This window comes from Salvia miltiorrhiza, chromosome 7 (genome assembly GCF_028751815.1).
Source record: "Salvia miltiorrhiza cultivar Shanhuang (shh) chromosome 7, IMPLAD_Smil_shh, whole genome shotgun sequence".
Classification (NCBI taxonomy): Eukaryota; Viridiplantae; Streptophyta; class Magnoliopsida; order Lamiales; family Lamiaceae; genus Salvia; species Salvia miltiorrhiza.
In genome coordinates, this window is record NC_080393.1 from 4,789,265 (window position 1) to 4,904,816 (window position 115,552).

Genomic DNA, 115,552 nt, shown 5'->3' on the forward strand with positions numbered 1-115,552 from the left:
TATTTCTTGCGCATAGTATTTCAATTTGCGCATAATGTATCTATATTCGTATTTTATTTATTTTTTATTTAAAATTGTTATTGAATTACTTTTGTCTTGTAAGAGGGGGCTCATACTCTTTTGAGACCGAGCACTAAATAATGTTTCTTATTTATTTATACATTTCTAATCAATTTTTACATTTAAAAATTATTAAATAATCATATAAATTTATAGATAAATTATATACTATTAAATAATCGTATAAAACTATTAGATAAAGTCTGTACTATTAAATAATCGTATAAAACTATTAGATGAATCCAACATATCTATTTAATTATAAATCCTACATATCCATTTGATTATCAGAACCATTATATAACTACATTAGTACGTGGCATCGTATAATCACTCAATTCTAATTTTCCTCAATTTTCATTCATTCTTATTTATTTATACATTTAAAAACTATGAAATAATCATATAAATTTATAGATAAATTCTATACTATTAAATAATCGTATAAAACTATTAGATAAAGTCTGTACTATTAAATAATCGTATAAAACTATTAGATAAATCAAACATATTCATCTAATTATAAATCCTACATATCAATTTGATTATCGGAACCATTATATAACTCACAGCCTTCTATTTTTCCAGCCAAATTAAAACATATTAGCACTTCGAGGGTCCATTCGTCTGTTTTCAAACGCATGAAATCCCTCTTAACCTCATACCAACTTTTCTTATATATATAAACTCAATGACCAACAAGAACTCATCATGTCTCACAATTCATCTTTTTTTCACCCAAAAAATTTAACTTAATAAAATGATGGCATTCAGAATAGGAATCCTTATACCCACTTAATTGAGATTTTTCCAAGTGTGACTAAAACTTAAATAAAGTATACCAATAAATTAATCAACAAAAAGCAATCAATTCAAATGTCAATTCATTTTTTAGAAAATATATTCTTCAACTAAATGTTATAAATAAATAAAATACATGCCTATGCCCAATCTATATATATATATATATATATATATATATATATATATATATATAATAGTAAAATAAATCATATCTGTCACACCCCAATTCTTGAACGAATAAAATATAATCGAGGTGCGACTAAATCATAGAAATAAACAAGGAAAGAACCTTGTGGGATTCAAATAATAGGATAAAAATCGGGGATCACCCTTTGAGTGAAGAAAGACAAAAATCAGGTGATACTAATCAATCAACAACATTCTAAGCCTTAGGATCATAAGTTCAGTTTCATGTTTCCGATAACCAACGTTAAATAACATAGAGCTAGAAGTTGAGAGTTTAAGCTCGATAAAACATAATTCAGAATTTAACATAAAAGTCTTAAGTTAGAGAAACAAAAGACAAATAAAAGCTAGTGCAACAGCGGAAGACAAAATACGGAGTTGAACCCTAGCCTCAGCTCTGCCCCGTCAGCACCGACCAATTAACCTGAAAACATTTGAAAGTAATTTTGGGCTAAGTACTAATGTACTTAGTGGGCTAGCATTTTTATAAACATTTCATAATCATAAGAGCAGTTTATCCAATTATTCATGACATAACTTAGAAGGTTTTAAAACAAAAAGAACTTCCAAGCATGTTAAAGTATTTCATTTTATTAGCGCGCCATTGTCACACTCTGTTCTGTTACTCGCTGTGATCCCGGACCTTTTAGCCACCGACGGATCCCTCATTCCCATGACACTTGCCCTGAGGACGTAACTCAGACAAGTTGAATTGACCTCGGGACGCTACCCAGGCAGGCCTTACATGATACATGCTCCGGAACACATCCAGCCAAGCACCCTTATAACGCCTCTTACATGAATTAGTGCCCGATGGAGATCAACCCACCGAAACAACTAACAAGTGTACACAATTCTCAAATAACGTGTTAGGCCATAAGAGAACCTCGATCGATCCATGAATTGCGAGCCTTAAACATAACAGAGCGCACAAAAACATTTATTGGATAAACAGTTTTCATTTCATGAAATATTTAGAGCTTAATAACTCAAGCATACATTTGAAAAATAAGCCCACCTGTATAGGCAAAGCCTGTCGTTTAACCTTATCTCTGAATCGGAATAGCAGTGCTAGTCCTCCTGATGCTCAAAGCCTACAAGAAATCTATTCTTAATAGGTTTCCTTGAATTCTAATCTTAAGGTATTTGTGGATGTACTAAACATACTTGATTCATCACGCCGGGTTTTCAAATTTAATAATAAAAATTGAAAACTAAGTCTTGAGCTAAGGACACCAACAATATCCTTACTCGATTTTCTTTTAATAATTGAAATTATAATCAAAACCAATTAAATCATGAATGTCTTTATTGCATGATGCAAATGCAAATTTCATGTTATGCTTAATATATAAAAAGTAATCACTTAAAATATGCACATAATAATAATTAATATTAATATGAAATCATTCTTTAAAGAAATAAATAATTAAACTTTATCAGAGTCTAATTAGTAAATTTAAACCAAGTCATTTTTCTTAGTAAAAATGCAGCCCAATTTATTTAATAAGGCAGTCCACTTTGAATTAAAAAATAAAGCCCAAGTGAGATAAAAAAATCAAAGCCCCAAACTCGTTACGCACATATACTAAATCTTTCATGAAGCATCCTTTAAAATAAACTTTGATACATAGAAAATAATTCAACAACTTGAGCACTTAAGGGGTTGTTTTGCAACAGACACCAAATCTGCCTCGGATCTCCAAATAAGGCTCCAAAAGACATTCTGGAAACTAGACATTTCAAGGATCATTCTCCAATTTGAATCGAATGAAAAACAGTTCAAACGAGCAAGATATGCCCTCTCAAAGATGGGTATTTAACAAACAAAAATATAAAAATTTCAGATTTCCAGATTACAACCAAGTCAGTGGGCTTTCTTTAAAAATTCATATCTCCCTTTACAAAACTCCACTGGGAACCCCAAGGGTCAATTCGGAAACTAGGGAGAGATCATAACACTCTCCAGTTGGATTTACTCCAAGAACATTCATGGTTTAGAAGATATGACTGTCTAAAGTTCAGTGCACAAAAAGAGTTCAAGTTTGGCAGATTCCGAACATAAATCGGAAAAACCACTTTAGGCTTCACCAAAAATTCTAAAACTGAACAAGTAAGTTCTCAACATGTCAATGAATATTCAGTAGAAAGATATGCTTGATAATCAAAGATTTAAGTCGGACTTTGAGACCTCAAAGTCGTAGGTTTGTAAAACCTACTGGATGGTACAAGGAATAAGAACTAGATTTCAAGAATTTATACTGGTTGTTTCCCTTACTCCAAAATGGTGAGGCTGATGCCAAAAGAAAGATACGGGAGTCTAGAGTGACATACTCAAGTTTCAAAGGTTTTCACCGACTGAAACTTGACTTATGGCCTCCCAAAGATGGTTTACAAAAAATATATTCCAGATGGGCAGTGATGTTTAAAAATTCATAAATAAAACATGAGAGCTCTAAATATTCTTAAATTTTACCATAGTATAGAAAACATATTATACACGATACACAATTAATTTGGGAATTTTTGGGAACCGTTTGGATGGCTGGAATCGCCTTGCAATACACTGCCGGAGCAGTGTGCTTATGGCAGATTCACTGCCTTACCTCATGCACGGTTTTTCACCCAATAAACTCTACCAAAATAATCATCCAAAATCATAAAACATATCCTCACATAATATAGCACACATATGTGTAAAAATCCATGGTCTTAAAGCATTTTCTATTGAGAAAAACCAAAGAAAACTCACCCTCGAAGCACAATCTTCACTCTAACTTTACGCCCTAGGTTTCCCACGCTCTCCCTTACTTTGATACTACTCTTGGAGCTTAAAGGCTTCTATGAATTCCAACTTTGGTTGTGCAGAGAGAAGTAAGGATATAAGGGCATGACTAAAAGCTATTTTTTTTTTTACAAAGCGTAGTGGTATGAAAACAAATTAGTGGTGGTAGGGAAAAAGATTAGTGGTAGGGAAAAGAAAATATTAGTGGTGGTAGGGAAAAATATTAGTGGTAGGGAAAAGAAAATATTAGTGGTGGTAGGGAAAAAGATTGGTGTGGTGGAGAGGTAGGTGATTGAATAAAATAAAAAGTCTTCCGGGTTGTACTATGAAAACTGTAATAATCGTTCAGTGTTTGCTTAAACAAATAGCTCGTGTAGATGCTAAATGCTTAATATAAATAAATATGCAATGCATATAAATTTAATAACTAAATTTACAAATGTTTTTGTAAATCATTTTTGTTGGAATTAAAATAAATTCATTTTCTTTTATCCGGCGTGAATCAACTTAATATCTAAGTTTAAAATAAATTCTAAACTTAATAGAAATGGGCGGGGTATTACATCCCTCCCTCCTTATAAAAATTTCGTCCTCGAAATTTCATATGTGGGCCATCTAGTTTGGAATACTAGACGTTCATTCCATTAAGCTCTTATGCGACATCGAAACATATAGGGCCTTAACTTTCTAACAGCGCGTCATCGTTCTTCAAACCCGAAATATTCTTCAAAATCTGGTACATCATTATGCCGTGGAGTTCATCTTCTCTTTTCTTGGAGATTGGAGCGAGGTCTTTCTCTCGCTACAAGGTATTGTAGCGCTGACTTGTGTAAATCTATCAATTCTAGGATGACGTCGAATTCTATCGTAGAAATAACACGCAAGTCTATCTAAATGTTTGAGCGCCTATATCGAGCTTTAAGTTCGAGATAACGTCTTTAACATCCAGTATCAAACAAAGCTATGATTGATACGTCGAAAACATTAATCGTACCTGTCAGGTTTCCCTGATCTCCTGCTTCTTGGTGCTGGTTAAGGGCATAAGCCCTAGCGTAACGTGGTTGTCCCTGGTATCCTCCAGGACTTTGGTTCTGTCGCTGTCGGTTCCCAGGATTTTGTTGTTGTGGCGCTCCCCCTCTTTTCTTTGGGCATGCTGAAGCAAAATGCCCTGTTTCTCCGCAGTAATAACAAACATTCGTTCCTTTCATGCATTCCCCTAAATGGGGTTTCCGACACTTTGGGCAAGATGGTGGAGTTATCGCTTGCGACTGTTCGTTCTGATACTGATTCGGATTTTGATTCGCAACCCATGGTTTCTTCCCACTTCCATTTCCAGAGTTCCCCACAGTTTCCTCATTCCATCTCCTTTTTCCTTTACTATTATCTTGAGGTGGTACAAATCCAGACTGTCCGGGAGCTTTTCCTTTCTCTCTTGGCAGCAGTGATTCAATGGTGAGGGCTCTGCTCAATGTTTGCGCGTAGGTGAGACCTCCTTGACTTGCTAAAGAAATCGCTATCTCATGACGCAATCCATTTCTAAATTTTTCTGCACGCTTCTCATCAGTGTCCACCAGCGTTGGAGCATATCTTGATAGTTGATTGAAGGCTCTATCGTACTCAGTCACTGTCCACGCCCTCTGCTTCAGATTCCAGAACTCATTCTGCTTCTTCTGTCTATAGCATCCTGGTATGTACTTCTCATACAACACAGTCTTAAAATCTTCCCAATTGAAATTTTCCCACTGTTCCTCAGTCATTGTGCGTCTCACTGATTCCCACCAGAAATCGGCTTCGTCCACCAGTTGGTAGGTTGCACAAGTTACTTTGTCTTCGTCATCGCAACGGATGTAGTTAAAGATACGCTCTATAGCCCTAACCCATTTTTCGGCGTCTGTTGGATCGCCCAGCCCGTCAAACGTTGGAGGTTTTTCCTTGCGAAACTTCTCTTCAGCAGTACGATTTGGTGCTACTTGTTGGATTGGCTCTTCATGGAAGAATCCCCTGCCGCGTCCGCGACCACGACCACGTCCTCGTCCCCTACCGCGTCCTCTTGGTGCGTCTTCCATTATGGTTTACGGACGATATCAACACATCAGTGAGACTTCTTCTGCATACATACATTCATAGATATATACAAGATATATCGCTTCTATGGTGTAACCATGTGAAAGACTAGTTCTATGTAGAAACAAATCTTAACTTAAGTGGATCCTTGATCTCATGACATTGCTTCTACGTTATAACATGTCTATGTTAAACGTTTCTATCTTACCAGTCCTTACTTAAATCGATCAAGCGGAGCTATCACGACTAACATTTCCAAGGCATTCTTGGGTGGTACTCAAACAGTTGTAAGAGGACCTATCATTCTGATCGTATAGGCAGTAAACCTAAAATGATAACATAAACCTTCATTCATTCCTTCATTCATTAGTTTCTTTTGAAACCTTTTAAAAACACTTGGACAATAAATGTCCCATTCCTTAAAAACTTTGCTTTTGCCGGAAAGATTCAAGGAATCTAACTCGACCATTCGTACATTGATTCGTTAAGGGCTCGGGTAGTCCCAAACACGATACTAACTTGGTTATATGAGCCGAAGACTCAAAATAACAATATGAAAGCGATTAGAAATTCATAACTTATAGCATATGGAAAGCGATAAGCAATTCACATAGCATCATTCATTGAAAGCGCGCACTTCTTGAAAACATTCAAAACATTTAATAACTATGAAACCTTTAAATCGTACCTTTTTCTTGCGGCAGTGTGACGGCGAGCTGAGGTTCAACAACTTTCTTAGAAGTCTAGAGACACTAATCTAGACTCAACATTAGAAGCTTTTGGTTATCAGAGACATGAAAGAAAACTTATGCTCTGATACCATTCTGTCACACCCCAATTCTTGAACGAATAAAATATAATCGAGGTGCGACTAAATCATAGAAATAAACAAGGAAAGAACCTTGTGGGATTCAAATAATAGGATAAAAATCGGGGATCACCCTTTGAGTGAAGAAAGACAAAAATCAGGTGATACTAATCAATCAACAACATTCTAAGCCTTAGGATCATAAGTTCAGTTTCATGTTTCCGATAACCAACGTTAAATAACATAGAGCTAGAAGTTGAGAGTTTAAGCTCGATAAAACATAATTCAGAATTTAACATAAAAGTCTTAAGTTAGAGAAACAAAAGACAAATAAAAGCTAGTGCAACAGCGGAAGACAAAATACGGAGTTGAACCCTAGCCTCAGCTCTGCCCCGTCAGCACCGACCAATTAACCTGAAAACATTTGAAAGTAATTTTGGGCTAAGTACTAATGTACTTAGTGGGCTAGCATTTTTATAAACATTTCATAATCATAAGAGCAGTTTATCCAATTATTCATGACATAACTTAGAAGGTTTTAAAACAAAAAGAACTTCCAAGCATGTTAAAGTATTTCATTTTATTAGCGCGCCATTGTCACACTCTGTTCTGTTACTCGCTGTGATCCCGGACCTTTTAGCCACCGACGGATCCCTCATTCCCATGACACTTGCCCTGAGGACGTAACTCAGACAAGTTGAATTGACCTCGGGACGCTACCCAGGCAGGCCTTACATGATACATGCTCCGGAACACATCCAGCCAAGCACCCTTATAACGCCTCTTACATGAATTAGTGCCCGATGGAGATCAACCCACCGAAACAACTAACAAGTGTACACAATTCTCAAATAACGTGTTAGGCCATAAGAGAACCTCGATCGATCCATGAATTGCGAGCCTTAAACATAACAGAGCGCACAAAAACATTTATTGGATAAACAGTTTTCATTTCATGAAATATTTAGAGCTTAATAACTCAAGCATACATTTGAAAAATAAGCCCACCTGTATAGGCAAAGCCTGTCGTTTAACCTTATCTCTGAATCGGAATAGCAGTGCTAGTCCTCCTGATGCTCAAAGCCTACAAGAAATCTATTCTTAATAGGTTTCCTTGAATTCTAATCTTAAGGTATTTGTGGATGTACTAAACATACTTGATTCATCACGCCGGGTTTTCAAATTTAATAATAAAAATTGAAAACTAATTCTTGAGCTAAGGACACCAACAATATCCTTACTCGATTTTCTTTTAATAATTGAAATTATAATCAAAACCAATTAAATCATGAATGTCTTTATTGCATGATGCAAATGCAAATTTCATGTTATGCTTAATATATAAAAAGTAATCACTTAAAATATGCACATAATAATAATTAATATTAATATGAAATCATTCTTTAAAGAAATAAATAATTAAACTTTATCAGAGTCTAATTAGTAAATTTAAACCAAGTCATTTTTCTTAGTAAAAATGCAGCCCAATTTATTTAATAAGGCAGTCCACTTTGAATTAAAAAATAAAGCCCAAGTGAGATAAAAAAATCAAAGCCCCAAACTCGTTACGCACATATACTAAATCTTTCATGAAGCATCCTTTAAAATAAACTTTGATACATAGAAAATAATTCAACAACTTGAGCACTTAAGGGGTTGTTTTGCAACAGACACCAAATCTGCCTCGGATCTCCAAATAAGGCTCCAAAAGACATTCTGGAAACTAGACATTTCAAGGATCATTCTCCAATTTGAATCGAATGAAAAACAGTTCAAACGAGCAAGATATGCCCTCTCAAAGATGGGTATTTAACAAACAAAAATATAAAAATTTCAGATTTCCAGATTACAACCAAGTCAGTGGGCTTTCTTTAAAAATTCATATCTCCCTTTACAAAACTCCACTGGGAACCCCAAGGGTCAATTCGGAAACTAGGGAGAGATCATAACACTCTCCAGTTGGATTTACTCCAAGAACATTCATGGTTTAGAAGATATGACTGTCTAAAGTTCAGTGCACAAAAAGAGTTCAAGTTTGGCAGATTCCGAACATAAATCGGAAAAACCACTTTAGGCTTCACCAAAAATTCTAAAACTGAACAAGTAAGTTCTCAACATGTCAATGAATATTCAGTAGAAAGATATGCTTGATAATCAAAGATTTAAGTCGGACTTTGAGACCTCAAAGTCGTAGGTTTGTAAAACCTACTGGATGGTACAAGGAATAAGAACTAGATTTCAAGAATTTATACTGGTTGTTTCCCTTACTCCAAAATGGTGAGGCTGATGCCAAAAGAAAGATACGGGAGTCTAGAGTGACATACTCAAGTTTCAAAGGTTTTCACCGACTGAAACTTGACTTATGGCCTCCCAAAGATGGTTTACAAAAAATATATTCCAGATGGGCAGTGATGTTTAAAAATTCATAAATAAAACATGAGAGCTCTAAATATTCTTAAATTTTACCATAGTATAGAAAACATATTATACACGATACACAATTAATTTGGGAATTTTTGGGAACCGTTTGGATGGCTGGAATCGCCTTGCAATACACTGCCGGAGCAGTGTGCTTATGGCAGATTCACTGCCTTACCTCATGCACGGTTTTTCACCCAATAAACTCTACCAAAATAATCATCCAAAATCATAAAACATATCCTCACATAATATAGCACACATATGTGTAAAAATCCATGGTCTTAAAGCATTTTCTATTGAGAAAAACCAAAGAAAACTCACCCTCGAAGCACAATCTTCACTCTAACTTTACGCCCTAGGTTTCCCACGCTCTCCCTTACTTTGATACTACTCTTGGAGCTTAAAGGCTTCTATGAATTCCAACTTTGGTTGTGCAGAGAGAAGTAAGGATATAAGGGCATGACTAAAAGCTATTTTTTTTTTTACAAAGCGTAGTGGTATGAAAACAAATTAGTGGTGGTAGGGAAAAAGATTAGTGGTAGGGAAAAGAAAATATTAGTGGTGGTAGGGAAAAATATTAGTGGTAGGGAAAAGAAAATATTAGTGGTGGTAGGGAAAAAGATTGGTGTGGTGGAGAGGTAGGTGATTGAATAAAATAAAAAGTCTTCCGGGTTGTACTATGAAAACTGTAATAATCGTTCAGTGTTTGCTTAAACAAATAGCTCGTGTAGATGCTAAATGCTTAATATAAATAAATATGCAATGCATATAAATTTAATAACTAAATTTACAAATGTTTTTGTAAATCATTTTTGTTGGAATTAAAATAAATTCATTTTCTTTTATCCGGCGTGAATCAACTTAATATCTAAGTTTAAAATAAATTCTAAACTTAATAGAAATGGGCGGGGTATTACAATATCCTACGTGGTGCCGTATAATCACTCTATTTTAATTTTCCTCAATTTTCATTCATTCTTATTATTTTTTTTATTATAAATTTTTAATCAATTTCCATATCTAAAAAAATATTTATATTTGTATTTTATTTTATTATATAATATTAGTTTAAGTTTATCACATCATACTCACAAATTAATATGTATATAATACGTTTATATATAGATGTATTCACTTAAATAATTAACTATATATATATATGATTGAATATGATTTCAAATTTGACGATGTTGTATAAAGTTTGAGACGAGATGATGCTCGTAACTCAAATTTTCGTCTTTCAAGTTTTAGAGATGATGCTCATAAGTAAGAGGCGAGATTACCAAGACTCAATTATTTCTATTATCACAATCTACATTTAATTGGCGAAAGTGATTAAGATTAATATTATTTCAAATATTGTATTACTAATTTAATTTGATCATATCAAATTAATTAAAGAAATAATTTATATATAAACTATTTCATATGCTATAGTAATAAAAATAACATAAAATAATTATAAATGATGACATAAAATAATTCCCGTCAAATTTCGACGGGTTAAACGCTATTACATGTTAGATACATTTTCCGCATAGAAATAAAATGCACGCATAGATTGTTTTAGTTCACTAATTGAGACGGAATTGCGCATTGTCTAATTTTTATGCCTTTAATATCTGTAATTAAAATTTGTTTCTTTATTTAGTTTAATTTAAATTACAATTACCTCTTCACCAAATCGCTTCACTTCGTGAAAGGAAGAAACTTCAATTTTTTTGGTTTTTGTAAGCACCGGACAAAAGTTTCGATCATTTACTATGTTTCAATAGAATTACATTGTCTCCTATAGCAAACACCAAACCAATTTATGATAGTATCAAATAGCTAACATGTGAAATAAGTATATACTTTTTTTATGTGGACAATTCATTCACAAGATATTTAATGTGGGTGTTACAGCTACACTGCATCTTCACGGAAAAGTTTTCAAGAAATAATTAAAAAAATTCTTTTTTTTTATTCACAACTCATAACAATGCACAACTTAGGAAATTAAGATTTTTTTAAAAAAAATTGGCGGAACAAAAAATAGGGAAACAAAATTAGGTAATTGTATTTACACTATGCGCAACTAAAAGGTTTTAAAAAAAAAATAATGCACCACTTAGGAATTGGGGGAAACAATTAAGAGAAATTTTTTAACAAATTAATGCTTATATTAGGATATTGTTTTTCAATTATGCGGAAATTGCTCATAGGACAACAATGAGCAAAAGATTACAACAATGCGCACCTATTATGCGCATAACATTACAACAATGCGCAAATTAAATTTGCAACAACTATACGCCATTTCGAATAGTGCGGAACTGTGTAAAATTATTTCAAAGATTCTGCGCAATTTGTGCAGGAAAAAAAAAAAAAAACTAAGAATTCAATAACAAGTATAGCGCATACTAACTTAATATTTAGGATTAAATGTGCAAGTCAATTGCGCATAACATAGATACATTGCGCAAATGAAGTTTCTGAAAGAAAGTACAATTCTATCTAACACAGAAAACAAAATACTTTCAAACACACCCAATCATTAGCGTACGAAAATGATTGATCGACAGCTTTTAGTAACCGAAGAAGTATTAAAATAATAACATGGTTATGGGGTAAATGTATTAGAAAAAGTGGGTATTTTCAAAATTGAGTTTGAGACATATGGGTAGAATAGAATTCCTCCCTTATATTAAACATACATTTTCGGATCAACATTGTTTTGGCATATCCAATAAAATTTGAGTACTCAATCTGAACTACGTGGCAATCTTGAGCTTCTCATTGAAAGAGCGGGAAAATAACTAATTACATAATTCTAAATACGTATGATTTTTTAATAATTATTATTATTATTATTATTATCATTTTTACTGTATTAGCTATTGATTAACAAATATCTCGTGAAGGAAAAGAATTTAGGTTGTTCCAACGATGACATATGGACCTTTTGTTAGACATAATCATGTCATTTTATTTAATTTTCAAGAAATAATGCTTTATAGATATTTTTGGGCCTTCACAATCGTATTGCCTCTAATGGGCCGTTTTAACATATATATCTTATTATCATGATCGGTAACATATACAATGATGATATAAATGGGTCGACAATGGAGACCAGAAATTTTGAGGTTTTAATTTTCATTCCAATTTCAAAGCCTCTCTCTCTCTCTCTCTCTCTCTCTCTCTCATAGAGAGAAAGAGAGGGGAAATATAATTTCATAAAGTAAAATCGTTAACAACAATAGTAATAATACATTAGTCTGCCTATGAAATAATCTACGGGATGTAATACATGTTATACTCGTAAAATATATTGAAAAATAATAGCGTGCTCAAAATATTGACGAGACCTATATTGTGCCTTGCACCAAGCAAGGTCCCAACACACATAAGCCTACATATCAATCACAGTCATTGTGGAGTTTAACTTTATTCAGATGTTTAATAGTATCTGGTATTTCTAAAAGGAATTCAGATAGAATAAAAACAACAGCAATAACACATAGCAAGCAGCAGTATCTGCTTTTGCAGGTTAAGAATGTTAGAGAAAGACATCATACCTTGATGGTAATGGGAGCTCCAAGTTCACCTTCCTGGCATGGAAAATTGATGCCAGCAGACGAGCATCGTCTCACCAGTCGTCTGCTTGATCTCGACCACTCTAAACAGATGATCTGCACAGCTCTACCAAGAAGAGAAGACAACAAACAAGCACACCTTATCTTGAATCAAGAATCAACTCAAATCTGTACATGATAAGTTTGTAATGAACACATTTGCAGCATCATTGCATTTAAGAAGCGAGTAGATTGTGGAACTGCCATCAGCCTAAGAACGACACAAGAACAGAAGGATTCAATCATCAACCTTTTTTCACTATTGAACAATAAACATGTTCATTTATACATCTGGAACTTGGGAGGCAGCTCCTCTAAGACTATTTCTGCCTGTAGTTTCTAAAAAGGTTGATGGCCAGAATATAATCCCAAAGGCACGAAAAAAGAACTAGAGCTAAGTGGACAAAAACTCATCACTCCCCCCTTTATCTGACTATACCTACGAATTCTACAGATTCTACACAACAATCTAGTCGGGAGGGTGATGAGACAACTGACGTTACAAAAAGAATCAAGTTGGTGTACATTATGGTATCAACAAGTGTATAAATATAATGCATACGTTGCTGCTGAGAAAAAATCACAGCCTTAACCTTGTAAGAATTCAAAGGCTGGATTTTCAAGAAGTTCTTCTGGAGGTTTTACGCCTTTGAAATCTAAATCTTGGAGAGAACTGCTAAGCTCTTCAACTGGCAAAGGGATGCTGCAGTGGACGAAGGATAACTTATTACTTTATTTCGACTATATGTGTTGAGAAGAGCCTTTATCTCATGAAATTACCTGGAGTTATCATCCAACAAGTATGAGTTGCTATCAGGATCATTAGAGTCCTCTGATGTAAGTATCTTCAGGTTAGAAATTACCTGTTACGACTTATAAAGTAAGACATCAGGACTGAATATGAAAGCCTTATCGGCCATAATGTTGGCATGAGTTTTCATCGTCGTAGTAAAGTATCTTATCAAGAAGGAAACACAACTTACTTCTGGAGGTACATTATCTGAACTATTAGCATCCCAATAAAGAGTACATATTCTATGAAGCTGCTGACTGCTCAGTATCTGTGGACAAAAAACATTGCACACATAAATTGAACTCGTCACTTTCAGGCTGAAAAATGTAATACAAATCAGATAATAATTCAACCTTTGTTTGGCTGAAAGGCCCATACGGCTATATCTACTATAAAAATTCAACAAAGAAGAATAAACAGACTCTCACACACACATATATAAGGAGGAAAGAGAGACACGGGGAAATAAACTTACAGGGCAAAGTTCAGTTGTAAGATCGTCATAGGTTAGTTCCGATTTTTGTTGCATAATCTGCACATGAGGGTAAGTATTTAGCATAACATCCTAATGAAATGTGTATTTTTCTCCATGCTCCTACTAATATGCACTTGAATCAGAGCAGCTGTATTCATTATTTTGATTGGAGAGTGGATGGCATAGTATTCCCAAAAAATGAAGATATGTCCACGATTACTACGACTGAATAACAAAATCTGTATCAATAGTTTGCTTGGGGAACATACCAGAAGCCTTACAGCCTGCTGCACATATTTTAGTTCTTCAAATGATGAGCCTGCATACTGTAATACAACAAACAATACTCAGTGTACAATTGCCGCATTACCAAATCAAGGAACGTAGTATGATGCAAGATAAAATGACTACAAGAATCTAGCAGCTTATGCTAAACAAGGGGTGTAACTGATTCCAGCTGAGTAGAAATAAGCTCAGGCTTGACTTGTTTATTTCAAGTCGAGCTCGAGCTTTATTTATCGAACACTTCGAGCCTCACAGTCACAAATTTATTTAAGCCTAAACGAATTTTCTAAATTTACAATTAAATTTAAATATTAATTATTATTTTTAAAGTACTTATTCTAAATATATATATATATATATATATATATATGTATATATATTTGCTTAATATCATCATCTTATTATAACAAATAAAGTTCACTAGATATTTACGAATTAAAGTATAAAGAATAAATTATCAAGTTAATAATTTTATATTTTCAAGCTAGTCCACTTAACGAGCTAATGAGCCGAGTAGCGTCGAGCCGAAGCTTGATGATTTAGTTAACGAGCTTCACTAAATGAGCTTTTATGGAGTCGAAATCCAAGTAGCTCACGAGTAGCCTAGCTCATTTACAGTCATGTGCCAAACAAGTATAACGGCATCAATGAATAACTTAACCAACACAAAGGTGCATACCTCATGTGTGTCACCGTACCAAAGTTCTAATTCAGTTAACCCTGTCTTTACATATTCCCCACTGTTGAACGTGCAACATTCTTTATGGAGAAGAAGGCTGAAGAAAGTTAAACCAGGTTACAAGTCATGATTATTGCAGCATATTCAGAATAATATTTTAAATGATGGCATAAGAGATACCTATTGAAGAGCTGAACATTTATATAAGAGAAAAGCTGGACGAAGATTTTCTGGACAAGGACTGGAGGAACCTGAAACATCGACTTTAATAAGATACAGCCCAGACTTATACAGGTAAAAACACAGGTGGTTTACATACGAAATTATCTTTCAGTGTACTTAGAAGCCCATTCAAACAATCAATGACGCTTTGCCAGTTACTAGTAGCACTTTCACCAGCAGATTGACTGGGGGATGTTTTGAGTGCCTGAATATCAAAATTTAAATCAGAGTGTGCCCTAGAAGTGTCAAGGAGATAAAAAAGAAGTCAATTCAACAACAACAACAAAATTAAAATCATTAATATAATTCCTAATTAAGACTCCAATATGTTTCACAACATGCTGGTAGCTATGAGTTAATAGTACTATAATCTGTTACATAACATGCTGGTAGCTATCATATATCTACTAACTCTTCAAAATGCAAATTTACTTTCCAACTCAGAGAACATGGAATATGAAATTAAAGAAGAGCACAAATATAATCTATAATTTCAGGAGTAATTTACAATGAAAGTAAATTTAAACTCAAAGAAAGAATGAAGGAATTTTAAAGGCAATAAAAATAGAATCACATAATTATTGAAAGTTATTAACTACCAAATAAAGTAAAATTCTACCTCGATACATGATGAAAGAACGGGTGACAATTCTTTCTTTGCATTATCTCGAATAATACCGTAAATCTTCTCAATATAAGCAGTCAACTGCTCCTTGAAGAGCAAAGCTGGATACTTGGCTTCAACCTGCCTGATTCCATCAAGCCCACCTATAGAAATGTTGGCAAAGGATGGGGATGCCCGAAAACTCTGGAAATTCATATTTACTAAGATTTATATCAGAATGCCTCAAGAAAATTCACCAATTCATCTTCCAGTCACAATTTTTTAGAGCATTAACATGACAAAGGATCATCTTACTTGAGCCATCCTTCCGAAAAATGAGGTGGGCTGAGGAGGTTGAGATGAAGAGGCAGATTTAAGGGTTCGTTGGAGTAAAAACAGTAGTGTAGATGTGTTGCAAAGCCAGTAAGCCATACGATCATTGTTTGCCTCATCCTGAAACAAAATGAACGTTTGAGTGGATTAGATGTCGAGAAAGAAAGATGTTAGATCCGCTGGAAATTGGCAAATCAGAAGCAAGTGGTGGCATAAACAATCTAAATAGGTGTTACAGTGTTCTAGTACCACTTTCAGGACTCCATAGGCATGGACAAAATCATGATATTGTAATGATACTGCAGGTTTTCCACTACATTGGATGCAGTATATGGAAATAATGTTGATATAGAAACCTCAAGAAATTACAATAAAATAACTAAAAGTAGAAAGATATCTAAATACCAGATTTTCTACTCATTACTTGTTGAACGAAAATTACTGCATCAAATCTTAATTGTCAAAATCGGTAAGTCTCTCACAAGTTTCAGTGTCATGAAACCCCTAATGATGCACCGACACATTCATTTTATTTATAGATAATGCATCCATACTTCCTACAACAAACAATCCTTGAAATAGAGACATATGCTCATGTTAGATAAAACACGACAATTCTTAATATTGGATATTATCATCCCTAGGAGAAGATTGGTAACATGGTAGCAATCAGAATTATCTGGTTGTTTATGACTAACTATTTATATCATCAGCCTTGGACTAGCCGATATGTTCAACCATGGATTCAAGTGCCACATAACTTCGAAACAGTTAATCCCTTGCATTTATAGTCAGAATCTAAGACTTCTTATTCATTCAAATAACGTGATGCTCACAAAAGAAAATTGATAATTTCACTCCACCAATCTTCGTATGGTAAATTGGTAAGTAGTGAATCAACGAGGACCTAGAGCAGTCCATATAAACCAGTATCTAGTTTTGTCAAATGATCAATTCCATAGCCAAAATCAAACATGTGCAGAATGCTTAGGAAATATTCCTAGTTTGGTATTATTAAACTTCACCTCTATTGCTGAACCAATAATCTGAATAAGCAGATCAAAAACATTAGTTCTTTCGGCTTCAAAAGATCTCCAGTGGAACAGGCATTTGTAAATTGTAAGTGCAGCAACTGGTTTTCCTTCATTGAAACCAACATCTTTTGTGATGCACCTAATAAGAGTATCTACGGACTCCTGGAACCACCAAATAAAAATATCAATTCAATTCTTGTAAATTTAGGCTGGAACAAGTGCAAAATATCAACAGCCTGAATAAAATATGGAGGTCTTAGTTTAGTCCTTTCTAGTTCATGATGGATCAGTTTCAAAGAAGGCACTAGTAGAAAAATATGCTTAACTTAAAGCTTTCATAGAATAACTCACACGTTGCCTTTCAATGGTAGATTTCCTCAATGCGCTATCTGATTCAGTACCAAATCTTTTACTTGGTGCTGCACTCAAAAGTTCCTGCATAACAGCTTACAAGCACAATCAGAATGGTAAAGAACGTAATTTTTTAGTTGGTTAATAAAGCACCAGAATAAGCATCGAACCGCCATTTTAAATTGCACTTACTTGATGACCATTCTCCCCTTCCTGTATATCAAGAGGATAAAAGGAATAAGAACCAAATGCTGAGACAGTTCCTAAGTACAATTGAGCTGAAATACTAACATGAGTAGTTGAAGGTAAATGCCCAGATAGTTTCCCTGAAGGATTATTCATTAAAGCCTGTCGACGGAGAACCTGATCTGCTGTCTCCATGTCAGAAATTTTCTCTTCAAGCCTAAAAGATAGAAGATTAATGAATATACCATGAGGCCAAATAAACACAATCTATTGATTTCATTAATTTTTTTCACCTGTGAGAAAGAACCAATATTATCTCTTCCAAGGACTTAAAAAGAATAAACTACATGGAAATAATGAGCTAATTGTCTGATAACTGATTCAAGAGTAGAAAAAAAGTTATATATCAACCTCTGCATTTCGGTCTTCAGCTTAATTATCTTTGTCTCTGCCTCCATAGCTAGCTTGTTCGACTCTTCATACTTCTTCTCTCCTTCATCTACTTTCTTTTCCAGAGAACTCACTAAACTCTGAACCAACCATTCAGGATTCGCCACAGCCTATCATGAGTTACGAAACATATATTTCACCAAGAGATAGTTAAAGCAGACCTCAAATGTTACCTTCAGCTTTTCATTTTCAGCTGTTAATTTCCGGACTAGTTCATTATCAATTACTGCTGGAGGACCTTGCTCGGATACTGCTGAAAGAACTTGCTCGGATACTGCTGGAGGAACTTGCTCGGATACTTCTGGAAGAACTTGCTCGGACGCTGCTGGATGAACTTGCTCGGACGCTGCTGGATGAACTTGCTCGGACGCTGCTGGAAGAACTTGCTCGGACGCTGCTGGAAGAACTTGCTCGGACGCTGCTGGAAGAACTTGCTCGGATACCTTCTTTAGAGTTTCAGGATCTTTGGTATCTTTTAACTGCATTCTTATTTCCTCCAAAGCAGATTGTAGTTTTGCAATTTCACGATTTTTGGCTTCCTCGATGTCATGCTAGTCAACATAAATTAAAATTAATTGATATGGGAAAAATAGCCATCTTCTTCACACATTACAAGAAGAAGCACTCAATCCATTTAACTATCATATGAAATAATTGCTAAATGCAAAGGGACAAATGTAGTACTCGCTGGCGCTTCTCCAACTCCAGCTGCAAAGTCAGTTCTTCAACTTGCTTTTCCAGCTTTTCTTTGGCTTCTTGGAGTGCACCAGTTTCCTTTGCAGCCTGAGACAGATAGGATGGATAAGGTCACTTCAATTTACTTTTTTTAGCTCCATGATTGCATAGTAGTCAATGGTTAGGGAACTCATATATATTAATCAGCAATCTTGGTGGTACATGTCATCTACTTTGTTTTCGACTCTATGTGTACTTTGTTTGAGAGGTGATTACTGTTGTGTAATAATTGCCACGCTTCAAATAAGGGCTTCATGTTTGTTCAGAATCATCTTCTCAATAAAATGAAGAAGCTGTAATGAATGAGTATGGATTCCATTTCAAAGGTTTAGAAATAAATAAATTAAGTGTTAGATTACGACCTCATTCAGGTACTATTAGAAAATGAAGGCCATTGTCTATATCTTACTAAAACACTGTAATTTAGGATTTAAACTCAGAGAGAAATTTATCCGTTGTGAACATTATAAAAATGAAACTAACAAAAGCCACCACCAATTTTTCCTGTTTTTCAACTAATAGGGACAGTTCATCCAAACTTTACCAATTGTACATGATAGAACATTGGCAGGTCGCTGGAGTAGCTAATGAGTATGTCTACTTCCATTGCTAATTTATTTTACGAGTGAAGTTCGAGAGTACTCACCATTTTAAGTAGTCGTAGTTCTTTGCGAGCTTTAATTACTCTACAAGCGCATTGTAAAGGAATTGATGCCTCCTTCAAGCTTGAGAAATGATGGCTGGCCAAGTATCTTCGGCAATGTCTCTGGTTAAACGGAAACAAAAACCATAGTATCTAAGAGTGAACAACCAAATATCTATATTTGTTTGTAGATCGATAGTAGATGCACATAATTCTGATCCTAGTGATGGAAAAAACAAACAAGCACAAATTTTTGTAAGAAATTCTCGAGACTGCAAAACAATGGCATAACAATGGCAATTTCAGTACCCAAGAATTGGATTATCATGAATTTTCAGAGCCAAATACTGCTCTACTCATTCCAAGGCATAACAATGGCAGTTTATCTTTTATTTAGATAACTCTACCCGTCCAAGCAAAATAACTAATCTGCTCACTTGGCCATAAAATCAAATGCATTTTTGTAGTTAAGGTGATAAAGACTTACATGGAGTTATTAATCATTCGACATCAATGGACTTCTAGAACTAAGTTCTCCTTATGCATGAAGTTCAAAGTTTTCTTCATACTTGAGTGTCAGCTAAATTAAACATGCAGGTGAAAATTTCCGGATGAGTATCTGAAGACGTATTTGTTATCGCACAGCAGCATGACAGAAGCTTGCTAGTATAAGTGTCTAGAATTTTAAGTCAATTATGAGTTAGAACTTAGAACGTCTCAAAAAACAAAAAGTTAGAACTTAGAAGATATGACAACATATCCAAATCACATGTGTACAGATCCTTAGTGCTTCGATTTTTGATAATAATCTACTCATAGAATACCCTGAGAAATTTTGTAGCCAGGGTGATAAAATGAAGGTTAAGAGAGACCCACAAGAATGGGTTGAGAGAAAGTATTACCTGGATGAGAATAGCCGCTGTGTTTCTCCTTCTAAACAGAAGCTCATTGCGAGCAGCCATTCCTCTAAGTCCTGCTTGAATAACCATAGCAGAAGACAATAAAACTGTATAAGTTTTCCTAAAGAGAAACATCCTTCCATCTTTCTGGATGGTCGTAGCAGCAGCCTTTCTCCTCTTTCGCTCATAAATACACCGTGCAACTTGCCCTGATATTACAACAAATAAGTAATAAGTTAAAGGATAGAGCATGAGCACTATAAGCCATACTTAGACACAGATAAACAATGATGAAAAATCCCTGAACATTAATACCTCTACACAGAGCTTGAATTTGTATAGCTGCCATGCGTAATGTCAGGAAGCTTTTACGCGCAAAGAATGAAAGAAATTTTCTCTGGACTATTGCAGCAGATTTCCCAAGGACCTGATTACGAACAGAATCTAGTTCTGCCATCTGACCAGCTCTGAGAAACACTTTAGTTTTGCCAATCTGGAAAACAATATATGTATAAGAAAAGTATATTTGAAGTAAACTTGACAGCCTTCATAGAGAATTCCCATCTATTGTGAATAATGATTCAAGAATAAATTATGGTGTGGAACAAATTGCTATAATCCATGGCAAAAGTTCCATACCCTCGTGGCAAATTGTAAACATAATATAGATAGACGCTGCTAGCACGGAAATTATGAACATCAAAATGCAGTATGATGACATAGATAAAATTAAATGTTTATATATCCATCGGTAAACCATGCAATCTATTGTCTAGTTGCATGGTAAACCATGCAACTAATCCTATCAAAACCATGGCACCTTGTTTTACCAGTGCAATCATTTACAACCATTTATGAAATATGCATATAATGCACGCCGTGAAGAGTACCTGATAACCTTTAAGATCAGCTTTCTGCAAAAGTTTCTTACAACCAGTGACTTCATCGCAACTATCAAAAGTGCAAAGTGTTAAAAACATTGTCGAAAGGTGATGCCAAAATGAGAAGTTTATAAGAAAGAAAAAGTATAAAACAACATACGAGAAAAGAAAATGCACAAGCTAATGGAAGTTGAAAATTCCCTCTCCATCATCATTGAACAAATGCCACAGCCAAATCAGACAAACAACTAGTTTCACAACAATGAGCATCTATTTCAGAAGGAACAAGAAATAACCTTACTTCTTATATTGAAATGGTTATAGAACAAAGTATCTTATGCATCTATCATGGTCATTATTATCATTAAAACTCCAAGCAGCATAAAGAATAGCTAAAAAAACATGCACATCTTCATACCAAAAGAGTCGTAAATTTCCTCAAATTTTATTTAAATTAGATAGATATCCTATTCATATAGATTTTGGAAAATGTTATTATTTCATAGTTTTTGAGACAACTATATTTTATCACCACATGTTCAGAAGATACCTTCCATTTGCTACGTTAGGCTCAAGGATTTTGAAACGGTTTATAAATTCTTGAAAAGTCTTTCGGGTGGGATATCCAGCACAACTGATCCTGATTGCCTCCATAACACCCTGGAAACCAATAACAATAAGTAATGATTTCACAGTACTAGCAAATGCAAAAGGCCAAATCCATGCCAAAAAATAATGATTATGGTTAACTAATGATCATTGTGTAATGATGAATTGATTGTGGTAGGATGTCCCAGCAAAGAAAAACAAGTAAAGTAAAATAGCTCTTACCCCACAACGGAGTTGCTGCAGAACATTACTATTCTCAAAGATTGAAGGCTTCAGATAGTTATTAGGTTTTATACAGCGAACATAATGAGGTTCAGTTGCACTAAGAGTCTCAAGCAGAGATTGCAGTTGTTGCTGTACGAAATAAAAGAAAGGGATGAAACTAGATACACAGAAACAATTTAGCTCTGAATATGTTAAGAGTATATAGAGTAGGACCTTGAATCGAGAACCAATTGACGAAAATTTTGATGATTTAGAAGATTCTTCTGGTAAAGGTGGGAAGAGGCTAGAGATGAAGGAGCAACTTGAAGCACTAAGAAGATTCTGATGCTCAAAAACAACATAATCTTTGTTCTTATCCAGAAAAAGCTCCGTCTGGTATGTGACCTGAAATCAGTGGATGCTTTATCAAACACTAACATGCAGATATATAGCTTTTATAGTTAAAAGCTTCAACTTCACGAACTATTCTTAGTTGCATAAATTAACAATTGCATACATCACCCGCATAATGGCTTATGGTGAAACCAGTGCGTGACAGCTTTGGTTTGGTGAAACGCTTATGATCTTTGAATGTCTGGTACAGCTTCTCCGCAAATGTCTCATGTGTAGATCTCGGAAACATACTACAACAAATCACAAAATTATGAAATTAAGGGATGTCATTAAATTGCAATGCATGCGGGAAACAAGAATCCTAGAAAGCATACCAAGCCTCATCAAGGAGAGCAATGATGCCACCTGGTTTCTGGTAAAATTCCCGTAAAAAATTGTATTAGAAAACAAGGGAATTCAAAACTTGGATGGAATAAAAAAAAAAAAAAACTTATTTTAAGCATTCATTAGCCTCCTTTTTATCTTAACGAAGCCTTACGAGAACAAAGAAAATGAATGGTTTTAAGTAACTACACAAATTCCCAATATTCAAATAGATATTTATATAAGATGGAATCAATTATAAAATAAATGTATTGAATGAATGCATGCATGCACATGTTGTATCCATAACCTTCTCTTTGAAATTTTATGATGTATTATATAGGTTCTTGGTACATTACCATTCTTGTGACCACAATAATTCAATGAAAATAATGATAGGTATATAAGAAAGTGTGTCCTATCTAAAATTATAATTATAACCAAATTAAAGCCCAAAAATATGGTCATGAGTCGTGACCCTTCTTAAAACTACATAATGTAAATGTTTCAGTTATATAATTAGAGTATAGTAACACCTGCATATAAAATAGAATCTTGGGGATCATGATGATGAAAATAATTAAACTGCGAAAGGAGATCATACAAACCTTTTCAATAAGATCAAGAATATCTTGGTTATCTACGAATTCTATGTAACTCCAGTCAATCTCTTCTTTTGTATATTCTTCTTGTTCCATCTTGAAAACATGCTGCCAGAAAAGTAATGTGTCTTTCTAGGACTTAGAATTCTGATTTCTTGGATTTACCAACATCATGTTTCAATATCATTCCACAAATATTTTGAGAAGAAAGGTCATACAATATTGTATGCTGACCTGATTGAAATGTTGCTGCAGTTTCTCATTAGTCAAGTTTATGCAGAATTGCTCAAAACTGCAAGAGAAGAAAGTAAGAAACATAAACCTCAAAAGGATCTAACATTAGGACTTAGTAGGAAACAAAAAATAATCATCACAGAGCAACTAATTCAAAACGAGATTTGTAAGGTAGTTGAAAACAAAAAGGGTAAAAATAGGAAAAAAAGAAAACAAAAAACACTTAAGTTTTCATTTGTCCTTAGGAAAATCTATTGATAAGACACTATTAGTAGTGATGAAAAAGTAAAGCATTTATGTCCTAAGACTACCATAATAGGGCTTCTTGCAGTACTCTGCATTATATTAATTTTCATAATGTTGAGAACTAAGCATACCAGTTAAGCACCTGTTTGTCTTGAAACTCTCAAAGCCATAAATATCCAGCAGTCCAATTAAGAGTTTTGAAGTAGAATCTTGTCCAATAGAGTTGTTGATCTTATCAACTAACCTGACCCACAAAAAACAAATTCATAGGTTAGGAGACTTACACACATTCTCTAGATCTCTTAATATAACAGTTTCCAAGTACAAACCAGTCAAACAATCTTGAATAGACAATTTTAGCCAAAGCATCTCTACTGACTGCTGCGTCAGTCGGATTGAGGCTTTTTGTTATGGTCTCATCACGAGTAACCATGACACGTTTGCACAAGGAGTCTTCAAGACATTGTTCGTCACACCTAAAATAGATTCATATAAACTTGAGTCAAATCAGGTGTGCATGCTAAGAAGTTCAAAATAGAAAATATACATATACAGGTTTAAAATCAGGTGAGAGTGGCTATCTTTCGTGAGAAGTGAGAAGACATGCACAAACACCTATGTATATATGTATACTTACATCAAAAGCTCTGCAACGGTTTTAAGATGGAATCGTGATTGATCATCCTTGGGATGAGAAGCATCACCATCACTTGCCTTCCCAAACTCAATATTACCTAAATGAAGAATTGCAGCCACAACTCGAAAAATCCCATCCTGCAAATGGAATCTTTTCAAAAACCTGAAATAAACTATGCAATCATAAGTAACACTAAAATATTTACATACCTGCTCCTCAGCGCTGATTCCAACTATATCCATTGCCCTCCTTGTAGTAAGATACTCTTTGGAATCATCAACACCATCCAATTCATAGCAATTAGACTGGTTCAAATAATGGAAATCCCTTGGATTCCCCAATTTGTATTTTTCAACATCCTGTTAGAAAGCACCAGAGATTGGTAGTGCAAAGAATGAAAAACAAGCTAAAATCAAACAGAAATTTTCGGGTCTCGAATGGTTAGATGCATATTTTATTTGACTTACAAACAGGTTCTTTTGCATATGTAAATAGAGAAATTGGTTTTTTCATGCACATAGCCTTAGTTAGTTGTTATATGAAAGATTCCTGCTGAAAACTGTTAACGGATAGTGCAATGAGCAAATAAAGCAGGGATAACTTCGATTGAAAAGAAATCAATAGTTAATGATCTTATGAACAATATAATTAGACATAACATGCGAACACCAAAAACAATTAACAGAACTGAATAGTAACTGAGCTTCAGCGTTTTAAGTCATGGGGCTGGAGATGTGACAAATCAAGGTAAAGCAAAGAACAGTTGGCATAATAGTAACTCACAAGTCAAGATGGATCAAATGGTATCCACGATCTAGTAAAACTCTAGTATAATGCATATGAGGTTCAGGACTTGCTATATCAACTTTTATATAATTGAATGATGAAACTAAATAGCTTTTTGGAGCAAATGCACAACTAGCCAACCCCTAGCTGGAAAAACATTGAGCTGGCAAACGTTATACTACCTTCGCTGGCGCAGAACAAAGCATATAGAAGCAGTGATAGTTTCTTTCAGGATCTGAAACTTGGCAAACTCGTGATCTTTCCAGCAAATAAGTTCTGATAGCAGCTCCGGATATTCTACCCCTATTATTGAACTGAATCTCCACAAATTTTCCGAAGCGGCTGCGATGAAAGAGCATTTGAAGCAAAAGTTGATTGAGTCGATTAATAATGGAACTCATAAAGGTACTTTCCAGTCAAATTTAGAATTGACCTTGAATTGTTATTTCTCACTGTCTTTGCATTACCAAAAGCTTCAAGAACAGGACTTGACTGCAAAATAAAAAAGAGTTTATGCAGGAAAGCAAAGCACTAAAAGAAGTAAAAGTTTGTTCTTCTATATTTTCACTTTCTTTTTATTGTCATAGAGCACAATAAGAGTCATATACAGATTTTGACATTATTCTATTAATCTATTTGAATTCAAAATTAATAAATCGAGACACAGACCTCGAGTACTTGCTGCTCCACAGTCCGCTTCCCCTCAACCCCTACACTGCCCCCCATATATGCAAGATAAGTCATTAGACTCTTAGTGCTTTCAGTTTTACCCGCTCCACTCTCTCCACTAACCAAGATTGCTTGACTTATATCCTCTTTAATCATTTGCCTGCATTAGCATCAGAAGTGTGCTGTTGGAAACAAGTAGCAAAAGGATAGCAGGCCTATCAACACATAATCTTGGAAGAATAAAAGATATTGCCTGTAAGCATTGTCAGCAATAGCATAAGGGTGTGGGCTCAGCTCTCCGATTGCCATTCCTTTGTACTTCTCCATCATATTATCATTGTATAGATGAGGTAAACGTTGAAAAGGATTCACAGCTATCAATATATTACCTGTATAGGTCTACAAAAAGCCACCTCTCTTTTAGTCTCATGATATGATATGTAAATATTTATGAAACTGGCTAATGCAAAATCTAAGTTTCTGATGCATATGAAGAATGTTGAAAACACACATCTGGCCAGTTCTTTAGTAAAAATCAGAAGAAATGTATTACTTAGAGAATGACATGATAAGAATAGTATAGTATAGCAATGTCTAAGTCAAGAAGGAAGTTGCAGGAAGATATGCATTGTCATTTTTATTTGTTTTTGGAACCTCTAGAGCATCAAATTCATGAGAAGGAACTTACATATATTTCATTAAGATTATATCGGCATTTCAAATTGTACAGAACACCCGGTTCATGCAGGTAAGCAAGCTTTGTCATATCATCCACACCCTCAGGCGGAGCCTCAAGATCTTGTGGATATACATTTGCTGCATTAGCTACAGCCTGAAAGATATATGAAAAGCAATTTTATCAAATAATATATTTATGAATTTTGAAACAAATCTGCCGGTGGATCACAAACAAACATCATCGAAGTTGGTTGTCTCAGTATAATGCAGAAATTGTTGGCTACTAAGGCAGTAACATAAATACTAACTAGTTCAATGACATTGACAACTTCTATTTCTAAGAAAAAGCTCTGCAAATGAGACTGTCAATGTCAATATTATAGCAATATGATATGATAAGAAGGAAGAAAGTAAGAAAAAAAAATGGAGGCATGGAATGTTTAGGAAGTAAAGGCTAGAGAAAGGCTTTAAAACCCAAGGCAGACAGTGTATTTGATTGTTCAACTAGCCTCCCATGTGCCTAATTTAATCCTTTTTCTGACAACTCTACTATATGAGTTCCCGGTAAAAGAAAAAAGAAAGAAAGAAAAGTTTTCCTTTGTATATATATTGAGCTTGCCATGTTAAAAACAATATACTTAGGTCCATGATATGAGATGCAAGTCTCATTTACAGGAAATAAATTGAATCATATAGACTGCATATTTTACTCAATGTCTTGAGTGCACACTACGCATCCCAAGGCATAATAAGGCCACAAACTTTTGATTGAAGGGAAGAGCACATCTCAGGAGATACTTACTGTCTTTCCTGATGTACAATTTACTTTAATCTCTTCACCATTTACTTCGACAACTTCCCCATCTAGCCAGGATTCGTCAGGATCCTCCACCCATACATGAGATCCAACTGCTATAGTGGATGCAACAGTCTGTATGATAAGTGGAGTTGAGATTAGTTAGAAGTTAAGAAAATAGCTATATATATAATATCTACAAATTGATAAATGTGTTCACACACAAAACACAATAAACACAATGATTATTAGTGCTGGCACCAAGACCTCATTCAGCCAATCAAATAATTGCACAAGCTATGCGTACATCTGGAAACTTTGGAAACTTTAATATGAATATATTGACTTACAATTGATTACAAGATTTAAGAAAATTATCAAAGCTTTAATCCCAAAGACTCTTCTTACTGTCTTTTCTTGTGCGTGTGTGATGAATTTCACTAGAAAAGCTTTGTTACAGAACCCAGTCAAACATGATGTCTGCTATCTACTCCACTTTCAGCTAAGAAATAATGTTAGCTATCAACAACTCAAGCTTTCTGTTTCACAAATTGCATATTGCACTCCTAACCAAAATTGTTAGAACTAAGCAATTGTAAACCGAGAAGGTTTCAAACTTCATTTTTACCAACTAAAACCTTCAAATGTCGTGTTGATTTTCGCTTGCTAATAAAGAATGTTAAGTTTTCATATTATATAAATAGTGATAGTTCATAGCCACATCTTTACAGCTACAATTACTGCGTCTTTTTACAACAGCAGAAACGGCTTAGGCCTATTCAATCCTTCCAAAGTAGAACAATAGCTTTAAGAAGAGTTGGCCTCTGGCATCATGCATGCAACACCATCACAAAATAGAGATTTCGACTACTTATATTACCTCTAAGAGCTGTTAAACTTTGCTATGATGAATGCATACACTTTTTATCATGTGGTATCTGCCTGTGTTTACAGTACTAAAAAAGAACACAGATTTTAAGCGAAGGAAAAGAAAACATTGGACGTAAAATTTCAGCTAAAAGGAAAAAATTCTACTGCAAAGTTAAGAAGTAACATCAGCAAAAATAACCAAATTTCAAGTAATAATAATATTTGAGCCAAATTGTAGCCTAAAGTTCCCGAACACTCCAAGCTCTAACCCTTAATTAAAACATTATAGACAACAAAAAATACGAACAAATAACAAAAGGGAAAAGCGAAATACATACCATTTCCGAAATTGAAAGCAGTCAGACCCCGATAAATTTCTGTTCAAATTCCCAATGCTGGAAACCCCATCAAAAAAATTCTTCGAGTAATCCACATAAATATATATAGATATATACAATCACAATGCTCTTTTATGTGATAATCAATCTGTAATCACAATATATTCCCCCAATATATTGAGCTGTTTTGGGGCTTTATCAACAACAAACGGCGATCCGAAATGATAATGACGGTTTATATTCACGTGTCAATCGAGCTCTTCTTCTCTCAACGTTACACATATATGTATATATATGTGTGTATGTCTGTGTGTGTGTGAGACTACGTGTAATGTATTACATGCAGATTGATGATAGAGAGAAACAAGAAGGAAACAAAAATCCCACTTCTGCAGCTAATTGTTCCTTTTTTTCTGGAAATGGAAATTGATTTCCTCTGTGATTTCTCCCCTTGTTTTCTTCCTTTCTCTCTCCTCTCTCTCTCTCCCCCAATCGATTTCTTTCATTTCTGTTAACGTAACCACAACCAGCTGAATACGTAAAACGGTGAGATGGAACGAATTTTTACGTACCGATATTGCCCCTGAAGAATGGTTTTATTATTATTATTATTATTATTATTATTATTATTATTATTATTATTATTATTATTATTATTATTATTATTATTATTATTATTATTTATTTTTTATTTTTTTCATATTTTCATTTAGTGCATGGCTAAAGATGAATTTTAGACTTGAACATATGTCGAATTATGTGTGAATTAATTACATTAAACTAAACTAGTAAATCATGCAGTACATTAATTTAATTGCTCTTCATCAAAATATATAATTCCTTGCTTCATTAAATAAAGTTTCCTAGTCTTCATATTTCACTCTAGATTAGCTAATTTGATAGGTATAACTAATTTCTACATAATAATACTAGTTCAAATTAATATTAATTTCAAAGAACAATATTCAATATGAACATAATAACGAAAAACATGTAAAGAAATAAACTTTAATGTGGTGGATGCATGGATGGAAGAATGTGACATTTAGTCGAATGGATCCAATTGATGCTGCAAAAATAGTGCTGTAACATTACGATCATATATTATTATTTGTACATATAAAGTTGCTCTTTTATATATGGTTATTCTAAATCATTATTTTTGAGTCCATGCTTTTGTATGTGGCTTCATGAATTCTACGTTACGATACTTCACTTACGTTATCATAATTGTTCATGAGTAGTGTCACAATTAAGTTTGTGCGACTATTTACCGTGCCTGTGCTTGTGCCTTACATTTCGTTGAGTAACTATTTTTCACTTTTTCATGAGTAGTGCAATTGATTTATTTACATCTAATAAATTGACTCAATTAAAATTTTGATTCTTATGTAGTTGAATGTCAATTAATGTACATCAATCAACTAAGCTTTATTGAAAATATGTTAATGTATATATAGGCAGAGGTGTCAAACGTTACGGTCTGATTCAAGCCCAACTTGATCCAAGTTTAATATGGATAGGGGTGGACCGGCACGGTATGCCGAATTATTTTCGTCATATCGTATACCGTACCATAAATTGTGGTATGAGAATTTTCATACCGTTGTCGTACCGAACCCTTCGGTATACCGAAGATCGACATACCGAAAATTTCGATATGAACTTTTTTCATGATGATGTCGTATCGATAGTGCGGTATACCGTACTTTATTGTATACATAAATTATTTGTATCTCATTTCATGCCTAAATTTATCAAAATATTATGGTATACCGTGTACTTATGCATACTGAAATTTTATTAAACAAATATAAATAATCTTCTAACAAGTTTAGAATTATATATGTATATATATATGTAATTTATTTTAATTAGTACGGTATACCGATTATTTTGATATATACTGGTATTGCGGTATATACCGAAACAACAATATATATCGATTTTTCAGTATACGCCGCGGTATCTGTATATATCGGTATACTGCGGTTTAAGAAAAATTGATATCATTGTCGTCCCAAAGAATTTCGGTACGGTACAATATCGTACCGTAATTTACGGTATACCAAAAATTCGGTATTTTCAACATTTTTTCGATACGATAAATGCGGTATACCGATTTTTCGGTATTTTAGTCCATCCCTAAATATGGATCGACCCCCAAGCCTAACTCAGGGAATAAGTAGGCGGGTGACCGCACTCGAATGAGCCCTGTCTAGGCTTTTTCCAAATCCTAGGCCTAGCTCAAGCCCACCTCAAGTCGAATCTAATCCAGTTCCAACTCAGGATAGACGAAGCCATACTAGATAATTACATTTATTTTTTATAGTGTAATATGTATTACTCCCTCCGTCCCGGCTTTTTGTATCCAGTTCAAAAGGGCACGAGTTTTAATAAAGTGATTGATGTGTTGTGAGTGGAATAAGAATCCCACATTTTATGTGAGAGTTAAAATAATTAAAGTGGAGTAAGGACCCCACCTACTTTTGCCAAAAATAGAAATGGATACTAAAATGTGGGACGACCAAAAAAGGAAAGCTGGATACTAAAAGCTGGGACGGAGGGAGTATTATATTGTATGGATCGTACTTTATGTTTTATAATAAAATTTGTACTTTGTTTACTTTAGAAAGAATATAACTTTATATGAAATATCGCTTAGATTTAAAAATTTTCATATAACTTCACTAAGAGTGAGTGAATACCTTAATTTTATCTTTAAGTATTGTTTACTTTGTGAACCTAATTCATAAGTTAGGTATATAAACATGAAAAATATCACATTTATATGGTTTCAAATGCTATTTCATACTTCATATATAGTATATTATCATATACTCCCTCCGTCCGCCAAAAGTATTCCACAATTACTATATTTGGCGTCCGCAAAAAGTATTCCACTTTCCTTTTTAAGCCACGGTCCCACCATCCACCTTTATATTTTATCCTTACAAATACTCTTTATTTACAAAAAACCCACGCTCTTTCTCCACTACATCAACATCATCACACATTTTATTAAACTCCGTGCCCGGCCAAAGTGGAATACTTTTGGCGGACGGAGGGAGTATATTTGTTTAAACATTTAAGCATAAAAATACGAGTAATAATAGTATGAAGGAAAAATAAATCTTAATAAGATTACTTCAAGCCCAGCCAAGTTGGACCCAAGCCCACCATGTACCACTTTGCAAATGATATTGGGCTAGACCGGGCCAACATAATTTTGAAAAGCCCAACCCATTCGACAACGATGTAGATTTAAACATAAAAGTAAGATGCTCATCAATACCAATCTCAATCATCCATTCCCCATGTGTTCTCAAAAAAAAAAAATCATCCATTCCCCATTCTCAAAAAAAAAAAAAAAAAAAATCAGTAATATATACATGTATTGAGTATTATTAATAAGAATATATTTATACCTAAATGATGCCCATCATATGCATCTATACATAGGGGCATAAACTGCTAAACAAACTTGTGAAACATATTCCTGTTTCTGCTAACAAACAACAAATGTTTCATTCTAGTTTTTGTATATAGAAATAAATATTGAGCAGAAAATCACCTGAGAATTTCCCATAATAAGCAATGAACACTGGCATCATATCATTCAAGAATTTCCAAATGCAGATCTTCAGTTTTCAAGCAGACAACTTCTTATCTGCTGTCGGTAGAGATCCTCCAATAGTCTTATAGTTAGATCTCACTTTCTGAGGATCACGAAAGAGAGAACGCGATCAGACAACATCAGCACCAAAAACACGACGTTTGATTGCAGACACGGTGATTTAAAAAAAAGAAGGTAAAAAATAAAATCAGTACCTCTAGCAGTGATATGTAGTAGAAATCCTCCATATGCTGCATCACAGCACTCCCATCTCTAATTCCGCGGAAAATATTTATTTCCGTGTTTAGTATGTTCTCAATGAGCTCTTTCTCCCCTCTCATCTGTTGAAAAGATCAATATGAAACCCAAAAATTTCACAAAGTAGTGTTGTATACACTTACCAGCTCTATTTCTCAGATATGCATATTTTACATGACTCTTTCTAGAAGTGGAAATGCCTTCTTGTCTTATTTTATCCTCTTTTTTCTCAAATTACTGAAGTGGAGACTGAGAAAATAAACTTTTGGTATGTAAAAAGTTGAGATAGGAAGGTACATACGAATTCGCTGACAAGAACATCTGGCGTCGCTTCTCCAATAATGTCAGCTTCATATCCGACCTCCAGAACGTCTAGATCACCCTGCAACGAAATATTTCATGCAATTTTTGACAAGAAAAGTGAGAAATGGGTCACGTATAATGGCCGCAGTTGACAGATTACAACCAACTAGTTCAAGTAAAAGTAAAAGCATAGTTCAATTTGGTTGTCTCCCATCAAAGGCTAACGTTTAACGAGAAGATTACGCAATCCCTGAAAACTTCTATTGTCACACTTCAACGGAATCTAAATAGGAAACGTGTGAAATGAAGAAATCTCAACAGCTCCATAGATAGAGGACTGATTACCACATTTTGCACAAAAGAAGTTTCTATTTGAGTTGAAACAAATTTCAAGGTCGGGGTTTCAAGGAAATTTTTGTATCGGTTCGAGAAATTCCAAATGAGTGAGCTACTCACCACATCATCTCCTTGATTACCAGCAGTCAGATAAACAGGTTGAGCCACATGGCAATATCCCATCAAACGAGGCACTGTCGGTATTATGTCCCTATGATTGACGACTCTCCAACTGTCCTTCACTTTCTGCTACCACAGAAACAAATTTTGAGTTGAAATCCTCGAGAATCATAGTTTCGACTTTCGACCAGCACAAGTACAATCACAAAACTTTGTTTCGAAAAGAATGAAATAGTAACTACAGAATAGCAAGCTTTGTATCATGTAAGATGATGAGATGATGGTTGATGTTCAATGTAAAGACTAACGAGCATTTTATAATGAATCGAAGCTTGAAAAGAACCACGATACATTAACCAAAAGTGACCTTGATCAGCATTCTTAAAAGACTTAATAGAAAGTCAAGTAATACAAAAATACAGGCATCATCCAAAATTTCATCATAGAATTTATTTCGTTCTTCGACATCATACTTGAGCAGGTAGAAGTACCTGATTGTAAATTTCAGCAAATCTTCTGTTTCCAACCCTCGGAGATCCAAAGTTATACATAGTCACGGAAATAGCTCCACGTCTAGTGTTAAAGTGAATCACATATAAATACAATTAAATTATAAGTGATAATATAGATTCATAAGAAGCAAACATAAGAGTAATAGTTAGTTGAGTAAGAACTGACTGCGCTAATTCACTCGATGCCAGTTCAAGAGCCAGAAGAGTAGCTAAAGCACCGCCCAAACTATGTCCCGCCACATAAATATGCCATGTGGGAAGTGACTCAACGGAATCATCCCTGCAATAAAACAAACTTAATTTAGTGTATAATACATAATAAAGAAGCAATCAAGCAAATATATACTAAAATGAGTTCTTAAATTGCGCATTCAAGAGGGCACTCCTCCTTAATTATGTGAATTCTCCATGAAAAAAAGAAAGAAAGAAATGAGATCTAGCAAATTGTCTCATTTCCCAACACAAAATTATTTGCTCTTACTAGTGTTAATTTGTGATAATATAAGATATGAAAGCATGCATGCTATGAAAACTTAGAGCAAGACAATTTACAATATGCTAACGCCACAGATGCATGAAAAAATCGACATGCAACTTTAGGAATCGGGAATGAGGGAAAGCTTAGTTTTCTTGTTACCTGTGACCCGTAGCTTGTTTAATGAGTGTGATAAGCCTTGTTCTAACAGAATCATATGCGCTCAGAAAACCACTATGCACCTAAAAGTGAACTTAACAACACAAGTCAATATACGCAGGTTGTATAGGCAATTACGAAATCGGAATCAGAATTATTAGTTGTACCTGAACTTCATTTGTAGAATCACCACCTATCCTTTCAGGATTTAGTCTGTAGAAGAACAATACAATGGCAACATTTAGTAAATACTTGAAGACAAATGCTAAAGGTAAAGCTAAGAATGAATAAAGAGGAAGAGAGAAATGGGCGGACAATAACAAAGGCTACGAATTTTATGTAATATAGCTGCGTTACCCTGTAGGTACAAGCATCAAATCTGTCACTAGATCCTTCCACCTGGTCTGAAAAGATCGAGTGTCAGCATGATAACCACGAGAGTTTAAATAACTATTCCCTAATCATAGAAATTCTAGAACCTACTTGTTCTGTTCCCCTGAAAGCTATTACAAGTCTTCTCCTTTCGAGATCGCGCCAAATGGCCACCTGCATCCTAACAGGGAGCAAAATAACTAAAAGAACTACATAATAATTATTCCATTACGAGATCTATATCTAAAACGTGGTTCTGGGAAAATGAGGGGGCAGAACTCGCCTGAGTGTCTGATTCTGCATTATCCAAGAAGCAAATCTTTTCAAACTCGGATTTTATAAATGTTGGATGGCCCAATGCATTTGCTAGCAATGCCCAGGCCTCCATGGCACTCTCTGCTGTCAAGAAAAGTTTCCTCATCTCCTCAGCTTCCTTCTCATTTATTATTAATCTTTTTCTCTCTTCGTCTCCAGACACTTCTTCTTCCGCTTCGACTGAAGTATCCTCGTTCTTTCCAGTTAGGCCTGCTTCGTTGCTTAATTTGGAAACTGCTGCATTTACAACCATCAAAGCACCCAATATGGAGTCAGTTTTCCGTAATATATCCTGTGTCATTTTCTTAATGTCGGTTAGTGATGACATCTGCTGCGTGCCACCAGACTCCGATCCATCCTTTGCATCAACGTCAACTGCTTCCTGACTATCCGGAGTGGCAAGCCCCGACTCAACATAACTCGCCTCTGCAATTTCACGTGATAGCAAGCCAAAATTCTTCAACAAGTCAAATTCGTCCCACTTCATGTTCTCCGGGGCAGGAAGACCAAGTTTTTGAACAACATTTTGATTGACAGAATCTGCTAATGTTTTCCAAAACTGTTTGTCAGTCCATGAATCCTCAACTAGGATTTCTTCTGTCGAGTTTTCCACATTTTCTGCCACTTGGATTTCTTCCGTTGAGTTTTCCACATTGTTCACCACATTATTCTCCAGCTCCAACTGCTTTTCCTTGACATTAAGGTCAGGGTCACTATTAACTTTGGTATTGGAAAGCCAGTCCTTTTGAAGGTATGAGTCGTTAAGAGACTTTAACTGTCCAAAAGCAAACTGTACAAACTCGCGTGCTTGAACTGTTTCCGACCCAGTAAACATCTTGAGTGCAGGATCCAAACCATGTTTCTCGAGAAATTCAGTCACAAGGGGGATCTTCCACCGTTTCTTTTCATCGTCTATTTTTCCAAAACTCATATACTTTACCTGAAACGAATCAGCAGGAAAGGTAAAGGTCAATGCATTAAAAACACGACTAGGAGATTCAAACCAGTGATCTAAAGAGTTTCAGCAACTGCATTTAATCATAAGCCCAAAGCAAAATTTCCACCATTTTGTACCACATGTTGAAAATTTTGACATTTCATTAACGCTACAAATTGAAAGTCACACGATACTTTCTTTGACCGCTCAAATCTGAAAGATACTAACAATATAAACACTGTCATTAACAGTTAAACTCTTTTCTCATTTGAAGCCGTAAAGGGTTGTTTTGAGATACATTTAAATTCTGTTATGCATGATCTAGATCTCTCAATGATTAGTACAAATACGATGTAATGGTTACTGTTACAGAATATTACCAGTACCAATCGGTTTGATTGATTAAAGAGCTTCTGCCCTAACTCAGTACTGTCAGAGAATACTGATATCTGATAACATATTAGTATCTAATGTTTTATCAGTCTGACACTCTGACTTACCTCCAGTTCTATCTTTCCACCACCTCCCATCCCTTCCAAGTCAAGAAGCACTTCATGTGAATTTCCTAACAAAAGAGGAGTTTCTTATTAGATACTCAGTTAACTCTCCTAATATTTAAAGGTGTATCCTTTGTTGCAAATACTAGAAAAGCGGCATACTTTGCAAAACGAGCGCTATTAAATTCTTTTTTCAGTGGATTAATGGTTTTTTTTTCTCCTTATAAAATTTGCAGTTAGTATGAAAATGACATCCTCAAGTCCGAAACAGTTTTAGGCTTGATGCCGATTAATCTGTAGAAGATAACTGTTGTGGTGCATGTAATGATAAAAGTGTACCATCACAGAGGTTTTCCAAATTAACACAGGCATTCCCCATGCGTTTGTGTGGAGCCACAAGATTTGCGTCCCAAGCCGCAACCTAGATATAAAGATAAAGGAAAATAAGCAACTGATATTTACCTTAAGAATACGTGAGATGTATGATATTTCACGAGAAGAAATAATGTGAATGCTTTTATTCTGACTGTGAAATCTAGAGTAGACATAATAGCTTGAGAACTTAAATAGAGTCTGCGAGATGCTTCATGATAAATAAGATAATAAATAAGGTTACTTCTAAATGAAATATTTTCCACCAGTCCCATGATCAAAGTTTCAGGAAATTATCTATCAAGAAAGTAATGCATACATCATCCCAGTGCATAATTTCAAGAAACTGATTTGATTATGATCCCGCTACATTTTTTATAGTCCAATAAGGCATAATATTCCTGCATAGTATTTAGTAATATCTCAGGTGCGTGTGTGCACGCTAACATTTACATAGATTTTTGGAAAGTTATAACAAATAGGAGGCACACAAAATTATGACGAGCTTCGAATTGAATAATGACAGAGTCTACAGCAACCTGAAGATCATGTATGGGCGGCTGCTTGATATTCAACGCAAATTCCTCATTCCATTTGGGTTCTTTCGTCCTGACACATTTGTCCATGGAAATGAATGTTCAGAGAGGACTACATTAATTCTTATACATAAAAAAAAATCACATAATCACTGTAGAAAGTTAACCAATAATATATTGAACTGTGCAGAAAAAAGGTGATATTTCTGGTAAATATATTGGGATTGCCATAGCAGAAACTGAAAATATAGTTCCTTTCTTACATCACTATTTTTGAAATGTGCATGCTCAAATATTTCATAGATAGACCAACATACGAGCAACTAACCCCCATTTGACGTTGCTTTTGACTATCTGACAATCCAATTGCATAATTACATATGGATCACTTGTTCCCTGAGCATACAAAAATGACAATCGTTAGCTAAATTCAAGTAAAGATTTCATGACTAGATTTAGACTACAATGAGTCACGTTACAACGTGAAGAATGATAGTTTAAGGTAACGCGAGACGGAAATAAAAAGTAATTGGATGGATCCACTTTCTGATGTAAAAAGAATGTAGACATTACCCTACCCAAGGGTCCATGGCAGGGAAGTTGAAACCTTTCTTTAGCTTTACAAATAATTGGCCATCATAAATTTCGCGTACAAATGACCTGAGAATGTCACTTGAGTCTTAGATTTCGATAGAAAGCCTCTAAGCATACGAAGGAAAGAGAAAGGGCTATGAATTCTGGAACAGATATGATTTTAGAAAAAGCATGGCATGCATCCTAGATTCCTAATGATCTAACCACATGATTGCAAAAGTGATCGGACAATGAGCTTTTTTCTACTCATTCAGCATTTAGTCACAATACATTCATCTCTCATTGCCCAAAGCTACTGTCTATTAGTTCATATGTTTGTGACCATAAAAATCCATATGTTTTATCTAATGAAGGAATAACATGAAATTTGAAGGATAAATCATATTTTGCCAAGTAATTTTCCTCATAATAAATCAAACTGTAGCTAGTTTAGCTGCATCTGTAAAAGCAGAAACTACATACTCAGATAGGAACGCTGTCTGGCACTTCGCAGCATCCATCTCACGCTTGCCGGTTTTTTCCTAATGACAAATGCACGAAGATAAACAGCAAAGTTCAGATAAATAGGAAATGGTTTACCACTTGGTGACTAATCTCAAAGCCATGAATTCGTTTCAAATGACAGAAAATCTGAAGTTCACAATTCTTATATCGAAAAGGCATTTATACTAGACAAGAACTTCATTATAGCAACTCAGGGGATTAATTAGCTATACAAATTCCCATATCAAAGCTCCAGAACAGTCTTCACTAGCTAAAAGCAATTACATCATAAAAACTTAAAAAGTACTATTAGGTTTTGGCAAGTGTATATGCTGTTCAAAACGCCAATAAAGGCCATTCATTACCATTTCCTAGTTAGAGATTTCACCTCAAAATGGTTTTAGATTGGACAAGAATTTACTACTGAGGATCAGTCTAGATAGATAAACATAGCATTGTTTACTAAGATGGATTGGAAGTTAAAGTTTGGATATCCTAAGGCCCCTTGATAATTTCTACGATTTGAGCTAACTTGCTTCATTCATTCCCCATTGGAAGGGGGTAGGACCGGGAAGTCCTAATAATGGGGACAAAAATACTCAATCGTGTATATTATCAATCCTAAATAGTAAATGCCTCCTTAACAGACTATTCCAATCAGACAAGAACAGCAAACTAACACCTTACCACATAATCCTCGAACAAATACTATAATCAGATCACAAGGAAAATATTGTAGAAATTAAAATTTATTTTTTCTTGTAAGAACTACCAAGAAGAATACTCCATAAATATCCCAATACAAATTTTCAATTTTATCAACAACCCACTTACCAAGGAAGCAACTTTCTCTACAAAATCCCACTTTCCCATTATAAAAAACCAAAAATTGCTGAAACCAAAGAAGAAGAAGAATTTACAGGAGGTGTGATGTAAGCTTCAAATGCAAAACCAGCAAGAATGACAGCCAGATTAATATCAAATGGAGGCCTCTCATTCTCAATCTCAATCTCAGACTTCTCAACCTCAGGACTACTGCTTCTGCTGCTTGAGCTTGCTAAAGAATAAGTGATGAATCTCGAGCTCAAAACCCCATTAAACCTCTTGGGCGAGAACAGCTTTTTGGGCAAAAAAATCTTCTTGGAGAAGGAAAATGAATGAGGGTTCTTCAAGTGTATGAGCTTTGGGGAGCTGGAGAGCGAGAAGTAGAAGTGGGATTGCAATGTAGCCATGGATGAAGATGAAATCTTTATGCAAAATTGTTGTATCTATTCAGCTAGTGATGAATTTGAAGAGTGGCGTATGATTTTTTGAGCACCTGAGCTGAGAAACGGTTGAAAGAGAGAGTGCGAGAAGGTCGGGGGCGCCCCCTACGGCTAACGGTCATTCTCGATTGTACTTCCATTTTTAATAAAATAAAGTTATAAGTAAGATTTCACATTACGTAATTCTAATGACTTATATTGAGTAATTCTAAAATAAAACTTCCATTTTTTAATGAGTATTGATTATATATTGAGAATTAAATCATTGGAACTCGGATAATCACGACTTCATTTGAGTACATCATTGCATTGATAATTCCATTGATTGGGAATTTTTGTGGTGTAATTTTAATATTAGCAAGTAATGGAGTGATGTTATGCAATCATATTATGATTAGTCATAAATAAATTAAATATGAATTTTTTTAAAATAAAAATGAATTTAATTATTTTATAATATTGTCCACGTTGTAATTATCTTTATATCTAAAAAAGCAAAAAAATACAAAAACTACAAGGTAGATGATACAATTAAAATATTTAAATTCTCTTTTATTTCAAAAAATAAATTAAATCAATCAAGTTTTTTCTATTTGATTAGTTCATCGATTTATTGAAAATAACACTGTGTTTCTTAAAAAATTAAGAAAGTAATACTATTGCTACTGTTTATCTCTTAAATATGAGTCATATATCTGTCCGTTTGTATCTAAAAATATAAAATATACTAGTATCATTCGTAATGTATCATTTATTTTTATAAAAAATATCATTTGCAAAGTACCATTTATATCTAAACATATAAAATATGGAGTATCATTTATTGTTAAGAAAAGTATAATTTTATATCATGTTTTTCGGTGCATGATTTTATTTTTATTGATAAAAACAATAATAATAAATTTATTATTAATATTTAAAAATATCATTTATTATTAATAATGTATCATTTCAATTTGGGGCCATTATCTTCGTTTTACTCCTAAGCTTATTAGCACCACACATAAACTTGTTCTCTAACCACACCGTCCCTCCTCCATATTGCATAGTTCGGAATAATTGTTTTTTGCAATAAAGTCAAAATCAAGTATAAGAAAAGTTGAAAAATAAACATCTTCTTTCATTGTCTAATGTCGAAGCCCATATATATATTCTGCATGCATATATTAGGTTGATGCCCCACTTCAGATGATTTAAGAAAAAGTCAAGCATTTAATAATTTGGATTTAATTAGCTACTTTGTAGGTTTCTTTGACTTTTTTTCTTAATAAAAGAGATGTTCTTTTTCTTAAACCAACAAGAAGTTAATTATAGATCATTTTTAATTACGAGTGTGATATATATTCTCTATATACACTCTTGCTAACTGTTGGAATTCGACTAGCTCACCCACACTTCGGTGTTTCTTACCTTTTTTTTTTCTTCTAAACCAAATAAATGTAATGTAACGCCCTCATCCCTTGCGAATAGGAGATGTTACCAAAAATATTCATTTATTTCATTTCTCTAATATTAATTTAAGTATAGGCTATAAAGAAAAATAGAAAAAGAATTTCCTTTTTTATTATATAGTAATCTAATAAATATTACTATTAAAAGTAATAATACTTAACCAATGAGTTATTAAAATATACTATATGTGTAATAGAAAAATTATCAAAATATTATTTCTCTTTTCCAATATAAAAAAATGTAACGGAAGCAGTAAAACTACAATAATAATCCTGCCAAAACACTATATATATATATATATATATATATATATATATATATATATATATATATATATATATATATATATACTTAAATTAATATTAGAGAAATGAAATAAATGAATATTTTTGGTAGCATCTCCTATTCGCAAGGGATGGGGCGTTACATGTAATACGTTAAAAGATTTAATTCAATGTCAAATTATACTTTATTTAAAATATAGAAAAACAAACTAATGCAGCACCAAGTAAGGATAGCTTCAATATGTTAAAAAACGAGTTTAACATTAAAAAAGAAAAACAGTTTAAATATTGAAACCCTATTATACCACCTTTCTACAATTCACGGAAAAATAAAATCGTAAAAAATAGAAATACAAAATAAAGGTTTAGTTATTTTCCACAAAGAAATATATTCTCACGGATTATACATCATATTTATTTCTTTTCTATAATTATGTCTATTTTTATTTTATTTTAAAGTTTAGTTAATAATATCGCAATGATCATGACTATTCAATATCTGCATCATTTTAATAAACTCATACGTCGATAATTTCAAAAGTGTGCGACGGAAATAATTATGACAATGCAATTAATAGAACAATGCATAACTTAAACTTGAATTCAAATAGAAAAACTTTAAAATAAAAATAACAATTTTATTGCACCCCAACAGGGGAGAATGGGTCCAAATTCATATATACAGATACAACCCACTAATTTATTTTTTACATCTCGGGAACTTGATGTCCCAAGGCTACTAACCAAAACAAATAAACATTCACTAAAAACCCAAAACCAAATTATTTAAAAAAGAAAAAGAAAAAATGGACTACATTATTTAATCTTGAAAATCAAGAAATTGTGACGCCTTATAATTAATTACTTCACTTCTTCTGGTCTCCCATGCCAAGAGTGTTCTTCACACCATCAATGGCACCCTGAGCCGTGTTGGCCACAGATTCTGCAGTCTGCAAATACAATTAAAAAATTAAAAATAATAAACAAAAATAATAAATCTTGTATTTAATTTTACAAAGAAAAATAATTAAATGGGAAATTAAGAACCTGCTGAAGAAATGTAGCATTTTCTTCCTTCCTCTGTTGGGTCTGGCCTTGGGAATGTCCAACAGCTTCATGGGCCTGATCATGGACCTGGCTCGCTGTCTGCTTGGCCGAGTCCACCCATTGCTCAGTTGTAGACTGGCCCAATAAATACTCAAAATTAAATTATGCATTTCACATTTTTTATATTTTTATTTTATTCAAGCATATGTTTTTATTTATAATTATATCTAAATTATGCTACAAATGTACGATCTCTACCATTTTATAATATACGCGATTCACATTTATGAGATAAAAAATACCTGAGCCTGAGCACGGTTCTGTCCAGCGTTGTATGCGTTCGACATGATTAGAAAATTGATGAAGAGAAAGAAACAACAAACTTTTTTGGAGTGAAAAGATAGTTTGAGAGGAAAAGCAGCTTTTGAATTTGATGATTAAACTTCTTGAGATTAATGGGTATTTATAGTGCTACATTATACTAATTAAAGAAGGAATATAACTAAGTGGTATATATGTGATAAATTGTTGGTGATGATGAGTAAATTGCTGCCCTAGACTTGTGCTATGCCACTTCCTTTTCTATCTCTATATACATACTCTATTTGGTTGTCCTAATCGGTTTAACTTGAAAATGAATGTGCAATATCGCATAAATTCAAAATTGTGTTGTTTTGAGACAGAACTAATTTTATACAGCATTAAAAAAATTGCACGTGTATTTTTCATGTCAAATTTGTAATAATCCTATTCAAGGTGTCGAAAAGTAATTTGTCTGGTAGTAATTTTCCTTAATTAGTTTCTTATAATAGTCGAAACCTAATTTGTCTGTTAATAATTTTGCTTAATTTCCTTTAATTTTGTCCAAGATATATATAGAACTGAGAAAAAGGTACACATTTAGATATATTTGACTAGTATTTGGTCGATAAAAAAATTAATAAGTCTAACTGTTTGAATTGCCTAGAACTATTTACGCGAAATGAGTATATGTATAACTATTAATTAAGGGAGTAAACAAATCATTTTTCATTTTTAATTCCTTAGGAATTACTGCAACAACTCTCGTAAAACTTGAGAAACTATAAGGTTTAAGTTAGGTGCTATGATCAACTTGTGTTTGATTTGAAATCAACATATCTACACACACGTCACAGATCAAACAAAATTCAAATTGGGCTTATATATAATACCTAATATCAATCCATCCATAAAATCAATTCTCATACATAAAATCATACCACTGCAAATATTTACAAGAACCCTCTAGAAATTATTAGCAAAAGTTTTAAGAAATTTTTAACTAAACACTACAACAATAGAATGAACCATTTAATTTAAGTGTTATATATGCCTATAAACACATCAAGTATATCCAAATTTCTTTTTTAACCAATACTATTTTCTTGGTAAAAAAATAATACATAAACTTTTAAAAGATTAAAATTCTTATCACACTTAATCCTACATGAAAGCCACAACCTAATCAGTTTTGTGTGACATATCAGTTATACCATGCACATCCAAAGAGAGATTTGACTTCTAAATTACTATACATGTAACTAATTTCAGCTTCTATGTAAGATTATGTGTGGCCGAAATTTTAATTTAAGTCGAATTCTAAAAAATTATAAGGTCACATATTTATTGACTCAGAATATAATATTAATTGAAAATAAAAAATTTAATTATACTTATGTATTTATGTGCAATTAATTTTTAATTTAATAAAGACAAAATACATGCTACAAATTTAATACTAACATATAAAAACTAGCTTGTTCGTAATTATTCTGGATACTCCCGAACATTCGGGAAATTAATATCTTCCATGCTTCTTAGAGTTTCGAAACCTTTCCTCTAAAAAAAGAGTCATCACAAAAATTATATATCCAAATAAATTTCAATATATTTTTACGGTTCACATGTTATCAATGGTCCACATGTTATCAAGAGACAAGAGGTGACATATATATATAACGTTCCTTTCTTGTTTTTGTCTTCTTTTTTATTTTTACTTTTTGAATCTAAATCGAATGGCTGAAGATATACAAAATAAAGCGTGTAGATATATGGTATTCGAAGCCTCAAATCTCAAAGTATCAACAGCAGCATCATGTGAATCAGAAAAAAAGCAAGAAAATGATAGTTCAATAGCACTAGGTCGTTCTCATGCATGGCCATCTTCATTTTTGTTTTTATATAAGAGAAAAATATGATAATTAAAACCCTTTTCTTATTTTCCAATTTTTGTGGTTTCTAGTCCAATTTTGATTTGTATGGCTTCGATGAGATTCACACAGACACAGCTATGATAATATCATAGAATATATTATTTTTTAATAAAGATTGAACATTTCCGTCACGTTTCGTCCATATGCAGAGAAAAGTAATCTTAACAAGAACGTGAAGTTTTATTTATTACTACTGAATTGTTACTCCAACACCAAGATTAATTAAACAGTACTCAATTTGTACACTTTTTATTTGTAGATACCCCGTGCAATATATGGAAAATATTTTTATATTTATATAAAATTAATATCAACTCAATTATCATATTTATAAATATAATAAAAAATTAACTTTAATTGAATATATTTGAGTTGAATATTGAAAAAGTAAAAAAAAAAAAAAAAAAAAATTCTCAATAATAAAAATTGATATTATGAAAAGGTAAAAAAAGTTTAAAAAAAATAGAAATAAAAATAAAAAGAATTGAAATTTATATTTTATTCAGAAAAAAGATGGGAGATGAGAGAGAATTCTTTTAAATTTTAATCTTTAGATAAATATTAATTTTTACATTTTAAATCAAATGTTTACATAAAATATATGAAATTAAAGCTCTTATCGTAATCTTTAATTTGATATGCATATTAAATTTTTTATAATTAGTCCAATTTCACAATTTTAGAAAGAAATAAAATAAATAAGAAAATAAAGAACAATTAAATAAAAATAAAAATATAGTTTATAAATAAACCTTCAATTTTATATAATTACAAAATTGCCACTCAATTTTGAAATTGATTTCAAATTGAAAATTAATATATTATAGATTTATATGAAGGATTAGCAATTATTAATTCTAGGGTGAGAATTGAGATCAACGTACAACACAGATAATTGATAGTACTATGTTTTTTTTTTTTTTTTTAATTCCAATTGGACTTATTATTCATGCTTAACCGAAATTCTCATTTTAAATTTCTATAGTTTAAGAAACTATTTTAATATTTTATATCTGGAGTTTCGTACTTGGAATATTGTCAGATGTATTTTTCATTATTAGGTTGTTTATCTTTAAAGCTCAGTACGTATATGCAAAATTTCTCCATCTGGTTATTGTTTTTATGTAACATATAATCAGAAACACAGTGATCAAGTTTTAGTAAATTGAACTGTAAGTAGTTAAGACCCAAAAAAAAAAAAATTGAACTGAAAGTAGTTTGTTACGTAATTGATAAGTCTATATCACGTGGAATTTGTGTTTAGTGCACTCCTCAAACACTAAGAAAATTCAACAATAACTCTCATGCAATAAAATGGACTCGAGAATTTGATTTCTTCTTTCTTTGTTTTTTAACTGTCCAGCATCAGTTCCTAACTTCCTAGGAACTTTTTACTTTCGACTTCATTTACCGCAGCTGTAAAAAGATTGTGTATTGAAAACTTCAGCGTAGTAATTACTGAACTTTCATCAAATTCCAATTTTACATATAAACTTTAAAAAGTAGTAGTATAAAACCTTTAAAGGTAGGGTGATAATTACTGAACTTTCATCGAATTTTAATTTTACATGCAAATTTTAAAAAATAATATAATAATTATCGAATTATTGATTTAATTTGATTTTGTTACCAATCGAGATTTCTATCAAATTTACTATAATTGAATAATTTGATTGTGCATAATTTCAGATAGTAGTTACGATGTGTCATCACACTAATTCTAAATTTTATGTGAAAGTCGAACTATGCTAAACGAGCTTTAAAAAATGTAATTGAACATGAAGTAGATTATACTATAAAAACACAAAATATATAAATAAATTATGAAATGAAAGTGTTAAATGAAATATGACCACCAACTTCTATAACTGCAAGTCCCACTTTTTATTGATTAGTTAATTTATTTTTGTGTTCCAGTACTATAATTTATCTAATATCAAGTTACGCCGTTTAAAATAGGAGTAACTTTTATTTTAGCTATGTAGATAGTTTTAACTTCCACTACACCATTCATATGTCGTAAATGTACGCCAAACCCAAAAAGAATATATTAAAAATCCATATATACATTTCGGTGCTATCAATCATTTTTAAGAGTAAGATATTGTAAAGATACACGTCACTTTACCCACCACAAACTTGCTAATGTATATTCTTGTGAGTTTCTACATGTATAGAGTTTCTTTTACTAATTCGTGAAATAAAACTTTTTTTTAGAATAGAAACACAGGTAGCTTAATATGAACAAGATTGAGTTCTTTTCAATGGCTTTTCCGTTATTTTATACGACATTCGTCCACGAAATTTATATATTCAGTAATATCTTCTAATTATTTATTAAAATTTGTACCCCCATTTCACTTTTGTGGACTGAAGGAGTACTAGAATATAGCTATATTTCCATACAACAAACGCTAAAAATAATATACAAAACTAAAACACCCCACAAAAAAGATCAAGAAACTCAAATTTGTATCATCATTACATTATCTTTAAATCAGCACGAATTCGTTAGCTGTTCATGTTATGTCGTATGTTACTCTTTTAACATTTCAAAACTCGAAAAAATAGTGAAAACGGTTGTACATCACCACATAATAATAAAACAGTTCTGTACATATTTACAATAATACGTTGCTGCATAACATTTTTTGAGTGAAAAGGTACAGCTAACATCAACCCATCTTGTTGGTTGTCATTTTTTTGAGTAAAAAGGTATTAGCTCAAACATTAACCAATCTTGGTTGTGATCAAAATCAATATGGCATATCTGTATTACTACAATATTTCTCAAGTTTATACGGCATCATTCTGCCTCTGCTACCACACATCAGCCAACATCGGAAAGGGTTGGTGATCGGAAAAGGTGGTGGTCGGAGTTATTCTTTACCTACTACCCCAGGCACCGCCGCCCTAATGCATCAGGGCCACCGCCGCCTCCTGCACCAGCGGCTGCGTCACATGCACGAAATGCTCCGCCTCGCGCTCCACCTGCTCCCAGCACTTGTGCGCGTCCTTCCCCTCACCCATCTTCTTCACGAACGCCACGAACTTCCGCCAGTTCTCCGGCTGGAACAGGTCCGGGTTCATCCTCAGGTAGGTGAACGCACACATCTCCTGCCCGGCCCCCGCCCCGCCCTCGACATTAAGCGACGAGGCCTGCAGGATCTGCTCGTGGGCGGTTTCGTCGTACCTTGGGAGGGCGTTCTCGCCTGCCAGCCGGACCCCAGCCTGCTGGGTGGCACGGGCGACCTGCTGGACCAGCTTCTCCGGCAAGCACTGCGCATCCTGGGGCTGCTCGTGGTCCCGCATCTCGATGCAGGTGAAGTTGAAGACGGCGCCGTGGCGGGCTAGCATCTGGGCGATGGGGAGGTAGCCGTCGCGGAAGCGGGTGTTGTAGTACCCCGCCGTGAGCTCTGGGGCGTGGGATCGAGTGCCGTAGTGCCAGTGGATTCCGGCAACCTTGACAGATATCTTGATGCCCTTGTTCTCGAATATGTTCTTGGCCGACTGCACGATCCTCTCGCCGTGGGCGATGAGCAACTCGGAATACCAAGTGAGGAAGAATTCCCCATACTGGCTGTTCCAGCCACCACCTTCCTTCTTGAAGAAGTTGGTGTCCTCCGGCCAGTTGTTGTACTCACCAGCATCGGTCGGGCCGGTGTGGCCCCACTCGGGCTTCCCGTACGCCTCTGCTGCCGCTTTCAAGCTGCTCAACATGTACTGTAAAACGGCAAAAACATCAAAAATCACACACTGTCTATAGCCGGAAAAGCAAGATAACTTTGAAAGGCATTTTGCTTTACAAAATTAGCCTAGATTAATAAAAATAATATAAATTAATCCATAGTTCAGTAAGATAAATTGAAACTTTGGAATGGCCCAAAGATCTTAATAATTTTTATAAATTGAGTTAATTTTGCTCAATTCATATCCTATTGAAAATATGAAAGTTGAGATATTTTAATAATAAAAGATAAAAATACTCATATTTTATCAATCATTGAAAAGTAAATACTGAAAAGCATACCTTGTCATAGCATTGGAAAGCTCCGATCCCAGGGAATTTCCACGTCCCGTTTGCCTCCGGGTAAGACGGATAGCGGAGCTCGCCGGCTGGACCCATTCCGACTTGGATTTCCTGAATCACATTATGAAATTTTCAACATCAAATCCTCAAACATTGCAAGAAAATAGAACACAATTGATGAATTTCGTAGAAGAGCATACCACAATGGTATCACCTAAGAGGTGATCGAAGGTGTCGCGGAAGGATCGCATGAAATCGGAGTAGCATTGGACGGGAGTTCTTCCCTTGAGACAAGGGAGAGTGTCGCATCCAAGAGATAAATACTCGTAATTACGCCGACCCCATTGATCCGTATACGCTAGGTCTGGATCTTTATCAATCTCCTCAACAACCCATTTCGGAAGTGGAATGCTGAAACAGATCAACAATTCAGCATTTTGAGTAATTGTAGAAAATCTATTGATTGACACTAAATTATGCTGGTTAATTAATTTAAATACAGAAATTCTTTAAAACAAACTAATTATATGGTACTAGTATTGTGTATTAATGTGATTAATAATGTTATTAATGATGTTTTCGCGGAAACTTTTGAACAATTGGTTTAGCTATAAATTGAGATTAATACGAAGCTATAATAATCATATGCAGCTGTAAAGTAGATACAGATGCATTTTCGGTTCAAAATATGAAAATATGGTAATTTAAAATAGAAAAAGTAAGCAATAAACGAGATTGATTTTAGCTAACAAAATAATTCAACTGGCGACATCAGATCCTATGAATACAAAGTGTCCTTTTTAATCTTTAACTTATCCACCGCCCACGCGAAAAGCGTCACAACCAACGTTGCATCACAACTCAATGCACCGTCAATAATCATAAATAAATCATCAAATCACACCCCATTAATTTCAATTCCTCTTCATATTTTTGACATACAATCTTAATTTCAATTTTCAAACAGTAACTTAATACTCAAATCTCCATTCACCATCACGTAAGATGAGATAACCGCAATTGATCAATAAAGAATAAAATAAAATTCGAGGAAAAAATGGAGAAATCACTCACGTGCACGAATCGCCGACGTTACCGCCGCACTGGTGGAACGACATGACAGCCTGGACCTTGAGGCCGTGCTTCTTCGCCATCTCGAGGAGCTCCACATATCCGCCCCAGTTATACTCGCCAGGCTTCTCTCCCTCCACCAACCCCCACCACACATCCATCATGATCCCCTCCACACCGGCGCTCTTCAGCGCCTGCAGACTCGCGTTCATCGCCTTCTTCCGGTTCACGGTGTGGTTCCACGTCACGCTGTCGAGCGGCATCATCACGAACACCGGTACCCCTTTCCGATCCTTGGCCTGCGGGGCCCCGCCGGCCACGTACTCCCTATCCTCTATCGCCTCCGTAGCCGGAGACATCAGCGCCTGAGCCGCGACCGACAGGTCCGGCCGCACCCCGCCGAGGCGCGGGCTGAGCGGCGGCGACGGGGAGATGCGGTCGGACTCCGCCATCGCGGAGACGCGCAGGTTAGATGCGGCGGGAGATCTCCACACCGCGCTGACTGTAGCAGAAGACGGCGCTTCACCGGATACGCAACCGGAATCCCCCGCCAACGGCGCGCCGGAAATCGCTCCAATCTGGTGAGGCAAACTCATTGCCATTATATGTAGGAATTATTAACAGAGATTTGGATTGAAACCGTTGATCACAACACCGTTGAAGAGGAATTTTATATTTTTTTTAAATTTTTTGAGCTCTGAAGGAAATGGCGATTGGGGATTTATATTTATAGGAGTGAGGAGAGAGAAGTGGTTGTCGTCGACGAGGGAGAAAGAGGCGTTGGAAAAGATAAGATATTGAGAATGGTGGACCGCGGAATGCGGGACACGTGGATGTGGACACGTGGCGATATTTCGGCAGGGGCGGATGCGACGGCTGAGATCTGCGGGGGTTCACGTGAGGGTGACGGTGGGATTCGATTGCGCGTGAAAGGTTCCGGTGTGGGAGCGGGGTTAGAACTGGCGGCCAATAGGAAGGCGCGACGTGGACGAAGATGAGTGGCTGCGTGTCCACCTTACTTAGAGTGGGGATAACGGGTTATAAAAGGTCGGTTTGGCGCTTTGCGTTGCTTTCTGTGGCTAATAAGATCACCAAACATTAGGGTTTTTTAATTAATTAAATTTAAATTTAAATTAGTTTTTCTTTAAAATGAGGATTATTGTTGTCCTCACATGTTATATCCATTTCAGACACAACTTTTATAAATGGTGCAAATGTGTGGATTGTATTGAAGTTGGTTATATTTTGATTGATTACTTTTACCTAATTATAATGAAGTATATTATGAGTATGTGAGATTCTTATTACTATGTTTTAGTGGCTAGTGATATGTGAATGACTCAACGCGCTGAATGTAAATTAAATTCTTAAATTTAGTAAACAATATACTATTATTATAGTTTCTTTTCATTCGGATTCTATTGGATAAATACGTGTAAAAAAGAGTTTATAATTCATGTTTTTTTACTTTAGTATTTGGTAATGGTATTGTATTAATCTTCTTATTTTTAGGCTTCATCGACGGAATAAGAAAAGAAATAGTTCATTGGTTTCGTGAAAAGAACCAATCAAACATTATCGTCTAATAGGTTAAAATCAATCAATACTTATATACTGACTTAGATTTATATCCGATGATAAATTTATAATGTGGCTAGCCATTTGAGATTTTATTTTGTCTCATGTATATGTAAAGGAGACACTTCACATCACACATCAAAGGTGCATGCATATTAATTAGTATGTTAAAGAGTTGGATAAAGACAAGTCCCTAATACTTTTGAAATTGAATAATGGTAACAATATATATGCTACAATATTATAAAATTTCCATAAAATGTCATTCAAAAGTTTCAGAATAAATAAGCATATAAAAAATCTTGCGAAAGCCGCACAAAAAAGTGCGTGGCTTTTTGCTATGCCATCGCCGTTTTCCCCGTTTGATCACGTTTTACTAGATTTTGGGAGCTTCGTTTTGGGATCTTAAAAAGGTGTTATATTTATTGTAAATATAATTAGTTTGGGGTTAGTGTTTTTTTGAGATATCATGAACAAAAATTGATCAGTAACCTTATTTGAAAATGGAAAACAAGAATAAAAGACATATTTGGGGTCCAATGAACTTTGAACTTCTTATTAGATAAACGATGAATCGCAATCTGTTGGTAAGACGCTTCTCCTCTAACCAATAGGTCAGGGGTTCAAATCACTTAGAAGGTTAGAGTGTGAGTGTGTTTTTCCTTTATTTGGATATAATTAATTAAAAAAAATATTCTTATTAGGTAGATTGGGACAAAAACAAGAGAATATATATAAGAGTTAATTGCGCTTAAATATATAAATTTTTATCCAATTTCAGTTTGCATACAAATAAAAATTATTCCTTGAATTACATGAACTTTCTAATTATTCCTTGAATTACATGAACTTTTTATTATTTTGATTTTTCACATAATTATCAATTACCATAAATTAATGTTAAGGTGGGCTAGCTCTTGGAATATCTATGACTGTAGTCTTAAACTCTTAGTGTCATTTCAATTTGTCACAATAATATTAATTTACTACTTCAACCGATTATTATAGCATCAATTTACAAAAAAATTGGAAGCAGCAAAATTATCGGCTGAGATGCTGGTGTTTTTGGTCAAAATTGTGTCGAATTGGAAGATTGCCATCGATGAAATGAATATTTTAATAGAGAAAAAAAATGTAGTACAACATTTTTTTTTTACTTGGGGGAGTTGGGGTGGGGGAGCAGTGGGGTTTGAACCCAGGACCTCACTGTTCACACACAGGAAGTCGCACTGTTTGATAGTTCGTTAGTAGTTATATACTCCTCCTATCCATAAAAAGCATGGACCTTTTATTTTTCTATTCGATTGTAATAAATATGGTGTTTTTATTTTTGTGCATACACTTTTATAATTTCATTCATATTCAATATTTAATTGTGTGAGAAATCAACTTTAGTGAGTCTATTTATCCATTTTATACACATATCTCAATTATTTATTAAAAATTATGCCCTCCAAACTATATCATATTTTGGTGTAGGAAGGAATTAGTATATTTCTACTATTCATATACGTATATATAGTAACATTACTAAGTTTTAGGTTGGACAATAGATCTCTATTAAAGAAGTAATCGAATGAGTAGTGGCAATCTCAACTCGATTATTCACATCAACTCATCCATCCATATGCGACGAAACAGAAACGTGTAGGCAGAAGATACCATCACACCTTTCAACTTCTAATACGTCTAGAAACGTGTAGGCAGAAGATACCATCACACCTTTTAAATTGATTTGTTCCATAAAAAAAAAGGTTGAATGCTTATAAATTAATTAATTTTCATTAAATTTTAGTTTTGCTACCACCTTTAAGGTTTGTCCTTGGCCACAATCCGAATTAATAACGACATCAAATTAAATCAATAATTACTACGCCACACTTTAAAGTTGATATCCAAATAAAATTTGATAAAAACCCAGTAATTTATAGACAATTATCCCTAAAAATATGAAATTGGTTTTTATTTTGCAGACATTTTAACCAAAGTAGGAAGTACAGATGTTACACAAAATAAAGAGTCAAAAATATTCGAAGGCCTTTCTAAACAAGGAGCAAATAATACAAAGTGTAGTCACGGATTTCCGATGCTTGTTTTTTCACATGAATTTCACTAAATTGTGCAACAAATAACACACGTCGTTCTTTCCGACCATGGACTATCATATAGAGCCTCAACATACATGTAAAAACAAAAAACACCAAAAAATTACAAAAAAAAAAAAAAGCTTCTTCCCATGGAAACTATTGTGCTAATATACAACAAGGCCATCCAAGAAAAAAGGAAGCCAAAAATTAGTTTCCCCACTGCGGCCAATGAAACTGAGAAGGATGAAGCATTTTGCACTATTGGCTCCCTCCCTCTCTCTCTCACTCTCAACCAGTTTTGCGCTGTAAAGAAAAAACCTACGGGTCACCAGAAGTTGGAAATGCAGCGTCTACGCATCACTTCATGCATCCGACCAGCGCGGATGGACCTATATGCAATTTAGCACTGGGAATAGAAGCAGCAAAGATCTGTACAAAGCTCATTGAGAAGAGTTGAAAGCAAGACCTCCGGAATGCCCAACGTCATAAATGCAGGAGCATTTTCACCCCCCACTTACTCACTTTATGGTGGCAAAGTGAGTTTCGTCAGTTGATGTGCAGCAGATGCAGCAAAGCCTGCAGAAGCAAACGTCGAGGTGAGGTTTAATTTAGCTAAATTTGAATTCTCATCTTAAACGAGTAAATCTAGGTTCAATCCATAAATGTTTGAGGAATAAAGGAACACAAACAAACAAAGATACATACAAATACAATCTCAACTAATTCTAAGACTTAGTTGAACCACAAAGTCTGTCCTCAATAGAAGATTGAGTCCACTATTTATCTAGGTTTGTATAATCGGGTGCCACATAATTGCAACTTTTAGTAGCACTCAACCAACAGCAATAATTAAAGAAAGGACAAGTCAACAATCGATATCTTTAAATTTGTTTAAGATACCGACCATCATCAAGCTGTGAAGTTATTACGGCCTTTACTTGACACCAATCAGCCCTCCAAAGCATAAGTCTGAACCTATAAATACAGTACAACGTGAGCCGATAAAAATTCAGAGGCACACACACCAAGAGCAATTCCAAATAAACCATCTAGAATCCCATGCATGTGCATTGGGATCAATAGAAGAGCAGTAGATTTATTGCATCATTACAGGGCTTGCAATTGAATGTGCAACGAATGCTAGTGCCCACAATTCAACCATGCTGGAACTCAGCAGAGAGATAGACAGGAAAATAGTATATTCTTTGCAAGAGGAAAGAATTTTGGCAAACGGTATGTTTGTCGAATAATGTGCTTAGCTTGGTTCTATCTTTATTTTTATACCTTTTTTTTTTGTTGGGGATGGGGGGTTGAATTGTAGGGGACTAACATTTCACATGAGCTCCGTAACATGATTCACCCTAAAAAATAACTGATGCAATGACATATTAAATCAGCATATACCTCTAACATATTGTCATCGGGACCACAGGATCCCTCATTATTAAATCCATGAGATATATCACACCGAAGAATCCTCAGTTTACCTTCCTGGCAAGATTATGTAGAAAATCATCATCAACAGAGAAAAAACAGATGCACAAGATTAGAGTCGAACTATGAAAAATTCCTCACTTACCTTAGTACCATATACAAAGCCACCACCTACTGAAGGATGGAAACAAGCTACATTAACCTCATCTTCTGCACTGGGAAGAACTCTGACAAGTTCCATATCTGAAACTCTGTAAATCTGTATGAAAGATGTGAAGTCTGAGCAAGAGTACAAGGGTCATGTGGAAAACATAATACATGGTAATGATCCATGCACACATAATAGAATCTTGAAGTAGGTGAAAATGTTGTCAGGGAAAATTATGCTGTATTTAGTGCTTGCTAATGAGTCAATGGGACCAGTAAAATCCTATAGTGGAACCTAAGACAGCAAATAACCATACCTAAACTGATAGTCCTGCTCATATGTGCATAAGTTTGAATTCTGTTACCAATTTAAGCCACAGAAGCTTCAAAGTTTGTGACTACAGATGCACTTAGATACACGTGGTTCTCAACGTCTCATATCACATTCCAGATGCTAGGGACTTAGGTTAAACGTATTTAAGAAACTGATATCATCAGCAATCTGTAGTGGCAACCACGAGCAGCTTCTCACCTATGTCATATGTTCCTTCCTACTTCAAGGTCAAGCACTTCTAAAGGGTATCTGTGAAGGATGTGGCATGCTGGACCATTTTTAAAGCTAAAATCATACATATTGACTTTGACAGAACTAATCCTTAAGTGCAGGCCCATCTATACAAAACTAAATTATCTCTCTTCATGTAAAAGTGAAGATCCTTTTTGTTTCCTGAACTTAAGAGAGTGAAGTTTCTGAAAACAACATTTCCTGTTCACAAAACCATGTCATGTCATTGACTCGTCGTATGTACATACCATTTTTGTCCATATATAACCTGGGAAAGAGTCCCTTCTTACATTTCCTACATGTTCGTACTTACTGGAACATTCACCAGCTAATAGTTATTTTTTTTATCTAAACACTGAATTAATAACATTCATAAAGAATCTTGAGATGGATAGAGTCTTAAAAGTATATTAAATAACAGAGATTTCTCAGTAGATGAGATCCACCATGTCTACCAGAATATAGATAACGTGTACAAGCGAAGAACAAATAGTAACTTTTGCACACAAATCTCACCTCGAGAATTGTATAAATTGGTATAGTTGTATCTCCATCAATGACAACACTTTTAAGAAGTGAACTGTGGCGCCGACCATAGGCTAGTAACAGATGGTCTGAGGTTGGAGAAAACTGCAGTTGGAAGAGAGACAATCAAGGAAAGTTTGGAAGTGGACTATTATTCAAATTTTCTTCTAAGCTCATTTTCCCTTAAAATGATGTACATAGGCTGTTAGCACCAATAGAAAAAGGAACCAAACTATCATCCAACTATTCACCAAAAAAAAAACTATTCCATCGTTCCACATGTATATGAAGTTTTCCTAGATGTTTATAGTCCAATAATCTTTTACATATAACACACCTGTATTGAGGTCAAACAATGAGCAGCTCTGATTGCCCGGGATGCTAGAACAGAACCAAATCTACATAAAGAATTGAGCATCAAAACCTGCACAGAATGTAATGATGTATAATCTCATAAACTATAAATATTTTGCTACTCACGTGGCCTCCTCAAGGGAATATATCCTTAACTCATACATAACTTGGTGTGCAGAGATTGGATGTCTAGTTGGAGATGTTGAGGCCCCTGTAACATCATGCTGAACCTGGCCTTGCAGCCCTGGATCGGCATCAATGTTTGGTAGGATACATGCCACACAAGCAGCCAAGAATCTTCCACACGGTGAAAAGTGGGCACCCATTTCACTATAAAGGAACATACAACATAAGCATTTGGTCCACTTCAGTAAAGAGACATGGAGGAAAATATAAAAGGAAATATTAAAGTACTTTTGCCACATAATTCCTTTTCAATGTAGCATCTTAATTACGACCTGAGCTGAGACTCGTTAACTACTTCCCGGAAACCACTGAAACCAAATCATTTTCTTAACCTCATCTAGTGTCCATTGTTTGCAAACCACTGACCAACAATATCATCATGTAGAGAATGTTAACAGCATTATATACCTGCAAAGCACGGCATGGGGGATTGTTAACCGACATCGCTGTGTGTCGAGAGGTGCACAAGGATTTTTCACATCATGAGACCATACTCTAAGCTTCACAGTGCAAGGTAACTCAGCGGCTGCAGCTGCAGCCAGTGAGCTAGCTACCTCAGACTGGACTTGGGTTGTCAAAGAGTGCGAACTACCCTGCTCTGGTGGGATATTGTTAAAAACAGCACTATCACCGGATCCAGTTGCTGTTCTTGTACGCGAGCGTGAAGATCGGTGTCGTGAACCTGATCTTCCGGAAGCTCTTGAACCAACATTAGGAATTACTGGAGGGACCATAGATGATGCATTTGCTATTGCATTGTAGGAAGACAAACCTTCGTTGGCACCGCCAATTTGTGAATGTATTGTACGCTGGCCAGCTTGACTTTGACCAATCAACCACCCTTGAAGAAAAGGAAGCTCCCAGTATGCTGGGTCGCCAAATGGGAAAAACTGATTGCTCCGCTCCTCAGTTTGCACATCGGTCTCCATGGAATCAACAGCAGGTTGAGGAATAGCATTATCCATTTCCCTCGATGACAAATTATTTTGTTGCTCTTCCCGCACAGGAGATTGGATTGGAGACAATACGAGTTCATACTGACCAGATGGAGTTGAATAAGTGAGAAGTCGCACAGAGGCAGAAGAACCCCCCCTTTGATGTGAAACATTAGAGCTCATTTCAGCATCCGTCTGTTGGGGAAGTAAAGTAATATCACCTCTGCTAATAGAAGGCCATATCAGAAATGGTATAGACATAATGGGCAACTCATTTCCTGAATTCGACTGAACAGCGGAGTGAGCATCTGCTAGATATATAGTAGGAGGGGGGTAGCGCAAGTACCCAGGGGATGTTGCGAGAGTCATTGTAGGGTCTGAGGAGTCCAGATCATTGACCTGAAACGAGCACCATAATGAAACTAATATGCTGAGGAAAAACTTTTAACAGCAGCAGAAGTAATACCTCAGCAGTTAGAAGAAATGGAGCACCATGCGGGTGAAAATGCACTGCACGGAGAGAACGCCGTGTCCTCAATATAATTGTTGGTGAGGAAGCCTCGCCTCTTCTGTCATAATGCCATATATACAACTGCCATACAACAAGGTTAAAAAACTGCAGTTATCTAATCTTAAAGGTGATTCTACACTCTAGATGCTGACCTTATGGCCTGATGCTACAGCCAAAATTTCCCCTTGCGCATGGAAGGCAATAGAAGCTATAGGACGGTCTGCAAGGAGGAATATTTTTTAACAAGTGATTTCGGTAGGAGAGTAATAAATCTAAGAAGGCATTATTTTGAAATGCTAATGTTTTGAGTAATTACAAAAATCACGAGACCCAATACACTCTGCTGTCTTTGCGTCCCACAAGCGAACTTCATTGTCCAAACTTCCACTTGCAAGAACTTCTGGGTAGAGAGGATGGAACCTAACCTGCAAGACGTCCCATCAAGACTTTATGCACCAAATCAAGACTTACAAATTGGACATGTCCAAAATTGAAACAACACAAACAATGGACTAACTTTCTACAAAAATAACTCAAATTGAACAAACCCAGAATCTTCGCAAAATGAGAAGAAGATTACTTTTCTGGATAATTTGTTTTTAGGCTTCTACAGGTCTAATGGAGGTAGATTTTAGGAGGAATGTTATTTTCTTCGTATGATTACTTTCTGGTTTCACATAGTTATGATGATTTTATAAAATTCATTCTATGATTATTAAAATAAGAAGATAGTTTACCACCCAAGGTGTCCTCCGATGACCACTCAACACCTTTAAGCATGTTCCACTTTGACAATCAATTATCTTCACCGTATGGTCTCCACTGCCGGATTAAAAATTCAATAACATTGTGAGTTTAAAAATACATATATGTGTATTTGTGTGAGAATGAAGATGAGAGACTAACTGGGTAGAAGCCAGTGTCTTCCCATCAGGACTAAACGCCGCCGCAATGGTCGACCTTGGTGGAGGCAGTAAAGGACAATAATTAGCTGACAAATGCAGCAATGACTCTGCCTCTCCCCTGTATATCAGACAATTTATAATATCAGTTACTCTTCAGATTGGCATAATATAATCGTCATTCAATACATAACATAGACCAAAGAGGGATGATAAATACCATGACCGAAGTTCTTGTCTCGCATCTTTTGCTAATTCACATTTTGATCTAGATGATTTACCATGATGACTGGATGCCTTTCCCCAAAATCTTCTGGGTGTTCTCTTTGTTTGAGGACACAACTCTCTCTGAGCTAACAATTTCAATACATTACTGCAAGCAGAATCAGCGTGTCAAACCCAATTTTGGTGTAACGAATTTGATTGACGGACTAGCATTGATGGAAATTATATTCTGTTTACTGAATCACATGAAATTTGACCCAATTTTAAAAATCACACAGATTTGCAGCATGAGATTCTCAACCATATTGACACAAACACCAAGTAAAAGTAAGGTAATCATCATACAACATGCATAAGAACGTGTACAATCACAAAGATTGAACAAAACACATCCAAATACAAACTGAAACAATTTCATCAAGGTGTCCTCTGCTTCTAGTCTACTTGTACTGTCAGGAAACCAGTTAAATGAGCAAAGAAAAACAATAGACAGATAACTGAACACTGAAATCATACGTGTCCAATAAGTTGTATCCACTATATAGGAAAAGAAATCTTAAATTTGTCACCTCTAAACCCCAAAAAAGTCCAAATATACAGCAATTAAAACTCAACATCACCAACCATTCCATATATTTCAAACTGAAATGAGTTTCGCTCTTAATCTCTGTTTCATGCATAACTAAAATTATATCTATAACCAAGAGCCATGAACGTCCCATGGAAGCTGCATTCAGCAACCACAAAATATTACACAGATCAGAAAACAAACTGCAGTTCGGTCATTAAGGAAGGAATGAACAATTCATACGATCCAATTATACAATTATTTTTCCAAAAATAAAATTGAAAACAAGTACTTGGTTCCAATTACGACCGTGGGATTCGGCACCATGGATCAAGTATTCAATTCAGCTGAATTCAAGCATGCACTAACCGAAAATAACAAAATATCACCGTAGAACGAAAAATCGCTTCAACACAATCAAATTCCAGATAGGAAACGCAACATTGATGTGAAAATAGGGCAAAAAAATTCAACCTTTGCCTCAAATCCAAGTCACGAGCAGGGTCCACAGTTGTAGGCACCAGCTGCCGAGAATTCGATGATGATGTTGGTGTAGCAGCAGCAGACGAGGCGGAATTCTCCGGCCAAATTGAGGACGACCTCATGATAAATCAAAATTCACAACTTAAACCGACAATTCAATGCATAAATCCATTCAAATTAAACGAATCGTAGCTTCTATCCATGAATCTCTGCAATTCACCGCAAATTGAAGAAAATTGGGGGTTTATATTAAAAGCCCGGATTCAGTTGAATTGTCCAGCAATAACCGTATATTCCAATCAGTTTACAGGGAGGGTACGCCAAAGAAGATCTCGGCGGTCGAGGCCAAAATTGACAGAGGAACGGCGGCGGCGGCGGCGGCGACGGCGGCGGCGGGGGTGGGGAGGGGGGAGCGGTGGAGGTAATGGTTTTCTCCGGCTATTGGACAGTGTTAATATGCTTGATGCAAATGAGGAGACGTGATTTTACATTATTGCCCTTAATTGAGGGTTTGATATTCTCACATGTAGGTGATCTGTCCACAACTTGTGTGAAGGAAATATACGGTCGAAATTTGAATTTTTGTTTATTTTTCATATTTTATAAACTTCACATATGATAGTATAAACTTGAGAGGTTGGTTTTTCGTAGAATAAAAGAATAATTATTTTCTAATTTTTATTCAGTTATTTCACTACAAATTCTTTTTTTACTCTCAATAATAATCGTTTCAAAACCGTTGTCACGCATATTTTTCAAGTATATTTAACAGATCCTATATAATTTGCATATTATTGTATAGAAATGTGAATTATCCAATGTACATTGAAAATAGTTTAATTGATTTTTTTATGAATTATCATTTAAGTAGACATATTTTGATTTTTATATTGTTTCTTGTATGGCATTTATCAAACTTATATATCATCAATAGATATAAATTTACTTCCTCAAAAAAAAGATATAAATTTACCTTTTCGAATGAAATATCTTATCGGATAAATTTGAATTTTGTGTGGTTGACTGGTTGTAAAATTAATTTTAGTTGTTTATTACCTTTTTAGTTATATTTAGATAATATTTTCATTTTTCTGCGGTGTCATCGTGGTTTCTGTAATAATGCAAAAGACATAAATCACATGTTCTCTATGATATATGCTCGCTCATTTGCATGCAAACTGTGATAGTTTCTTTTGTTTTTGAATAATTTTTTTCATTTTCTCTCTCATGCATTTAATTTTATTGTTTATATTAAACCCAATATTTCGTATATCAGCTAACGTTACTTTTTGTATATCTGTTCGTTAATTTACTTTACTTTCGTTTATTGTAATTGCCAATTGGATATTTGGATTTCTATGAGAATATGTTATGAACTCAAAGGCACATTTAAATTATTGGGGCACGTTTGATTTATGGTATGAGATAAGGTGTGATATGTTTGATTGAGATGTATTTTATTAATATCATGTTTGATAAAATGTATTAAAATATCCGTAAAATATAACATAATGTATTAAAATTATATAAAGTTAATAATAATTATAATTAAGATTTGTATTAATTAAGTTTTCCCTCAAAATCTATGAATTGCAAAAAAAAGTGATCTTAATTTTTACAAGATACACCTAATTATGTAAATATTGAAAGAATATAACTAACCTAATAAAATTGCACACATGTTTTTTTTTATTATTATTGTATGATTTAAAAAAAAATTGCGAATTGGTCGGTGCATTATTTTTGTGTTAATTCATTTTATCACGGATTGCACGCATAGTAATAACGCCTCATTATGTATCAACAATTTAGTACTTGGACATAATAAAACTCAAATTATTTTAAGGTATATGTAACGTAACAATCAAACTATTATTAAGCTTGAGATCAAGCTAGTCTCCATTAATTTTTGAGTTTTTTTTTCCTCCATTAATCAAACTCAAATTACTTTAAGGTATATGCTTGAATAGCTTACGAATTTACTTACATTACACTCATAATATGAAGTAGTTAACCAGCTCGAAATCGTACTTGATAAATCTCTATCATGTTTGACAATTAATATCGAAGTAGGTAAACATTTCAAAATTGGACTTTGATACATGCAACACTTAAAATTGATGAGTAGAATGCAACAGAGACTGCAAAATATACAAACCATCTTCATAGCTATGAAATTTCTTTACCCATGGCTGATTTACATACCAAATCTAACCTAGTAATCATAGCTCATGCAATGAATTGCTCAAAAGAATGAAGAAATCTAACCTAAAAGAACCTTATATGCAAGCATCATCTGGAGAATAACTCCACCTTGTTGAAGTAGCAAGCAGACGCAGGATCTTGAAGGCACCCACAGAAACTATCTTCGTCTTTAGGAAACGAAACAGGTAGGGGCCGGTCTGGAATTATGCCAACCTTAACAAGAACGACGAATAAGAAGTTCGTTCATGATAAGTTAATGGTGGATTTTCGCAAAGAGAGAGAGAGAGCAACCTTATCAATATCAATGTGGGAAGGTGTTTCGTAACGGGCAACAGTTATAGCCAAGCCAGAACCATCCGAGAGCTCAAAAACCGACTGAATTTTACTGTGCAGAAGTAATGGGACAATTTGTCAGCATTGGCAATCAGATTTCATGAAGTGGGAATAAGACGATGATGAGCAGGTCGTTACCCTTTTCCGTATGTAGGTTCTCCAACAAGGACGGCGCGCTTGTTGTCCTTGAGAGCACCAGCTAGAATTTCACTTGCACTCGCAGTTCCTTTGTTGACCTACGGAGGCATTATGTCAAGGGCCGATCATAAACAACATGAATTTGAAAGTATTGGTTGCTAGAAAATTTGGGCGAGCTTTGATTACAAAGAAATTGAAAGTTAGGTCGAAAATGAAAATTTTGTCAAAAGGTTGTAAATGGGAAATTATCCATATTATATCCAACTCCTTTACCTAATTCCTAAAATAAATGTTAAACATTATGATTGCCTTAAAGATTATGAACTGATTTTATAGGAGGATATGTGAAATGTCATGCTATAAAGGCATTGACAATATGCTAAACCATGATCGGACAAAAGAAACGCGAAAAGTGGAAACTTGACATACCAGCACAACTAGGGGTTCTGAAGGTGCTGCTGCATTGCTTCCATCTGTCTCGTATATATCTCTAACTCCTTTGCTATCACAGATGTATACGATCACACCTTTGTTCAACCTAATCAGACCAGCACCGAGTAAGATCTTATGCTTCTCCAAGAATTATACAGTGATATCTAATGAGCTTTCAGTCTCCAAGAATGTTAAGATTAGAGCAGAACTGAACTTACTGAGAGCTTTTAACTAGTAATTATTTCAGTTATCATCATCATTATTTTTAGTGGTTCATTTAGCAGACACTGAGATTCATTTTGCAGACGGAGAAATACACTGCTTGTAAATTTATTTCTCTTTCTCTGTCTTTTCTTTCTAATAATATACACATCCGGGCTCAAAAAAGAAGGAATGAAAAAGAAAGATTTTGACAACCAATCGCACAAAAAGAGGAAACTCACCAAATTTTAGCAATTTCAACTCCTTCAGGGAACAGGCCGCCACTGCAACAAATTTTAAGAATTCAGAAATGCGACCTAAGGACTATATTGTGATCTAAGGAATGTTTAGAGCATGTCACCTATTATCCCGGAGATCCAGAATGAAGGAATTTACATTGTTCCCCCTCAATGTTTCAATTGCTTTCCTCACAGCACCTACAAAGAACCAGCCATGAGAGCTTACGAAATCATGAAAAAAGTTGCAGACACCAATTTTATGTACAATATCATGGCCCACTTATGCATAAAAGACAATTCGAAGCAAAAAATTTCAAACAGCCAAAAGAGAAAAGACATTCCAATTTACATGGGTAAGCAAGAAGGATAAAGAGAATATTAGAATAGAGAATATATATGATATTGTAAGTCCACAGCTTTAAGATCAAGAGGCAAGCTAGATTCACGAGATATAGAAATGTGTACCAGAAGCATTTTGGCTGAATGACGTAAGTTTTATATATCCAACCAGAGGACCATCCTCTCCCAAACCAGCAGGTCTGCATACTCGGGACTTCACTGGATTTAATAGAACTTTCTCTCGTCTGAAACGCAGCCACTAGTGATAGTTACAGTTTGAAAATTCAACACTACACAGGTCACTGTGCATTATCTTCAAGCTTAAATACAGCCACATAGAAAAATATCTTAATTTTCAGAATTTATTAGAGAACTCTAGAAAAATTCTATTCAAGTTGGATGCTTAAAAATAAGAAATGAATTTATAACCCATATGTTGCAAACAAAAATCAATGGAATATTGAGGACATAATTTTTTCAACAAAGATCATATGCGTACATTAACAATAGGTGCCTTGTCTCAGAACCATGGCGTACAGCTAGCTCCACTTTACTTCCTTCTGGTCCCCTGTGAAACAATCATTTAGTAAATTAAATATAAAAAAACTGCATGGTTCCTAGGGTTGTGGGGAGGCTCCCATTTTACTCTGCTAGCCTACGAGTACTACAAATGTTGTGGCTTTCGTTAAGTCACTCAGATATATATGTAGCATAATTTGTTCTCAATCAGCCGAACAACACGCGCTTGAATAGAAAGTTTAGATACTCAGACCAGTCAGGTAATTTATACTTTAATTGGCATAGCATAAATATAGTTAAGGCCCCTAAGTAAAGTGCTATGACTTCCAAGGATGGAATTCAAGATATCTGGGATTTAATGAGGAATCTTTATATTTTTTCCCTGCTCATTAATTGCAAAACATGCAAAAGTGAAAAAGAAGCATTACAAAAAAAAGTGACCAACGCTTTCTAAATACGAAAAATGAGGGAGAAAAAATGTTATCCAAAAAAATAAATCTTGACAAAGAGATTCCTCCTTTTTTCAGTTCTTTTGTTTTCTACTCTTAAATTCAAAATAAATGCTTACATGCTTCAAGAGGGGACCGGGGGGGGGGGGGTACTTACATAATATAAAAATAAAATAAAACAAATAAAGACCTCACTCATTAGCCATCAATTGCAGGGTTGAGTTAGAAGTAACTTACTGCAAGCGCTCAGCAGCGTCATATATTTCCATGCTTTCTGTACTAGCATCATCAATCGCAAGGATAAAATCCCCAGACAAAACTCCAGCCTTATACGCTGGACCTCCTGGAGCAGCTGAAACAACCACCAGTCCAGAATCCGATGAATCTTTCTTAGGGTATCCTATAGATAACCCAACTCCAGTAAGAGTACTTCGTGTTCCTGACTGCCTTCAAAGGATTATGAACATGTTCTCCAAGCTCAGAAATCGATAAAAGACTCTATTCTGAAAAGCTCTATCAAGATTAATGAAGAAAGACGAGCTTATGTACAAAGATGAGAGCAAGAAGCCTGTACCCGCAGACTCTTAAACTTTTTAGGCTCCAAGAACCGGGTAAAAGGGTCATCTAGAGTAGAGACCATCTTCCTTATAGCAGCATCTTCAGTTCAACAATAAAGAAAAAGAAACAGTTAAATATGAAGAGGTTCAGTTCAGCCATTGAGCATAAGCCCAGAGTCAAATAATGAGATAGTCGCACAAATATGAGATACCACCTCGAAAACTACATTAACAAGATATTGGCATACTATAATATGTAATTTCTCCACACTGTTGAAATTTACAGAGAACAAATAAAGGTTTTATCTGTCGAAGTGAATAGTTAATCAATAGCTTTTCTTTGTGCCAAGGTTCTCACCTAGTGTCTTGAAATCTCTGACTGCGAAAAACAGGACATCTAACCAATCAACTAAATAAGGGGCAGATTCCGAAAATGTTTTCCCCTAAAAAAAAGAAAGAAAGAATGAAAGGATGGTTTCGATAAATGTATTAGGGTTATCAACAAAATAATATTCAGTACATTAAAATGGTTTCCCTAATCTTAAAACCACACAGTTGTCAAAGGTAAGATGGATATTTTCTCATTAAAAAGGTAGTAACTTATGGGGTGAGCCTATTAATGAATTTATGTATCTATCTTCTTTCTTTGCTCCCATAGATATCGAGAATTCATCTAGTATTAATGTTCTCAATCATAGATAGTATACTATTATCTGAGTTGCAGGACAAGACACTTACAAGTCTCTTCTCTTGTGTTCATAGGTTCAGTGCGCAGTGCGTTTTCCCTATACCTAAACCAACTCTGCCCATTGAAAGTCTTATCAACATAAGCACGGTCTACTGCTCTCCATGCTTCCAAAAACAGAAGATTTTCTTCAGTGAGGGCCCCTACATTACATGAAATGCAAAGCATTAGACCATGAAACAATAGGAGAGGTAAATCCAAATAAATCTAATCTCAAAGGAAACCAATTTGCTGAACCTATCAAACTTACATGATGGAGTCTTGGTGACCGTGGCACCTAATGTCATGAAAAGCATCACTCCAGTTATAAGATGGAGAGAAAACGAAGGAATGAAATTGTTAAGCCTTTCTGCATGTTTCACTTCTTTCCGTAGGCTAATGGAAATTTTCCTGAGCCTGGGGATGCATTCGGTCTTTAGGCCAAAAAAACTACAATGCAGCACAAATCTCTTATCGAGCCACCAAAACGACCGGGGGAAATTCTTGTATATGTTGCTCCGATCAGGAGACTGAGATGAGAAACAAATTGCAGTACTTCGTTCTTTACTCTTCAAATACCAGCTTCCACCCTTCTTTACTGGAAAATGGTTCAAGAGAAGCACCTGAAGGCATCGATTTTTTTTTCCTAGCAAATATGAGGGCTTCATTGCTCAAGATAAACCAGTGTTAAAAACTAAAATCTTTTCTCAGTCAATGAAATCATTCAACAGCTTCGACACTAACAATGATCTTGAATATAAAAGGAGACTTATAGAATTTCTAATTGCATCAAATTATTAGTCCCATTTCGATCCACAAATCTTGTGAATGCACATTTCACAATCAAGTTTACAATGGCCAGTTTTTTTTCTTGTAATTTTTCATCCTCGTTTTTAATTGAAGTATTGAACAGCTCAATTAACAGATAAAATCAACAAATCCTTTTAACAAAAACAACTATATCTTTCCAAGCTAGACAGAACTAAATGAAACGAAGAGCTGAAATATTGTACGTAGTAAATCACGATGAATCTCCATTTTAACACAACAAAAAATTCAAGAATTCGATGAAGAAAAAGGGCACCTCGGAAGAGTAAGCAGTGGGATTTCTGCGGGAATAGCAGACCGTGAAAGATGGGGCGGCGGAGCTTCCCAAAATCACTTCCATTTGGAAAATTCGGGAAAATTCTGCAGCCGAATATGCAACGTCGAAGTTTTCGCGAATTAGATTGGAAGTTATCAATGGCGGGATTCTTCTTTAATTTTTATTTGGCATTTTTTCTTTTTCTTTTTCTTTTTCTTTTGTAGAAGGATAATATGTGGCTTGAATTGTTATGAGCAAAAATTTTCTTCAATTTGGATGAGTATTTGTCGCCACTTGAAAGTGATTGTTGGATTTTAAAAATTTCTTCCACATTTTTTGTGGATATGGTTTTTGCATCACAATTTATTATTTTGTTTATTAAATTGTCTTTGTTTTCATTTGTTTAGTTTGATAATTAGTAGCTAAATTTTGCTATCGGCAAATTTATTGATGATATTAAAAGTGTTTAGAATAAACGTATTTTTTAAAGAGATAATTACATAATTTTAGTTATAATTATAAATTCAATTCGAACTCTGAACAGTTGTAATTAAGATTTAATCCTATAATTTATAGTAAGTTACTCTTTCAATTATCTTCAACGTGAGTTTAAAGTCGAAATTAACATCGTGGGAGTCTCAAAATTTCAATTCCTAACACTAAAACGTAAACTAATTTTCTACATATTGTATAGTTGGGTCTTAATGACACTTAAAGACTCTTTTTTGTGAGATGTCTTGAGTTTAATTTTGCGTGTGGTGATGTTTTTCCATTTTAAGTAATGTTGTATTCTTGTCTGCGTGCGGTGTTGTATTGTAGTGTTAAGGTCTCATACACATAGTGTTTCTGGTCTGCGTGCGGTGATATTTTCTCACCATTTGAGTTATGGTGAGGTCTCTTCTACATGCTGGCTGCATAAATGTATTGAGGTCATCTTTGATAAATCACGAAAAGAGTTGCAAAATTATATTGGGCTGGGGTGAGAATTGGGCTACTGCTAAGCCCAATTCACTTTTATAAATTTTGAGTTGAAACTGCTTAACGAAGGTGTAGATGGGCTGAATCGTTTATAATCGAAAATAATTGGATATCGAACATACAAGTAGTTGCTCATTAATACCTCCAATTACATTAGAAATTTAAGAAATACTAAAATTTAAATGATGAATAAAATCGAAAATAACCGAACTTCTACTATATTGTCTCAATCCACAAGTTTGTGGCCCATTATTATTCCTTTTTATTTTGGGAGTGACAGAATAAATTATTAATAAATGCAATAGGTGAGATAACCAATTAAGAAATCCTTAAATGCGCAATCAAAACTTTTTATATACTATTATTATTTTCAAAATAAAAAATATTAAATAATACGGTGATTTCCTCGATACCTTAAACATGCATACATAATTCATGTGCAACAGAATTTGCACTTGACCCTATTTGTTCTGATTAATGCATATATATGACTCGCACGTGAATGATTACATTAGTGATTTCTTCGATCACACTTCATCTAGTTGGATACTTATTATGTGAGTTATCACAAATTATTTTAATCTCCATTCTTAAAAATTTCCAGCCTTTCATGTATGTGACAAATTCACCTATATACATGGTAAGTGACCCATGCAAGAATTAAAATAATTCTTACTTGTGAATTATATCAACTCAAGATCCGAAGTTAACTATCAATTTGTGACTTAACTCTATACATTCAAAACTTGATAATCTTAAACTATCAATTCAGTACTCGAACACCAGTGATATGATGTTGAATTGTTTTACATCATATCGTCTCGACACTTAGTTAGATTACTTTAACCAAATTTAATAATAAAAAATTTCCTTTTCTTATGAAGTCTTCGTCGACTTAATTAAATTAAACAAAAATAAAGAGTGCCAAACTAAAAGAAACATACAAAGAAGAACTGGCCACATGCGACGAGAGAGAGAGAACCTCATGTGCGGAATATGGGGCTGCGAGGAAAGAGATAAAATATTTTCACAAATCTTCGACTTTGATTTCTCAACATGTTTGGTTTATTTGTTCTCTTTCTTTCTATCCACAAAATCTCATTTGTTTAGTTATAAAGAAAATATGGTGTGGATATTGAATGACCATATCAATTTTTCTTCATTGTCGTACGATTATTAAAATTATTTATTTGTTCACATAAAAAAAACTTCTCCAACAAAATAATGACATAATCATTATATTACCTAACTCAGGAAAACAAAATGATAACCATTACTTTTCAAAAGAGTGGTGTATTATTTGATCATAGTGTGGCTAGTCATAAACTGATTAAAAAGAAAACCCATTCAAATTTTTCAGTTCAAAACAAAAAGAAATTTATCTAGTTTTATTATTTTGTTCATATTCTATTTTTTTATTTTTTCTAAATAATATAAATATTATAAAAAATATCTATAGATAAGAAAAAAGTAAAATCTTTTTTTTGATAAGGAAAGTAAATATTATAGAAAAAAGTAAAATCTACTAACTCTTTTTTATTTTGAGTCAAAAAATTTGATAAATGTTTTTTTATTTAATTAATTTATAAAATAAATTTTATTTACTAAAAGACAGAATTATTATAAATTTGACTATGATTATAGGAGTTAGGATGACTAGTCAAAAATATACGGAAAAAAATGAGTGAAGCTGGAGGGATTAGGTTTTTGAAGTCAACACACCAAAATGTACAAGTCTTTGGAGCATTGATGCAACGTAATGCCCCACCCAATTGCAACCATATATGCTTTAACTAAAAGAATCTTTAAAATCGATTGGCCTATCTTTATTTTTATTGAATGTGGAAAAATTGCTGCATCTGAAATTTCCCAGAAACTTCTTTTTCTACAAAACTTAGCTATTGATGACAGGGGTACTATTATCTCATACCCTCACAATATGTGGCTCTCTTTCTCTCTCTTAGTTAGAATCGGAACAAACTATAAATAAAATGATAAATTGTTACAATTACAAACACTACCGTTCCTTGCCAATGACGTCTTACTCTAGTGACAAAGTTGAGGCACCCAAAGACTATCTTTTGTGAGAGATTTTGAATTCAATCTCACCTACGTGCGGTGATATTTTCCCACTTTTAAGTGGTGTTGTATTCCTGCCTATGTGCAATGTAGCTTTATCACAATTATATGGTATTGAGGTCCCGCCTGCGTGCGGATTGCATAATTAATTATATTGAGATATCTCTTGTAATTCTAATTCAAAAAAAAAAAACTTCAGTTCCTTATCCTTTTACATTTGTTCCAAAATTATAGTTTATGATCCTCGTAAAAAAGGTAAATCAATCTCCTACTTAATAGATTTATAATTTATAAGGTTATGTTTTGGATAAGTAATCCACGACATAGTCATAAAAACACATAATTAAATTTTAATTTCCTAGATATATCAAATATATTATATAGAACACTTTATATGAGCATCTTTCAAGTTTTGTTCACGTCAAAGTTATTTTTTTCTTTAATGCATTTATTTTGATTCTAATACCTCATAAATTGATATTGATATTATTAATTTTATAAATAATATAAAAGATAAAACTCGATTTGTTCTTTTATTAACTATTTGAAGTTGTAGCTAGGGAAAATGAAAAAAATTGAACTTCAATTTTAATGTAATTTATAAAGACAATTATTTCAATAACAATTTATGAGATATATATTAAATCAAAATAAATATATAAATACAAAAATAATACTAATATGGGAGTATTACTTATATATTACTCCATTTGTCCACGAAAGAACTTCCTATCTTTCCTTTTTGGGACGTCCACAAAAAAACTTCCTATCTATTTTTGGACTATATCCCACCACTTATAATTATTTACTTTTTACTTTTTCACAGCTCACAATATTAATTACTAACACTTTTTCACCACTCTCAAATCTCAATACACTCAACAACTTTTTATTCACTCTCAATATACTCAAACAATTTTTTTCTTAAAATTTGTGTAACTCCCTCCTAGGAAGTTCTTTCATGAACGGAGGGAGTACTATATTAATTACTCCTTATAGTATAATATATGTGAACAGCACGTGCAAGTAAGAAGCATTATAAGTGGACTGATTATGATTACTGGACAATTTTTGCCTAGCCACACCCACACCGCAACTCACAAATCATCATTGATTCATTATCATTGGTCGATTTGACAAATATAATTTGAAATAACTAAAAGAAGGTCCCAGGCAACTACTGCCAGGAAATTTCGTGGCTTTAATGGGAAAAATAGCACACCATCTCTTAATTAGATCCATATGTTATATTAGATTTTTTTCAATGTTAATTTTTAATTTTATTTTTTATGAATCTATAGCAGCTGTTTTCAATATGCACTGAGTGAAACAATACAGGTTAGATAAATTACACTCGTAAAATTATATGTGACAAGTCCATATCTACAGATGTATTAGTGATATATATTCTATGTGATTTGAAGATTATTATATTGAAATGGAGTTTATTTGTTGCGCACTTTAGATAACAGCTGCGGTTTGCTATTCAAAGAAAAATGAAAAATTCTATATTTTGTCACGTATAGTTTTTTTTTCCAATGTTTTTGTTGATAAATTAGCATACAATACATTTCAAAATCTTTTCAATAATGTCACGCCGTCTGAATTCAAAATTTGATATGAAAATATATGTATAACAGTATAAATATGAGATTGTAGGGGTAGTATACCTATACTAGATTCAACTTGCCACGTGAATTATTAGGAAAAAAAAAGTTAATGTATATTATATACCAAAAAATTAAAAACGCAACGATATTTAAAAAGGTCAAGGTGTTGCCAATGAGGCCGCAAAGCTGATACATTCAAAGACTTTCTTTCATGAGAATTTTGGGTATAATTTCATCTATGTGCAGATAATTTCCCCACCTTTATGTGGATAATATTTCCACTTTTGTGTGGGTAGTGGTTCCGTCTGCATTATGTAGTTAATTTTCTATTTCTGTGTGATGTAGAGATTTCGTCTGCGTGCGAGTTGCTTATTTGGTTATATAACAAATATCGCTTATAATTTAAAGAAAAAAAAAAGGTCAACACTAAATACTCCATTTGTTCTGCCATAATAGTTACAGGATAAAGTGACATAAATTTGAATAATTGCAGCTAAGTGTATTATGAGGGGCGAAATGTTAATTCTCTTATTATATCCTTATTAATTAAGTAGGTTTTTTAGATCAAGATAGAATCCTTTGGCCCACGGCTGAATTTCCAATTATCTCATATTTTATATATTCCGAGTTTTGATAAAGTTTGTAACAGCAATGATTAATTTTTTTTAAATAAGATTAATTTATCTTATATATCTTCATATTAATAAAAATTTAAATAGGAATATACAAATTGAAACTTTAATTATGGACTCCAAAATTTCATCTCCTTTTAATTATGTATTTTAATGTGGTAACGAATTTATATACATCTAGCTGCTAGCAATAATAACCAACTAATCTAATACATTCAAATTTAATTTTATCTAGATTAGAGGATTTGAAAGTGAATTTTGACGAGTTCATCAATATTCAATGTGAACTTAAAATTCATTATTTCATTTTTAAATTATTTCCGGATAATTAGGGGTGCTTTTATTCTATAGAGGGTTCTTAAGTCAAATTCTTCGATCTAAATCCTATTTTAAAATTTTACGACCTCTTCTTCTTGGCTTGAAAAAAACTTCATATTTTGTTAAGTGAAACCATTTTTGATTAAACATCATATTCTATGTCCAATCAAAATCACATCCAGATAAAAAGTAAGAGTAATACTATATCCTTTAATCGCGTGAACGCCAATTATAATTGATTCATTGACCTACCCATTGAAATTAATCAAATTTACTGTTGGTCGAGTTAGTCAAGGGTTGTTTTTATGCTTTCCATTTATCTAGAAAATTAATTTGGTTTTTATCTTTTGTGTTAGTTGATTTCATATTTGTTTAGGATACGCAGCTGTCAGATCAGATTCACTGGGGCCAATTCAGCACATTTACAAAAACTGTGCTAATATTAGTATAATTCAACAATTTTGTCGTTGGCCTCATTTGGTCTGGCATGGATATATAATATATCTATAACACTCTAATATTTTATTTCATATAAAATTAATTACAGTATTTTTTATGAATCAAAATTTTAAAAATTTATGTGAATTTATACACACTATATATCTCATAAGTGATATATGTAATACAGTTCATACTTATAATAAATATTAATTAAATATCATTCTAATACATACTATCAAATATTATATCCATTTGTTATATAATAAATAACATATCATTAAATATATTGTTGAGTCAGGTTTGAATCTCTATGGTAAATTTGTAAAAAAATGAAAAGATCAAACTAATCAATTAAAAAAAACTGATTATAAGAGAGTAGATTTTTTTTTTTTGATGAATCCCCTCATAATTTTACAAAAGAAACCTAACACTAAAGCCTATTGATCAAGGTAATTGGACTACCCAAACCCGACCTCATCCCTAATACTTCGTCCCCGTCCCCACCAGGGCAGGTATCGGGTAAAACTGACATTCCTACCCAAGTGTGTGAAATATTATAGCTGAGATTTGATAATTAAACTCAAATTCAATAAGCATCAATGTCCAGATCGAAAAATACTACTCTCTTTTTCTTATTAATAATGACTTATTACTATTCTGCATGGTTATTAAAAAGAAAAAGCGATTAAATGATAAAAGTGATAGAAAATGATCGAGCTCATAATTTTTTGTGAGAGAAGCTGATTTTTTTGGACTGAATTATATTATTAATGTGACAGATAAAAAAGAAAAATAAATCGTAATAAGGGAGTAAGAGTTAAGCCATAATAAGGGAGTAAGAGTTAAGATGGAGTTATCAACTAAAATAACATCAATGAGAATTGAGGAAGACTGTGTGGCTATATATTTTTTTAGAATTATAAGAGGTATTTATTATATAATCAAATAAGCAACCCACACGGAAACAGAATTTCTACACCACATAAAAGTAGGAAAATTATCCATGCGCAGGTAAAATTATTATTCACATAAAAGTGAAAAATTTATTCGCATGCAGACAAGATTGAACCTAAAACTTCTTTAAAAAAAAATTCAATGTTACCACTTGAATTAAATTCTATGGGCAGTTTGGCTACATTAATAAAGCAGCATGTATAATAAATACTATTTAGGTAGAAACACAAATTGTGAGATGTCATTTGCCATGATGTGGGGGGCACTACCAGTCTATCATTATTATTTTCCCCATTTAATGAATTTAAAAAAGATTCTACACGTTCTTGAGAGATGATATTCTCGCGCTATGGCCCGTGATTTCGGGAGATTCTCCACATCTTTCCTATTCATAGAGAAAAGCAACAACATTAATTAAATAGACTAATAACACACAAATATCATTATAATTAGGGGTGGAAAATCGGGTTGCGGGTATCGGGTATACCCTCACCCGTCCCGATACCCGCGCAGGTATCGGGTACCCGATACCTGCAAAATTCGGGTGGAGAGTCGGGTGCGGGTATCACATCCTCAAAAATTGCGGGTAGAGGGTACCCTCGGGTATACCCGCGGATACCCGCATTACCCGCAAATAACATTATAAAATTAAAATTAAATAATTTTATTAGATTTTACTTTTAGGAATTAACCCCCCAAATCCCCAAAACTCCTCATAGCCCTAATTTTTCGTCTCTTTTATGGATAATCGATGAAATAGAAAGGATATATTCAATTTTTTTGTGAAATGCGGGACAAAATACCCTCTCGCGGGACGAAATACCCTCCAGCGGGACTGGTGTTTAATGAAACCAACACCTAAAACTATGGAGAAAAACCATGAACTATACCTAGTGTAATGACTGGAAGAAGACGGAGTAAAGAACAATCGGAAATCTTGCACGAAAGGAGAAAATATCAGTCGTATTCGAAAATATGAGATAGCGTAAAATAATACACGAGCTCGGGCCCTATTTATAGATTTACGAGCGGAGGGGTAAAATAGTAAAAACATCTTCGGCGCATGTGCCTTGCGTGATGGAAGGGTACAATGGTAATTCCGATAATACGCGGGAGACCTTCCCGCACGTTTATTGGCTCCTCTGATGGAAATGTCTTCTCTGGCGAAGGTGCCTTCTCTGGTGATGTTGACATCTCTGACATGAAGGATTCCTCTGGCAAACACGTCGTCTCTGGTAAAGGCGTCTCCTCTGGCGATGGTGACTTTTCCGGCGTGGATGACTCCTCTGGAGAAGAGGGCTCTTCTGTCAAGAATGACTTCTCTGGTGTGGATGACTCCTCTGGCTAGAGTTATTCCTCTGATGGATGAAATCCTTCTGGTAACGATGGTTCTTCTGACCCATACGGCTCCTCTGATGAGAGTGATTCCTCTGATTTGTACTCTCTCCCTACTCTGCATATATTGCTCCTCACCAACCACTCCCCCCTCTAGTCTGGTTGAACCGGGTATTCTTCGTGTTCAACCAGTGGTGTGTTATCATCATCAACACTTTGTTGTTTTCCTTGACCCCTGTAAATCATAAAGACATAAGCATTTTGACATTATGAGAGAAATAAAAAGAAGCCCTGTAAATTGTTCTCTGGCGTTTTTGTTACTCCCGCCCCCTGGTCCGGCTAGTTCACTCTGGAGAGATGCAACTAGTCAGAGGACTCGCCCGCGTGGATGACGTCATCCGCATTAAATGTCTGCCCAGTATACAGTATTTTCCCCGTACCCCGAGGTTGCTTTTTAACCTTTGCGTCCTTTCGTCTTTCCGTAGAAATTCTCATCCGTTGATTTCATCCGTATGCCACGTGCCGTTCATCCCGCGTGCTGGTGGTTACCCGCGTACAATCTTACTTAGCCGATTCGAACTCCCCTTTTTTCACTATTCTTCTTCTCCAAGTTTTCCGAGCGAATTTTCTGCATTTTCCGGCGATTTCCTCACTGTTCCGGCATTCTCCCACGACCCTTCCGCTCCAGGTTTTACCGTCCATCTTTCTCTGGTCTAGGTAACTCGCGTATCCTCTTCACTGCAATTTTGTGTTTAATCGTAGTGTAGTGGTATAACTGTTGGTCCTCTGATTGAGCGTGCTAGAAACCCTAGGGTTAACATCTCCCATCATGGCCTGCACCTCCGCCCCTCAACCCTCTCGCTCGCCCTCTCCTTCTGCCCAAGACCCTTCGTCTTCCTCCCCGTCGCGGCAAGATCTTGAAAATCTTCCCTCCCCTTCTGTTTCCGATGAATCTCAAACTACACCCCCTCCTTCTCCACCTAAGAAAAAAGGGAAAAAGCCCCGCCTACCCCCCAAAAGTGTTCCTCCATCCCGCCTTAGTGTCGCGGAGGTGGAAAAATTGAAAAGCAAATGTAGGCGTCCTGATGATTTAAAATTCGAGACCTTCTCTAAGGAGTCAACGCCTCCTGAAAGACTTCGCCATCCCAAGGTGATAGTTGTTTGGAAAGCTCAGATAGATGCTGGTTTAAGGCTCCCTCCCCCTACCTTGCTGGTTGACGTTTGTAATTACTTTCACATCCCCTTTTTTCAAGTCGCTCCTTCTGCTATTAGGAGGTTATATGCCTTCCATGTTTTGTGCCGGGTTAACGGTGTTGGGGACACCGCCAAGCTATTTTGTCAGACCCAGACTCTTCGCATGCAGGGCAGTCCCCTGTATAGTTTTGCCTCTCACCCTAAATATCCTACTACTTTTCTTTCCTCCCTGAATTCCTTGGATAAGGGCTTCCTGGAATATTATTGTTATGTGCGCACCCTTTTTGGTAACTGGCGGGATTATGGTGCTTCGGAGCTGGAATGGCATACAAGTCGCACTACTTATAAACCAGCCTCTTCCGAAGTCCCTTCTACTCGTGACCAGAGTATTATAGCTCACCTTAATGCTATGAATAAGGCCCAGCCTCTAGACTGTAGGTACCTGGCCGAGAACAATTCCTCTCTGGCATATAATGGTCTGTTTCCCCTGTATCCAGAGAGATCAATAGGTAAAAAATATACATTAGAAAACACATTAGCTCTTGTTACCCTGCTTTTAATGGTGTGAAATTTTGGTTTGCAGATATGTCTTGGAGATCGAAATGTGGGGACAATTTGCCTGACACCCCTTCTCTTGCTGGCCGCGGAGCACATGGCCCGGGCGGTTCTGCTTCCAGAACAAGTCCCTCGGAGCAGCCCGCTGGGTCCGAACTGATCCCCATTCCCCCTGTAGTTGAGATCCCAGAGAGGAATGTGGAAGCCTCGCGCCCCTTTGATGCGGAGGAAGTTGATGCGGGAGCCCTTGTTCGCAGGGGTAGACGCTCCAGCGTTGGTGATGTCACTGGCACCCGTGAAGAAGATATCCAAGTCGTGGATATTACTGATGAGGTTCCTTCACCTGATTCGGCTCCCAATGCCACCCTTGCTGATCTTACGAAGAAGAGGAAGAGAGGTTCCCTGATCTCTATGGGTGAGAAGGAGAGACAGGAAGGCCTAAAAAGGGCTGGCAAGTCCTTAGAGCCAGCGAGGAGGTCTGCTGGTGGTGTGAAGATTCTCCCTCCTGCTGGGGACAAGGGCAAAGGGCCAGCGAAGAAGTCCGCTGGTGATTCCAAGGTTCTCCCCTCTGCCGGTGGAAAGGGTAAGGGCAAAGCTGTGGTGCCCTCGACTGACGAACCGGAGGATCTTGTTCCTGGGCCGATTTCGAGTTTGTCGGGGCAGGAATTGATTGACGCCTTGATAGCTCGTGTCCACTCGAAGGACCAAGAGAAAATGGTGAAGCTGACCCGACCGGCTTTAGCTACTCAGCTCTGCCGGTTGGCTCTTCAGGTATCCTGCATCTTATGCTCTTTATTAAGAATTTTTTAAATTACTAACCTTTTTACGGTTTTGTCGGAACCCCTTTTATCTTCTTGCAGGTGGAGTCGGGGATGTGGGGGGCTGTTAAATGCATCCATGACTACGAGATGGCTGAGAAAGAACGGGAGAAGGAACAGGTGGACATCGCCAAGCGTGATGATGATGTCGCTGGGGTGGTGGAGCGTCTGAGTAAAGCTGAAGCGGAGATCGCTGATTTGAAAGATAAATTAGCTCAGGTGGAGGTGGAGAGAGCGTCCTTGGCCTCCGAATTGTCGAGAGCCACAAAGGAGAGCCATGAAAGCTTAGCCAGGTTCAAAGCTGGTTACGAAAGAGACTACCGGGAAGCCAGGCAGGGCTGGAAGAGAATACTTGTGGAAGCTCAGAACCGCGCGTTCGTCCTGGGTGCTCGAGATCAACGTCTGGAGTATTTCTTGTCTCCGCGGGGTCAACATTTCCTGGGGTTGATGCTGGAAGGCACTCTGGAGGCCTTCAAAAAGACTCCCGAATACTTGGAGGATTTTGGACCCCTCTTTGCTTATGTGATAGAGCAAACAGCTTCCAAGGCATTGGAGATGGCAGGGGCCACCCCAGAGCAACTTGCCACTTTGAATTTCAAGGCCCTGATGGATAACCTCCAGGATGAGGAGATAAATAAGCGGATGGGAATCTCTGCGCACTCTCCAGAGAAGCCAGAGTGGTGGTACCCGGTGCTAGAGAAAGCCATTCCCTATTTTTCTCTTGGGATTGGATCTGACTCGCTACCCTCTGCTCCCATGTATGCGCCTGCGTTCTCCGCTACCCTGGCGCGCTTTGTGAACCGGCTGCGGGATCCCTCTGGTGAGAGTTCTCGAACATTTTCTCAGTTCGGCCTGGAGCCTCTCCTGCCCTCTGACTTAGCGGCTTCTACCTTCACCGACTCTGCCTCTTCCTCTGCCGCGGTGGAACAGCTATTCAACCTGTACCAGAACGAGGATCTGTATGTGCAGGAGGCTGCAAGGTTGTTGGATTTGGGAGTTCGTCTTCCCCAAGTGAAGGAAACTGGCCTGTTGCCCGTGTTCTCAGAGAAAACCATTTCTGGTCATGCTTCTGCAAGTGGTGTTCCTTCCCGGGCTCCCTCTGCCTCTGCTCCCGTCTCCTCTGCTGTTGCCCAAGCTGCCCCTATTCCTCCCTCTTGATGTTTCCCCTTTCTCTCCTGACTTTATCAAAAGAAAATTTTGTAACTCTCTAATTTGTATCAACTGAACACTTACCGCCAGTTTTTGATGTACAGCTTTGCTTCTTGAGCATGCTTTTAATGAAATTTCTTTCCCATCCTTGCATCCTTTATTTCTGTTATTTGTATTGGTTTCGCTGCTAGTTGAGGTGGGGTTTATATTTCCGTCTTTCCCCTGTTGATTTGAGTTGACTTGTTATGATTGCTGTTGATGCTTCTCTGATCCCCTCCCTTGGAGTTGCTTTAATTTCTTGTGATGACTCCTCTTCTGCGGATTGAGACGACTCCTCTGGAGAGGATCGTGATGATTCCTCTGGCGAGGATTGAGATGACTCCTCTGGCGAGGATTGTGATGACTCCCCTGGCGAGGATTGTGATGACCCCTCAGGCGAGGATGATGATGCCTCCTCTGGCGAGGATGGTGATGACTCCTCTGGCGAGGATGGTGATGACTCCTCTGGCGAGGATGGTGATGACTCCTCTGGCGAGGATTGTGATGGCTCCTCTGGCGAGGATTTGGTTAACTCCTCTAGGAAGGATTTCACCGCCTCCTCTGACGAGGATTTGGTTGATTTCTTTGCTGGCGATTTCGTGTTTCCCATCCAAGCTGCTTCCCATCCGCGCTGCTTCCCATCCAAGCTGCTTCCCATTCAAGCTTGAGCACTCTGCGCGGAGCATGGAAGACCCGGAGGGTGCAACCAACTTTCGCGGCTTACGATTAAATAATAACCCTCTGCGTGGAGCATGGAAGGCCCGGGTGGCACGACCAACTTTCACGGCTTACGATTAAATAGTAACCCTCTGCGTGGAGCATGGAAGGCCCGGGTGGCACGACCAACTTTCACAGCTTACGATTAAATGCTATCTCTGCGCGGAGCATGGAGGGCCCGGGCGGCACAACCAACTTTCGCGGCTTACGATTGACAGGGACACCCTGCATGGAGCTTGGCAGACCCGGGGGGGTGCACACCACCTTCCATGGCTTATGGTTAAATGCAACCTCTGCGCGGAGCATGGAGGACCCGGGGGGTGTAACCAACTTTCGCGGCTTATGATTAAGTGCAATCTCTGCGCGGAGCATGGAAGGCCCGGGTGGCGCAACCAACTTTCGCGGCTTACGATTGAATAGTAACCCCCTGCACGGAGCATGGAAGACCCGGGGGGTGCGACCAACTTTCGTGGCTTATGGTTAAAGGATCACCCTGCACGGAGTTTGGTAGACCCGGGGGGTGCACGCCTCCTTCCGTGGCTTATGGTTAAGCGATCACCCTGCACGGAGCTTGGCAGACCCGGGGGGTGCACACCACCTTCCGTGGCTTACGGTTAAATGCAACCTCTGCGCGGAGCATGGAAAACCCGGGGGGTGCAACCAACTTTCGCGGCTTATGATTAAGTGCAATCTCTGCGCGGAGCATGGAGGGCCCGGGTGGCGCAACCAACTTTCGCGGCTTACGATTGAATAGTAACCCCCTGCACGGAGCATGGAAGACCCGGGGGGTGCGACCAACTTTCGTGGCTTATGGTTAAAGGATCACCCTGCACGGAGTTTGGTAGACCCGGGGGGTGCACACCTCCTTCCGTGGCTTATGGTTAAGCGATCACCCTGCACGGAGCTTGGCAGACCCGGGGGGTGCACACCACCTTCCATGGCTTACGGTTAAATGCAACCTCTGCGCGGAGCATGGAAAACCCGGGGGGTGCAACCAACTTTCGCGGCTTATGATTAAGTGCTATCTCTGCGCGGAGCATGGAGGGCCCGGGCGGCACAACCAACTTTCGCGGCTTACGATTGACAGGAACACCCTGCACGGAGCATGGAAAACCCGGGGGGTGTGACCAACTTTCGTGGCTTACGGTTAAAGCAACCTCTGCGCGGAGCATGGAAAACCCGGGGGGTGCAACCAACTTTCGCGGCTTACGATTAAGTGCTATCTCTGCGCGGAGCATGGAAGGCCCGAATGGCACGACCAACTTTCGCGGCTTACGATTGTCAGGAACCTCTGCGCGGAGCATGGAGGGCCCGGGTGGCACAACCAACTTTCGCGGCTTACGATTGACAGCAACCTCTGTTCTGGTTGAGCATGACCCCTCTGCTCTGGTGGAGCGTAATTCCTCTGGTTTGCCCTAGTCTTGCTGAGAAGCAATTTTTGAATTTAAAAATTGGGACCTACGGGTATACACCCTACTCCTCCCTCTGGTGACATGTGCAATACTCTGTTATGAACATGTTGACCCAATTATTTCTTACTCCCTTCTCCGACCCATAAGCTCATGCGGGCCCATTACCCCTTAGCCCATTTCTTAATCCCAGTATCGCCTCTATATATATCCTCTTCCGATCCTTCAAACCCTGGATCTGTTGAGGTTTTGCCTCCCTAGATCGGTTGTAAGGCACTCAAGTAAGGGAATTTCCCCTCTGAACATTCACATCCCTGAGGGCTCCGCCTTTTCCCCTGTGCTTCTGGTGTAGATCTCTAACTTTGTGGTTGTAACGAGTGGAGTTCCCTTGCTTGAGTGTTTTATAACCAGGCTTCTCAGATCTAGACGTTGATTTTTCAGATCTGGGCGTTGGGTTTCCGGATCTGAGCGTTGGTTCCTCAGATCTGGCCTTTGGTTTGTTCCTCCTCTGTATTCTTTCTTTTTGGCATTTTGACTTGTTGTTTTTCTTGGTATTCTGTAGACACAAAGTGGAGTTGAAGTAGATCTGAAAGGTGAGCGTGTCCCAGCCACGAAGAAGAACTCGGAGTGTTGGATCATGGAAGAAGAGACGTCCATCCCTGATGCTTGTTTTCCCTTTGGCCTGCTAAGAAGCAGTTTTTGTATTTATTTCTCCCTTGTCCTGCTAAGAAGCAGTTTGCATTTTGAGTTTGCATTTTGAATTTAAAAATTGAGGATTATGGGTATACACCCTACTCCCCCCTCTGGTGACATGTGCAGTGCTCTGCACGAACATGTTAGGTAGCATATGTAATGTAAGAAAACAAAAATTGAAATAAACAAACACAACACCAGGGAATTCCCTAGAACCACATATCTGTTTTATTGATATTATGGCCCCGGACCTCGTTAAAACCCCTGTGGGGAAAAAGAGTATCCGGTCTACAAGTGATTACTCCTGCTAAGAAGCAGTTATACATAGAACTTTTTGAGTGTGTTTATATTCCATGGTCTGGGTAGAGCTCTGCCGTCTGAATCCGACAATATGTACGCACCGCCTCCCAAAACCTCTGTGACGATGTATGGCCCTTCCCAATTGGCTTCGAACTTACCCACCACCTTTAATGCATCAGCTCGCTTGAGAACCAAATCTCCCTTCAACAATTTCCTCACTCTGACCCGTTTGTCATATCCCGCTTTGATAATGCCTTTGTACTTGGCCGCTCTGACACGGGCTTCCTCCCTCTGTGCCTCCACCAAGTCCAGCTCTGCTCGGCGGAGCTCCTCATTGTGCTCAGTGTCATACGTGGTAATCCGGTATGATTCTAGTCGTGCCTCTGCTGGTATCACCGCATTGGATCCATACACCAGTGTGAATGGTGTCTCCCCTGTCGCCGTTTTTGGACTAGTTCGGTAAGCCCAAAGAACGGTATCCAGCTCCTCCACCCACTTCCCTCTGCTCTGATTTAGCCTCTTCTTGATGCCCTCACATATGGTCCTATTAGCCAATTCCACTTGTCCATTTGCCTGTGGATGAGCCACCGAAACAAACCGCTGTGTGATATCCATTCGATCGCAGAAGTCCGCAACCCGTTGCCCTGTAAATTGAGTCCCATTATCAGACACGATGATGCGTGGCACTCCGAATCTGCAGCAGATATTCCGCCAGATAAAACGTTCCACTGTAACTTCATCGATCTTGCTCACGGCCTCAGCTTCGACCCATTTGGAAAAATAGTCCACTGCCACAATGAGAAAGCATTTCCCTCCAGGTGCTGTAGGCAGCTTCCCCACTATATCGATGCCCCATTTATCAAACGGACAAGCAGCGTACATTACACCCATGGGCTCCCCTGGTATGTTGATTTTCCCGGCATGCCGCTGGCAAGCTTCACACTTGCGGACAAACTCTCTGGCTTCCTGGTTGATGTGAGGCCAATAAAAACCTGCCCGAATGATCTTGCGTACAAGGTCTCGAAATTCGGTGTGCCCGCCGCAGCAACCTGCATGAATCTCTTTCAGAGCAAAGTTAGCTTCCTCTGGCGATAAACATTTTAGCAGAGGTTGAGTAAAGGATCTTTTGAAGAGTTGATCATTGATTAGGCAGTAATTTTCATAGCGGGCCCTTTGGTTGGATTCTCTGCTTAGTCGTTCCCCTGTCTTCAGAAAGTGTATAATCGGAGCCCGCCAATCATCTCTGATCTCTACCGAGAATACCTGCGAAGTTTCCATCTCTCTGGTATCACAGAGTAGAATGATCTCGTCGCTCCAAGTTTGCTCTACTGCGCTAGCCATGCGCGCCAGTAGGTCGGCCTTCGTGTTCTCCTCCCGAGAAATCTGTTCGAGCTTAAACTCCATGAATTTTTCTTTCATTTCGCTAATTTTGGTATGGTACGCCTTCATCCTCTGATCCTTGACACTGTAACTTCCCGAGAATTGTTGTGCAACCAACTGGGAGTCTGTCTTTATAATGACACACTCAGCTTTAAGCTCTGATAGGATATGAGCCCCTCTGACCACGGCCTCATACTCCGCCTCATTGTTAGATAACCGACAGGTGAATTTGATGGCGAACTGGTATGTCCCGTAACCCGGTGAAGTAATATAAACCCCGATTCCGCACCCCTCTTTTGTCACTGACCCATCCACATAAGCCACCCAGAACTCTGGTATGGGACGACGAGTTGTTTCTTGTATGAAGTCTGCCAATGCCTGCGCCTTGATCGCCGTTCGTGGCTCGTACTCTACATCATATTCCCCTAGTTCCACAGCCCATTTGACCATTCTTCCCGACAAATCCGCGCGCCCCAAAACTTGTTTAAAAGGTAAAGACGTGCGTACCACCACTCGATGTGAAAGGAAATAAGGCCTCAGCTTTCTTGCCGTGATCATGACCGCCAGAGCCGCCTTCTCGATCTCTGTGTAGTTGAGCTCAGGGCCCTGAATAATTCTACTGACAAAATAGATAGGTCTCTGATGACTTCCTTCCTCTCTGATTAGCACAGAGCTGATTGACTCCTCCCCCATAGCTATGTATAAATACAACGTTTCTCCCGGGACCGGCTTGGTCAGGGTTGGGAGTTTCGCTAGGTATACTTTAAGATCCTCAAACGCAGCGCGGCATTCCTCTGTCCACAAAAACTTGGTTCCCTTCCTCAGTACTTTGAAAAACGGCATGCTCCGTTCTGCCGATCTCGATATAAACCTGCTTAGGGCAGTGATACGCCCGTTCAGAGTCTGCACCTCCTTGATTCCTCTAGGCGGTGTCATTTCCAAAATAGCTTTGACCTTGTCGGCGTTGACCTCAATCCCTGCTGGTGTGACTTTATACCCCAAGAATTTCCCTGTTGTGACCCCAAAAGTGCACTTGGCTGGGTTCAACATGAGTCTGTGATCTCTGACTACTGTGAAGATTTCTTCCAGATCCGCCACATGGTCCTCTGCCCTGTTACTCCGTACGAGCATATCGTCTACGTATACTGAGATATTCTTAGCAAGCTGTTCTTTGAAAATTTTCTCCATCATCCGCTGATATGTGGCTCCTGCATTCTTCAGACCGAACGGCATACTCTTCCACCCATATACGCCACAACAGACGGCAAAGGCCGTTTTGGCGATGTCTTCCTTGTTCATCTTTACCTGATGATACCCTTGGTACGCATCCATCATGGATAATAAGGCACATCCTGAAGTGGAGTCCACCAATTGGTCAATCCTCGGCAGAGGATAGTGGTCCTTCGGACAAGCGGCGTTTAAATCTCGGAAGTCCACACACATCCTCCAGGTGTTTGTCTTCTTGGGTACCATCACTGCGTTTGAGATCCACTCCGGGTATTGCACTTCCACAATATGCCCAGCTTTCAATAGTTCATAGACCTGCTCTCTGATGGCAGTGTCCTTTTCAGCCCCAAAATTCCTTGTCCGTTGCTTTACCGGCTTGACCTTAGGGTCCACGTTGAGGCAATGCTCCGCCAACCCTCTATCGATTCCCTTCAAATCTGCGGTGCTGAAAGCGAACACATCCGCATTTCGCCGGAGACAACCAATGAGCTCTTCTCTGACTTGATCACTCATGGCTGATCCAATCTTAGTCTGGAAACCCTCTTTCCCTGGAAATAACTCTATCATATTGCAAACATCGCTAGTGGACACCAGCGCGGTTTTCTCTGTGGAGTCTCTGTCTTTTAATAAATCCGCCAACTCTTGGCGCTCCTCTGCTGGGGCATGCACCTCGCCCACTTTCCCCCTCTTCCGGGCGTTCGCCCCCTCTGTCCATCTTTCCCTTTTCTGCCCTGCTGACTGTGTGAGCATTTGCACGTGGCATGCTTTTGATGTCGTCTGATCGCCACAAACTTCTCCCACTCTTCCACCCTCGATTGGAAACTTCATTTTTAGGTGAAACAAAGAGATAACCGCCTTGAATGCCGTCAAGGCGGGCCGGCCGAGTATGACATTGTACGAGGGTTTAGGCATATCCACCACTAAGAAACGTACCATCCTTGTTTTGTTGCCCGCCACTGTACTGCCAAGAATCAACGGCAGCTCTACATACCCCAGGGGCATGACCATCTCTCCTCCAAACCCAAACAGAGGAGCATTTGTCGGCTCAACATGAGCGTTAATTCCCATATTTTGGAGACATTCCTTGTACAAGATGTTTACAGCGCTGCCCGAATCCACGAAAATACGGTGAATAATGCAGCCGGCGATGTCCGCCGTGATGACCAGCGCATCATCATGCGGATACATTAATGTGCGTATATCCTCTGCTCCAAAAGTGATTGCCGGCTCCTCTGCCGCGCTGGTGACTTCCATGACCCTTTTAGGATAATACCCTGTTTTGACTGCTCTGACGACTTGCTTTTTAGCCCTATTTGATGTGGGCATCCCGTTTTCCCCACAAATCATGTGAACTTCCCTTCTATACGGGGGGGAGGAAGATTTTGTCTATCTGCCCCTTCTCTGCGATTATCCTGGTTATCATCGAGCCTGCGATCTCTGTTGTTGTTCCCCTGCTCTCGTCGCTGATCCCGGTTATTTCTTTGATCCCTCTGATCTCGCTGATCTCTCTGATCCCGCTGATCCCTCTGATCAGTCCTCCTCTGACCTTCATTTCCCCTGTCAATGAAGTGGTCGAGACATCCCTGGCGCACCAAGAACTCCAATTGGTGCTTAAGGTGTCCACAATATTTCGTATAATGCCCGAAGGAATTGTGATATTCACACAACTTATTGTTAGGCCCTTCCTGCGGCGGCCCAGTCCGGTAGGTCCCCGGTGCCCTAAAGAACGGCTGATCCTTTATCAGATGAAAAATTTCTTCTTGTGGTTTAATCAAGGGCGTGTATTCGGTAAACCGCGTAACCTCATTCACAGTACGCTGTTGTTGGGGCGGCATTCCTCCCTGGGGTGGGAGTACTCTCGGAGGCAACCCTCTGAATGGGGCCCTATCTTGATGTCTTTGTCTTTCGGGTGCTTCCTCAGCTTTCTTGACCCTGTGTTTCTCATTTTCCACCTTCCTCGCCATTTTAGCATCCTCCAATTGTAGATAACCCGGCAGCCTTGCCATGATGTCATCAAAATCCCTTGCTGGTCGAATTTGTAATTCGTCAAAAAAGATCCCTGGCCTGAGTCCTCTGACATAGGCGCAGTTTTTAATTTGCGATTCTGCCTCTGGCACCTCCAGAGCGGCAAGGTTAAACCTTGCTGTGTACTCCCGAAGCGTTTCTCCCTGCTCCTGCTTAATATCCATCAGCGAAAGGGCTGACTTCCCTACCCTCCGTGAACTCGCGAACTGACGCAAAAAACGAGTCTGTAATTCTTCGAAAGAGTGAATGGAATTTGGGGGCAACGTCCCAAACCATAACTGAGCTGGTCCAGTAAGGGTAGTGGAGAAGATCCGGCACTTGATGCCCTCCGTGTACATGTGCAACGTAACCAACCCTTCAAACCGATTGAGGTGTACCTCCGGATCGGTAGTGCCATCATAATCCAGTGAGATGGGCTTGTAGCTTCTAGGTAAGGCATCTGCCAAAATATCGTCCGAGAAAGGACTGCGGTTGTTGATCGGGTGGAACCTCGATGTCTTAGCTCTCTTGTCCCCCTTATGCCTCCCCTGTTCCCTCCTGTCCCTGGGTACTTCATGAGCGTGGCGCTTGTGGACTCTATATTCATGTCTGCCAGAGGAATACTCCGGCTCTCTTTCCTCTGACCTCTCTGTGTAGCGCGATTTTTCCGATCGATGGGACTTCTCCACCCGGTGCGATTTTCCTGACCTTTGTTCCCTGTCCTCCCTTCGGGATTTCTCCCTCAGTGATTCCTCCAGATCCTGGAGTTGATGTTTCAGCTGAGACACTTGGTTTTTTAGCCGAGCTTTCTCCCTCGGTCTCTCTTCCTCGAACACCAAGGAGACGGATTGACTATCAGACTCGTCAACCCTCTCCTTTCTCACAACACTGTTGAGTCTGACCCGACTCCCCTCTGGTCTTCTTTCCACTTCCCTGTCAGCCGGGTCCCCTTGCACTTCCAGAGGCATCGCAGCTTGTTTGTTGATTGCTAAAGTGTTTACCTCCTGAGCAGCGGGAGGTGGGGCCTCAGTGCCCTGCAAAGTAGCCGTTCCCACCAGTGGAGCTACAGTGGGAACAGTGGACAACATGGGAGTTCCTAGTGCCTGACGCACAGCGGAGTAGTGAAGCAGCGCCATCATCTGTTCCATCGATCCAAACGTGAGTTGTCCCGCTCCAGACGCGGGAGTTAAGCATGGCATGTCAGATCCTGGAGTCACCAGAGCAGATCTCTGGAGGCTTGCATTCAACCCTGTCAACGGAGTGGCGGGGATAGCCTGAAACCCTGGTGGGGCAGTGAAGGTAGCATTGCCCTGTAGGCCCGGGAACAATGAAGGTGGCATCTCAGTGGTGAGAGCAGCGGAGTCGAACTCCCTTTCTAGGTTGCGGTGTGCATCTGATGATCCCATGGTACCTACACATAAACAAAGTGAGAAACCATTCTAACGACGAAAGAGGGAACCCCTTATTACCGATTGGAGTCCCAATGTAAGAAATCCAATAAGAAATCCCGGCTTCCGGTGCAGAGACCGTTAAAAAATTCCCTTCCAAGTAATTCTACACTCGGGGAAATAAACCCAGAGTACAGATTGAGAAAACAGAGCCCTCAATAAAACTTCAACAGACGCAAGATACCCAGAGATAAATACAAGCAGAGCTACCACCAGAAGATATGTTAGCACGATTGCATTAAACATGATAAGAAAAGGAATTATGTAAGAGATGAAGCTAATAATTCGAAGATTAGTCAAGGAAAACATGGGGAATCATGAATAATCGTTTCCCAAAAGTGAAGATCACTCACAAAACAACAATACGGATCTCACCATAACTAAGACAAAGTGTTTAATCATCATATTATTGAGGTAAAACTCTTGTATCAACGACAATAAATACTCTCGACATCGACGATTAACCACAAAAACCCACAGATCCGCAACGAAGAACTCCAATACATCAGGATCAGAGCATAACTTCCCAATTCAATCACCGAAATCGAAGATTAACCACGAAAATCACGGAAAACACCCATAAGCCCCCTCCCTTAAACGGAAAACGTCTATAAACCCTCAGCACAGAGCCAACATAACAAAAACAGGGCATTAACTCCGATCCAACGATATAGAACGAAGATTTGTCATCCAGGCAAAGGAAGTAACGGTAATTATCAAGCCTCAAACGAAGAAGACCCACAGATTTAACCACACGAGCCCAAGCACAACGAAGACTAACCATAGAAACCATGGAAACATTGATAAACATCATTCTTAAATGAAAAATACCAGTAAATTAACAGTATCAGCCTCATCATAACGAAAACAAAACACTATTCCCCGATCCACCGATAAAACACGAGGATTAACCATAAAAACATGGAAAATACTGATAAGCACCATCCACGAACAAAAAACACTCACATATCAACCACGCAAGCCCAATCATAACCAAAATGGAGTGCTAACTAACATCCTATCGCTGCAAACCCACAAATCCCCAACACAGAGCCAATCATTAAGCAAAAACAGAGCCAAAATTCCATAATTCACCGATAAAACCGTTAGATCTACGAATAATCTCTCCATTCTCCAAAGGAAACTCACGTTTGCCCATAATTATCCCGATCCACAGTGAAGAAACGTAAATTTTCCCTAATTCATAATTTATAACCGTCGCCACCTTTTCCCCATGCACAAAAACACAATTGAACGTAGATCCCCCGAACTTGTAAGTAAATTTGCACGAAAACATAAAAACTGATCTACAATAACTTGAAACATCCGAATGATGGCGTAATTGGGACCTACGCATGCAAATCCGGCGACGATTCCGGATCTGCATACGCAGGGGGTGGAATTCTCACGCCTTAGCCCATTGTTTTCCACAGACGGCGCCAGTTGGTGTTTAATGAAACCAACACCTAAAACTATGGAGAAAAACCATGAACTATACCTAGTGTAATGACTGGAAGAAGACGGAGTAAAGAACAATCGGAAATCTTGCACGAAAGGAGAAAATATCAGTCGTATTCGAAAATATGAGATAGCGTAAAATAATACACGAGCTCGGGCCCTATTTATAGATTTACGAGCGGAGGGGTAAAATAGTAAAAACATCTTCGGCGCATGTGCCTTGCGTGATGGAAGGGTACAATGGTAATTCCGATAATACGCGGGAGACCTTCCCGCACGTTTATTGGCTCCTCTGATGGAAATGTCTTCTCTGGCGAAGGTGCCTTCTCTGGTGATGTTGACATCTCTGACATGAAGGATTCCTCTGGCAAACACGTCGTCTCTGGTAAAGGCGTCTCCTCTGGCGATGGTGACTTTTCCGGCGTGGATGACTCATCTGGAGAAGAGGGCTCTTCTGTCAAGAATGACTTCTCTGGTGTGGATGACTCCTCTGGCTAGAGTTATTCCTCTGATGGATGAAATCCTTCTGGTAACGATGGTTCTTCTGACCCATACGGCTCCTCTGATGAGAGTGATTCCTCTGATTTGTACTCTCTCCCTACTCTGCATATATTGCTCCTCACCAGGGACCAAAAACCCGCAAAATTACAATTAAAAAAAAATCGCGGGACTGTGAGGGTACCCTCATACCCGCAGCGGGTATCCGCTGCGGGTATTCGGGTACCCACATAGGGGAAGAGGGTCGGGTGAGGGTGCCGTTTTCGGCAGTTTTCGTCCCGCGGGTACCCGTATTTTGCGGGTAGGGTACCCGCGGGTACCCAATTTTCCACCCCTAATTATAATTAAAAGTTTATGATTTTTATAATTAATTTTTTTTTTGATTGGATGATTTTTATAATTGATAGAAAATAAATAAATAAAATACATACGCTAACATGCAACGTAGTATATTTTTTTTAGGTAAAAGACAAACTTTTATTCAAGCAACAAAAACGAGCAAATTGAGCAAGACTATGAATAGCTCTATTCATCATTCTATACATATGACACACATTCACCGGAAATTTATCTCTAGTTGAAGACAAAATTTCGCGGATGTCACTTGGGAGAAACTTCTCTTCATCTTCTTCTCGCGCTGTAACTCTTGCTACGTACCTGGAGTCTGTAAAAATCTCAATACGTATGAGGTAATGTTCCATACTAGTAATGATACCATACACGACCGTGATAATTTCTCCCATTGCGTTGCTTGACTTCGGCATTGTCTTCTTCGCAACAACAATCTTAACTTGTCTTTCATAATCTCTGATAATCACTCATGTCCCAAAAGTATGACAGTTCAGGTCAAAAAGAGCATCAACATCCATACGGTAGCATCGTTGCATTGGACGCTCTCAGATCTTATGTTTAATGTTAGTTAATCACTACACTTTGTAATATACAATAAAATTTGCTTGAACTTTTTTCAAATTAAAAAAGAAATGACTTAGTATTTCAAATTGTAAATCTAACAGTGCTTAAAAACTACATTACAATACCAATGGCTACAGGTGAAATTCCTTGATTTAGTTGACTAATAATACACACATCAATACTTTGATTCATTTGACAACTAATATATATACATAACTAATAAATATAGATAAAATATAAAATACAACATCAAACGAGAATCTAATTAATTCAACTGCACGGTTACTTAGTTGGAAACCAATACATAAATTGGCTTGAGATACGTCGATAATTTAATGATTAAATCAATAAATATTATGCTTCTTAATTATACACGACAGTCGACATGTGACTGCACAGACGTGGTCAATAAAAGAATAAGGCTCAACTCCTCAACCCATACCTAATAATTAATGTAGTCATACAAAACTAAAATGATATCCTTTTCACAAAAAGAAAAGAAAAAGGAAAGTGAACAAAAAGTCGAAATTTTGATGTCACATCTCCCTAGTAAGACACCACCATTTAATTCATAGTGCTCCCATTATAATAGACCGTTCCACATTATGACTAAAGACTTGTACTATGGTTTAGAATAGTCAAAAACATAATAAAATTAATTAACTTCAACAAAATTATGTTCACATTATATTTACAAACACTCAAATATCAAACTCAATCCAAATATTTACCATTCCACATTTCTTTCAAATTCTTTACACACTACCAAATATTTTTTATGCTTACACAAATAGCACATATAACAGAAATATGCATATCATTGAAGTAATTAATACACTAAAATAGGAGGATTTGCATTTTGTCCAATACTACACACTCTCGAATTTCCCTCATCTAAAAAAATTAAAAATAAAATAGAGATTAAACCCTTCACACAATTTTTTTTCTAAATTTGGTTGGAGTTAGGACTTGGCTCTACTCTCCTCATTTGAATCCCTTGCTTATGCGAGTCATCTTCGTACACGTAAGCAAAGCCACCATGCCGGGTCAGATCCATACCCGCTAGCTCATCCTCCTTGGAGATCCGGAGCAGCTTAAGCCGATGCAAAATGTAGAACAAAGGGCCCATGGTGACGCTGACCCACCCGGCCACAACCAGGATCTGGATCAAATGCGCCGCCAGCAGCCGCCCGCCGCCGCCCATGAACAGCCCGTACGGCCGCCCCGGCTTGCCCGAGTACACCTCGTTCACGTACTTCTCCGTCGCGAACAGCGCCGTGAAGATCACCCCCCACGCGCCGCAGCCGCCGTGCAGCTGAGCCGCCTCGAGCGGATCGTCGAATTTGAGCCGCTCCGCCAGCATATTGCAACCGATCAGCACCAGCGCCGCCACGAATCCGCACACCACCGCCGCCCACGGCTCCACCACCGAGCAGCCTGCCGTGATCGCCGCGAATCCGCCTAAAAGCCCGTTGCAGACGTCCGTCACGTTCCAGTGGCCGGAGAGGATCCGTTTTCCGAATAGAGTCGTCAGAGCCGCCGTGCAGCCGGCTAGAGTGGTGGTAACCGCCGTTCTCCCCACGGCGGACCACTGGCCGTAGTAGCTTTTAGTAGCGTAGGGGATTAGGATTTTGTTGAATGAACCGGGATTGAACCCGTACCACCCAAACCATAAAAGGAAGGTTCCTAAAACTACTAGAGAAGCGCTGTGGCCGCGGAGGGCCACGGCCCGGCCGGAATGGTCGAACCGGCCGATTCTCGGGCCTTCTATTAAAGCTCCCCATAGACCGGCAATACCGCCTACCATATGAACCACGCCCGACCCGGCGAAGTCGATGACTCCGGTTCCGAATAATAAGTTACCCGTGTTGGTCGGGCTGGCCCAACCGTCTCCGGACCAGAACCAGTGTGAGACGACCGGGTAAACGAACCCGGTCAGGAAGGAGGAGTAGATTAGATAGGCCACGAATTGGGTGCGTTCGGCGATGGAGCCGGAGGTGATGCCGGCGGCGGCGATGGCGAAGGCCCACTGGTAGAGGAAGTTGCTGTAGTCGAAGGCGTCGGTGGGGACGTCTTTGAGGCCGAAGAAGTGGCGGCCGATGAAGCCGTTGGATGGGGCGCCGAAGGCAAAGGCGAAGCCGAAGAGGTAGTAGAAGAGGCCACCGGCGGCGGCGTCGAGGACGTTGGTGAGCATGATGTTCATGGTGTTCTTGGCGCGGACGGAGCCGGCGCAGAGCATGGCGAAGCCGAGCTGCATGGAGAAGACGAGGTAGGCGGAGAAGAGGAGGTACGTAGTGTCGATGGCGAAGCCGGTGTTCGCGAAGTTGTCGGAGACGGTGTCGAACTGGCCGCAGATGTATTGCGCGGCGGCGACGGCGTTCGTGGCGTTGGGGCCGAAGAGCGGCGCCAGCTGCTCAGAGCAGCTGAGGGAACTCATGGCTTTTTCTTTAAGATAGAGAGAGAGAGAGAGAGGGGGAGAGAGGGAGAGGGATTGTTAATTACTATATATGTGTGTGCGCAGAATTTTGGGAGTACGGATTTATATAGATAAGGGAAGGAGGCGTCAATTTTGACTTTTCTTTGTTGATTTGTGTTTGATTAGAGTGCGAATTGGGGCAAATTTGTTATTTCGGCTGGTGTTTAATTTTGATTAATGGAAGTATGGAACAAGACTTTTGTTTTTTTTTTAGGAGATGGAACAAGACTTTTCATTTGCTTTTTATTGGGAATAATTCAAATGAGTTTATATTGTATGAAATAATATTTTATTTATTATTTTTGATGGAACGGGACTTTAAAAATATTAAATGAATATGTTATAAATAAATAAAAAAAAAATTATAGTGAGAAAACAGGCGGCGGTTTGTGGTGGGCCAACATATAAAATTGAAAAGTAAATATTTTTATGATACGTATCGAAATAGCAAAAGATCAATATTTTAAGGGATTATGAGAATAGAAAGTATGAACTATTTTTAATTCAAAAATTATTGTAAATTCAATTTTTGAATGAATTTATGACATATAGTTCGAATCTCATATAAGGGATGGAAATTTTAATTTTTTGAACTCGTCATTTTATAATGGATCTATAATGTTTATAATAAATTTATGAGTACTGCTAAACACACATAATATGTGCGCACATAATTGGACTTTTTGGTCATTTTATATATTTTCAAACTCTAAAAAAATTAATTTATTTATTTGAATTTATGTTTTACATAAATATCCATGATACTATAAAGGAAAAGATTACCCATAATCTTTCCATAATATTTTCTCTCTCTCTTGAACGCGTTTGAGAACAGAGATTTTGGTCATCCTTTCGGCGTCGGCGACGTCTTCTCCGGCGTGTCTGCCAGAGTCACGAGGACGGCCTCCTCCTTTCCGGTGCGGCGCGGACTCTTCTCCTCCAGCGATATATTCTCTAAATTCCGGTGGGCAACTACACAGCGATATATTCTCTAAATTCGCGATGCTTCTTTGAGATCCGGCGCGACTTGCAGATCCGGCAGAACGAGCAGCAGCGGCGACCGGCAGCGCGGCGACTTTCCAGCAGCAGCGGCGACCGGCGATCCAGCAGCAGCAGCGACCTGCAGAGCGGCGAGCAGCAGCCCAGCCACATCGGCGTCTTGCAGCGAGGCGACCGGCAGATCCAGCAGCAGCGGCGACTTGCAGAGCGGCGACCGGTGCAGAGCAGCAACGCGGCGACCGGTGCTCCAGCAGCACCAGCGCGGCGAACCCGGCGTTGACTACGACACCACCCAGACGCTGCTCGCTGCAGTCCGTCCTTGGCGTCTCCATCCCAAAAACAGCACACCAGCTGTTTGACAAAAAGCACCAAAGTTGCTATGCGTTGCTCCCTTGTTTAGCTGCTGTCTGTTTGCTTTTCTGGCTCTTGCTGCAGGAGTTTTTTGGTACCACATGACTTCTCCGGGAGGTCTGAATCTCCCAATAGTTTCGAACAATTTTGCCTGCAATAATTCCCCGATGAATGACTACACAAAGACTGGTGCGGGCTTGGCTGGCGGTAACGGAGCAGATTCTGCTTTTGTGGAGGAACGAGAAGTTGCTATACCTAACGCCACAGCTATCTCAAACCCAAATGATTCGGATGTGGGGGCTGATAACATGCCCAAATCCAAATCGTATGCTGATATCACGATGAACAGGCCACCGAGACGTCCCGACCTACCTGCTCATCGGTTTCACTCATTACGTCCCACCAAAGAGGGAGAGCAGTTCTCCTTAAAAGTTCCACAGCACCTATATGCGCAAGAAGTCAGTAAGGAATTCTCTCATGCTATTATTGGTCGTCTTTTCCTTCGTAAAGGAGACAAACCTCAACCTGCATTGCTTCTCAAGGCAGAACTTCACAAAATTTGGAAATTAGAATCTGAGTGGCAACTTATTCCTCTTGGGAAAGGGTATTATACGCTGGTTTTCCGGACTCCTGAAGACAAAACTCGTGCTAAAGCCAAGCCGGTCTGGGAATTATCTTGTGGTCATGTACGTCTTCGAGAATGGTCCAAACACTTTGATCCATTTAAAGAGAATTCTTCCATGGCGAATGTATGGGTGAGGATACATTATTTGCCAATTGAGTATTGGCATCCTGAGATTCTAGCCGGGATTGGGCGGTACATTGGTCATCCTATTAAAATTGACGGAGCCTCGGCCCGTCGTGATTTTGGGCAGTTCGCGCGCCTTCTTATTGAGTTAGACTTACAGGACATCCCATCGAAAAGTGTCGGAAAATCTCCGTTAAGAAGACGGTTGTGGAAGAGGATGTTCAAGATAGAAGTCAAATGCCTTTGGTTAAAAATGGGAAACAGTGGCAACCTATCTCTGGTGATGCTAGAGACGAGAGAGAACATGAGCAGGAGACAGCCAAGGGAGATAGGCCGGTTGAGGTGGGTTTACAGGTTTCCCCAGCTCGTTCGGACCCGGGATGTTACTCACTTCAGAAAAATGATCACCATAAACAGTTAAGCTTGCCGGTTTCGGCGTCGAACAACAGTTTTGCCCTGTTGGCTAACGAAGGCACTGAATTGCTTGAAGAACCGGAGCAGCAGCGGCGGGTACCTCTTTCTAGGGGTAAATCTTTGGATGATTCCAATTCTGCTGAACACTACGGCCCTGATAGGTTGGCCGAGTGTCTAAAACCTTGTAAAAACTCGGTGTTTGATCAGCCAGTCAACATTTCTGCGATCAATGATGGACATATCTCGGAGGAGGTTTCGGATGAGGATGAAGAAGTGAACTATGACAGCAGTGGGAAGTACGTTTCCACAACGGATGATATTGCTGTTAATAATGCCTTGAAAGCTCAAAGACTTGAGCAGATTTTGGCGATAGCTAAAGCGCCCATGCCAGAAACAGTTGCTCCTGCTAAGCGACGAGGAAGACCATCCAAACAGGACCAAGCTGCTAGGGCAGCGGAGAACACAGCAAACAGGCAAGCGGACACAAGCATTAAAAGTAGACTTCGTAACACGGGGGATACGTCGCGTACTTTTGTGATTGATACAAGTAATAGAGACAGCGCTCTAGCCATGGAGAGCGTCGCCAAAGAGAGCTGGGCGGAAGAGGTTGAAAGAAGCGGAGCTGCCTCCGCTAACATAAATTAATTCTGATGAATATTATTGCATGGAATGTCCGTGGTTTAACGGATGAATCCAAACGTCTGCTGAAGGAGCATTGTAATTCTTTTAGCCCGGTGGTGTTGGGCATTCTTGAACCGAAACGGGCGTTTCGGAAAGTTAGACAGAGTTACTGGCATTCGTTGAATCTTGTCCCGGTGCATCAAAACTGCCGGTCTCCTCGCTGTTCGAATATTTGGGTTTTTGTTCACTCTTCTGTTGTTACTAATGTTTTGTTCTCTTCTGATCAGGTGGTTGTGGTGGACTGCCTGTGGCATAGTTATGATTTTCGTATTGCTTTTGTTCATGGTTCGAATGACCAAAATGACCGCCGTGATCTCTGGCATGATCTTCTTCGTTTCGTTTCTGGAAAAATGGTTTTCATGGGCGATTTTAATGCGGTGAAAGGTGCTCATGAGCGTCTGAGTTTAGCTTCGCCACATAGAGGTTCTTGTGAGGAGTTTTGTGATTTTATTGATGACTCTGGCTTTATTGAATCCCCTACGGAGGGGCTTCGATTCACTTGGTCGGGACGTAGATTTTTACCACACCATGTGGAATCTGTTTTAGATCGTGCTTTGTTTTCGCAGGGTTTTGCTGATCTCTGGTCGTCGTTGGTTACTGCTGTCCTGCCTCGCCTCACTTCGGATCACTCTCCGTTGGTGTTGCAATGCAAATTGACAAACCCTTCTGGTCGGAGGCCTTTCCGTTTTCTTAATATGTGGACCTTGCATCCGACCTTTCAGGAGCTGGTGGTGTAGTGACCCGCTCTTTTATATATTTTAAATCCAGTAATGAGTGTTTATTTTTGTTCATCAGTGAATGAAAACGGTTATTATCCTGATATGAATTCAGCTTATGATCCTGAATTTATATTGTTAAAGCAGTCAATGATATTATTTCAGAGTTATAACTGACTTAGCAAAGTCACGTTATTTATTTAAGCGAGATGGAATTTGATTTTATTTTTACTCAGATCGTGAATTATTTCCGACTCAGGAAGTTAATTAAATCTGCGGATTTAATTTAGATATCAGAACAACGAACGAATTAAATCTACGGATTTAATTTAAATTCATTTTATAACTTATCGATTTTAGAGAGATATCATATGTCGAAATCGAGATTTATGTAAATACAGTATCAAGCAGAATCGAAGCCAGTATTTTATTACAGTTACAGAATCACCGAGACATAGAAAATACATCATTAATTCTTCTCTACATTTTTTTTTCTTTCTTTTTCTTTCCATTAATTTTTGTTCCCCACTTCTCTACACCAATTTTCCCCACCACTCACTTTCCCCCACCGCTCATCATTTTTCCCACCACTCATCACTCAATTATGCAATATTACACCATTTTCACTCCCAATCTTCACAAGGGAATTCACCCAGGAGAAATCTGCATTCATCGCCCTGCTGCCAAAATTTCAGAGGTAAGCTTGGTTCAGTTTCTTCACCTTCTTCCATATTCCACCTGCATTAATACAAGAACAGCAATCTTGAATTATTTCAGAGCTATTCCAGTTCATCTAGTACCTCAACAACAGCCAACCAAACATTAAGGTATTCATCACCTCACTTACTTCAAGCTTATGTTACATGCTCAAAACCAACAACACATTTCAGTTAATTTCCATAAGAATGCAGAATACAGAGTAGAGTAACACAACCACATTATATCACCATATATCAATATTTCATCCTATGTTCAGATTAGAAAGAACATGAGTTCATATTCATGAGTTCATATTGCCACTACCATAAGAACCTCACCACACAGCACAGTCTATCGAATTTCACATTAGAGGTATAAGAACTTAGCTTTTAGAAATGAGGGGGCTACTGCCCTGTTTGTTTGGGCCGAAGGACGTCGAGTGGGCGGCAACTCGCGGGGACAGCAGCGTCGGCGGCGTCGAGCGGTGAAAGGCAGACGACTCCCGACCTCGGCGATGGCTCTCGCCGATTTTGGATTTCAGCAGCGGCGGAGTACCCTTCGCCCGAATCCAGCAGCAGCGTGGCGTGGCTCAAACCTTCGACCCCGGAGATAGCAGCAACGGCGGACCCTCCCCTGCTCGCCGGAAATCGCACAGCAGCAGCGGCGCCGCTCGCCGGTTCCGCGGCGGTGGCGGATCGAAGCAGTGGCGGCGATCCCCAATTTGTGAAGTTAGGGCTTCCTTTGTTCCGTCGATTTGGAGAGGGAGAAAGAAATTACGAGAGGAGCAGGTAGAGACCGTGGCGACGAGCAGACGGATTCCGACATGCAGCGGCGCGGCGAATCTCCCGGCCTTCCAGTTGCAGCGGCGGCGGCGCTCTCTGATTTGGGGAGGAAATCAGGGCTCCCTTTTCGTTTTGCCTTCGTCCGTGAATCGAGAGGGAGAATAGAGGTGTGACAAGGGAGAAGCGGCGAAGCGCCGCCTCGCCGGTTTGCGGAGCGGCGGCGGCGGGCGCCTCGGCTGAAGGCAGAGCGAGAGGGAGAGAGGCGTGCTTGATTTGAGAGATGAGAGAGACCGAGTATTGAGGGTGAGAGGAAGGCATTTGGGCTGAACTCTTCTTTTGATGGGCTGAAGTATATTTATTTTACAATTGGGCAGTTCTTTATTTAGTGTTGGGCCTCCTCTTGTTCTTTTAATGATGGGCCAGCTTTTCAAAGTATGTAAGCCTAGATTCTTTAATTTCTTTGGGCTGAATTATGTGGAGTAAAGGCTACTGATTTCATTTATTTATTTATATATATATATATATATATATATATATTTTTGCCCAGTAATTTTATCTCAGTTGGGCATTAATTATTCAGCCCAAATTTAATTACTTTACTTGGGCTCCAGATTTATATATATGAATTGTAATTATTTAATTTAATTCAAGTCCACTCTTAATTAATTATTAGGCTGTATTATGTTGAGCCTTTTAATTATTTGACTTATATTATTACTTCGATTCATATTTGTCTAGCCCGGGTAATTAGACGCAGCTGCCCAATTACGATTAATTCTTACGAGATTATTAAGCGAATAATTCGATTGAGCTATTTCCTTTTAATCGATTACGGAGCGAGACCTATTATAATTATCAAGTGTGATAGAACACTCTAGATAAGCGGATTCATTATAGTTATTATCCGACCTCATGCGACGAGCCTTATTTAAGTTATTTAAGTTATTTAATCCGAGAGTTAGGATTAATAGTAGATTTCCCGAACTAGTAAGCAAGAATAATAAATCATGCATAAGAGAGTCATGCATATTTATTTTCGCATTCTCATTATTTGAGAATTCTGCTCGAGCAAATTTCTTATTTAAAGTTCTCGCAATAAAGGTCAAGCAGGAGAGCAATAACTAGATTAAGAGCCACTACACCACAACAAGAGTTGCTATCAGGTGGGCATTACTTTCATATATATCAAATGAGTTTAATGTTATGTTTGAACAGTTATTTCATTGCAAAATCATTGAACTGAAAATTATTTCAACTGTTGTCTTGCCATAAATGTTTCAATATTTAGTATGATATCTATCTGATGTGGCTTTGCCAGTTATTATGCAATCGAATTCGGGTCTTGAGCAGTTGATAGCTATCCTGCCAGGGCTAGTGTACACCAGTGACCGTGAGTCATCTAGCGGGTTGGCCGGTCAAGTGACCGTGAGAGGTGGCCACCTCTCCGGCACACAGTTCCAGATATGATAGATTACAAGAGAACTTAGTCTGCAGACGAACTTTAAGAATCACAAATGAATTTAGTAAGCTTGGGCCTTTTAGCGAAAAACTCCCTTGCTGTACTGTTTATGATGGCATGACAATTTACAGTTTTGAAGCATGTATTTTTATACTTAGGCATACGTGCCCACTGAGTACTTTTGTACTCAAGCCCTGCATATATTTCTAAATGTGCAGGTTGAGCAGCTGCCGATGGTGATGAAGTGACGAGCGAGACTCTTTTGTCTTATTATGTATTAATGAACTCTAGGGTTACATGTCTTCATACATGTAATCAGAACCGTATTCCGCTGCGTACTCAGAAGTTTTATGTTATTTTGGATAAGTCGGAGTTATCCAAACTTACTAGTTATTTGAGTCTATACGACTAAAACTCCGTTATATTATAAATATCCATGTTGTTAACAATGATGAAATGTGATCCTTCCTTGTTTGATTATTCCCCTTTCTACCCCGCTTCTAATCTCCCTCCATTAGTCACGGTTTCCCCGGCTTAATTATCCTTAATTAGGTCCGGTCGTGACAGGGTCTCTCTTCATAGCTCAAGTCTGGGCAAAGGATCATCTCCTCTTGGTGGATTATGTGCTTTGGATCGAAAACATATTTTCTGAGTTGTGATACGTGGAAAACATTGTGAACGTTTCCAAAACTTGGCGGTAATGCCAACCTATAGGCTACTGGGCCTATTCTCTCCAAAATCTCATAAGGTCCTATGAATCGGGGCCTAAGTTTTTCCTTGACACCAAACCTAGTTATCCCCTTGGTAGGAGATACTTTTAGGAAGACCTTGTCTCCTATTTCAAACTGTAATTCGGTTCGGCGTGCATCAGCGTAAGATTTCTGTCTATCTTGCGCCTCCTTTATTCGCCCTCTGATTTGGCGGACTATCTCAACCATCTCATTGACCATGTCTGGTCCTAAAACTTTTCTCTCACCCACTTCATCCCAATAAAGCGGTGATCTACATTTTCTTCCATATAATGCCTCATATGGTGCCATATCGATAGTCGCCTGGTAACTGTTATTATAGGCAAATTCAATCAACGGCAGCACTGCTTCCCAACTTCCACCCCTGTCTAACACCACTGTTCTCAACATATCTTCGAGGGTCTGAATTGTCCCTTCAGACTGCCTGTCTGTTTATGGGTGGAAGGCGGTGCTGAAATTTAGCCTCGTGCCTAACTCCTTTTGTAAGCTCATCCAAAATCTAGAAGTAAATTTTGAGTCTCGGTCTGAAGTGATTGACACGGGTACACCGTGTAAGCGTACAATCTCTCGAACATACAACTGAGCTAGCTTGTCTGACCCGTGTGTGATCGGTATTGGTATAAAATGAGCACATTTTGTGAGTCGATCCACTATTACCCAAATGGCAGTGTTTCCTCTCTTTGTTTTGGGCAAACTGGTCACAAAATCCATTGCTATGTGCTCCCACTTCCATTCTGGGATTTCCAATGGTTGTAGCTTTCCATATGGCCTTTGGTGTAGGGCCTTCACTTATTGGCAAGCTAGGCATCTCTCTACAAAGGATGCTATGTCTCTTTTCATGCCTTCCCACCAAAAATGCTTCTTTAGATCTTGATACATCTTAGTACTCCCGGGGTGGGCAGTATAAGGGGTATCGTGAGCCTCACTCATGATTTTATCCTTAAGCTCATCATCGTGGGGGATGCATATTCTTCCCTCAAAGAGGATAGCATTATCTGATGCTTCTTTATAATTCTTGACTCCTCCTTTCCTTACTGCTTCCCGTAGTTTCTCCATTTTCTCGTCTTTTCTTTGTGCTTCTACAATCATCTTTCTCAAGCTAGGTATTGTTGCAACAACGCTTGCTATCGTCCCTGGTGGTTTAACCACTTCTATGCTCATTTTTCCAAACTCTTTGATGAGCTCATTCTTTTGGGTGACGAGACATCCCAACCTAGATTGAGTTTTACGGCTCAATGCATCAGCTACTACATTGGCCTTACCCGGGTGGTAGTTAATACCGCAGTCATAATCCTTCACTAGTTCGAGCCATCTCCTCTGTCTCATGTTAAGGTCCTTTTGCTCGAAAAAGTACTTCAGACTTTTGTGGTCTGTGAAAATCTCACACCTAACTCCATATAGGTGGTGTCTCCAAATCTTCAGCGCATGCACCACTGCAGCTAACTCCAGATCATGAGTCGGGTAATTCAGTTCATGTGGCCTAAGCTGTCGTGACGCATATGCTATCACTCTTCCTTCTTGCATCAGCACACAACCAAGTCCATTTTTGGACGCATCTGTGTAGATCACATATTCCTTGTCAGCTGCTGGGACGGCTAACACTGGTGCCGTAGTCAACTTTTCCTTGAGTTCTTGGAAGCTCTTCTCGCACTCCTCTGTCCAAGAAAATTTTATTCCCTTCCTGAGTAGTTGCGTCATTGGCCTTGCAATTTTGGAAAATCCTTCCATAAACCTCCGATAGTAACCTGCCAATCCTAAGAAACTTCTTATCTCATTAGGGTTAGTAGGCGATTTCCATTCGCGCACTGCTTGCACTTTTTCAGGGTCCACTTTAATCCCTTCTGATGACACAATATGTCCTAAAAACGTGACTTCGCTGAGCCAAAACTCGCACTTGCTGAATTTGGCATAAAGGCGCTCCGTCCTCAACGTTTCTAGGACAATTCTCAGATGTTCCTCATGGTCTTTCTCGTTCTTCGAGTAGATCAGGATGTCATCTATGAATACCAATACAAATTTGTCTAAATACGGATGGAACACTCGATTCATGAGGTCCATGAACACGGCTGGCGCATTAGTTAGCCCGAATGGCACAACTACAAATTCGTAGTGGCCATACCTAGTTCGAAATGCCGTCTTAGGTACGTCTTCTGGTCGAATCTTCAACTGGTGATAACCAGATCGCAAATCAATCTTCGAGAACACGCTTGCTCCCTTGAGCTGGTCGAAGAGGTCATCTATCCTTGGTAAAGGATATTTGTTCTTAAGTGTCACTTTGTTCAGTTCTCTATAGTCTATACACATTCGCAATGTGCCATCCTTTTTCTTCACAAAAAGTACGGGTGCACCCCAAGGTGATACACTTGGCCTAATGAATCCAAGTTCCAAAAGTTCTTGCAGTTGTATCTTGAGTTCTTCCAACTCTTTAGGAGCCATCCGGTACGGTGCCTTCGAGATGGGAGCTGCCCCGGGCTCCAAATCAATGGTAAACTCAATTGGTCTGTCCGGTGGTGGCCCTGGCAGAATCTCTGGAAATACATCTGAAAAGTTCCGTACAATTGCTACATCTTTTATGCTCTTTTCAGTACCCAGTTCTCCGTGTAAGTATACGAGATAAGCTGGGTATCCCTTTTTCATCATTTTCGTTGCTTGTAGGGCGGAGATGATCATCTTTCTTCTCCCCATACTAATTCCGTGGAAATGTGACGGCTCCCTTCCTGGGGGTCGAAACGATATCCGTCTTTCGTTACAAAGGATGGTGGCATAGTTCTCGGCTAGCCAGTCCATTCCTAGGATTATGTCCACATCTCCCATCGGTATAACATACGAGCTGTTCACTACAATCTTGAGTGACCCTATGTTCAGTTCTAGGTTCAAGCACACATGGTCTACTGTCGTCATCCCTCCTATAGGTGATGATATACTCAACTCCTGATCAGCTCTTTCCATTTTAAGTTTTAAGGTGTCGACACATGTACTTGAAATGAAAGTATGCGATGCGCCCGTATCAAATAGAAGTACAACAGGAGTATTGAGTAGCATGCCCATACCTGCCAGGTTTCCCTGGTTGTTCTCGGGCTGCTTCTGCCTCATAGCATAGGCTCTAGCATGACGAGGCTTTTCATGTTGTTCATGTTGTCGCTGCTGTTGTTGGCGGGCCTGTTGCTGATACGGTTGTTGAGGTTGTGGTTGGTACTGTAGCTGTTGGTGCTGCTGTGGCTGCTGATACTGTGGTTGCTGCCTTGGGTATGGTTGGGACAAAGCTTGAATTGCTCGCAGAGGTGGAGCCTGGATAGGTGGGTTTGGCCTTGGACCCGTTCCGTGTTGCTTATTCGGGCACCGGTTTGCATAGTGCCCCTTCTGGTTACAGATATAGCAACTATCACTGCCGGCCTTATAGATTCCCACATGATTTTTGTTACATTTAGGGCAATGTGGGGCCCTCTGTTGGTTATTTCCCATCTGTTTCGGTGCACTCTGGCCTCCATAACCCTGTGACTGGAAGACCCGTCCCTGCCATGGCCTCTTCTCGCCTTGGTTCGGTTTACTGTTGTCCCATCTCCTTTTTCCTTTAAAATTCTGATTATGATTTTGATCCTGTGGAGGTGCTGGCGCAGGTACAATTGCAAGTCTTTCTCCAGGCATGGCTGCCTCAATGTCTAACGCTCGGCTGAGCGACTCAGTGTAAGACAATCCTCCGTGGCTTGCCAAAGCCATCCTAATCTCGTGCCTCAGACCGGCACAAAACTTTTCAGCCATTTTTTCATCTGTGTCAACTTGTTTCGGTGCATATCTAGACATATCGCAGAACATCCTGTCGTATTGAGTTACCGACATCTTCCCTTGTTTTAGATTGTAAAATTCAGCTTCCTTCTTCTTGTGGTAGCTCTTGGGTATATACTTGTCATATATACCGGCTTTGAATTGTTCCCAAGTCAGGTTTTCTAACTGCTCTGCTGTCATCGTTTTCATCCGTGCTTCCCACCAGAAATCAGCTGACCCAGTCAACTGAAAGGACATACAAGTCAGGCGCTCTTGGTCGGTGCAACGCAGGAAGTTGAAAATGCGCTCAATAGCGCGAACCCAAGTTTCAGCTTCTGCCGGGTCTCCTGTCCCGTTGAAGGTAGGTGGGTTCTGTCGCAAGAATAATTCTTCAATCCGTCGTTCTGGCTGAACAGGTGGTTGAACTATTTCTGGTTCTGGCCCTATTTTTGGGCCTCTTCCTTCATTTCGGGGAATCCTGCCCCCTCCTCTTGGTCGTCCTCGTTTTGACGGCATTCTATTAGGTCAAAACACAAGTTGTTAATGCAACATCACAAGGCATACTATTGTTCTATCCAACTTCTCTCGGACGCCTTTGCTTTGTTGGCATTTCGATGAGTCGACATATAGTCACCAATGTAATACACAGATGCATATCATCGATTCTGTAAATTGTTTTCTTGATTCTCAAATCTCGCTCATACTCTTCCTCATGAAAGTATATAAATAACATAGCGGAAGTAACTTGCCGCAAAAGCTGATAGGGTCGCTACATAGACATGGGAAATTAGTATCAATGAGGACTATTTCATCAACAATTGAATATAGATCTGGTGATCTATCCAAGCATTATACACGATGAACTAGCTATCTAGCAAGGTCATCATGAAAGAGCTCAGTTCCGAAATGACCTATGAACCAGCATTTTCGTACTAATACTTGTCAAAATAACTAAGCCAACGTAGGGGCATACAAAAGCATCGAAATGATCATCGTTTTCGAAGTACACAAATAACGTCCTACTAAATGCACAAGAGAATGTCTGTATGCATTACGTGCTTGACCTTTGGGTTGAAGCATACGTGTTTGACTGATTTAATCTGATGAGTATCTGTTTGTCCTTGGATCACAGAAAATCTACCAATAGCTAGTAGATCGCAATGATTCAAATCACAAATGGAAATTAGGCAAAGTGTTTCAATAATTTGCCAAACAATTGAAAATGAATAACCATAGGGTAGAAATGAATTGACTGAAAGGTCGAAACGAATTGACCTAATAGTCTGAAACCGTTTGGCTTTTCAGATGAAGGTTTAAAATATATAGGTTTAAAGACCCATATATGACGACTACTGAGATTTTGGCCATGTGGACTGGCCAGGTCCGACACAACTACTTCTCAGTCATTCGGAAATACTTTTCCGAACTTGGCAACTCTTGTTCATTGGCTGCAAAAGGTATATTTGGTCTAAAATCACTACTTTCTTCTTAATATCTTGAACATGTCCTTGAGAATATTCTAGAGCTTCTCAAACTTGGAGTCTGCCTCCTAGTTTAATGCAATCCTTAAACATCTTCTATAGGTGAAATAAGGTAGGCTCGACCTTACTCAACAATGTTCCTCTATATGATCTTACTGTAGTACTTCTAGTACTTAGTGTTCCTTCACATAGCTCTTGAAATGCAACCATATAATTTGAAGCACTCTTCCGTGTTATTGCAAAAGACCTTCTGAATCATCACGCATTCAATAAGGAAATAGCTTTTGCTCATCTGAGTACCTTTATAGGGTATGTGTCCCCATGTGTAATGCTAAGTCATAAAATGACCTTAGTCAATGCTCTCATTGCGGCTACCAAACTAAATGCATAATCCAAGACGTTCTAACTGAGGCGATGTCCTCGATAGGTTAAGGTATATATATTTATCTTGAGTATATCCTTAGGGTCTCATTAGAATCTTAATTCTTTTGTTTCAGCATTGATCCACTGTCGGCGCTTCTAGCTATTATTAAACTCTAAACCATCTTCGAGAACTTCTCCCGTCTTACACACTTGCGTAAACTTTTATGATCAATCATAATGGTTGGTAACTTCTAGTTACCCATGGCACCTATCCTCCTTTCGATTTGTAGCAGGTGATCGTAATCAATAGGGATTCTAAATCATGCTCACGTGTAATATAATAGGTAATTGTAATCATAAAGGTTCTGAATATCTGAAACTGTAAGCTGGCAGTTCTAATCGCGATGCTATAACATCATACACAAAGTGTTATAACTGCATATGAGTCCGACTCTGAAGTTCAAACATAAATCATGAAGGTTCTCTTCATGCCATAACTGGTGATAATCGAGAGTTAGTAATGAGTCTTAGCTCATTATGCTATAGCTAGCTGATTACATAAGTCACACTCGTCGCTACGAGCAATGACTCACGTGATCTATCATCAAATAAGGCAATAGTCGATTCGGTGTTCTGTCACTCGTGAACAACCTGAATGAAGAACTATGCCTGCTTCAGTGATTCGTGCGTGGCACTCCGCTTGCACTGCTTTCATGGGATTCTCTTTTTCTTTCTTAGCTCTTCACCATGGCTATAGTGAAATATAACTGAGTTTCTAGCTTCTATTGTTCTTCTCGTAACAGTGATCATGCATTCTTAACGCATCTAAGTTCATTGAGATATCTAATCAATCAATAAAGCATAAAACTTGAATGTAAGTATCAGTACATTCATATAAAACGTGAACTTCTCAATGTTTTAAAATCATTACCACCTTCTTTCTTGCTGAGCATGACGATGTGATGAAGTGATGAGCTTTGGCTGACTGACTCATATATACTAGTGATCATACTAGAAAAATGGGCTAACTCTAGGGTTCAGAGCAAATGAACTGCTCTGATACCACTCTGTCACGACCGGACCTAATTAAGGATAATTAAGCCGGGGAAACCGTGACTAATGGAGGGAGATTAGAAGCGGGGTAGAAAGGGGAATAATCAAACAAGGAAGGATCACATTTCATCATTGTTAACAACATGGATATTTATAATATAACGGAGTTTTAGTCGTATAGACTCAAATAACTAGTAAGTTTGGATAACTCCGACTTATCCAAAATAACATAAAACTTCTGAGTACGCAGCGGAATACGGTTCTGATTACATGTATGAAGACATGTAACCCTAGAGTTCATTAATACATAATAAGACAAAAGAGTCTCGCTCGTCACTTCATCACCATCGGCAGCTGCTCAACCTGCACATTTAGAAATATATGCAGGGCTTGAGTACAAAAGTACTCAGTGGGCACGTATGCCTAAGTATAAAAATACATGCTTCAAAACTGTAAATTGTCATGCCATCATAAACAGTACAGCAAGGGAGTTTTTCGCTAAAAGGCCCAAGCTTACTAAATTCATTTGTGATTCTTAAAGTTCGTCTGCAGACTAAGTTCTCTTGTAATCTATCATATCTGGAACTGTGTGCCGGAGAGGTGGCCACCTCTCACGGTCACTTGACCGGCCAACCCGCTAGATGACTCACGGTCACTGGTGTACACTAGCCCTGGCAGGATAGCTATCAACTGCTCAAGACCCGAATTCGATTGCATAATAACTGGCAAAGCCACATCAGATAGATATCATACTAAATATTGAAACATTTATGGCAAGACAACAGTTGAAATAATTTTCAGTTCAATGATTTTGCAATGAAATAACTGTTCAAACATAACATTAAACTCATTTGATATATATGAAAGTAATGCCCACCTGATAGCAACTCTTGTTGTGGTGTAGTGGCTCTTAATCTAGTTATTGCTCTCCTGCTTGACCTTTATTGCGAGAACTTTAAATAAGAAATTTGCTCGAGCAGAATTCTCAAATAATGAGAATGCGAAAATAAATATGCATGACTCTCTTATGCATGATTTATTATTCTTGCTTACTAGTTCGGGAAATCTACTATTAATCCTAACTCTCGGATTAAATAACTTAAATAACTTAAATAAGGCTCGTCGCATGAGGTCGGATAATAACTATAATGAATCCGCTTATCTAGAGTGTTCTATCACACTTGATAATTATAATAGGTCTCGCTCCGTAATCGATTAAAAGGAAATAGCTCAATCGAATTATTCGCTTAATAATCTCGTAAGAATTAATCGTAATTGAGCAGCTGCCGATGGTGATGAAGTGACGAGCGAGACTCTTTTGTCTTATTATGTATTAATGAACTCTAGGGTTACATGTCTTCATACATGTAATCAGAACCGTATTCCGCTGCGTACTCAGAAGTTTTATGTTATTTTGGATAAGTCGGAGTTATCCAAACTTACTAGTTATTTGAGTCTATACGACTAAAACTCCGTTATATTATAAATATCCATGTTGTTAACAATGATGAAATGTGATCCTTCCTTGTTTGATTATTCCCCTTTCTACCCCGCTTCTAATCTCCCTCCATTAGTCACGGTTTCCCCGGCTTAATTATCCTTAATTAGGTCCGGTCGTGACAGGTGGCGACATCTTGGAGGGAGACTGTCAGCACACGCTGCCCGATTTTATGTGTTATGTTGAAATTGAAAAGGCTTCGTAAGGAGATTGGGGTTTGGAATAAAGAGGTTTTTGGCAATGTGGATTCCTCCATTTCTTCTCTCATGAAACAGCTTGAGACTACTCAGGGGAAGATTTCTGCTTCTGGATATACGAACGATCTCTTTGATGAGGAGGTTAGTCTTCAGGCAAAGCTAAATGTATCGTTGACACATAAGAACTGTTTGCTTCAGCAAAAAAGTCGTGCGAACTGGCTTCGGAATGGAGACAGGAATACTGAGTTTTTTCACCGTTTGACCAAGTTCAAGAAACGGAATGCGCCTTTCACTCGCCTCAAGATTGATGGTAGAGAGACTTATGATGCCACTATTATTGAGAATCATATTATTGACCACTTTACGTCTCTTTTCGCTGATGATGGTCGACCTTCTGGAGATCAGTTAGAGATTGATGCGCTTTTTCAGTCGGGGGTGTCTGATGATCAGAATGCGCGATTGGTGAGTATACCCGATGAGAGTGAAATTGCGGCGACGGTTTTTAATATGGATGCTTCAAGTGCTCCTGGCCCTGATGGTTTCTCTGGTAACTTCTTTCAAAGTTGCTGGGATGTGATTAAAGCGGATGTCATTGCGGCTGTTCAGAATTTCTTTCGCCATTCTTATTTACCTTCTGGGTGTAATTCCAGTACGATGATTTTGATTCCCAAGAAGGATTCAGTCGACACTGTTGCTGATCTTCGCCCGATTGTCCTTTCGAATTTCTTATTCAAGATTATCTCGAAGATTCTTGCCTCTCGTCTTGGCGTGGTGGCTGCGTCTCATGTTTCTGACAATCAATTCGGCTTTATTAGCGGGCGTAATATTCATGATTGCATCATGCTCAGCTCGGAAGGTTTCAACTGTATGAAACGCACGGACAGGGGACGTAATATGGCTTGTAAAGTTGACATCCGGAAAGCCTTTGATACTATTCGATGGGATTTTATCTTGCAAGTTTTGCGAGCTAATCACTATCATGAGAAATTCATTTACTGGATTTCAATTATTTTCAGCTCGGCGAGGCTCTCTATTCTCTATAATGGTCAGCTGCGGGGATATTTTGCTTGTTCTCGCGGAGTGCGTCAGGGAGATCCCCTTTCTCCGATTCTCTTTGGAATTGCGAAGGATATCTTGAGTCGGCTTTTTAGCAGCTGCGTTGATTCTGGGCATCTAGAACCTATGCGCTATAGTCGAACTTTTCAGTTCCCTACTCACTTGTTCTATGCGGATGACGTTATGATCTTTTGTAAAGCTACGGTTCGGAATGCTAGAAAAATTCATCAGATCTTTTCGTACTACGACTCTCTTTCGGGCCAGCAGTGTAGTCTGGAGAAGTCTTGCATTTACTTTGGTTCGGGAGTTCTCAATGACAGGAAAAGTGCTATTCATCGTGAGCTCAGTTTCACTTCCGGGAACCTTCCTTTCAATTACTTGGGAGTTCCGATTTTCGTTGGGCGTCCGAGAGCTTCTTTCTTTCAGGCAATTCATGATAGGATTGTCCAGAAGTTTGCTCGATGGAAAGGTCGTCATCTTTCTATGGCTGGGAGGCTTTGTTTAGTCAAGTCGGTTATTCAGAGTTCGATTGTTCACTCCATGATGGTTTACAAATGGCCAAAATCGTTACTGCACTCCCTTGACAGGAAATGTCGTAATTTCGTTTGGTCGGGAAATATTGATAAACGGCCCAGCTGTGCTGTTAGTTGGGGTAGAGTCTGCTCCCCCTTGAAAGAAGGCGGCCTCGGCATTAGATCTTTTACGTTAATGAACAAATCTTATTTGATGAAGCTGGCTTGGAAGTTAATTCAGGGAACTGTTTGGGCGCATTCCATTCTGAGATCGAGATATCTAAACAATTTTGGGGTTGCAAAGGATTCGGTGTCGAACTCTTCTGTTTGGATTGGGATGAAAGAAGAAGTCAATCAGTTGGTGGATGATTCTTATGTTTGTATTGACCGTGGTGAGCATACTTACTTTTGGCGGGATGATTGGCTTGGGTACAAGCTTGTGGATAAACTTAAAATTCCGATATATATGCATGATTTTCTGAGCTTCTCGGTTAGTGATTATTTTTATGATGGTGTTTGGCATTTCACGACATCCTTTGTTTCTCGTTTTCCTGATATTGTGGATGATATTCTGCGTATTCCGATGGGCGGCCAGAGGGATACGAGATATTGGAAACAGTCGGTTAAGGGTGAGGTTTCGGCCTCTTTGGCTTTTTCTAATCTTTGCCATCGTTTTCCTGCTGTTAGCTGGGGCAAATGGATCTGGGAGGACTTTATTCCGATGAGGCGATCTATTCTCTGTTGGCGTGTCCTCCATGGGCGCTTGCCTACTTTTGATGTTCTGATCCGGCAAGGGTTAATTACGCCCAATGCTTGTTCTTTGTGTCTCCAAGATAGTGAGACGATTTCGCATGTGCTTTGGGAGTGCTCGTGTGTTCGCCCTATTTGGACTGATTTTTTAGGTTGGTTTGGTAAAGAGAATCTCTTGGGGTGCATGGATATTCATTCCTTCTTAGTTCTGGCTTGGAATCTCTCTTGGAGTTCCCAAATTGGTTCCTTTTGGAAGGCGGGAATTATCACTCTGATGTGGCGTATCTGGTCGGGACGCAATGCGCTTATTTTTGAGGATTTGTGCTTTGATAGACGTGCGGTTTTGGCCTTTGTCAAGGCTTACTTTATGGAGATTGATGGGGTTTTCCGGAAGTTGGGTAATATTTCTAATTCTTGGGCTGACTATTCGATCACTCGTGCGATTGGGGTGAGGAGCCGTGCTGCTCCTCCCCCCTGTATGGTGGAGGTTCACTGGTGGCCTCCCGTTGGTCAATGGATTAAAGTTAATACAGATGGCTCGGCGGCGGGAGCTCCTGGAGTTATTGCTGCGGGTGGGGTTTTTCGAGACAAGTGGTCTCATGTCCGAGGTTGTTTTCATTTTAAAGGCGGCAACGGCTTTGCTTTCGAGGCGGAATTGTTGGCTGTGATCTATGCTATTCACATTGCTCATACCCGAGGCTGGCGGCATCTGTGGGTTGAGGCTGACTCTATGTATGTGGTTCACCTTTTGTACTCTCGCTCGAGTGATGTTCCTTGGAGATTTAGGGCGTTTTGGCAGCATACTCTTCGCCTGCTTCGGGATTTTTCTTTGATGGTCTCGCATATTTACCGTGAGGGTAATCAACCGGCAGATATTATGGCCAATGATGATCGGCAGGAAGGCTGGTGGCCTTTTGCGATTGAGGAGATTAGGATTGCGGTTGCAAGGGATATGTCGACGCATAGTCATATCCGTATGGTTATATAAGCAGGTTCGTTGGTTCCCTTAGGCTTTGGTTGGGTTGTTTTCTTTTGTTGTTGGTCTCCTGTTTTCTTTCTTGGTTCTTCTTCTTCCGGTTTTCTTGAGCCGAGCTTCTTAGGGGTGATGGTTAGGCCGGAACTCCTGAAGTTGTCTCCTCCCGCTCCAGAACCGAATGTGAGTCTTTCACGAGTACTCTTTTTCCTTCTAAGGTCTCTTCTTCTTAGAAGGTTTTAATGAGGCTCGGTCTTTTGTTTGCTCTCTTTTGCGCTTTCTTGGATGTTTTGTACTCTTTTACTTTTCCATTAATACAAGCCTTATTCTCATCAATTTAAACCTTACTTTCTTCAATTATATCAATCAATCCCACAAATTGTTTAACTATCCTTTTTTAGGTGCAATTAATGTTTAACTATTCAACATGATTATATAGCTAAGATAGAATCACTGTTATAACTAGCATAATTTGTTTATCAAATCGTTATCAAACTCCATCATCATAAAAACTCTATTCTCATAAATTTGGAGTTTTCGATTTTCTTATTTATTTTTTATTTCTTATTTTCTATAATAATGATATATTTATATAATTTTATAAGATATCAATTTTATTGTTTTTATTTGCATATTTTTTTATTACGGTAACTATTATGCCATTAAGAAGAATGCGATTAATCCACTTTAGGACTCTTTATTTTCTTTTTTAAATTCCAAAACTAGATTTTGTATTAATATTAATTTAAAGATGAATAATTAGCCATATATTTAAAGTATATAATTTTTGGAATAGCTTAACGAAAAATCATAGCAAATTAGGGAAGTAGAAATAAAAATTAGAAAATAAAAGTGAATGACAATATGAGCACATTGATGGACAATTCAATAGAAATATACTATACAATAATATATTATAATAAATTAGTGAAATTGAAATAATAGAAATAAATGAGTAAAATTATAAAATAATGTCTTACTTTGAGCACATCGATCGATTGCTCAATGGAATTATAATATAGGACATTATATTATAATGAATTAGTGAATATAAAATATAAAATATGAAAGTACTGTAATAATAGTTCAAACGATAACACACTCTTAGCTACTTTCTTTGATTAATTATTTTATAAAGGTATATATTAACGAAAAAATCATAAAAAATTAGGGAAAATAAATAAAAAATTAGAAAATAAAAATGAATGACTATAATTATTTTGGAATAGTGTCATTCGTTGTCACATGCATCTACAATTCAATACAATCGAGTGAATAATATAAAAGATAACAACAAATGCAGTGAATCACTATTCACTCCTTTCTCTAACTACCCATATTTCCTTAAACGACTGTATCTAACTCATATACTGGTGAAACATGAGAGGGTGGATATCTATCTAAACGGTGAATTGTGAATAAATCGGGAGTTATACCTAGTTTTGATTGATCGGAGAAGACAAAGGAAGTAATCGGAATGCTAGAACGAGAGAAGAGCTACTGTTGTATTGAGAATAAAAGATAGCGTAAGTTACAAAGGAGCACGTATGCTGCTATTTATAGATTACATATAGAGGGCAAAATAGTAAAATCAGCACTGAAGCATGCGTCTTGCGTGGTCAGGGGTATAACAGTAAAATCGCCTTAACGCGGGAGATTTCTCCGCGTTCCTGGTGGTTCCTTTGGTGAAGGCCATTCCTCTGGCGAGAGCGGTCTCTCTGGCGAAGGTGGCCCCTCTGACGAAGGTGATTACTCTGGCGAATATGATTCCTTTGGCGAATATGATTCCTCTGGCGAGTGTGATTCCTCTGGCGGGTGTGATTCCTCTGGCGAGTGTGATTCCTCTGGCGAAAACCATCTCGCTGCTCCCCGTGATTCCCTTGGTAACGTCATTCCTCTGTTCCGCATATATTACTCCTTATCATATACAATCGTTCTTCCTTTATCGAAGTACTTCATGTACCTTTGAGGATGTAGGAAATCCCATTCATTT

The 115,552-nt window shown here is 37.8% G+C and overlaps 7 protein-coding genes and 2 long non-coding RNA genes across 15 annotated transcripts; all 9 read right to left on the reverse strand.

The window, feature by feature from the left end:
- Nucleotides 1–1,159: 1,159 nt before the first annotated feature.
- Nucleotides 1,160–4,044, reverse strand: LOC130991960 (uncharacterized). Its single transcript, XR_009091215.1, has 3 exons — nucleotides 3,803–4,044; nucleotides 2,069–2,144; nucleotides 1,160–1,474 (listed from the first exon to the last, which is right to left on the reverse strand). It is a non-coding gene; the product is annotated as an uncharacterized LOC130991960 (long non-coding RNA).
- Nucleotides 4,045–6,764: 2,720 nt separating this feature from the next.
- On the reverse strand, nucleotides 6,765–9,691 carry LOC130991959 (uncharacterized). Its single transcript, XR_009091214.1, has 3 exons — nucleotides 9,450–9,691; nucleotides 7,716–7,791; nucleotides 6,765–7,121 (listed from the first exon to the last, which is right to left on the reverse strand). It is a non-coding gene; the product is annotated as an uncharacterized LOC130991959 (long non-coding RNA).
- Nucleotides 9,692–12,976: 3,285 nt separating this feature from the next.
- On the reverse strand, nucleotides 12,977–29,197 carry LOC130991754 (myosin-8-like). The gene is made up of 39 exons (XM_057916134.1): nucleotides 28,702–29,197; nucleotides 27,500–27,628; nucleotides 26,708–26,851; nucleotides 26,273–26,418; nucleotides 26,020–26,179; nucleotides 25,784–25,842; nucleotides 25,533–25,692; nucleotides 24,774–24,923; nucleotides 24,565–24,701; nucleotides 24,257–24,403; nucleotides 24,070–24,171; nucleotides 23,682–23,739; nucleotides 23,454–23,555; nucleotides 22,857–22,894; nucleotides 22,646–22,772; nucleotides 22,363–22,533; nucleotides 22,147–22,278; nucleotides 21,866–21,975; nucleotides 21,325–21,385; nucleotides 20,750–20,927; nucleotides 20,438–20,643; nucleotides 19,539–19,658; nucleotides 18,842–18,940; nucleotides 18,331–18,708; nucleotides 18,119–18,237; nucleotides 17,813–17,924; nucleotides 17,714–17,734; nucleotides 17,522–17,605; nucleotides 17,162–17,332; nucleotides 16,119–16,256; nucleotides 15,819–16,007; nucleotides 15,297–15,404; nucleotides 15,158–15,228; nucleotides 14,978–15,074; nucleotides 14,283–14,339; nucleotides 14,014–14,070; nucleotides 13,729–13,806; nucleotides 13,526–13,608; nucleotides 12,977–13,448 (listed from the first exon to the last, which is right to left on the reverse strand). The coding sequence occupies exons 1-39, from the start codon at nucleotides 28,702–28,704 to the stop codon at nucleotides 13,334–13,336; spliced, it is 4,617 nt and encodes a 1,538-aa protein (XP_057772117.1). The 5' UTR covers nucleotides 28,705–29,197; the 3' UTR covers nucleotides 12,977–13,333.
- A 2,873-nt stretch (nucleotides 29,198–32,070) lies between these two features.
- LOC130991777 (uncharacterized) lies at nucleotides 32,071–39,985 on the reverse strand. 2 transcript variants are annotated; one of them, XM_057916169.1, is made up of 18 exons: nucleotides 39,507–39,985; nucleotides 38,566–38,624; nucleotides 38,088–38,169; nucleotides 37,838–37,905; nucleotides 37,513–37,582; nucleotides 36,941–37,022; nucleotides 36,605–36,669; nucleotides 35,136–36,107; nucleotides 34,964–35,026; nucleotides 34,838–34,884; nucleotides 34,648–34,693; nucleotides 34,484–34,563; nucleotides 34,013–34,126; nucleotides 33,826–33,907; nucleotides 33,335–33,460; nucleotides 32,877–32,957; nucleotides 32,533–32,658; nucleotides 32,071–32,420 (listed from the first exon to the last, which is right to left on the reverse strand). In XM_057916169.1, exons 1-18 carry the CDS (start codon nucleotides 39,816–39,818, stop codon nucleotides 32,352–32,354), a joined length of 2,544 nt encoding a protein of 847 aa, XP_057772152.1. In that variant the 5' UTR covers nucleotides 39,819–39,985; the 3' UTR covers nucleotides 32,071–32,351. The 2 variants fall into 2 exon arrangements, with proteins under 2 accessions (XP_057772152.1, XP_057772153.1); XM_057916170.1 differs by lacking the exon at nucleotides 39,507–39,985 and having other exon boundaries at nucleotides 38,083–38,169; nucleotides 38,566–38,592.
- A 2,219-nt stretch (nucleotides 39,986–42,204) lies between these two features.
- LOC130991935 (late embryogenesis abundant protein 1) lies at nucleotides 42,205–43,097 on the reverse strand. The gene is made up of 3 exons (XM_057916393.1): nucleotides 42,937–43,097; nucleotides 42,635–42,769; nucleotides 42,205–42,537 (listed from the first exon to the last, which is right to left on the reverse strand). Exons 1-3 carry the CDS (start codon nucleotides 42,979–42,981, stop codon nucleotides 42,454–42,456), a joined length of 264 nt encoding a protein of 87 aa, XP_057772376.1. The 5' UTR covers nucleotides 42,982–43,097; the 3' UTR covers nucleotides 42,205–42,453.
- Nucleotides 43,098–47,436: 4,339 nt separating this feature from the next.
- LOC130991799 (beta-amylase 1, chloroplastic) lies at nucleotides 47,437–50,730 on the reverse strand. The gene is made up of 4 exons (XM_057916203.1): nucleotides 49,973–50,730; nucleotides 49,099–49,309; nucleotides 48,899–49,009; nucleotides 47,437–48,591 (listed from the first exon to the last, which is right to left on the reverse strand). Exons 1-4 carry the CDS (start codon nucleotides 50,569–50,571, stop codon nucleotides 47,782–47,784), a joined length of 1,731 nt encoding a protein of 576 aa, XP_057772186.1. The 5' UTR covers nucleotides 50,572–50,730; the 3' UTR covers nucleotides 47,437–47,781.
- Nucleotides 50,731–53,564: 2,834 nt separating this feature from the next.
- LOC130991784 (uncharacterized) lies at nucleotides 53,565–60,906 on the reverse strand. Of its 5 annotated transcripts, XM_057916182.1 has the most exons (15): nucleotides 60,461–60,905; nucleotides 59,414–59,566; nucleotides 59,198–59,314; nucleotides 59,029–59,113; nucleotides 58,608–58,716; nucleotides 58,444–58,511; nucleotides 58,247–58,372; nucleotides 57,254–58,179; nucleotides 56,786–56,989; nucleotides 56,643–56,703; nucleotides 56,297–56,410; nucleotides 55,214–55,327; nucleotides 55,039–55,125; nucleotides 54,539–54,603; nucleotides 53,565–54,210 (listed from the first exon to the last, which is right to left on the reverse strand). In XM_057916182.1, the coding sequence occupies exons 1-14, from the start codon at nucleotides 60,589–60,591 to the stop codon at nucleotides 54,583–54,585; spliced, it is 2,316 nt and encodes a 771-aa protein (XP_057772165.1). In that variant the 5' UTR covers nucleotides 60,592–60,905; the 3' UTR covers nucleotides 53,565–54,210; nucleotides 54,539–54,582. The 5 variants fall into 5 exon arrangements, with proteins under 5 accessions (XP_057772165.1, XP_057772166.1, XP_057772163.1 ...); XM_057916183.1 differs by having other exon boundaries at nucleotides 53,565–55,125; nucleotides 57,254–58,003; nucleotides 58,127–58,179; nucleotides 60,461–60,906; XM_057916180.1 differs by lacking the exon at nucleotides 54,539–54,603.
- Nucleotides 60,907–62,500: 1,594 nt separating this feature from the next.
- LOC130991810 (carboxyl-terminal-processing peptidase 2, chloroplastic) lies at nucleotides 62,501–67,945 on the reverse strand. Of its 2 annotated transcripts, none has more exons than XM_057916217.1 (13): nucleotides 67,690–67,945; nucleotides 66,877–67,228; nucleotides 66,620–66,769; nucleotides 65,899–65,981; nucleotides 65,562–65,767; nucleotides 64,856–64,924; nucleotides 64,483–64,601; nucleotides 64,140–64,215; nucleotides 64,021–64,062; nucleotides 63,575–63,683; nucleotides 63,146–63,243; nucleotides 62,966–63,059; nucleotides 62,501–62,887 (listed from the first exon to the last, which is right to left on the reverse strand). In XM_057916217.1, the coding sequence occupies exons 1-13, from the start codon at nucleotides 67,771–67,773 to the stop codon at nucleotides 62,762–62,764; spliced, it is 1,608 nt and encodes a 535-aa protein (XP_057772200.1). In that variant the 5' UTR covers nucleotides 67,774–67,945; the 3' UTR covers nucleotides 62,501–62,761. The 2 variants fall into 2 exon arrangements, with proteins under 2 accessions (XP_057772200.1, XP_057772199.1); XM_057916216.1 differs by having other exon boundaries at nucleotides 66,877–67,267; nucleotides 67,690–67,941.
- A 24,603-nt stretch (nucleotides 67,946–92,548) lies between these two features.
- On the reverse strand, nucleotides 92,549–94,523 carry LOC130991834 (ammonium transporter 1 member 1). The gene has a single exon (XM_057916244.1). It carries the CDS (start codon nucleotides 94,275–94,277, stop codon nucleotides 92,787–92,789), a length of 1,491 nt encoding a protein of 496 aa, XP_057772227.1. The 5' UTR covers nucleotides 94,278–94,523; the 3' UTR covers nucleotides 92,549–92,786.
- Between the last annotated feature and the right edge of the window lie 21,029 nt (nucleotides 94,524–115,552).

What these genes read in the sequence shown, in the direction of transcription:
- LOC130991754 (XM_057916134.1), bottom strand. An exon ending in TTTTCGGAAGGATGGCTCAA is followed by an intron (nt 16,008 to 16,118) that starts GTAAGATGATCC and finishes ATGAATTTCCAG; the next exon opens with AGTTTTCGGGCATCCCCATC. An exon ending in CAGATAATGTACCTCCAGAA is followed by an intron (nt 13,609 to 13,728) that starts GTAAGTTGTGTT and finishes AAGTCGTAACAG; the next exon opens with GTAATTTCTAACCTGAAGAT.
- LOC130991777 (XM_057916169.1), bottom strand. Translation starts at nt 39,818, where the DNA reads ATGGCTACATTGCAATCCCACTTCTACTTCTCGCTCTCCAGCTCCCCA. An exon ending in GTGGAAAGATAGAACTGGAG is followed by an intron (nt 36,108 to 36,604) that starts GTAAGTCAGAGT and finishes GATTCGTTTCAG; the next exon opens with GTAAAGTATATGAGTTTTGG. An exon ending in GCATCGAGTGAATTAGCGCA is followed by an intron (nt 33,908 to 34,012) that starts GTCAGTTCTTAC and finishes CTTTAACACTAG; the next exon opens with ACGTGGAGCTATTTCCGTGA.
- LOC130991935 (XM_057916393.1), bottom strand. Translation starts at nt 42,981, where the DNA reads ATGTCGAACGCATACAACGCTGGACAGAACCGTGCTCAGGCTCAG. An exon ending in AGAACCGTGCTCAGGCTCAG is followed by an intron (nt 42,770 to 42,936) that starts GTATTTTTTATC and finishes TTATTGGGCCAG; the next exon opens with TCTACAACTGAGCAATGGGT. An exon ending in ATGCTACATTTCTTCAGCAG is followed by an intron (nt 42,538 to 42,634) that starts GTTCTTAATTTC and finishes TTGTATTTGCAG; the next exon opens with ACTGCAGAATCTGTGGCCAA.
- LOC130991799 (XM_057916203.1), bottom strand. Translation starts at nt 50,571, where the DNA reads ATGGCAATGAGTTTGCCTCACCAGATTGGAGCGATTTCCGGCGCGCCG. An exon ending in AACGTCGGCGATTCGTGCAC is followed by an intron (nt 49,310 to 49,972) that starts GTGAGTGATTTC and finishes GATCTGTTTCAG; the next exon opens with CATTCCACTTCCGAAATGGG. An exon ending in CTTTCCAATGCTATGACAAG is followed by an intron (nt 48,592 to 48,898) that starts GTATGCTTTTCA and finishes GCCGTTTTACAG; the next exon opens with TACATGTTGAGCAGCTTGAA.
- LOC130991784 (XM_057916178.1), bottom strand. Translation starts at nt 60,591, where the DNA reads ATGAGGTCGTCCTCAATTTGGCCGGAGAATTCCGCCTCGTCTGCTGCT. An exon ending in AAGACACTGGCTTCTACCCA is followed by an intron (nt 59,114 to 59,197) that starts GTTAGTCTCTCA and finishes TTAATCCGGCAG; the next exon opens with TGGAGACCATACGGTGAAGA. An exon ending in CCCCATGCCGTGCTTTGCAG is followed by an intron (nt 56,990 to 57,253) that starts GTATATAATGCT and finishes GTTCCTTTATAG; the next exon opens with TGAAATGGGTGCCCACTTTT.
- LOC130991810 (XM_057916216.1), bottom strand. Translation starts at nt 67,773, where the DNA reads ATGGAAGTGATTTTGGGAAGCTCCGCCGCCCCATCTTTCACGGTCTGC. An exon ending in GGTCACCAAGACTCCATCAT is followed by an intron (nt 66,770 to 66,876) that starts GTAAGTTTGATA and finishes CATGTAATGTAG; the next exon opens with GGGCCCTCACTGAAGAAAAT. An exon ending in GAACCTACATACGGAAAAGG is followed by an intron (nt 63,060 to 63,145) that starts GTAACGACCTGC and finishes ACTTCTGCACAG; the next exon opens with TAAAATTCAGTCGGTTTTTG.
- LOC130991834 (XM_057916244.1), bottom strand. Translation starts at nt 94,277, where the DNA reads ATGAGTTCCCTCAGCTGCTCTGAGCAGCTGGCGCCGCTCTTCGGCCCC.